The 144,179-nt window shown below is 40.4% G+C and overlaps 1 protein-coding gene across 3 annotated transcripts; it reads right to left on the bottom strand.

Annotated features, from left to right (window-relative positions):
* Positions 1–38,190: 38,190 nt before the first annotated feature.
* On the bottom strand, positions 38,191–127,372 carry chst15 (carbohydrate (N-acetylgalactosamine 4-sulfate 6-O) sulfotransferase 15). Of its 3 annotated transcripts, XR_012096137.1 has the most exons (9): positions 126,794–127,092; positions 80,187–80,884; positions 74,222–74,561; positions 66,027–66,170; positions 61,381–61,537; positions 59,018–59,174; positions 52,940–53,087; positions 45,338–47,034; positions 38,191–42,361 (listed from the first exon to the last, which is right to left on the bottom strand). XR_012096137.1 is itself a non-coding variant. In XM_073027630.1 (8 exons), the coding sequence occupies exons 2-8, from the start codon at positions 80,682–80,684 to the stop codon at positions 46,847–46,849; spliced, it is 1,632 nt and encodes a 543-aa protein (XP_072883731.1). In that variant the 5' UTR covers positions 80,685–80,884; positions 127,287–127,372; the 3' UTR covers positions 38,191–46,846. The 3 variants fall into 3 exon arrangements, 2 of the variants coding, with proteins under 2 accessions (XP_072883731.1, XP_072883730.1); XM_073027630.1 differs by lacking the exon at positions 126,794–127,092 and adding an exon at positions 127,287–127,372 and having other exon boundaries at positions 38,191–47,034; XM_073027629.1 differs by having other exon boundaries at positions 38,191–47,034.
* Between the last annotated feature and the right edge of the window lie 16,807 nt (positions 127,373–144,179).

Below are 144,179 nucleotides of genomic sequence, written 5' to 3'. Positions count from 1 at the left end.
TGAAATACAACAACCAACCAGCCACATTGAGCTTGAATGTGGTAAAAGCAGAAGGAACAGCATTGTGGGGCATGATTGGCTGAGACAGCTACAATTTGATTGGAGATCCAACCGCCATTTGCACGCCATATCCCCTGTAATAATTGAAAGCAAATTAGAAAAGCCACTGAATGATGCTACAGCTGTCTCCATGCTCTACACCATGAAGTGTTGCCCGGCAGAAAGTAAACAGGTGTTGGTGCCAACCTCCCCACCTCTGGTTGGAATGCATATTGGACCAAGGTATGGCCATGCTACTCAAAAGAATCATAAAAGTGATGAAAGCAGTGCTCGGACTACAACAGTTTTTATAAGCAGCATATCTGAGAAAAATACTGATATGTTAATCAGGCAGTGACTTGCAAAATATGGCTATGTTTTAAGCTGGAAGAGAGTTCAAGGAGCTTCAGGGAAGTTGCAAGCATTCAGCTTTTGTGAGTATAAAGAACCAGAATCTACTCTACATGCAGTAAGGTTATTGCCTGGACTTCAAGTGGGAGGAAAAAACTGCTTGTAAAAGTAGATGCTAAGACCAAGGTCCAGCTGGATGAATGGAAGGCCAGAGAGAAAGGAGTCAATGGAGATACAAAAACAGAGAGTTCATCAGATGATGTCGTGAATGAGGAATCCAAAAAGAAAGATCAGATTGTAAAGGGAATAATAGAAGGATTTGTAAGAGAATAATCCAGTGAATTAACTGCACCTTCCCAAGAATAAGATTGACAAGCTAGAAGAGAAAGGAAGAAAAAGGGAGTTGGCTACCGCTATCAGAATGACATCCTGCAGTGTCAAAGTCAACTCCTACAACAACCGCGGAGGAAGTCCCAGAACCTGAGATTGTTTTCACAGCCACAAGTCTCACCTGCCAAGCAGATTCCCCTTGTCAGGAAAGACATTATCCCATAAGAGTAAATTAAATCTTTAGGCCTGAATGAGACAATTTAAAACATACTATGCTGTGTATGTCTGTATATAGTAGTTGTATTATATAACATAATGTGTAAATAACTGTGATGCCTTCTCTTTATAGCTAGGCAGGGGGGAGTGTTGTGTATTTATTCTTCCAATAATATTTGAGTGATCTTGTACATATATTAGTTAATTAAGCATTCTTGTTTGTTAAAATAATTCATTACAAGCTATATGTAAAAATACTTTAACTGCATACGTCATCATGCTACCACGTGATACATGTGCGCCTTGTTTAAAGTAAACACAAAGTTAGACCCACACTTTAGACTCCAATCTCTTCCTTTGAGTTAGTTTAATATTTGAAATTACAGAACATTGCGAAGCTGACCTCTGAGGTACACCACTAGTCACCAGCAGCCGACCAGAAAAAGGCCTCATTATTCCTCCTCTTTGCCTTCTGCCATTCAGCTGTCCATGTCAGATCCTTCCTTAGTACCTGCTATCTTGTTCAGCAGCATCACGTGCAAAGCTTTGTCAAGAGCCTTCTGAAAATCCACACAAGTGACATCCACTGACTCTCCTTTGTCTATCCTGCCTATTACTTCCTCAAAGAATTCCAACAGATTTGTCGTGCAATATATCATGACTTCAGCCTGTTTTATCTGGTGCTTCCAAGTACTCTGAAATGTCATCTTTATTTATAGACTCCAGCACAGTCACAACCACTGAAGTCAGGCTAACTGGCCTATAATTTCCCATATTCTGCCTCCCTCCCTTCTTAAAGAGTGGAGTGACATTTGCAATTTTCCAGTCCTCTGGAACCATTCCAGAATCTAGTGATTCTTAAAAAATCATCACTAATGACTCCACAATCTCTTCATCTCTTTGAGCTTCCCAAACACCTTCTCCTTAGTAATAGCAACTGCATTCACTTCTGCCCCCTAATACTCTCGAATTTCTGGCATACTATTGTTGTCTCCCACAGTGTAAACTGACACAAAATACTTACTGAGTTTGTCTGCCATTTCTTCATCCCCCATTGCTCTCTCTCCAGTGTCATTTTCTTATGGTCTAATTTCCATTCGTGCCTCTCTCTTACACTTTATACATCAAATACTGTAAAGATTTTGGTATCCTCTTTTATATTATTGGCTAGCTTTCCTTCATATTTTCCTTTTTTCTTCTTTATTTTTTCTCTAGTTGCCTTCTGGGTTGGCGCATTAACATAGCAGTTAGCATAACGAGCGCTATAAAATGTTAGCAGGATCCAATTCTCACCACTGTCTGTAAGGAGTTTCTACGTTCCCTCAATAACTGAGGGACTTTCCTTTGGGTGCTCCGTTTTTCCTACCACATTCCAAAGGCGTATAAGTTAAGGTTGGTAAGTTTTGGGTATGCTATGTTGGTGCCAAATACATCTCAGCAGTGCCTGCACGCTGCCCCCAGCACATCCGCCAACTGTTTTGGTCATTGATGTAACAAGGCATTTCACTAGTTGTTTTGACATTTTGATGTGACAAAGAAAGATTTAATAATTTCTTTTCTGTTGTTTTTTTAAGTATTTCCTGTCCTCTATTTTTGCTACAATGTATGCATTCTCGTTTGCTTTAATGCACTCCTTGACATGCCTTGTCAGCCATGGTTACCCCATTCTCCCTTTAGAATGCTTCTTCTTTGGGTTGAACCAATCCTGCATCTTCCAATTTACTCCCAATTAATCCAGCAATTGCTGCTCTGCCATCATCTCTGCGAATGTATCTTCCAATCAGCTTTGGCTAGCTTCACTCACATGCCTCTGTAGTTCACTTTACTCCACTGTAACCCTGATACATCTGATTTTAGCTTCTCCTTCTCAAACTGCAGGGTAAATTCTTTCATATTATGATAATTGACTCCTAAGGGTTCCATTACCTTAAGCTCCCTGATCAAATCTGGTTCATTACACAACACCCAATCTAGAATTGCTTTTACCCTAGTTTTCTCGAACACGAGCTGCTCTAAATAGCCACTTTGTAGGAACTCTGCAAATTCCCCCTTATGAAATCCAGCATCAATCTAATTTTCTCAGTCTACCTGCAGATTAAAATCCCCTTGATCATTGTTACATTGCCCTTTTTACACACACGTTCTATCTATTGTTGAAATTTGTACCCAACAGCCTGGCTCCTGCTCAGAGAGGCCTAATGTACAGTAACTACCATCAGAATTTTGTTTTACCCTTGCGATTATTAACTTTACTCTCAAGGATTCTATATCTTCTAATCCTCTGTCACCTCTTTCTAAGGATATGGTTCCATTTTTACCAGCAGAGTCACCCCGGCCCCTTTGCTCACCTACCTGTCATTTCGATATGATGTGCATCCTCAGATGTTCTTTCAGCCACGATTCAGTGATGCCCACAAGATTTAGGGCAAGTGCATATTCAATCCAGCCAACCTTATGCAAAGGAAGTCAGGTGACCAGATATGACCAGTTTCCACTTTTGAATGGTTATTCTGGGTTTTCACACAGTGCTACAGCTTGGCTTATTTCAGATTTTAGTTATAGTTCATGCTGTACTAGCGTAGCACTGAAATATGGTGCCACACGCATGAGAGTCTTTACCCCAATGATCTTCACCATCACCATCGCCCCTACTCCCAAGACGTCTGTTGCCACAGTGGATCAGCAGGAAAGGAAGGTAGATGATTGGAATGATTGACTATCATGGACAGCACTGAGCACTAGGGAAAGACTGTGTGTCCGAAGGGTGCAGTTTGAGGAAGGAGATTAAAGCTTGAAGAACACTTTAGGATGCTGAGATACATCCTCGAATGCACTGGGACCACATCATTGGTTGATATAACCTGGCGTAATCGAGTGTCTTGGGTTTTTCAACATCAGATAGCCTCGCCCAGGTGACTCAGCCCAGGTTGATCAGGCCCTGACTTGTGTCCCAACAGCATTGGGTCACGGGTCACACCTCTTAATCTATAGCCATCTGGAGGCTCGATCAGCACCCTCTCTGATGGTCCTGATAGCTCTTTTCTCTTTGAAGCCCCCATAATGCCAAGGAGAGAGTAGGTTCTGCACAGCGAGCAGCCAGCAAAACCTCACAACCTCTATAGGCTCACTTCGTACCCTCCGCCCCATCTCTGGCACTGCTCTACCAGCATCCAGTATTTGGCTTCCTTATGCTCTAACGCCTCCTCAATCCTGTCTTCCCAAGGCACTGTCAGTTCTACCGTGACCTCGTGCTTCAAGGTTTCTGACAGAATGATCATGTCAGGCCTCATCTGCCTCTAAGGAAAGAAAGCTGGGGACAGTAACAATTGAAGACCATCTACAAGCACTGTGGGACTGGTGTGGGATGAAACCAAAGAGCTTGAAATGGATAAAGTGGAGAATGAAACTTGATGGCTATAACTGTAGGAAAGCAGTAATGGGAGATGTACCCACAGTAACGAATCCTGTTATAGGGGTTCAACACAAAATGTCAAGAATTTCTTTACCCCCACAGATGCTGCTTGACCTACTGATTTCCTCCAGCAGATTGCTTGCTGCTCCAGAGTCCAGCATCTGCAATCACCTGTGTCTTCATATGTAGCCCTGGCCCATTATAAGTAGGCATGGTGAATGATTCTAGAAGATTTGCTTTAGCAGGATGCCCAGTATTTGAAGAGCAAAAGGGAGGAAAGAAGAAAGCATTCAGTATGTTTCCTCAGCAATCAAAACTGTGAATTTTTCCCACTCTTCTGTAGCAGAGGGAATGAGAGACATCCACACCCAAATCTCTAACTGACTGCTCATAACATTCCACAAGATGTTGGCGAGGAGTCCGTGGAAGAAGCAGGATATTTCTCAGGTTCATTGCTGCGCTCTGCTGCCCTCTGGTGCCAGACCAATTGTATACACATTAGAAAAAAATTCTGCTAAGAAACCAGTTGAAGTTGTTAGTAAGTGAAGGGAAAGAATATACCACTTCTTCTCCACGCTTAGGTTGAAAATGAAAACTGTGTGGAAGCTTCCATGCAGTTCACCTGCAGACTCTCACTTCACGAATGCCTACACCAAATGCAATTTACTAAACGTACCGAGGAAATTCAGGTGTCCCTTTTCCTAGAAACCATTGACACATTGTGGTGTGAAAAATAGAAAAACACTGTTAGAACATGGACTGGAAGTGCTGCACATAGTTGCCACTCATCACGGATCATGCATAAAGCTTTTGATCTTCCTGTCATTCAGGCAACATTAACGGATGTCTGTATTGACAGTTCTTCTCCAATGGATATTATTCATTTTATTCATCTAGTGATACAGCCCAGAGTTGGCCCTTCTGGGCCTTCAAGACACAACACCTAGCAAGCACCGATAAGCCCAGTTAACCGTAGCCCAATCATGGGGCAAAATACAATAAACAAGTAGCCCACCCAGTAGGTCGTTGGACTGTGGGAGGAACCCACGCACTCCATGGGGAGGACATACAGACTCCTTACAGAACAACGCCGGAACTGGACCCTGAACACAAGGTCAGTGAACATTGTGTGGAGAGGCGGAGCGAAGTCATGATGGCACTAGACAGTGACTCCTTTGCTTGCACCTTCAGAAACAGCTCAATTTCTATCTTTGATATCTCTTTTTTTTTTCCTTTTCAAGGTCCTTTTGAAGCCCCTGACCTGGAGTTACTCTCTGACTTCGGTTCTTTGCAGGAATGGGACCCGCTCTCAGGGTCTCACAACCAGCAGCTTTGTTTGATATCCGAAGGACGCGGCCTTCAGGGAGCTGGATTTTCGTGGCTCTGGAGACATGCTGATTCTAATCCGGTGCCCCTGACTGAAGCATTGTGGGAGAACACAGAACATCGGGAGCAGCGGGTTAGCTGCCGGGGGTTGTGTGTCCAGAGAGCTGCGACTCTCTGCGCATAGAGCTGGGAAAAAAACAACGCAACAGGCTTTTAACATCGTAAATCAGCGAGTTGTTTGGTATGTCTCCCCTCTCGCTGTGAAACGGGGACACCTCTTTTTCCCTTATTAGGGAGAGACAGAGCCTGTGGTGTGTTGAATTACCGGGCGAATGAGTAGTCTTTGGGGTACCGCAAGCCTATGTCTTTACTGATGCCTTGCTACACACTTGAGTGTTCCTTTTCTGTCTCTTGGGAATGCACCTCTGCAGAACCCCCTGAACATTTGCCACATTTCTTCCGAATGTTTGCCTGAGAGCATCTGTTTCTAATTTATGCTTCCAAGTTCCTCCCTGATAGCCTCATATTTTCCCTCACTCCAATTAACTGTTTCCCTAACTTGTCTGTTCCTATCCCTCTCCAATGCTGTGGTAAAGGAGATAGAATTGTGATCACTATCTCCAGAATGCTCTCCCACTGAGAGACCTGACACCCGACCAGGTTCATTTCCCAATACCAAATCAAGTACAGCCTCTCTCCTCTTGTAGGCTTGTCTGTATAAAATGTCAGGAAACCTTCCTGAACAAACCTAACAAACTCCACCCCTTTGCTTGTTCCTCCTCTTCCTCCTCTCCACGTGCCAATATGCATGGGCATGCTCATTTGGACACAGTGCAGCAACAGCTGAAGCTTCAGACATTTCCTGGGTTATGCTACACTGCTACCTTCATAAAGGTCAGGCGGCTAGTTTTTTCTTTTGACCAATAAGGTGGCCTCTTTGTTGGCCACTCAGTCTACTATGTAAGAAGAACCTGTACTTGTTCCTACAACCCTGACTGGAGTCAGGAAGAAGATAATTAGGGGATCATCCCTGTGCCCCAACAGACATTGGTTGTCTGGCACTATGTAATGTGGACAGACGCAGGGGTGAGACTGGCACCAGGTGAGCCAACATAGACACAATGGTGTAGGAATAGGCTTGCGGGAGACAGTGATACACTTGTCCACTAATCTCCCTCCCAGCACTTATCACTGAAAGAGGCAAAATGTTACACTTGCCCATTCACTTCTTCCCTCACCTCCACTCAGAGCACCCAAACAGTCCTTCCAGGTGAGGCAACACTTCATCTACGAATCTGCCAGGGTTGTCTATAGTGTCCAGTACTCCTGATGTGGTCTCCTCTACGTTGGTGAGACGTATCATAAATTGGTGGACCGTTTTGTCAAGCACCTCCACTCTATCCACCAAAAGCAGAACTTCCTAGTGGCTAAACGTTTTAATTCCGATTCAGAGTCCTGTGTTGACATGTCGGTCCATGGCCTCCTGTTATGCTATGATGAAGCCACCCTCAGGGTGGAGGACCAATACCTTATATTCCAGCTGGGTAGCCTCCAACCTGATGGCATGAATATCAATTTCTCCTTCCAGTAAAAACAAAATTCCCTCTTCTTCTATTCCCCAATCTGGGCTCTTATCTCTCCTTGCCTGCCTTTCACCTCATGCTGGCTCACCTATTGCTTCCCTTTCTCCTATAGTCCACTCTCCTCTCCAATCAAATTCCTTTCTTTCCAACTCTTTTCTTTTCCAACCCAGCAGGCTTCACCTATCACCTTCTAGCTGTCCTCCATCCCCACCTCCACTTGCTATTCTGACACCTACCCCTCTCATTTCCAAACCTGACAAAGCGTCTTGGCCCGAAACATTGACTGTTTATTCACTTCCACAGATGCTGCCTGACGTGCTGAGCTCTTCCAGCATTTTGTGTGCATTAACACTGGTCCAGGATGCACATTACACTGTCTGTTGCAGCCAATGTCACAGCAGCCTCCAAACATATTTGGCTGTTATTCACAGGAGCAGCAGTCGGACGAACCAGCCTGCTGTTCATGTTCAATCTACAGTTAGTTTGAAGCCCAGTTTTGAGGTTCAGTTTTTACTAGCAGAGAGTTACAGGCAAATAACTCTGAGCACCTGCATGGGCACCTTATTGTGTGTGAACAATTCTGTGTGAGGGTCTCTGAGAAATCATCTGGATCATGTGCTGAGCTAACCAAGATGTGAAGTTATTGTTGGGGTACTCAGCTTTTCTGAGGGGATTCTAGAATAAGCTGACATCAAGGAGGAGCTTATTTGTAGATTCAGTAAAAATACTTCAGATCTTCTGAGAACTGCAAATAAAAAAGTTCATTTTCCCTAACAAACTTTTGTGGAATGTGTGGATTCATTAAAAACTTCAGTACTAAAATACTGGTAATCTGAAATAGAAACAGAAAATATTGTTGCTCAGGCTGAATTAGTAGAGAGAAAAAAAAACAGAGTTAGCTCTTTTGATCACTGGATTTTTCTTTCAACATTTCCTTCTGTCATTTGTACCTTAGAAATGCAATTACCTATTCAACTATTTCATGCAAATAGGTTTCATTTTTAGTCACAGGCCCAGAAGCTTCAGATGGGTATTGGGTATGAAGAAAAGAGCCAACTTTCCCTGAATGCACAAAAACACTGACCCATTTCCATTTTCAAGGCAAATACTTTTACTGGTCAGGAAAAAAAGAAAATTAGCCCATCATTATGTCACGGCAGCTTTGAGGTTTCTTCATTTCAATTTAGTGCAATATTTTCATTTAAGGCTCATGAAGAGGAAAATAGAATAATATTCTGAATTACAAACCCTGGATGAGTAATAGATTGGATAAATGTAAATGAATTGTGTTTGACTTTTCAAATGCAGGAGCTATCACGGCAAAACAAAGAGAAAAATCTAGATGAAGATGTTTGTTATGCAGCCAAAAACATTTTTTATTAACAGGTTGGAGAATAGATTTCCATGTGTTAATGAAAAAGAAGACATGTTTCCAGTTTGAAAATTCAGAAGCATTTGAGCTTTGGAACTCATAGAAACATAGAAACATGGAAACATAGAAAACCTACAGCACAATTCAGGCCCCTCAGCCCACAAAGTTGTGCCAAACATGTCCCTACCTCTATTTTACTAAGCTCCATGTACCTATCTAAAAGCCTCTTAAAAGACCCTATCATATCCACCTCCACCACCGTTGCTGGCAGCCCATTCCACGCACTCACCACTCTCTGAGTTAAAAACTTACCCCTGACATCTCCTCTGTACCTACTCCCTAGCACCTTAAACCTGTGTCTTCTTGTGGTAACCATTTCAGCCCTGGGGAAAAGCCTCTGACTATCCACACGATCAATGCCTCTCATCATCTTATACACTTCTATCAGGTCACCTCTCATCCTCTGTCGCTCCAAGGAGAAAAGGCCGAGTTCACTCAACCTATTCTCATAAGGCATGCTCCCCAATCCAGGCAACATCCTTGTAAATCTCCTCTGCACCCTTTCTATGGTTTCCACATCCTTCCTGTAGTGAGGTGACCAGAACTGAGCACAGTACTCCAAGTAGTACTCAAAATAGTTGTTGAAGCACATTATGTCCCCATGATTACATGTGAAGCAAGTTTTTTGGTATGATTATTTAATTGATCGACAACGTGCTGAAACAAACAGCAAACAAGGTGGAACTAACATAGACCAGGCAGAATTGAGGTTAGCTGCAAATTTAATGTGCATTTTTACATGTGATTTTTGAGTTTTCAAATTCCCTTTCATTTTTCTCTGATTTACTTACAACCATTCATTTGTTTCAATAATGAAGCATAAATGTTTCTAGAACAGGGGATCCCTGAGTTACAAGTGACCTGACTTAGAAAGATCTGATGGTATGCAAACTCTTCCATCCATTATTAAAGCATTTTGAAAGCTGATAATAAAATTTCATGGTACTCATAGATGACTGGATACAGTTTTTATTCCATTAGTTTAACTCTGAATAGTGTTACTCTACTTCCTTATGAGTTTACAGAGACTCAGCATAACATCTGAAACTTTGACAAACTTCTATAGATGTGTGATGGAGAGTATATTGATCAGCTGCATCACAGTCTGGTATGGAAACAGCAAAGCCCTTAAACAGAAAATCATACAATAACTAGTGGATACAACCCAGTCTATCATGGGTGCAGGTCTCCCCACCACTGAGTACATCTACATGAAACATGACTCACAGCACCAGGTTCAGGAACAGTTATTACACCTCAACCATCAGGCTCTTGAACCAAAGCAGATAACTTCACTTAATCATTGAAATGTTCCCACAATCTATTGACTCACTTTCAAGGACTCTTCTTTTCATATTCTCAATATTTATTGCTTATTTATTAATTACTATTATTTATGTATTATTATTTCTTTCCTTCTTGCACAGTTTGTATCTTTTGCATACAGGTTGAATGTCCAAGTTGGTGCAATCTAACATTGATTCTATTATGGTTATTATTCTATTACAGATTTATTGAGTATGCCCACAAGAAAATGAATCTCAGGGTTGTATATGGTGACATATATGTATTTTGATAATAAATTTACTTCAAACTTTGTTAGAGTGACAATTCAATAAAATGAAATAGCAAGTGAATGTAGAGCAGTACAAAATGGATTACTATTGAAAATTGGCATTACTGACTTACGAAGGAATCAACTTCAAGTCTGTGCTCAGGATTGGAACCTTCTCATAATCCATGGATTGCCTGACATTTTACATTAAATAATTTCAGTGTTGCATCAGAAACAACTGTTAGATTAAAAAAGAATAACTCGTATGTCTTAAGTGCCAGTGCTAAAAAACATTTCAGTTTTGTTTGGAGGACTCGCCTTATACTTCCTTGGCAGAATTGGATCTGTTTCATCCTTTGCTGGAGCTGAATAGAGCCACCATGTGGTCAGTAATGGGATTGATGTGACTTGCATTGCACAGAATTTGTAGTGCTCTCGGAGCCCATTATATCTGTATCCAGCTTCCACTTAAATACATTGCCTCTTTTCTTTTAACCCATCCCTGCAGTGTCAGTTCTCCATTTTCAGCAGAAAGCAGATGTTCGGTCAATGCGGTGATCTCTGTTATCACCTTTAGCCAGAACATTCAGCATTTTCTCTTTTCCTACTCTATCCAAGCCTTTCATTGCCTTAGAGACCTGCGGCTGGTCACCTCCTAGCCTTTTCTTTCTGAAAGAACTGTGACACAACTTCCACAGCTTTCTGGTTCCACACAGTTCTGGTGTCACCCTTGCTGAAGTGAGAAGAAACTGATATCTTGGAATAAATGTTTCAGACACCCAACTCAGGGACCTGAGAGTTCCTGTTGATTTAATTGAATTTATCTGTGTTTATTTAGAGTAGGCCCTTTGCACCACATTGCCCCAGCAATGCCGACAAACCCTATTAACCCTAACCTAGTCACGGGATGATTTACAATGACCGATTAACCTACCTGATACATTTTTGGACAGTGGGAGGAAACCGGAGGACCCGGAGAAAACCCATGCATTCCACGGTAAAGACCAAAAGACCACAAAATATAGGAGGCAAAGTAGGCCATTCGGCCTATCGAGTCTGCTCTGCCATTCAATCATGGGCTGATCCAATTTCTCCAGTCATTCCCACTCCCCTGCTTTCACCCCATACCCTTTGATGCCCTGGCTAATCAAGAACCTATCTATTTCTGCCTTAAATACACCCAATAACTTGGCCTCCACAGCCGCTCGTGACAACAATTTCCACAGATTTACCAACTTCTGACTAAAGTAATTTCTCTGTATCTCAGTTCTAAAAGGACATCCTTTAATCCTGAAGTCGTACCTTCTTGTTCTAGAATCCCCTACCATGGGAAATAACTTTGCCATATCTAATCCATTCAGGCCTTTTAACATTCAGAATGTTTCAATGAGATCCCTATGTTTCTATGTTTCTGTGAGGGGCTCAGGACATACAGAGGCTCCTTACACCATTGTTATGTGTATTAAAAATCGGACAGGATCAAATCTTTAAAGGTCTTGGATTGTGTAAATATTAGTAAGGCATTGATGTGTAATAAAAATAACAAAAAAATTGTCTTAAACAGAGTAAAGTGCAGCAGGCCCAGAGTCACTGGCAAAGAGAAGGCCAGCATTTTGCTGCATTAAATAGATTTCACTACTGCGGCATAAACCGTGCAAAAACTAGAAGCAATGCCCTGGGATGCTTAGAATTTACAATATTTTATAATAGCTCATTGTGCTGAATCGTATGACATGGGCGATCATGGTCTTTCCATGACCATGACAGTTCTTGGCAAATTTTTCAACAGAATTAGTTTGCCATTGCCTTCTTCTGGGCAGTGTCTTTACAAGATGGGTGACCCCAGCCATACTCTTCAGACACAAAATGCTGGTGGAACGCAGCAGGCCAGGCAGCATTTATAAGGAGAAGCAATGTCGATGTTTCGGGCCGAGACCCTTCGTCAGGACTAACTGAAAGGAGAGATACAAAGAGATTTGAAAGTAGTGGGGGGAGGGGGAAATGCAAAATGATAGAAGACTGGAGGGGGTGGGATGAAGCTAAGAGTTGGAAAGGTGATTGGCGAAAGTGATACAGAGCTGGAGAAGGGAAAGGATCATGGGACGGGAGGCCTCAGGAGAAAGAAAGGGGGAGAGGGGGAGCACCAGAGGGAGATGGAGAACAGGCAGAGTGATGGGCAGAGAGAGAGAAAAAAAACAACAAACAACTAAATATGTCAGGGATGGGGTAAGAAGGGGAGGAGAGGCATTAACAGAAGTTAGAGAAGTCAATGTTCATGCCATCAGGTTGGAGGCTACCCAGCCAGTATATAAGGTGTTGTTCCTCCAACCTGAGTGTGGCTTCATCTTGACAGTAGAGGAGGCCATGGATAGACATATCAGAATGGGAATGGGACGTAGAATTAAAATGTGTTGCCACTGGGAGATCCTGCTTTCTCTGGCAGACAGAGCGTAGGTGTTCAGCAAAATGGTCTCCCAGTCTGCGTCGGGTCTCACCAATATATAAAAGGCCACACTGGGAGCACCGGACGCAGTATACCACACCAGCCGACTCACAGGTGAAGTGTCGCCTCACCTGGAAGGACTGTCTGGGGCCCTGAATGGAGGTGACGGAGGAAGTGTAAGGGCAGGTGTAGTACTTGTTTTGCTTACAAGGGTAAGTGCCAGGAGGGAGATCGGTGGGAAGGGATGGGGGGGACGAGTGGACAAGGGAGTCGCGTAGGGAGCGATCCCTGCGGAAAGCAGAAAGAGGGGGAAAGGGAAAGATGTGCTTGGTAGTGGGATCCTGTTGGAGGTGGTGGAAGTTACGGAGAATTATACGTTGGACCTGGAGGCTGGTGGGGTGGTAGGTGAGAACAAGGGGAACCCTATCCCGAGTGGGGTGGCGGGCGGATGGGGTGAGGGCAGATGTGCAGGAAATGGGAGAGATACGTTTGAGAGCAGAGTTGATGGTAGAAGAAGGGAAGCCCCTTTGTTTAAAAAAGGAAGACATCTCCTTCATCCTGGAATGAAAAGCCTCATCCTGAGACCAGATGCGGCGGAGACGGGTGAATTGTGAGAAGGGGATAGCATTTTTGCAAGAGACAGGGTGGGAAGAGGAATAGTCCAGGTAACTGTGAGAGTCTGTAGGCTTATAGTAGTTATCAGTAGATAAGCCGTCTCCAGAGATGGAGACAGAAAGATCAAGAAAGGGGAGGGAGGTGTCGGAAATGGACCAGGTAAATCTGAGGGCAGGGTGAAAGTTGGAGGCAAAGTTAATGAAGTCAACGAGCTCAGCATGCATGCAGGAGGCAGCACCAATGCAGTCGTCAATGTAGCGAAGGAAAAGAGGGGAATGGATACTCGTATAGAGTTGGAACATGGACTTTTCCACAATTGTCTCAGTTTGCTCCTGCCCCACCGAACTCATTTGTGCATACCTTGACACTGTCTTATCCCCCCTTGTTCAATCTCTTCCCACCTATGTTCGTTACACTTCTCACGCTTTGAATTTTCTCAATGATTTTATGTTCCCTGGCCCCCACCGCCTTATTTTCACCATGGATGTCTAGTCCCTATATACCTCCATACCCCACCTGGACGGTCTTAAAGCTCTCTGCTTCTTTTTGGATTCCAGACCTAACCAATTCCCCTCTACCACCACTCTCCTCTGACTAGCGGAATTAGTTCTTACTCTCAATAATTTCTCCTCTGGCTCCTCCCACTTCCTCCAAACCAAAGGTGTAGCCATGGACACCCACATGGGTCCCAGTTATGCCTGCCTTTTTGTTGGCTTTGCGGAACAGTCCATGTTCCAAGGCTATACGGGTATCAGTCCCCCTCTTTTCCTTCGCTACATTGATGACTGCATTGGTGCTGCCTCCTGCACGCATGCTGAGCTCGTTGACTTCATTAACTTTGCCTCCAACTTTCACCCTGCCCTCAAATTTACCTGGTCCATTTCCGACACCTCCCTCCCCTTTCTGGATCTTTCTGTCTCTATCTCTGGAGACGGCTTATCTACTGATATCTACTATAAGCCTATGGACTCTCACAGCTACCTGGACTATTCCTCTTCCCACCTTGTCTCTTGCAAAAATGCTATACCCTTCTCACAATTTCTCTGTCTCCGCCACATCTGCTCTCAGGATGAGGCTTTACATTCCAGGACGAAGGAGATGTCTTCCTTTTTTAAACAAAGGGGCTTCCCTTCTTCCACCATCAACTCTGCTCTCAAACGTATCTCTCCCATTTCTCGCACATCTGCCCTCACCCCATCCGCCCGCCACCCCACTCGGGATAGGGTTCCCCTTGTTCTCACCTACCACCCCACCAGCCTCCAGGTCCAACGTATAATTCTCCGTAACTTCCGCCACCTCCAACGGGATCCCACTACCAAGCACATCTTTCCCAACCCCCCCTTTCTGCTTTCCGCAGGGATCACTCCCTACGCGACTCCCTTGTCCACTCATCCCCCCCATCCTTTCCCACCGATCTCCCTCCTGGCACTTATCCTTGTAAGCAACACAAGTACTACACCTGCCCTTACACTTCCTCCCTCACCACCATTCAGGGCCCCAGACAGTCCTTGCAGGTGAGGCGACACTTCACCTGTGAGTCGGCTGGTGTGGTATACTGCGTCCGGTGCTCCCGGTGTGGCCTTTTATATATTGGTGAGACCCAACGCAGACTGGGAGACCGTTTTGCGGAACACCTATGCTCTGTCCGCCAGAGAAAGCAGGATCTCCCAGTGGCAACACATTTTAATTCCACATCCCATTCCCATTCTGATATGTCTATCCATGGCCTCCTCTACTGTCAAGATGAATCCACATGCAGGTTGGAGGAACAACACCTTATATACCGGCTGGGTAGCCTCCAACCTAATAGCATGAACATTGACTTCTCTAACTTCCATTAATGCCCCTCCTCCCCTTCTTACCCCATCCCTGACATATTTAGTTGTTTGTTGTTTTTTTTCTCTCTCTCTGCCCATCACTCTGCCTGTTCTCCATCTCCCTCTGGTGCTCCTCCTCTCCCCCTTTCTTTCTCCTGAGGCCTCCCGTCCCATGATCCTTTCCCTTCTCCAGCTCTGTATCACTTTCGCCAATCACCTTTACAGCTCTTAGCTTCATCCCACCCCCTCCAGTCTTCTCCTATCATTTTGCATTTCCCCCTCCCCCCACTACTTTCAAATCTCTTAGTATCTCTCCTTTCAGTTAGTCCTGACGAAGGGTCTCGGCCCAAACTGTCGACAGTGCTTCTCCTTATAGATGCTGCCTGGCCTGCTGTGTTCCACCAGCATTTTGTGTGTGTTGTTTGAATTTCCAGCATCTGCAGATTTCCTCGTGCATACTCTTCAGAGTTTGTTTGCCTGGCATTAGTGGTCGCATAACTAGGACTTGTGGCATGTACCAGCTGCACAATGACGATCTACCATCTGCTCCCATGGCTTTATGAGACCCTGACTAGAGGACTAAGCAGGTGCTCCACCTTGCCCAAGGGTGACCTGCAGGCTAGCGATGGGAAAAAGCCACTTACACTTCCTTTAGTTGAGAGATATCTCCACCTTGCTACCCACTTTATAATAGCTTATAATAGTATACAATACTAAAGCTCAAATATTGATAAAAATGCTGGAAATCTCTGAAAATTTTGGAAAAAATAAACAAAGTTCAAACCTCAGGACTCAGGAAACACTCAGCATCAATGGAAAATGAATTTGTTAAAATTTCTGTCAATTATCCTTTGTCAAGATTCTGATGGGGTTTCAAACTGAAATGCCATCTCCATTTTCTCTCTTGACAGATGCTGCCACACCCCTATTTCCAGAGCTTTCAGTTTTTACTATAAAACCTGAATAAACAAAGAAACAACAAATAAATAGTGCAGAGTTTAAAACACTAAAATAACAACCAAAAATATTGAAATGCACACCTTCTGTTTTGTGTCTTTTGGCAATGGTATTTACCACTGGAACTGTAAGAAAATGCAGACACTGCACAAATTGTAGAAGGCCTACAATTATAGGCAATCGTAGCTTCCTGCTCACTCCCAGTTTGGATGAAATAGAAGGTAGAACAAGGAATTTGCTCCTATGAGATTTGTTGGAAATTTAAATATAATAATTCAGCTAATGGTGGATGTAAATCCCAAATCCCTAAATTCCAGGGTGATGCCAATGGAAGGGAAGGATTGTCGTAAGGAAATCTTAAGTGGCTTTATGACTGGCTGCTGAAGAAGGGTCAGCTGCCAGGCTGAAGACCCTGGTCCAGGAGTCATCTGCTAGCCTTGCTCCACAAGATGGAGATGGGAGACTCCAGCAACTTCTTAAAAATGACAGGCAGAGGCTATGTAATTAGCATTCTCAGCTCTGTTGTACAAAGATCATTTCCTATTCATAACATTTACCAATCAGGGATGTGGTTTCACCCCTCAGTTTAGACAAAAGTTGCCCGAGTAGGATTACGAAGGCCTGGCAAGACTGATCTGCTCTAGAGGCAAAGTAGTCCACCCATGCCTGAAGTGCAACTGTCTGTAAACAAAGTGCCAGTTGTGAAAATACGAGTGTACAGGCATGTTACACCTTAATTCATAATGTACAATGTCCACCTAAATACACCCCTCATCACTATCTCAGGCCAAGCATTACCTGCACCTGATACAACTCTCCTCAAAGAACTGGGAGAATTTATGGGAATTCAAGAGAAAGCTAAAGAACCTGACAAGACAGTTTGGAGACCACAAAAAGGGGACTGGGAAAGAAAAGAAATTACATAAAAATAATTCTGACACTAGTTCCCAACCTTGATGGAAACCTTCTTGTCTGATTACCCAGGTTATCAACAATGGGACTGAGGTAATCGAGATGGAAGGGACAACTGGAAGACTGTAAGAACAAACGTCTTGATAGAGAACCTCAAAACTGCTCCAGCATGATTTATCCCCCCAGAATGAATGGAACCCTTATATTAGACTGGAACATGGATCCACCACAGAACCTCTACACCCCAATGGTATTGAAAAGATAAAACACATGTTTAGATCTAAAAAGAAATATTTTTTAAAAAATCTTTTTCACTTGAGCAAGGTCTCATAGATGCATTGCCCAGTGAAAATGCATCCATAATGTGTTGTTGGTTTTTAGAGCAAGACATACTCAAACTCCAGGAAGAAATGTTGCCTTTGCAGTATTTCACTGTTAATATTTGTGTATGTATTAATATTTCCAGTGCTGCCTTACATACTGTTTACTTTTTTGCAGGCAAAATCATAATTACTATGGAAATTGTCTCATCTGGATCAGATACCCATAAAACTTACTGACCCAGAGAATATTATTTAAGGGGATCCAAGGTCAATGATGGTTCTAGTTTAGTTGCCTCTAAATGGTCCTTACCTCTTGCCCATGTGTGACCTAATACAATGGAACCCTCAATCCTTGTCTCTGGCAAAGTGATTGTTCCCGTCCACTCAAACATTCACTCTGACCGCATTGCAGATGAAGTGAACGTAGTTAGATGGGAAGGCAAAGAATCACTTGTAGGAATGATTAATAGCACCATAACATAACTGAAAGATTCCAGTCCAGATATTGTAAGTAAGCTAATAGAGGGATCACTTCCAGGGGTTCCTAGCCTTTTTTATGCCATGGAGTCTTACCATTAACCGAAGGGTCCATGGACCCCAGGCTCGGAACCCTTGCTTGGCATGGCTTGCTCTACATTTGAAGAAAAGTATAAACTCTGTTATGTCATTGAATGATCCAACTCATGGGAACATGTCACTGAGATCATAGAATTAGAGCATTGTGGAAATAACAAATGTTTTAATGAAGACTTCTACATTAGACATGCACGTATCTTACTGCACTTTCCCTAAATGAACATATTTACTGCAAAGATTTTAGACATTTCCATTTCTCCAAATATGGCCACTTTTCCATTGCATTGCTAAATGCCAAGGTAACATGACAACTTTCTGCATTTCTGTGTTATGGTCTAAATGGTTCAGCAAAGCTCTTGATCCAGGTTTTCACACGGAAAGATGCACTGAAGCAGAAAGTAAGATGAACCGAAAATGTTTTCCTCCCTGGTCAACTGATAAGTCCAAAAAACTTTATTTAGACATCTTAGTCCCATATCTACCATATCTCTATCTACTCAGATTTCTTATTTACTTTTAATGAAACAGTCATGAACAATTCATGCTGTTGTGCAAACAAAACCTTACAATGAAAGTTAGTTCTAAGTTACTGGTGTCCTTATGAATTCAGTTATATGTCAGAGAGACCGCGAATGCAAGTTGGAAAATGGAGAAATAAACTGATAACAAACTTGGCTGTCAGACAGAAATAGATAACACTAAATTTTGGGGACATACATAACATTATTGCCTAAATAGACAGTGTTATGTCCGCAGACAAACCTTCAATTATTGTATTCAATCGAATGGTGTTATCATGAGCAGGCAGATAGAAAAAAAACGATTTAGCCCCTAAGCAATTTTCATGATTTCTAAAAAATATTAGAGCAAGATTGCCTGTACAGTGAGACAGTGCTCACTCTCATACTAACACAGATGTGATCCTTAGGTTTACTTGGAATGTGGAACTTTCTGATGACAAAAGCTGTTCAGACATACTGTTTTCAGAGGATCACTTACTTCTAAAGTTTATAAAGGAAATGACTGTTGCAGTAATTAATTTATATTGCATACCTCAAAACAGAAACACATCGAATTTTAAGGAATGGTTCCATGTGTTATCAGAGAACATATACATTATACAACCTGGAAAACAGAAGAACCCCAAAATAATGAGTGACAGGAAAATGTTAGAACCCCAAAGCCCCCTCTCACTCCTCCCAAACAGAAGCAGCAGTAAAGCATCAACCTCCCCCTCCACCCCACCCATTGAAGCAGGAAGAGTCAGCACCCACCATCGACCAATCAACATCAGAGCCCCCAAAGAGAGATCCTGATCTGCAGTCAACAAAAATTATTGTTTAACCACAGTCGGACATGACATGTCACAAGCTGTTTCTCTGTTTTTCTTTTCTCTCTCTCTCTCTCTCTCTCACACACACACACACACACACACACACACACACACACACACACACACACACACACACACACACACACACACACACACACACACACACACACACACACACACACACACACACACAAGTTGTAACCCATTTCACAGTGAGAGGAAAGCCTTACAGTCACTGTTACAATGTTGCAATCTGCTGTGTCATTTTTTATTCTAAGATTCTCCAACGAGAATTGGCTGCATTATCTCCCTACCATCAAGGGAAAGAGAGAGGAGGGATGATCCCTCAAATACAGGGACCTCCATCCACAGCATCTGCCATCACGAAATCCTGATGTTCCTTCTCCCACAACGGCACACCCCAGCATCTTCCATGCCACACCTGGAGAATGTCAGAAAACAACTGGTCAGTTGGTGAGCTCCAAGAATGCAAACTCACTGTCGTTAAAAATTGCAGTCTGAGTTCTGTAGCAGATCAAAAGAAACCCAGCCTCCTTGAAAAGGAAAAAAAGAGACATTAAGGAGATTAATTGAAGCTGTTTTCACAGGTGAGCTTAAAGAGGAGGCCATTTGGCACTATCTTAGTTCCACCCTTGAATGTTCTAAAGGAACAATATTCATTAACAATGGCTAAAAGAAACTTAGTCAGATTAAAATAATATATTTTTATGCATTAGGAGAGTAACAGAACTGACACAATCAGACAAGCAAGGCACATTTTTCTTCCACAAGTTTCATTCAGAGACTCATACTGAGCCGCAGACTGGCTTAACACTCCAGCTCAGGCCTCGGGTCCACAGACCCCAAGGGTAATGGTAGGGGTCCATGGCATAAAAAATGGTTGGGAACCCCAGGTCTAGTGAAACAATAACTAAGACTTTTCCAGCTGTTGCACATTTAGTTTCTGCAGCAACAAATAATTTCTGGGTGGATTGGCACTAGCTTTAATTGGGTTAGAGATTTTTTGGCAATTTTGCAATGGAGAATTCCCTTGGCTATTGGAAATTTGTTACGTTCTGCTTGTTTTGTTGAGCCATTGATGTCTGCGAGGATGGAAGGTTGGTGACTTCTGCTTTTTGTATAAGGGCTGCACTCCTAGGATTTGTAAACTCCCATGCCTGACCTGTACTAGTATCAGTTATCTCTCATATGACTGCTTTGCTCTCCCTTGCTTCATATTCACTCTTTACCTATTCCTCTGGGTCATCCTTAACCCTGAAAGAGTGAAGAAGAGGGAGAATCCTAACCGTGTTATCCTTGATACTCTCCTTTTCCTAGTCCTGATCACTAATATTGCATACATGTATGCATGTTTCTAGCCTCATCTGGAGGGGTTGGGATGTGCCTCTCAGAAATAATTGGTCTAATAACACGACCCCACAGAAAGATGAGCAACAATCTTGCTTACCAATTTTGATGTTGCATATTATAAATATCTAGAAACCAGCTTTTATGGAGGCTGGATTTCTAATGTTGAAAAGAAAACCTTGAAATTGGATTACAACTATTTTTAGTAGAACAAACTGTCACCAGTACAGATGATAAACAGTCCTGCAGATGCTGGAAATCCAAAGCAACACACAACATGGTGGAGGAACTCAGCAGGTCAGGCAGCATCTATGGAAATTAATAAACAATCGATGCTTTGGACCAACACCCTTCTTCAGGACTCAACACAGGTTTAGGTTGCCCATAAATATACCACAAAATTAGCCATAAAGATGATTGTCACTGGGAGGGTAAGTTTACACCCAGAAAGATGCACCACAATGAGAGCTGGTAGATTCCCAATGTAAAGAACCTTTGCAATTGCAGAGATGTGCACAGGTGTATCACTGCCTATGGTGTTGGTAGAGGATAGAAATCAGGTGAGGGAAGGGAGTTCTCCAGGACACAGGAGGGAAAATGAGATTAGAGTAGATGGACGACAAAAGGCCTATTTCTATGTCTGTATGACTCCATGTCTATGACTCCATTTTGCATGAGCCAAACCCAAGAAAATTCACTGATTGCTGACATAGAAGGCTATCATTAAGGTGAGAAAAATGCAGAGAAGGTGGTGGTGATGGGGTGGAGATTAACAATGCAACCTTTAGTGTATATAGCCTCACCACACATAATACACTACTGTGATGAAGATGGATGCTGCAAGCAACTTCATTGTGTTGCAGGATAGTCAACAGGAAGAGATCATAGAACTATTCACTTGCGTGTATAAGATGAAAAAAATACTAAAAACCACGATGAGCCAAGGAAAAACTAATTGAAAAAAATCTTGAGAATTGGAATAGCATTCAAATAAACATTTATTTATTTACTTGGAGCTAGACAAAGGGCCTCCCGCCCAAGTGAGCCCATGCTGCCCAATTACACCCATGTGATCAATTAACCTATCTGCCTTTACCTGCATACCTTTGGGATGTGGGAGGAAGCCACATCCCAGGAGAAATCCAGTATCAAGATATGTAAATCGGAATGACCACTCTTTAGTTCATGTCTGACTGGAGATATAAGCATACTGTGCTCCCTGCTTTTTGTTGTTGTCATATGACAATCGTTCCTCTGAAATTGGAGGCTTGATTTAAATTAGGAAAAGGTCAACAAAATCTTGGCATAACATCATTTTACATGCACCCATTGCTCTGTGGAGATCAGACACGAGCGTTGATCACACCAGAAGTTTTGTAATAGGTAAGATTTTTTCCAGAAATAGCCATCAATGCAGTCTTCTCCAGCTAAAATCAATTTCTATCCAATCTGTGTTGAAATAATGCTCTTAATCATCCACTTTCTGGCCTAACATGTTTTGCCTCCAGCTTAACAACATTGGAAAAATGTATTATGCAAATCTAACCCAGGATGGGATCAGGCAGCTGTGAAGGACATAACTAAAGATTTCGATATAAATATTTGTCTTTTAGAATTGTCTTTTTAAATATTCTTAATCAAAAATACAAATTAATCAATAGTAAGTGGAAACAAAATATATAATTCAGAATACCAAAAGCAAATGTTTATTCTGTTTGAAGAAAATGAAGGTCATTAACCCAGAAATGCTAGGGGAGGAGCCTTTCATTGTTTAGAAATGTGACCATCTACTGTGCATTACACACGCTACAAACATTCTACTAAACATCCAATCTGGAAGGGAGCACACACGCTTTATAAACAAGGCAGATGGTGGGGTACTCTCACATCATTGTTGTTCATACTGTTGAGGACTGCAGGCTTTAGGGATGGCCCAAGTGAGTAAATACTTTGCATTTTGTTCATTTAAATACAGCAGCCAGTTTGTGCCAGTGGTGGAGGGAACGTTTGTTCATGTTGGTGGTTGGAGGTCAATCAAATGGGTCATTTTGCTCTATATGCTGTGAAGTTCTTACGTGCAATTGGAGCTGCACATATCCAGGCAAATAAAAAATATTTTATAACAATTCTTTATTGACCTTGCAGATAATGTAAAGTCTTTGGGGCGTAAGAAGGTGAGTCACTCATTATATGATATTCAGCCTCCACGTTATTTATTTAGCTGGTTTAGTTGAGTTTCTGGTGACTCCAGGATGTTGATGATGAAGAACTTGGCAACAGTAATACTATTGAGTACCATCATCATCATCATCGCCTTGCCATCTGTTGTCCTTATTCTTTTCTTTATCCATAACCATAATTCGTCTTGGCAAATTTTTCTATGGTTTGCCATTGCCTTCTTCTAAGCAGTGTCTTTACAAGACAGGTGACCTCCACCATTGTTAATGCTCTTCAGAGTTTGTCTGCCTGGCAGCAGTGATTATGTAACCAGGACTTGTGATCTGCACCAGCTGCTCATACGACCATCTGCCACCTTCTCCCATGACTTCATGTGACCTTGATCAGGGTCTAAGCAGGTGCTACACCTTGCCCAAGGGTGACCTGTAGGCTAGCAGAGGGAAAGAATGCCTTACACCTGCTTTGGTGCCTCCACGCTGCTACACTGAGTACTGTGAGTACCATGTGGTTAAATTGTGTCTTGTTGGAGATAGTCACTTATATGGCCTAAATGCTAGAACATAAAAGCAAAGGAGCTTAAGGAACAGGAACAGAAGGAGGGAACTTGGCCTTTCAAACCTGCCTCACTGATCAACAAGACCATTACTGATCTTCCATCTCAATTCTATTTGCCTGCAACATCTTTACACATTTTCATTCTCTTATTATCTACAAATTTTAGATGACTTTAATGGCTGAGACTCCACAATCCCTCAGGATATCCTTTGTATCTGCTGAGAATTGAGTAGATTCGTTATCCTTTGCATGAAGGGATTATTTTCTTAGATCTGTCCTTCCCCTAATTTGAGGCTGTGACTCATCACTCTGGTGAATTCTACCAGGAAATACCTACCCTGCATCCAATCTCATACAACATGCTGGGAAAACTCAGCAGGTCAGGTAGCATCTATTGAAATGAATAAACAGTCAACATTTCAGGGAAAGACCATTCTTCAGGACTGCAGACAATCTGTTGACTCCTCTGAGAAATTTGTATGTTTCTTCTCCATTCTTCTAAACCCTAGTGAATACTAGCACCTTCTAAACTGCACGGTGTGCAGCCGCACAGTGATTGAAATGCTCCCATGGATATAGCCTCTGTTGCCGCACAGATGGAATTTTCTTTTATATAGTGTTAATAGATTTTATATAATCTTAATAATGTTAATAAAATTATGCTAATATAATTTTGAAATGCCCTTTAATTACATATTAATGAATACAATCCATAAATTTTCTGAATAATTAATGTACCACATCCTTTACTTTGAAATATTTTAGATTCAACGTATTTACATTGTTGATGTTTCAAGTTACAACACTGTTACTAATTGTAACAATAACCACAGAATGGAAGTCAGTAGCACATTGTATACTGTATTTAAGGTAGATTCTTTCATTTATTCTGTAATATGATTGCAATTAGATTGTGGGGTGCATTATATTCTAACTTATGTGCAGTCTTAGGTTAATTTTGTTGGTAATTAAAGATGGAATGTCCTAGGTAAAAAATAAATTGGGGCCAATTGCCCTCAGTAGAGGAGCTTCCAGGAGTTCACTCTGGAAGAAGTATGGATCTATTATTGTATTTTCTGGTAGGTATCTTTTTGTAAATATTGGCAGTTTGCTTTTCACTATTTTCACTAATCTGTGTAAGTTTGATTTTTGAGGCACCTAATAAGCACCCTTGCACTAAAGTGCTAAGTGACTCCAGTCATTTTTCCTTTGGTCATAACCCACATGTGCAATAAATTCCTGCATAAAATCATGGGAAAATTGATCTCCACCAGCACCGCCCCCCCCCCCCTCCAAACTATTTACTTTTACTCTTATTGACTTCAGTCCTACTGTACTTGGGTCCCCAGTACCAGTCAAATGCTCACACCTCCTCTCTGGAGTTCAGTGCTTTGATCCTTCTTTAAACTGAGATCAAGCTGAGGACTGGAGCTGTGTAGTCCCGGCAAATTTCCAACTCAGCAATACGGCAACTCATAGCAGAAAGCAATGCAAAATCATTACTGGGTCATTTGATAATGAAGGTTAATGTCTAAGACACCAAACAAGCAAAACAATGATCAGGAGTGAAAAACCTACCATACCAAGTGTGAAATTAAATTCAATAGTTTAGTAACATAGGCATTGGTTGTATTGATAATCAAAAATGTTAAGAGTCATAAAAGTATTTATCAATTGCCAAATTTCTTGTTTTACTTTTGCAATTCAACAAATGAAGCAAATTATCTTTACACTAAGTCTGAAATATATTGCAAAAGAAATAATATTGTCATGTAACATGCCCTATTGACAAAACAATTTTGACCAAAAGCAATATACAGAAGGAAGAGCAAATTCAGATTCTGATTTATGCCAGTGAATTAATTCAGCCAGTCTTTGTGGAAAGTTTAAGTTAAGAGTTACATAATAATAAGGTAACAGATGACATTTTGGGTTACCCTTATCACCAACTTCCCAACATTGACATCAGTACAGAACATTTGGTGGTGGCATCCGTCGGTCTCGAGAGACCATGGATCTGCGTCTGGAGTTTCCAGGGCGCAGGCCTGGGCAGGGTTGTATGGGAGACCGGCAGTTGCCCAAGCTGCAGGCCTTCCCCTCTCCACACCACCGATGTTGTCCAAGGGAAGGGCACTAGAACCCATGCAGCTTGGCACCGGTGACGTCGCAGAGCAATGTGTTGTTAAGTGCCTTGCTCAAGGACACAAACACGCTGCCTCAGCTGAGGCTCGAACCAGTGACCTTCAGGTTACTAGTCTGATCTTGCCCACTAGGCCACGCGCCAACATCAGTACAGAACAAAACAGGATATAAACCACAGGAAAATATAAACAGTTTAATGCTAGAAAACAGGAAAATTAATTATCTCTTCAGTCTATATCAATCATAAACTAGTCATGTTTTCACTGAAAAGAAACATGAATGCCTTGAGGTCAGAAACTTAATAAGGAAAGCAACTGTTGTGAACAGTGTCTGGCAGAACTCAGCTGTGTTTTGAACATTGCAAAACACTACACTCAAAGCCCACATTAGGCCACAAATGAATATCGCTGCTATCATGTCACTAATTCTCCAGTGAGTCAAATCATCAGCTACAATTATTCCTCTCAATTTTAAACCATGGAGCTATTTTTTGTTGTAAGCAAATGGTGAATTTAAGAACAAAATGAAAGGCAATTTTCTTGACGGAATCATGGAGAAATTAAAATTTATAGCAGTTGTAAAATCATGCGTTGGGTTGATTATAAATTTTCACATCAATTTGATTATCATTTCTATCCATTTTGTTAAAATATTTATGACATAATTTTGGTCAAATCTAATTTAAATTCCAATTGTTTTAAATCAACTAGAACTCTTTGCATTCTTTACTAATCTATGTCATCATAAAGTTTTTGAGGCATTGATGATGAAACATATCAACTCCTACCTGAGAAGCAACTTGGATCCACTCCAATTTGCCTACCAGAGCAATAGGTCCACAGCAAATGCCATCTCATTGGTTCTCTACTCAACCCTGGAACATCAGGACAGCAAAGGTGCATACATCACAATGCTATTTATGGACTACAGCTCAGCATCCAATGCCTCATCCCCTCAAAACTAATCAATAAGCTTCAACACCTTTGCCTCTATACTACCTTGTGTAATTGGATCCTCAATTTCCTCACTTGCAGACCCCAGTCAGTTTGGATTGGCAACAACATCTCCACCACAATCTCCATGAGCGCAGGTGCCTCACCAGGATGCGTGCTTAGCCCCCTGCTCTATTCACTTTCCACTTATGACCGTGTGGCTAAGCACAGCTCCAAAGCCATATTCAAGTTTGCTGATGACACCACTGTCATTGGCCAAATCAAAGGTGGTGACGAATCAGCATGTAGGAGGGAGATTGAAAATCTGGCTGAGTGGTGACACAGCAACAACCACTTAACAAGACCAATGAGCTGATTATTGACCTCAGGGGGAAGAAACAAGAGGTCTATAAGCCAGTCCTCATTAGAGGATCAGGTGTGGAGAGGGTCAGCATCATCCTTGGTGTTATCATCTTGGAACCCCCTATCCTGGGTTTAAGTATGTAAGGGCAATTACTAAGAAAGCACAGCAGTACCTCTACTTCCCAAGAAGCATGACATCTAAAACTTTGACAAACTTTTCTAGATGTCTAGTGGAGAGTATATCGACTGGGTGGATGGAAAATCCTAGAAAAAGAAGTGGATATGGCCTAGACCATCATGGGTAAAGCCTTCCTCTCCACTGAGCGCATCTACAGTACATGAAACATTGTCACAAGAAAGTAGCATCCTTCACTGGGGACCCGCAACACCCAGGCAATGTTCTCTTCTTCAGAAAGAAAGTACAGGAGCCCCAGAACTCAAACCACCAGGTTCAGGAAACCCTCATCCATCAAGCTCTTGAACTAAAGTGTATAACCTCACTCAGCTTCACGGTCCCCATCATTGAAATGCTCCCACAACTTTATAGACTCACTTTTAAGGACTCTTCATCTCATATTTTCAATATTTATTGCCTATTGATTTATTATTATCATTATATATTTCTTTTTACATTTGCACAGCTCGTTGTCTTTTGCACACTGGTTGAACAGAAGTAAATTATTTTCCTTGGGCCAATTCAGTAACAATAGTCCATAAACTGAAGATGTCAGCTAAAGAACAAAAGGAAAAGTTAGAGCTAATTTGAAACAGAACATCACTGGAGAAAGGGATTCACATGTTTTACAACTTGAAGAGATGTCAAAGTATTCTACAGTTGATAAAATAGTTAGGGAGTATTTTCATGTTTGCAATGTAAAGTGCAGCAACTAATTCATGCACATCAAGTTTAGGGGTAACACGAGGGGGAGCTTCTTTACTCAGAGAGTGGTAGCTGTGTGGAACGAGCTTCCAGTAGAAGTGGTAGAGGCAGGTTCGATATTGTCATTTAAAGTAAAATTGGATAGGTATATGGACAGAAAAGGAATGGAGGGTTATGGGCTGAGTGCAGGTTAACGGGACTAGGTGAGAGTAAGCGTACGGCATGGACTAGAGGGACCGAGATGGCCTGTTTCCGTGCTGTAATTGTTATACGGTTATGTAAGAGACTACCATTCCATTTATGAAAGACTAATGTGTATAATTTTCTGAACTCCTGATGAAGGTTCTTGGCCTGAACTGTTGATAGTTTATTACCCTCCATAGATGCTTATCTTTTCTGCCAATCCAAGATTTACAGCATCTTCAGAATCTCTTGTGTCAAGAAAAGGTTTTCTCTTTCACTTAAATAAATTCTGACACTGTTGGAGCATAGAATGGGCTTTGATTATTGAAAGTAAAATATCTCATCAGCGTCTTTGAGATACGGATAATCAGAAATGAAATTAATCTGATACTGAAAAGCTTCCTCCAGCCTTTTGTGAGTTGCTCTTGACATTTGCAGAATCTCTTGCGTTTAACCTGATACCAAATTATTAAATAATGGAGAGCAGCTTTGTTTATGTGATTATATGCAAAAAAAAATGCACAAAACTAATTCCGTTTGTAAAGCTATATAGAACCATAGAACCATAGAACATTACAGCACAGTACAGGCTTTTCAGCCCTCCATGTTGTGCCGAAGATTCAATACCATAAGGCTTGAAGTTGCAATTATTTGTAGATTGAATAACTGCAAATTTAAAATTCAAAAGGGCATTTCCATTGTGGGTCACCCTTGCCACCTTGATGATCGTTCTACATCAGAATCATGTTGAAGGATTTCAGGAGATGTTGGGCAATGATGCCCTGGAATTGTTCACAAAGCATGCCTGGGGGACAATCTGGTTTTAGTCCCATTGCACTTAACTTTTAAAGCTAAAATGACATATTTGTCACAGTCTTTGGCTCCCTCCATCCCTCCACTGCACTGATCCATTGGCCTTTCAATTTCTTCTTCCCCACCTCTAACATTAGCCAGTCTTCCACCTATCGCTGCCCACAAGCTACAGTCTGTCTCCGTGTGCAGCCATGTTGCCACATTCACTGCCACACCAAAACCCACTTCCCTGTGTCAGGCTTCTCCTATCGTCCCTCCTCACCGTATGCACAGACTGTCAGAGCCCTCTGAGGAATCTGACCCAACTTAAAGTTCAAACTAAATTTATTATCCAAGTTTATACAACCCTGAGATTCATTTTCTTGTGGGGATACTCAGCAAATCTAATAACCATAATAGAATCAAGGAAGACTGTATCAACAAGCTTGGACAACCAGTGTGCAGGTACAGAAAGAAAGAGAAAAAATAATAACAGTAAATAAATAAGCATTAAATATTGAGAACATGCGAAGGAGAGTCCATAGGTGTAATGACAAGGGTTAGTTTACCTGTCGCTCAAAAGCTGCTTCTGTCGTGCTGGTCGCCGATTGGCCCATTTGAAGGATGCAGCAGCTCTTTCTATTGGTTGCCTTGCGTGCCGTGGCACTGGTGTTCAGTTTCAGATGCTTTCTGTTGTCTTTGGGGCACTGCGCTTCACACTGAAGTTACAGCCAGTGCTGAAGAACCACTGGGAAAGTGTGCTGCAGATATAGGAGGCCTCCTGCACACTCTTAGCTAAATATCTGTTTGTTGAATATTTAATTTTGTAGTTGTGTAACTTGGGGAGACTTAATGAGGTACCTGTTGACAATGAAGTGTTACTGAAAGTTTAATATCATAGTTTTTGTAACTTAGTTGTTTGACTGACACACAGCATCTATGGAAAAGAGTTTCAGCCTGAAACATCAACTGAACTCTTTCCCATAGATGCTGCCTGGCCTGTGTTTTGTGTGTGTCGCTTGGGTTTCCAGCATCAGCAGATTTTCTCTTGTAGTTGTTTGATTGAATGTTTTACTGTTTGCAAATAAATGGTTAATGTGCTTATTCATAACCTGTGTTGCTCTGTCTGTGCACAACTACATACTGTATATATTAAATAAAAGCACACACGCAGGAGATGGCTATAACTGGTGTATTCACATTGCTGTGAGAGAGAGAGAGCAATGCACATACGTAGACAACAGCACATGCCCAGACAAAAGATCAATGCGTAGTGCTAAGGTGGGGGGGGGGGGGGGGGGGGGTCATTGCTCTAAAAGAAATAGATCCAAACATTACACTTCCTCCCACTTTGGATTAATGCAACATAAACTGTATATGTACAAAACATTCAATTTCCCTTTCACAGACCCATGTTCCAAATAGACATGCTTTCATAATAACAGTCCCAACTAACTTCATAGTTTTAAAGATTAATCTTTGGTGGCGTTCTATTTCTTTCAGGATAGTGCCTCTGGAACTGTGGCGTGGCATTAGATTTGGCAGGTGTCTAGTCTAAAACAACATTCTCGGTTTCTGGTGTCACATTGCTGTCAGTGACATCATCACAGAGAGGTAATTCTGGTGATCATAATGTGTCCATCCTATTGGAAGCAGTCGACTCAGGTGTGTTCTTCAGTTGAGAATCCAGTATCCGGTCCACTTGATGTCTCCATGTCTGATCTCCAACATCCACTGTGTACATCAGAGGTCCAGTTCTTGTAGCTATCCTACAGGGAGTCCACTTGTCTTCTCGGTAATCATGGGCTAGGACTTCAATCTTGAAGCTGCTTGCTGCTTCACTTGGCAACTCGCTGAACTGTTTATTCTGCACTTCCTTGTGTAGATCCAGTTTCAGAAGGTCTACGTGAGATCTCAGATTCCTGCTCATGAACAGCAATGCTGATGTTTGATTTGTAGTCACATGAACAGAGTTCCGATACACGAAAAGGAAGTTTTCCACCTTGTGCTGTAGCGAAATGTCCTCCTTGTCCATCGCTTTAATGGACTTCTTGAAGGTTTGGATAAACCTTTCGGATAACCCATTCGTTGCTGGGTGGTGAGGAGCTGACTTGAAATGTCTGATGCCATTTTTCTTCATGAACAGTCAGACATGTATTATGGTCCATTGTCACTGACAATTTGTTCTGGTAAGCCGTGTATGCCTTCAATGGTCAACACAGCCATGGTTGATTGAATAACAGGGCTATTGAAGATCAAGAAGTTAGAGCAACAAAAATCTTCACAGTCCATTAGGCAGCCATGATCTCTGTCTCTCTGTGCTTGTCAGAGTGTGGGATCATCTACAGGAGGCATCTCAAGCCACAGGAAGAAAAGCACCAACGCTGCCTCTACAAATTTCTCCACCGGAAGGGTAAACAAATCAATGTCAACATCTTTTCCCAGGCCCACATCCCCAGTACCGAAGCTCTACAGGCATGTCCACTTATATGGCTAATGGGATTGATGACCTCAGGGCCAAGTATTGGGAGCAAATAGGACTCGTATGTTCACAGCAGAAGAAGCACACCACCTCACAAATTACCTACCTAAATGTCTGGTGCAACAGTTGTGTTAAGTTGTATAAAGCCCGGAGTGGACCACACCTGGAGATTTGTGGGCTGATCTGGACACAGTGCCTTAGATTCTCAGATAATGATAGGAGTCCATGGCATAAAGAAGGTTTGGAACCCCTGCCATATCAAGATGGCCAGGAGGTTTGATGGAGACATCATAAGATGGGTGCGACAGTGAGAACCATTTCAGTCCTTTCTCTTCTAAAGCTCAGCTTAGAAAACTGATTGAACTCTCTTCATTACAGCTGTGATCCCTGCTAGATTGCTCTAAAGTCAGATTTGACTGGGAAGGGGGAGAGTGAGATCGGGATTAGGGTCTAAATTGTTATTAATTGTTCTTTTTCTTGTAGATTAATTTTCTTTGCTTGTATGTTTGCATAATCACGTTTGTTTACATGTCAGAGGATTTTCAGTCATTTGTCGTACAGCTGGTTTGGTACTTCTGAGGTTTCGCTGAGATATCATGGCAGTATAAATCAATAGACCTTGTTGTCTCATGGGCTATTCTTGTCAGAGAATTCTGTCCAGTTGGAAACAGTTTTCAGAGTCAAGAACAACCACGAGGCAAGTTCATTCTTTTGCCTTCACTTCCCTCTGTCAGAGTGAGCTGTTAGAGTTTAGTTCCGTGCTGCTATGTTAGTTGTCCGCGGTGCTTTACTGTTATTTCATGTTATGAACATCTAATAATGAGGTTGTAATCACAAAATCCCTGCCTATTCCTGACTTACCAATGATCTTCTGTACAATGTTATCTCCAGATCTAACAATGACCACCAGCTATTGATTCAATTGGCCATCTTGGCAAATGCTGAGTTGAAGGTGTGAGGTATTGTAACAAATGGCTCCAGTGTGTTCATTTCAACAGTTATGAAGCCATGTCTTCATTTTGTCTGCCCGGCCACTAGATGGCATCAAAAGCAACAGTATCACGTTAAGATGTTGCCTCATTCTCTGAGCACTCTCAGAATCAGCTGTGACTTCTCTTTGCCTTTAATTTGGGCAAAAGCATTATCAAAAATACTATCAAAAAAGTTCAAGATTGATAACAAAACTACATTTAAAAGAGATAGGTAGAATTTCCAGAGCTAACGGATTCTCACAGTCACTCAATAATTAATTTTTAATATCTTGTGAATTAATTAATACTGAAAGCAGTCAGTGCTGATGCTTAAAACGTGAATTAAAAACAGAAAACATTGTAAGTAGTGGAATCTGGCAGCAAATCTGGAGAGAAAAATAGATTGACAGTTCCAGTCAGAGACTTTGATTTGAAGGCTAAGTATCTGAAATGAACTCCCTAGTTCCTTCTCCCAGATGCTGACTGAGATGTTGAGTATTTCCAGTGTCTTCATCTGAGTAACAGATATGCTTTGAATCCATACATGAGTCACTGATGTCACATCAGGAATAGTTCTGATGCAGTCTTGTTCCCATGGCAATGATTGTTGAAGTATTACTTCATCACACTGTAGCATTGTTTCTCCAATAAACTGCCACCTCCTGCCTCATCTCTTGAATCACAAGCAGTTGTGGGTGCATTTGGCTGCAATGATCATTGATACTTGCCTTGGATTTATGTTGGGATACAGAGGCTATACAGAATAATTCATCTGGCAGGAAAAACTTTGTCGACCTGTAGTTGTTGAATCGCATTTCCTCTCGGGAGTTACCCCTGAGAGACATGTCAATCCCGTTGCACTCCATAAGCAAGGATGTAAGACTGAGGCTTTATAAGGCATTGGTCAGACCAAACGTGGAGTATTGTGAGCAGTTTTGGGTGCCTTATTGAAGAAATGATGTGCTGGCATTGAACAAGGTCTAGAGGAGGTTCATGAAATGATTCTGTGAATGAAGGAATCAACATTTGAGGAACATTTGATAGCTCTGAGCCTGTACTTGCTGGAGTTTAGAAAAATGAGGGAGGATCTCTTTGAAGCCTATCAAATATTGAAAGGTCAAAATAGAGTGGATGTGAAGAGGATGTTTCCTTTGGTGGGTGAGTCTAGGACAGAGAGTACAGCCTCAGAACAGATGGATATCCATTTCGAACAGAGATGAGGAGGAATTTCTTTACCCAGAAGGTGGTAGATTTGTGGAATTCATTGCCACAAATGGCTGTGGAGGCCAAGTCATTGGTTATATTTAAAGTGGAGGGTGTTAAGTTTTTGATATTGATTTGGTGTTTACCTTCCCATAAGATGGCGGCGTGCTTGGTACAGTGGCCACTCCGGGTCCAATCAAAGCTGTTTTTGTTCATCTTGTTTGTCTTTTTTACAATCACAAGTCACCGCTGGATACTGAGAACATCGCATATTGCAGGACTGTCCCATCGGTGAGTTGCTCGACAGTAATGGAGCTGGACTTACTGCAAGCCATTGTTGTGATGTTGCCTCGATTCATTGTGTACTGTTAGATGGTGCACAGTCCATAAAGAGGTGTGAGTGATTGCTTTGGATGTTTTTATTGTGATTGCAAAAGCCTGATGGACTTTGGTAATGTATAATACTGCAAGCCCATTTCAGTAGTTCATTGGCGAGACCAAGGGCAAGGGAGCTGCATTCCCTTGGTTGTGGCGAGGACCACGCTGTGGGCTCGAATGCCTGCTACAGCCGACCAGGAGAGGCAAAGCCGAGGCAGTGTGGGGGAGCCCCTGTGAGGCACGCTGGAATCCCTACTTGAATTGGGAGTTGGCCACTCCTGTCAGTGCTCCTCTTCAGCGTCTGCTCGGTGCTGCCCTCCAGGATTCACTCGATGGAAGAAGTAGCTGGACCAAGACAACTTACCATCGATTCTACAGCCATGCCACTCAGGGACTTTGACTATGTCTTTTTCCTCTCTTTGGGACTTCTTCTGATATCATAACCATATGTGCTATTGGTGCTACGTGCTATGTGCAGAGTGCCGTGTGCTATTGATGAGTTTTGCATCTTGGCGCCAGAAGAATACTGTTTCCTTTGGTTATATTTGTGTACGGTTTCCTGAGAGGAAAATCCTGCCTGGCAAACCTACTTATATTCTTTGAGGAAATTACAAGCAGGCTAGAAAAAGGAGATGCAGTAGGCGTGGTGTACTTGGATTTTCAGAAGGCTTTTGACAAGGTGCTGCACATGAGGCTGCTTAGCAAGATAAGAGCCCATGGAATTATAGGGAAGTTATTAGCGTGGGTGGAGCATTGGCTGGTCAGCAGAAAACAGAGAGTGGAAATAAAGGGATCCTATTTTGCCAGTTGCTAGTGAAGTTTCACAGGACTCGGTGATGGGTCCGCTGCTTTTTATGATGCATGTCAATGATATGGACTATGGTATTAATGGATTAGTGGCTAAATTTGCCAATGATACAAAGATAGGTGGAGGAGCAGGCAGTGTTGAGAGCCTGCAGAGAGACTTAGATAGTTTAGGGGAATGGGCAAAGAAGTGGCAAATGAAATACAATGTTGGCAAGTGTGTGGCATGCACTTTGGTGGAAGAAATAAATATGCAAACTATTATTTAGATGGGGAGAGAACTCAAAATGCAGAGACACAAAGGGACTAGGGAGACCTTGTGCAGCATACTTTAAAGGTTAACCTCCAGGTTGAGTCGGTGGTGCAGAAGGTGAATGCAACGTTGGCATTCATTTCTAGGATTATAGAATATCAGAACAGGGATGTGATGTTGAGGCTCTATAAGGCACTCGTGAGACCACACTTGGAATATTGTGTGCAGTTTTGGGCTCCTTACGCTAACATTGGAGAGGGTTCAGAGAAGATTCACAAGAATGATTCCAGGAATGAAAGGGTTACCATATGAGGAACATCTGGCAGCTCTTCAGCTATATTCCCTGGAGTTCAGCAGAATGAGGAGGGATCTCACAGAAACATTCTGAATGTTAAAAGGCCTGAACAGATTAGATATAGCAAAGGTATTTCCCATGTTAGGGGTCTCTATGACAAGAGGGCATGACTTCAGGATTGAAGGACATCCATTTAGAACTGAGATGCAGAGAAATTACTTTAGTCAGAGGGTGGTAAATCTGTGAAATTTTTTGCCACAAGCAGCTGTGGAGGCCAAGTCATTGGGTGTATTTAAGGCAAAGATAGATAGGTTCTTGATTTATCCTGGGCAGCAAAGGGTATGGGGTGAAAGCAGGCGAGTGGGGATGACTGGAAGAATTGAATCAGCCCATGATTGAATGGTGTAGCAGACTCAATGGGCCAAATGGCCTACTTATGAGATCCTTGGTGATGTGAATGCAAAGGAACTTAAAGCTGTTCACCCTCTCAACCTCAGATCAATTGATGTCAATACAGGTTAGCCTGTCTCCATTCCTTCTGTCGTCCACAACCAGCTCCTTTGATTTTTGTGACATTGAGGGAGAGGTTGTTTTCTTGACTCCACTGTGTCAGGATAATGACTTCTCTGTAGGCTGCCTCATCATTCTTTGAGATTAGGCCAATCAGTGCAGTATCATCAGCAAGTTTAATTAGCAGATTGGAGCTGTGGGTGGTGTCACAGTCATGGGTATACAGAGAGTAAAGAAGGGAGCTTAGGACACAGCCCTGAGGGGCTCCTGTATTGAGGGTCAGAGGGGCAGAGGTGAGGGAGCCCACTCTTACTACCATAGAGTGCCCAGACTCTATGACAGAGTGTGGGCTTTTGCTGAACTCTTATGGTTATTATTCTATAGATTTATTGATTATGCCTGCAAGGAAATGAACCTCAGGGTTGTATATGGTGACATACTGTACATGTACTTTGATAATAAATTTACTCTGAACTTTAGAGTCTGTATCTGCTATAGAGTCTCTGGAGTCCATATCTGCTAGGATACCCTTTACCTTTCCTCCCAATAGGCTTCACAGTGCTTGGTTGTGAGTGGGACATGATCTTCCTCTGTTTCTGCATCATATACAGAATGTGTAGCTCTGATCAGCACCCATTTACAAGTTACAGCATATGACTGACTGCCCTTTCTGTTATTTGTAGTGTAACAGTGCTTGGAGTATTACAGTCTCTCTGGCTGCCTATTAGAGAAGCTGCTAACCTCTTGGATAGTTGGCACACAAATAAGAAATGTTGCACTGCTCTTAAGTTCCTTTGTTTGATAAAGCACCTTGTCAACATAAATGCCCAGCTCTCAGCAAAATCTTAGTGAGTGAAGGAAGGAGAAATAAGTCACTTTCAGTCTCTTGCCAGGCAACCCTTTATCTTACCATTACTGCCGGCAAACTCTTTGTGTCTGCACTTATTAGGCAAAAGTGGAACTTCCCAGTGGCCAAACATTTTAATTCCTATTCCCGTTCCGACATGTCGGTCCATGTCCTCCTCTTGTGTCACAACGAGGCCACCCTCAGAGTGGAGGAGCAACACCTTATCTTCCATCTGGGTAACCTCCAACCTGATGGCACGAGTGTCAATTTCTCGTTCTGGCAGAAAAAGACCCCTCTCCCTCCCTTCTTCATCTATTCTGGCCTCTTACCTCTTCTCACCTGCCTATCACCTCCACCGGCTCCCCTCCTCCTTCCCTTTTTCCAGTGGTCCACTCCTCTCTCCAGCCCTTTACCTTTCCTAACCATTTGGCTTCACCTATCACTTTCTAGCTTGCCTCCTTCCCCTCCCCCACCTTTATATACTGACATCTTCCCCCTTCCTTTCCAGTCCGAAATGTCAAATGTTTATACATTTCCATAGATGCTGCCTGACCTGCTGAGTTCGTTTGTGTGTGTCGTTTATTAGCCTGCTATTGATTGTCACCACAATGATAATTACTCCCCTTTTCCTTGGAAGAGCTAAGCCCCAACATGTTAACATTCTAAGCCTTTGTTGAGTGACGTTGAGTATCATTTGCTTACTTGTGTCTTTCTCCATTGCTTGAGTAATATGAACATCTGATTGATGTTGAGTTGCACTGAGCAGTCTCGTTTGAGCCTGCACACCTGAGATTCCACAAATTACGTGTTTCCATGATACCTCTCCAAACTTGTACCACACTTGGCATGTTTGCAAATATTCAGTAAAGTCTGCCAGTTTCTGGTAGTAACTGATTCTGGCTCTTAAACATAGGCTAGAAAGCCCGAGTGGACTTGCAGGAATGAACTAAAGAAATATTTTGACCTACAGAAAGGTAGAAATTCAGAACCCTTATTCACAAACTATAATTGAAACTGTGTGTGTTGTTAAATTTTTACCGATATGTTTTTGATACCTCAAGAATTCACTTGCTCCCATCATTAAAATATTCCCACAACCAATGGACTCACTTTCAAGAACTCATATTCTCAATATTCATTGCTTATTTATTAGTATTATTTCATCTCCTGTATTTGCAGTGTCTTCTGCGCTCTGGTTCAATGCCATAAAATGAATCTCAGGGTTGTATATGGTGACATATCTGTACTTTGATAATAAATTTACTTTGAATTTGGAAGGGTTAAGACATTATGGCTCTGTCGTGGGCAAAGTACTGGAGAGTTTAACATCGATAGCTGAGCGAAGGGCGCTGAGTAGGCTACGGTCAATTATGGAAAACTCTGAACATCCTCTACATAGCACCATCCAGAGACAGAGAAGCAGTTTCAGCGACAGGTTACTGTCGATGCAATGCTCCTCAGACAGGATGAAGAGGTCAATACTCCCCAATGCCATTAGGCTTTACAATTCAACCGCCAGGACTTAAGAACTTTTTAAAAGCTATTATTAATGCTTTTTGAGATAGTGATTTAGATGCATATCATATTTTTTACTGAGTTAAGTATTGTATGTTATTAGTTTTGCTACAACAAGTGTATGGGACATTGGAAAAAAAAAAGTTGAATTTCCCCATGGGGATGAATAAAGTATCTATCTATCTATCTATCTATCTATCTAAATTAACTATGATATCTAACAGGTAGATAAGGCTTGAATGTTTAACTGTCCTGTTCTTGTTCCTTCGGCTTTTAGGGTAGCTCCCATTTAAAAGCTACAATAGAAAAGAACAAGAAATTGTGAAACAAATAGATAATGCTTTATTATTGATAATACAATGCAACAGTGTTTCAATGCTTAATGGAAATATGACTTACAAACACAAGAACCCTGCTCAGTAAAAAAAAAGTTGGCATTTATATGTTGAATAATAAATCAACTTAAACACAAATTAATGTTTTGAAAGCAGTTATGCAGTTATGTAATTCAATAAATCTGGTAGTTTTAAAATAAACAATTGTGTCAATCTTGTACACAGCATTAAAGGCTGTGTGGTGAGACACTCTGTAAAGTTAACTGAGTATGCGACCTGTGGTAAATTAAAGTTGGTTTGGACCTGTGGCAGTGGAGATCACCTGAGCTCATTAAATGTTGGAACTCCACAGATAAGCACACATAACGGGAGTTTCTGCACAGCACTCCAAAATTCCCACCTTCATGCTCACAGAGGTTTGGGAAAAGACAAATAATGCAAGCTGACTCTTTGTGTGGTTAGCTGTGTAGTTCCTGGTAAATTTTCACCAGATTTGCAGTGGAAGATTAAGAAAATCGTTTTGAAAGAACAATGATAGGAACATTATTCTCTTCAGTCCGGGCCGGATTCCTGCAACTTGCTAAAGTTAGCAGTAGTTGTTAATTTACTGTTTCATTCTGTCTAATGTTCCTTTAAAAATAGACATTAATGTGTTTGTCATTTTTACTAATGCTTTTATAGGACTGGTATCAGTAAAATGGCCAATGTTTGATCAACCATGTTAATCTTATAAATTACTGTTTTGTTGTACATTTTCAATAAAGCTGATTTCTGTCAAGTTTTAACAGCAAAGATTAATTGTCCAGTGAAATGTTTACATGGCTTGTTGAAATACATAAACAGTTTAGCTGTGATTAAACATTGCTTTGAAGTACATTATGTATCTACTTCAGGGTAAACAAGATAATTAGAAAAATATATACTTTAATCATTTGGTTTGTGCAAGGTAACAAATTCAATATATATTCTAAAATACATTTGATGCGGTGCTCAACATAATGCAGATCAAATTCAAAATCACTCAACACAGGTATCGATTAATACTTTCATAAGGTTTGCATTTGATAAGATTAGCTTTTTATATAAATATATTACTGTCACACAATGTCTTTAGTAAGGAACGTTATAAATAGTTCAGACTACACTACATTCCATAACCTGTACGAAGGCAATTTAATCATTATACCTGCCTCAAACTAAGTTGCGACCATCAGATTATGGAACTGAAGTGAAATTATCAATGGCATTGACAATGAAAATGTCAAGTTAGTTGGGAGAATAGTTATAAGTAATATTTCTTAGGAAATAATAGGAAAATGTTTATGGGCAACACAGCTATAGAAATATTATATTAATATTACTGCCAATGAACATTATCTATTATATAATAATTTGATATATACCAATAATTTATTGACATTATTTATGAGTAAGTGCTAAATAGATTTATGCTTTCATACAGCATATGCTGGAAGATATGTGCTTATATTATCAAAACCCAATAATCTACAAGCAACATAAAGTACATTCCTTGGCATCCTTTAATAATTAAGGTTTGTGAAGTTCAAAAGTGTGTAAAAATTGCTTGTTGAAGACCCATTTTAAAATTCTCGTACCTGGCTTTTTTCCAGTAAAATCACAATGTTCAGGTGCATCAAAGCTGTAACAGCCTAATAGCAGGTTTTCAAAGAATTCATAACTGCATGTTACCACTTTGAGGAATCATACTAACTCTACTACATGAGCCAAACAATAACTGCTGATGCATGGAAACAGTGAAGCTCCCATTGTCCTTTGTATCACAGTCACATCTCCATTATGAATACAACTAGTTCAAAAGCAACCTAAGAATTCATACTCCAGCAAGTAATTATTTATTTTACTTAGAGATATAATGTTGAACAGGCACTTTCAGCCCAGTGAGCTGCACCACCAGAAACCCACCTATTTAGCGCTTGCCTAATCACAGGACAATTTACAATGACCAATTAACCTGCTAATCAATACGCCTTTGGAATGTGGAAGGTAACCGGAAATCCTGGAGGAAACATGCACTCATGGATGGGAAGGAGATACAAAATTTTTACAGAAGGCATCAGAATTGAACTCTGAGCTGTAATAGGTTTACACTAACTGAGATACCACCAATGAGAAGAAAGGAACTCACAAAGTACAAACAGTACAGTTTTAGGTATCTCCAGCAGGGGCTCCCAACCTGGGGTTCACAGACCCCACAGTTAATGGTAGAGGTCTATTGGATAAAAAAGTTTAGGAACCCCTGATCTACAGTATGCTTTGGTTATAAGGACTTGCTCTCAACGTGCCATGTTTTAATTTGTAAAACAATACAATTAATTGTGCTACTTACTGGACCCTTCTTAAGAATAAAGTTGTTATTGATCTTTTCCCAGTAAAGCACATTGAGGATTTGTAGTTGAGGGTATTTAGGCTACAAATTGGTTGCATCCAAAGGCAGAAATTGCCACAAACTTAAGATCCGTCTATGTGCCAATCAACACTGACTTGAGTCCACTCAGTCACTTGTAGAAGAAACTGATAGGATCTTGATAGATAAGGAAGTTAAGGGTTACAGCAAGAAGGCAGGAGAATAGAGTTGAAAAGAAATCAGCAATTATTTAATGGTTGAGCAGACTTCATGACTGAAAGGCCTAATTCTGCTCCTATATCTTTGACCTTATTTAATTCATTTATAAAATCTTCCTTCAGCAATGCTTGAAACAATTCACTTCAAGATTTTGTGATTAGAAGGATTTCAACCATTTCAAGAAGGCAGCACCCATCATTAAAGACCCTCACCCATCTGGGACATGTCCTCTTCTCATTACTACCATCAGGGAGGACGTTAAGGAGCCTGAAGACCAAAAGTCAATGCTTTAGAAACAGCTTCTTTTTCCCGCCATCAGATTCCTGAATGGTCCATAAACAATACCTCATTATTCTCCTTCTGCGTTATTTACGTATTTTTGTAGGTTATGGTAGATTTTATGCCTTTCACTGTATTGCTACTTCAAAACAACAAATTTCTTGTCATATCAGTGACAACACGATTCCACTTCCTTCCTCACCACTCTTCTGCCTCTTGTTTGTGTTAGATCGACATACAATTCAAGAACTTTATATCACTTCATATACACAATTTCATCAATAAGGGTTTCTTCTAATTTTCCACCATAACAGCAGAGAGAATGCCAGAATGGCCATTTACATTGTCTTTTCACCATATTCATGGAAAGAGGAATCTTTTTGGGCACATGAAGCTATGAAGGACATTACCACCCCTCCAGATTCTGTTCTTACTGGACGCGAGAACATTTCGTTAAACAGCAATCAATTTTTTCCATTGCCAGACAGCATGGAAAGCCCCCAACTAGCCCTTCAAGCCCAGCAATCCTGAGATTTAAGCCTAGCTCAATCACGGGACTATTTACAGGAGAACATAAGGGAAACTTCTTCTCTCAGAGGGTCCTGAGAGTGTGGAATGAGCTGCCAGCACAAGAGGGGCATGCAAGCTCAATATCAACATTCAAGACAAGTTTGAATAGGTACCTGGCTGGTGGGAGCATGGAGGGCTATGGTCCCGGTACAGGTTGATGGGAGAAGGTGGACGAGATGGGCTGAAGTATAACTAACAACCAATTAAGCCACTAATCGTGGACTGTATGAGGAACCCCACACAGTCAAAAGGAGAACATACAAACTCATTACAGGCAGCTGTGGAAATTGAACCCAGGTCACTGGTACTGTAAAGCATTGTGCTAAGCACTATACTACCATGCCACCACAATTGCATTTCTATCATATATTTATCCCAAATTCCGGTAACTCAAAACATCTATGCACCGTGCATGTATCAGCCAATAAGTCATTATCCCTTTCAGTGGGAATTGCTGTTATCACAGCTCTTTGTGATCAACTTGACAAGAATACGATGGTCCTTCTTCAGTGACAGGTTCCTTTCGAGGTTGGCACATTTCTCGTCCAGTTTCCTTCACAGTGGAGGAACTCAGTGATAAACTTCCTGCAGATCATGTCAAAGCTGTGGAACAGGCTTGTTGCAGAACAAAGGTTAGAGCAGCCCATTGTGTTGGTCTTTACTTCCAGTCACAGAGAATCCTGAATGGAAAGATGGACAACCTGCCACATGAAGGCAGCATTAAGAACAGGTATCAAGAACAAGAGGACATGGTTTTAAGATGAGAGGAGTTTTACAAGGGATAAAGTTTTTGCTAGGTGTGATTGACATCCAGAATGAACCGCCAATGGAGGTCATGGACTCCATGCAATCGCTATGTTTAAGAGGTGCTTGACAGATACAGTACTTAAATAGGCCAGGGACAGACAGAGCTACAAGCACACTCATTGGGTCAGGCAACATCTGGGGAGGCAAAGAGATGGGTAATCTTTCAGGATGAGATCCTGAATCAGGACTAGGAATGCATTAAAGGATATGGCCCTTATGCTGACAACTGAGAATAGTGTAGGTGGGCAAATAGGTCAGAATGGTTGTGATGGGCCAAAGGGTCTATGCTTGCATTATCACCCCATCGCTTTTTTTTTTGGTGTTTTCTCCCTCCCATTCTAGTCCTTATGAAGGGTCTTGGCCCAAAATGTTGAACATTTATTCATTTCCATAGATGCTGCCTGACCTGCTGAGTTCCTCCAGCATTTTCTCCGTATGTGCTGCTTTGAATGATATAAACATATGCATTTCTTTAGGCATCAAAGGAACAGATTAATCTACTTCCAAAATTTGGGACTTTATAAATCCTGAGGAAAAGAAGTTTCATCATCTATAGACCATTTATTGTGGGTGTCAGACCTACTGTGCACTAACTAGTGATCTCTGACATTGATCATGTCGTCCATTGTCATGGAGAGCTCAACACAGGAAATTACCTCACCAGTTAGATGTGAATCCATCAATTTAGAAAGGTCGGATTTCTTTGTAGGGGAATGCTTCTATGAACTGACATGCATAAACTGATGGATCACATGTTAGTTAATAATATTACCTTTGGAGGCTGGGAACAGTTTGTTTGGTTTTGGCATAGACTAGATGGTCTGAATGGCTTGTTTCTGTGCTGTACTTCTCTAACACTCTATTAGTCTAACAAGGAGGTCCCATCCCTCACGTGGCCAGATCTTATTTGAAACCGCATTGAAATATAGAAAACCCACAGCACAATACAGGCCCTTCAGCCCACAAAGCCGAGAAATTACCTAGGGTTAACCATAACCCTCTATATTTCTGTGCTCCATAGACCTGTCCCGGAGTCTCTTAAAAGACCCCATAGTATCCGCCTCCACCACCGTCGCCCAAGGCAGCCCATTCCTCGCACTCACCACTCTCTGCGCAAGAAACTTACCCCAACCACCTTAAAACTGTAACCTCTCATGTTAGCCATTTCAGCCCTGGGAAAAAGCCTCTGACTATCCACATGATCAATGCCTCTCATCATCTTATACACAACAGGGTCAAATTGGCCACATTCCTCCTCAAATCTGACAACTCCAAAATCCACACCCCAGGTATATGTTTGCAATTTAATCTGAAGCTTTTATTTCATCACCTTTCCTGATCTGACAGGAGATTAGCCACAAGACAGTCAAGAATATCCATCCCTATAGTTTGCAAGGAAATATGACTAGACAGTTCTCATACTATAGTTGGTTTACATTCCCACTTAAATACTCATAACCCTGAATGGAAATCTAGTCATTCGCACAAGAATCATCTGCAAATACTTTACTGTTATTTTTCATGGAGCAATGCAGGATATTTCCACATGAAAATGCTTTCATCTTCTTTAATCTGGAGTTAGATTAATTGTGTTTATATGGAAAGAAAAATCCATATAATTATCAAATCCATGATGGAAAACATAGATAATTACATGGCACCAAAGAAAGAAATGGCTTGCTGTCTTCAAATTATGCAAGAAACCTTTTGCATTTTTTAATTTATTCAGTTATGGGGTGTGGGCATCGCCAGCTAAACCAGCATTTTGTTGCCCATTCCTAGCTGCATGGTAACTTGAATGCCATCGGCGCATAAGGGCAGGGATGTCAGTATTTATCTCCACTTGTGTAGGTGTAACACTGCTGGTGGTGGCATCCGTCGGTCTCGAGAGACCATGGATCTGCGCCTGGAGTCTCCAGGGCGCAGGCCTGGGCAGGGTTGTATGGGAGACCGGCAGTTGCCCAAGCTGCAGGCCTTCCCCTCTCCACGTCACCGATGTTGTCCAAGGGAAGGGCACTAGGACCCATGCAGCTTGGCACCGGTGACGTCGCAGAGCAATGTGTTGTTAAGTGCCTTGCTCAAGGACACAAACACGCTGCCTCAGCTGAGGCTCGAACCAGTGACCATCAGGTTACTAGTCTGATGCCTTGCCCACTAGGCCACGCGCCAACACGTGTGGCCACGTTAACACTGCTAACCATCACAATATAGTCATCACACATTTCATATTAGTTTTTAGATTTTAAATCTAAAAAGACAATGGAGAAAAATAGAATAAAACTAGCAAAAATTCACTTCTTTATGAAACAGGTCCAGAAGTAATTTCAAATTAACATTTAAAATGAATTCAGGTGCTCACTGAGGTGAATGCTAATTCTTAAAAATGGTGTTTAACTTAATAAAAGCTTCAAATTCTAATAGGTCTCTGTCTCTAGAGGCATTAACTAAATACTTCTCTCTCTCTTTCTCTCTCTCTCTCTCTCTCTCTGTTATCTAATAGATCTGCTTTCTATGTGTTAGAATGGACTAATTATCGGGCCGTCCAATAGGTGGTGGTGTAGAATGAGACAGTAACTAGGAGGGTAGTCACAGAACACAGCTGTCAGTTATCACGATTAGTAACAGAAAACCAAACAGTAATAATCAAAGACAGCAGAACTGAACCAAAAATAACATTGAACAAACTGAATTGTGACAATAATATTGCATAGCAATTTAAAGGAGGTTTATGATTTTTTTTCCACAAAGTACCTTAGAATATAAACAACTCAAAATGAATGGATTGAAAGCAGTGCAAAATGAAAAGTGGAACCGTACATAAATCTATCATTCTATCCTTTTACCTCTGGCACTTGTTTTCAAATACAAACCTGATCAAAGGATTAATAATCACTCTGCCCATTGAAAGGTCAAAATAACTGAGTTTGTGCAATCTCAATCCAATGCACAATGAAAACTGTCTGTAACACAGGATGTCACTAACAGTCTGTCCCAAAGCCAAAGCAGAGCCATTCTAGTACTAGAATTATGAAATCATTAGTGAAATTATGGTTAACCAGGGATTGCTTATTTTTAAACTAGTTCTTCACTTATAAATTCTCAGTTAATTTTTGAGAGAAAACTTGAAAAAATAAACAGTTTTATTTCAGAAATAGCCTGGAAGTAACGGACTGAATAACGAGGACAAGAATTGTTCAAGTGCTCTTACCTTGTTGAACATAAAAATCTTAGAAAAATATTAGTACTCTCAAAAATATAAATATTTCACCAATTAAACTGAAGGTCCTCATTGGTTAAAAATGTTCAAGAGTCCCAAAGAATAATAAACCAGTATTTTCTCCTTGGAGCTGACAAGGCTCTGTAGGGCGTTTTTTAAAAAAATTTCATTATAAAATTTGTATCCATTATTACAAATATCTGAGTTTTCTTTGAGCCAGAAGAGTGAAGATTTAATCTGAATGGATTTTCCAAATAGCAAAATTTTAACAACAGGGGGCACTGCTGCTCCTAACATTGCAAACCTGAGCAGAAAATTGCTTCCCTATGTAAGTCATGGATATTTTTCTATAATATGCAGTTAAAGCATCAGTGTGTACCAACTACTGAGTGAAACACACTGATAGAGGCCTGCCGTGCACCTGAACCCAGGTGGAAACACTGCATTTTGTCTGTCTTGGTCCCATAGATGTAATAATTCAATCATTCATCTGTTTAGAAGCAACCAGAATAAAACTACGTAATTGTTTGATTGAAAACATCCAAAGAACAGGACATGAAACTGATGGGGGTTTTTTTTAGAACAGTTATTGGATATGATGCTTCTCAATCTCCGGTTCTCAGATATAAAACAACAGGGAGAGGTAAGATGAACAATGACACAAACTTGTACTCTTGTATCAGACTATTATGTAAGTTACGTATTATATAAGTTACTGGAAGACTAAAGTAGGCACCATTATTGAAATCTCATTATTTATATTTGGCAGCAATATTAGAAGACATTTATGAATATTCCAATTTTACCAAATACACATGTAATTGAAACTCCTACAAAATATTTAAAATCACATGGGGATTACATTTTTTAAAAAAGTACACAGATTAAGAATTTAAATTTATCACAGTGTCAAATAATATAAACCTAAATATTCCATGGAAATGTTTAGTGAAGGAATTTGGAAAATGTTCCTCGTTAAAATCATGAGGGTTAAACTTTATACAAGACACTTGTTGAATTTTGAACAAGTCTTCATGTAAGAGTTTAAAAATAAACTCAAAAACCAAATTTTCAACTCTACCGTCAATGTACTGTTGAATATTCCAGGACCACAAAGTATAAAACAGTTAATATTTTTCAGCTTTGTGAATTTGGTCTGTATTTATTTTTCCCACAAGAAAGAGTCGTTGTTAAGTAGAAAAGCCAGTTGTTCATTAAAGGGTCTGTAGAATTCCTCTAGAATCTTCCTGGTTTCTGGTAACATAGGCCCAAGGCTTTTGTCTTTGGGACGTCTGGTATTTGATGCTGGGTTGTTTATAATGGCTGCCTCCTGTTTCTCTGTCAAATTTCCTGTTGAAAAGTAGCAGTAGAGCTTTAGAAGAAAAGTCAAATATTGGCACTATAATTTTCAACCTCTGCATATGGCCACACTTGCCTTTATTCTCTCAACAATTCAACTTTTATTTCAATATCACATAATTTAGAGAAAAAAATCTATTGTTTGCTTTATACCAGCAAGTTGGGGCTATGAGGCAACAGAAGGACCAAACAGATCAACCTTTCCATTAATACCATGGCTTGGTACAGTTGACAAGTAATTACTGAACCTAATAATTCATTAGTCATGAATGCTCAAAAATCCATTGAGCACAACTCCATGAAACACTGTCACAGGAAAGCTGCATCCATCATCAGGGACCCAATGCCCAAGACACACTCTCTTCTTGCTGCTGCCATCAGGAAGAAGGTACAGGAGCCTCAGGGCTCACACCACCAGGTTCAGGAACAGTTACCACCCCTCATCAATCAGGCTTTTGAACCAAATAGGATAACCTCTCTCAGCTTCACTTGCCACATCATTAAAATGTTCCCACAACCAATGGACTGACTTTCAAGGACTCTTCACTGCATGTTCTCAATATTTATTGCTCTCTTATTTATGATTATTATTTCTTCTTTTTGTGTTTGCAGAGTTTGTTGTCTTCTGCACTCTGGTTAAATGCCCTAGTTGGGTGGCCTTTCGTTGACTCTGTTATGGTTATTATTCTATGGAATTACTGAGTTTGCCCACAAGAAAATTAATCTCATTGTGACATATATGTAATTTGATAACAAATTTACTTCAGAGTTTGCACTTTGAAATCTATATTATTAATGATTTAAATATAAATCTCACAATACCATACTATTAATTGGAAGCATAAATTACTAGGGGGAAAACGTGCTGCTTTAATTACTGATGTTGAACAAGTGTAGGTGCAGCAATTGCTAGGTGAACTCAACTCATGACATTTGATTTCAATGACTTCAACATGGGATGAGTGTAACCAGATTCCATTAGTGACAGCAATCAAAACAGGAGTTGTCTTTCCACCAGTGTTTATATAATGATAGCTCAGTCATTGAGTTTATTCAAAAAGTAGATGTATAGGTTTCTGGATATCAAAGGATATAAAGATAATCCAGGAAAATTGTGTCAAGGTAGAAGATCAGTCATGATTTTGATGAATGCTGGAGCCAAATAGCTCATTCCTGCTTCAAAATATTATAATTTAAGGAAAAGATTTAAGGAAAAATATTACAATTTAAGGAAAGGTTGTTAGGCCACTAAAATGTTCTGTCTTCAATGCTGTTATTTCCTTCTAGAAACCAATGAGCTGGAATGTTTGAAAAAAATATTCATCATTCAGCACGAAACTGCTAACCTGCTTCAACTTCAAGTAGAAATGCAGGCTGGTGAAAATTGTGCCTGTTAACTTAACAAATCTTGTTTCACTCCTGGGGCAATTAAAACTCAAGCTGCACAAGAAAACTATGCACCGTTGTTTCGTGCTGAACATGAGTATCGTAAAATGTGTTCATTGGCTTATGGTGACATCCAGAATAAATATTCATATTCCAAATGACTAGTGCCGCAGTAGCATAGTGGTTTGAACGGCGCCATTACAGTTCAGAGTTCAGAGTTCAATTCCGGCACCATTTTATAAGGCGTCTGTATGTCCTCCCCATGGACTGTGTGGGGGTTTTCGCCAATCGATCCAGTTTTCTTCCACAGTCCAAGGATGTACCTGGTAGGTTAATTTGATCATTGTAAGTTGTCTCATGATTAGGTAGGGTTGAATTGGGGCTGTTGGGGGTTGCTGGGATAGCACAGCTCCAAGGGCCAGAATGGCTGACTCTACACTGTATCACTAAACAAATAAAAATATAATCAGCTAAGCAGGTCATATGTCATTCAGAAAATTGGCAGTCACTAATATCAGGCAGTAAGTAAAAATCAGTTTGTGGCTCGTCAGCACTTAACACCAGATTCCCAGTTTGAGCTACTTACAATAAAGCTCTAAAATCCCAGTAAAAGTTCCTCAATCTAAAATGTTAATTCCATTCCTTTCTTACAGATTCAGATTGAGCACCAACAGCAATAATTGAGGATGTATCGAGAGCATCCTGAGCAGCTGCATCACTGCCTGGTTTGGGAATTACACCGTCTCGGACTGCAAGACCCTGCAGCGGATAGTGAGGTCAGCTGAGAAGATCATCGCAGTCTCTCTTCCTGCCATCACAGACATTTACACCACACGCTGCACCCACAAAGCTAACAGTATTGTGAAGGACCCCACGCACCCCTCATACAAACTCTTCTCTTTCCTGCCATCTGGCAAAAGGTACCGAAGCATTCGAGCTCTCATGACCAGACTGTGCAACAGTTTCTTTCCTCAAGCCATCAGACTCCTCAATACCCAGAGTCTAGACTGACATCTACATCATTTATTATTATATTGTAATTTGTCCTCTACTGTGCTTATTGTCTTGTTTATTATTTATTGCACTGCCCTGTACTGTTTTGTGCACCTTATGTAGTCCTGTGCAGGTCTGTAGTCTAGTGCAGTTTTTATGTTGTTTTACGTAGTCTAGTGTAGCCTTGTGCTGTCTCACATAGTCTAGTGTAGTTTTGTGTTGTTTCATGTAGCACCAGGGTCCCAGAGGAACATTATTTCGTTTTTACTGTGTACTGTACCAGCAGTTTATGGTCGAAATGACAATAAACTTGACTTAACTCTGATTTCCAGCGTCTGCAGTATTTTGCTCTTATTGTTGTAAACCTCACCCTTATTAACCAAGGACAGGTGCAAACTGTACAGTTTATCATGAATGGTGTTTATGATGTATTAGCATGAATTAATTACACATCCTCACCATCAGACTGTAATAGAATTAGATACATTGCTTTAACTTCATTCCTAAAAGGACACATGTCTGCTGTAAGGCAATTAGGCTCCCTAATCATATAACCATAAAAAATGAAATGAAATTAAATAATTCTATTGAAGACTTGAACAAAGTAAATCTCTCAACTTGTGTTTCCTATGGACAAGGACATTCATTTCCTAAAGTGATAGCAGAAATTTATGGCAAGTCTATATTTTATGAGAAGATTTAATGTTAGAATGAAATATGCAAATCCATAAAGGGTAATTCTGATATCTAGATGGGATTTTTTATTCTGTCATAAGACAATAATCATCTGTTTACAAATGGTTTATTGAATATACCTTAATGAATTAGCACTAAGAACATTCAACCACTTGATAATTTTCTATTGCTTGATCATACTTTTATCTGATTCTTGTTCATACTCAATACTTCCTTCCCAGTACCCAGTAAAAATATGCTGATTACTGTTCAGAAAATTTCATTGACTCAGAAACCACAGGATCTTGGAGGGAAGACTTTCTGTTGTCATGTGAGCACGTATGAAAAAACTTCCTGTGAATTTGTGAGAATTGCTGATTCTCGTGTTCCAAATTCCAGTATGTATCAGAATCAGGCTTATTATCAACGGCATGTATCATTAAATTTGATAACTTAGCTGTAGCAGTTCAACACAATACATGATATTAATGAATGGATTAAAAATAGTGGAAAAACAGAAATAATATATATTTTTTTAAAGTGAGGTAGCGTTCATGGGTTCAATATCCATTTAGGAATTGGACAGCAGAGGGGAAGAAGCTGTTACTGATTTACTGAGTGTGAGCCTTCAGGCTTCTATAACTCCTTTCTGATGGTAACAATGAGAAGAGGGCATGCACTGGGTGATGGGGGTCCTTAATAATGGACGTCGCCATTTTGAGGCATAGCTCCTTGAAGTTGTCTTGGACACTACAGAGGCTAGTACCCAAGACGGAGCTGACTAATTTTGTAACTTTCTGTAGCTTCTGTAAGTTGTGTGTAGCAGCAACACCCCCCCCCCCCCCCCCACTACCTGTCAGAACGCTCTCCGGGGTACACCTACAGAGGTTTTCAAGTGTTTAAGGTGACAAACCAAATCTCTTCAAACTCCTAATGAAGTATAGCCACTGCCTTGCCTCCTTGACAGCTGCATTAATATGTTTGGTCCAAGTTAGATCCTCAGAGATCTTTACACTCAGCAACTTGAAATTGCTCACTCTGTCCACTTCTGATCCCTCTATGAGGATTGGTTTGTGTTCTCTCATCTTACCCTTCCTGAAGTCCACAATCAGCTCTTTGGTCTTACTGATGATGAGTACAAGGTAGTTGCTGCAACACGATTCAACTAGCTGATTTCAACAATACTGAGGGTTTGAAAGCAATTTGTGGCAATGCAAGCACAGAGTGGCTCATCTTACCAGCTCCTTCCATTTAGCTCAAAGTCATTGAGCTGTGGGCTAATCACATGCCCCTGAGGAGTGCCAGTGTTGATCTTCAGTGAGGAGGAGATATATTTACCGATCCGCACAGATTGTGATCTTCCGGTTAGAGACAGGTCCAGAGGCCCAGGTTCTGTAGTTTATCAATCAGGATTGTGGGAATGATGGTGTTAAATCTGAGCTATAGTCAACGAACAGCATCCTGGCATTGGTGTTTGTATTATCCAGGTGATCAAAGGCCGTGTGAAGAGCCATTGAGATTGCATCTGCCATAGACCTATTATGGCGATAGGCAAATTGCAGTGGGTCCAGGTTCTTGCTGAAGCAGTTCCTTCTAGCCACGACCAACCTCAGAGCATTTCATCACCATAGATGTGAGTGCCACTGGGTGATAGTCATTAAGGCAGCTCACACTACTCTTCTCAGTCTTATTTGTCTTCATTCTGTAATAAGGGACTAGCCAGCCACTCTTGCAATGCATGATGGCTATTGATGAAGGGCAGAAAGACAATGGCCTGCAGCGTAAGGGAGGTGGGTATGATGCAGAATGGTGACATAAGTTTATGGGAAAGTTTCTGCACCAACACTTTCTGTACAAAACATATGCAACAAATGTAAAATACCACAACATGGCTGATCCTTTTTACTGTCTTCTGTAGCTGGAGATGAATTTTTAATCTCAGAAATCCCTGCACAATGCTGAAGGATTGGAATTGCACAACTCTGCATTCTTATTCCCTCAGTGAAGTTCTTACTTATTGCACCAGTTTCACTGAAAAATGTAAAAAAAAAGATATAGGAAAGGACATCTTGGAAGTGATTGAGTGGAGGACAACTTTAGGCAGGTGACTCATTAATCAACAAGTAGATAATTATACATTGGCATGGAACGCCGGCAGAGGAAAGCAGAACCCATTATCAGTGATCCCCACCACCCAGGCCATGCTCTTTTCTCACTGCTGCCATCTGGTAGAAGGTACAAGAGCCTCAGCACTCGCACCACCAGGTTCAAGAACAGTTATTACCCCTCAACCATCAGGCTCTCAACCAAAGCGGATAACTACACTCATTTGCCCATCCATCCAGATTTTCCCACAACCAACGATCTCACTTTAAGGACTCTCTATCTTGTTATTTCATGCTCTTGTTGTTTATTGCTATTTATTTATATTTGTATTGGCATAATTTGTTGTCTTCTGCACTCTGGTTGATCGTTCATTGATCCTGTTATAGTTACAATTCTGTAGATTTGCTGAGTGTGCCCACAGGAAAATAAATCTCAGGGTTGTGTATGGTGATATACTGTATATGCACTTTGATAATAAATTTATTTTAATCTTTACACTCATCTTATGTGATATTTGTACTTTACTATTCAGATAGAACTTGAACCAATCCTAAATTAGTAAGACAAATTCGAATGCTGCAGCCCATTGTATGCAAATTGGCAACTTCATTAAATGAACTGGAAGTACTAAATGCCTTGGCCTCAGAATGCTTTATAAGGTGTACAGGTACCAATGACTTACTGCATTAAATCATGTTCTTTGAAAACATAAAATGCATTTTAACTGAATTCATACTTAAGTTCAAGAATCTGAAGACTCTGTCCATACTGTTCTTCACATCAGCTGCGTGTTCTTCCAGCCGTAGAATAAGAAATTGGTTTGGGTTATAAACGGCATACCAGTCCCACAAGAAGACAGCATATAATCCAATCTGCAATCGTACCTGAAACAGTCAAGATATAATTTTAAAATTTTACCCCTGTTCATCATGTTTTATTTAGTCAATCACTTAATGTAAAATATCATCTGATATAATTGAATATTTCCAAAGAAAATCAACATTGGGTTTGTCAAGTTTTTTTTTACATCTGTTGCTATGGTTCTTGAAAAAATTGGGTGGCAGGGTAGAGAAACATCCCTACCAAACAAGGTGTAAGGCACTCTTTCCTCCTGCTACCCTGAAGGTCACCCTTGGCAATGAGTAGCACCTGCTTAGCCCCCCGATCATGATCATGTGAGACCATGGGAGCAGGTGGTGGATGGTCATATAAGCAGCTGGTGCACAGCACAAGTCCTAGTTATGTGACCACTGATGCCAGGCAGACAATCTCTGAAAAGGATTGATAATGTCTGGAGTCACCCATCTTGTAAACACTCTGTCCAGAAGAAGACAATGGCAAATGACTTCCATTGAAAAAAGATTGTCAAAAACAATCATGGTGATGGAAAGACCATGATCACCTATATCCCATGACACATACGGCAAATAACAAATGAACAAGCTAAGCTGCATGAAAAAGATTGTATCACAATTGATGCAGTGCTCTCCCCGGATAATTCACACCAGGAATTTCCAGAGGGGAAGACATTAAACTGAGGCAAGAACGAATAGTGAGGATCATTTCCAAGGGATTTTTCCAAACATTTTCCACAACTTCATAAAAATCACAATGTTAACAATAAAAATACCATTTTAGTGTTCTGACAAACTCTGTTATGGTGAAAAATTATAAGAATTTCCCATGGATTTTACAGGCTGAACACAAAAGTGCAGAAATGACCAATGGGAGCCAACTAATGAAAAGATGCCAAGGTATGGACTGTCTGCTCAGGCAGGAAATGGTGCAGTTATTATCAAGTTTCAGTATCAGACACCGTAGAACAAAAATGCAGGATGCCTGGTCCCTGGTCTTTAACAGCTTTCATTTTCTTTTTATGAAAAAATACAGTTTAAGTCCATCATTGGGAGTCTAGTTGAAAGGTGAAAATGGACAGTATTGTGCAAAATTCTTGAGCACATATTAGGTGTTCTAAGACTTTTGCACAGTGGTATATTTGTCAATCTGGAGCAGAGGATGAGTGTATAAATCTGGCATAAACAAAGGATGTTCGGAATAGTGAGGGCAGTGTGCCATTGGAGAGGTGTGGGACAGGTGGCAGAGAAAGTGTCTCAGGGTAGGGGGTTGGCACTGGTGCAGATACACCCAGCCCTGAGACACCAGGCAAGGTAACTTGATTCCAAACAATGGGTTTATTGATCTTAACCGAGTGTCCCTCTGGTTCTTCCGTCCCTCCCCTCTCCATTCCCCATTTCCCAACCAAGATGCCCCTCTCCCTGCTCCCTTACCAGTCTCAGTTCATAAGAGACACATATCAGAATCAGATTTATCTCTTACATATTCCATAAAATTTGTTTTTTTGCAGCAGTACAGTGCAAAACATAAAATTACTATTATTGTGCAAAAATGTTAGGCACCCTAGCTATATATTAACCTAAGACTTCTGCACAGAACTGTATGCAGTTCACTTAATTCCCTGGATCTGACAAGAACAGACTGTGCAATGCATGCACAACTATCAACTTTACTCTTTAATTAGCATTGCTGATCAAAGCCAAGTTCCTCAGTCAATGAGTTTTCTATATGTACATCATTAAGACATTCTCCTGCTGACCAGGAGAGCTCTATTTCTGTTCTGTTTGGAGGGAGATGAGGTCAGAGCACGTCTAAGAAACCGGAAACGCAGGAGATACTTCATCAAACACAGTAGAAGGGAAGCCACCTTTTGTGAAACACGAGTACATTTCACAAAAATATAATAAATTATATTTTACTTTGGAAGTACAAGGATGTGAATTAGAAAACTAATGCATGGTACAGAAGACCTGGTTTCAATGCCAGTCACTGTCTATAAGGAGTTTGTACATTCTTCCCGTGACTGAGTGGGTTTCCTCCAGGTGTTACAGTTATAATTTCCTCCACAGTCCAAAGAAGTACCGGTTGGTAGGTTAATCGGTCTTTGTAAATTGTGATGAGTCTAGGATTAAATTGTGGGATCATTGGGCAGCCTGACTTGAAAAGCTGGAAAGGCCCATTCCACACTGTCTCTCAATAAAAAATAAAGAGATTGACAACTAGAAGTGGGAACATGTTTGAGTGTTTATGTACTTGGGCAACATTAGCCCCAGTAACCAGTTATAAACAGCTGAAAGTGTTTATAAAGAACTATCAATTTCACAATACAGATCACAGATTTTTTTTAAGCTTTCTTGGAAGAGAAGGACAACATTAGACCACATTAGAAAGAAAGAAGGCACCAGTTTTCTCCAAAAAATATGGGATAATTCTAAGAATAAAAATGTATAGTGCTAACAATGACGTTTGTTTTTGGAATTTTCTGGTCAAAATAACAACACTGCAAAATTATAGCTTCCTCTTTTCTAGTTGTTTTCTGGTAACAAACAGAGATTGCCTGTTAATCAACATGTTACAATAACCCAATAGTTTACATGTAAATTTACATATAAATTCTATACACTATCCATGGTATCAATACCATTTAGAAGGGAAGATGGAAAAAGAAATCAAAAGAAGATGCATACAAATAATAGGTTATAGAAGATTATGTTACCAAGCTTTGATTCTTCAAGTAGTAATGTTAGTTTGGTGCTCCCAATATGATTTATCATAAAGCAGCAAAAAGTACGTTTTTTGTGGTGTAGTTTAGGTAGAGAAATCATGTATGAAAACAAAGGGTAAACAACAGTTCTAATACTTCAGCATCATTCTGTAAATTGAGAGAATGAGTACAATACAGCATTTATTCCAATCCACTTGCACCCTTCACTCTAATGTCCTATATGCAATGGAATTAAAAGAAGAACTCACATACTTCTCTCTCTAGATGACACAGAGGAAGGTTGAGTAAACTCACTTGGGAATTTTAACACAGTTCAATTGAAAAAATAAACTTGTTTAAAAATGAAGGAAAGGCATGCAGCTTCCACTCGAGGCACAGAGAAGCAAATAAACACATCATAAAAATGGTATTTAAAGTGATGCAATAATATACAACAGGAAATAAAAACCATTAAAACTAAACAACATGAAAAGAGTCCTATGCATCAATTACAGTGTTTTGTGGAAAAGGAATGGGAGAGAAATGCAAGTAGTAAAGGTTAAACTTAAGCTTATTACAAGTAGATGTAATAACTTTCAGGAGGTTAAGGGTTATGGGGAGAAGGTAGGAAAATGATCAGCCATGATTTATTGGTGTAACAGACCCCATGATTGAATGGTGGAGTGAATAGCTGTATCACATAATTATCTGACATTGGACCATAAAATTATTAACCATGTGCAATACTAAAAATAGTAAAGTGTTTAGTACTTCCAAACTCTCTGAAGTTTGTGGTTGATATTCATGGATGCTTATGCCAAATTAGCACCAGGTTTTGTTTCTCTATATCAGTCTGTCCAAGTCTGAAAAAGAGAATAGCTAAAGTATGATGGGTTCTACAAACTTCATCTCATCTTCAACTAGCATTCCAAGTGTGTCCGTAACTACAGCACCCATTAAATGATGTTCGGGAATGAGGAATCTGGGACCTCTTGGAATGCTGGCTCCAAACAAAGATCTAAGATTTAGCCTATATAGCCTCACATTGTTATCAAAAGCTTAGTAACTGCCCTTAACCTTGTGAAGAATGTCAGAATATAAAAACTGCTTTCTGCCAATAGTATTTTTAATATTTCTTCCAATGGACAGCAGAAAATAGCAAGGGTCGATACACAGCTACATATGCTAGCTTAAAATGCTGCAGATACGTTCCATGTTTCCAGTGCCAGAAAATAGCCATTTTAACATATGCATACAGCAAAATTCATTACATGGTTTTAAAATTCCGAAGAATTATGAAAAACCTTTTGCTTTGTCAGAAGTATTTTACATGCCTGCATGCGTTTCACTTAGGATCCCTAATAATTAAAAGGGAAGCCCTATTCTCGCTGGACACAATTTTAATAAGAGTTCTAGAAGTGGAGTTTAATACACAACCTCTTGTAAACATCTTTGAAATATTTCAAATGCTAATTATGTTCCTGTCACCAAATCCACTTAATAATGAATGTTTCTAAAGGACAAGAAACGAAAGGTTGAAGTCAACAAAGATAAGATGGAGGACAGGCGGGTGTTTGACTCCATCTGCCTACGTTTGACCGGTCATCCTCTCCCTTTCATTATCTGCTGTCAGAGGAAAGTGCAGGAGTCTTGCGATCCACCTTGTCAGGATTGATTGGCGAGGCTGTGGACTAATTTTTGGGGACTTTGAGATTCACGTTGCATGCATTCCTGGATTCTGATTACTCTTTTTTTTTGCTGTTTTTGAGCAGTTTAATCGATGTGGACTGGGACGCTTCAGTGAAGAATGGCCCTGCAGCCTGCATTGGCTAGCAGAGCAGCGCTGATCTGAACTAAACTGAATACTACGAGTTTGATGTTTGATATTCTATGTTTTGTTTCCTCACTTTTTGTTGTTTGCTCAATTTTTTTTTTACGCAGTTGTTTGATGTTTCCTTGAGCAGCTTCCATGGTGTTTCTTTGTTCTGTGGCTGCCTGCAGGAGGATGAACCTCAGAGTCGTGTTCTGTACGCCTGCTTTGATAATAAATGTACTTTGAATTTTGAAATACTGTTAAAAATCATTGTGAAAAGCTGACAACTGATTACATTTTTTTAACATTACAAATGAGAGATTAAAGAGAGGCAACACACACGAAATGCTGGTGGAATGCAGCAGGCCAGGCAGCATCTATAGGAAGAAGCACTGTCGACGTTTCGGGCCAGGACGATTAAAGAGAGGTTAGATATATATATATCGAAACATACATGAAATGCATCATTTGCATCAAATGAAATCAGTTCAAAGTACATTTATTATCAAAGTAAGTATACATTATACAACCTTGAGATTTGTCTCCTCACAGGCAGCCACAAAACAGAGAAACATAAAAGAACCCACAAAAAAGACAGTCAAAAACCCAGTGTGCAGAGAAAAGAAAAATAACAAATCATGCCCACAAAAACCACAAGCAAATAGCATTGTGAACTGAAGTCCACAAAGAGAGTCCGAGACCATGATTCAGCGCAGAGCCGAGTAAACATCACGGAGCAGTGAGTTGAACCAGCTGATCCCTTGACACAGGCCCCGATATGCTGGGAACAACCAGTGTATCAGGCAGGATTTGTGGATGCAGTAATAGGGATAACTGACCTTGCCTGGTGTCGCAGAGTTGTGTGTGCCTATGCCCATGCCAACACCCCTCAACTCCTTCTCTGCCACCTGTGCCACACCCCTCCCATGGCGCCCCACCCTCACCATTCCCAACATCCTTTGCTTCCATCAGATTGACAAACTCACTCTCTGTTACACATTGCAAGAGTGTTAGGAACCCTAGCTATATGTATGTGTTTAAGACTTTTGCACAATACTGTACATCTTCGCTTGCTATTTTCATTAATACTAATTACTGATAATAATAATTCCATATCAATCACCCATTATTTTAGTAATGCACTAGCAAATTTTTATTATCTCCTCTTTTCTCCTTAGTCAAAGCTGTTTTCAACTTGTATTTTGAATTCAATTTTGCCTAGCACAAAGGCAACATGAGTAATTTTAACATCCACCACCAATAAGCTTAGAAATACAAAATTCTTCCTACTGGCAGTAATGAATGCAATGGATTTGTAGTAAAATGTGGCCTTAGCACAGCACCATACAGTGGGATATTTGAGGTCACAGCCAAAAATAATACTGCTTTATTAATTGGCATATAATTCGCTGGGGAATTTGCTGTATAAAAGAGGTACTTACAGGCATGGCAGAGTTCACAGTGCAGTTGTACACACAGGATCTAAGGGAAGAGTGCATAAGGCAGCTGTCGAATATTTGCAGAGAATCTTTCACCTTTTCATGAAAATCCTCCACAGATTTGTTAGCACTTATGAAGTACAAATAGTCAGAGTACAGCCTATTTTAAAAATAAAACACAGAAGTGAGTATCACTCTAGGGTATATATTGACTGGCTTAGCTCTAGCAGATTATCAATATATATCATTTTGTAAAACTGAAAACAAAATACTGGATGGTTTCAGCAGGTGAAGGAGCATCTATGAAGACAAAACATAAACATCCCTATGGGGATGAATAAAGTATCTATCTATCTATCTATCTATGTCAACATTTCCAGTTGAGACCCTTCATCTGGATTGCGAATCATGACCTAAAATGTTGACACGCATCTGTTGCCTCCAGTTCTTCTAGCACTCCATTTTTGTTCCAGATTTTACTATCTGCAGTCTCTTCTATCTTCAATTTATAAATTTTTTTCTTTTAATGCTTTTCCTTGAACAAGTAACATTTCCAAAGCACTAATTCATTGCTAGAGTCACACTGACTATACTATTTTCCTAAATACTCCAATTATAGCCCTAAATTAAAAGTTTAATATGAATTAATACCAACATTTACTGTACTTCATATATCTGTGGGTTGCAGGGTGGAGATATATCTCTACCAAAGGAAATGTAAGGCGTTCCTTCCTCTGCCAGCCTACAGGTCACTCTTGGACAAGCTGTAGCACCTTCTTAGCTCCCCCAATCAGTGTCATGTGAAGCCACGAGTGGTGCATATTACAAGTCCTGGTTATGCAACCATTGACACCAAGCAGACAATCTCTGAAGAGTATTGATAATGACTGGGGGGGGGGGGGGGGCGCTAAGCAGGTGCTACACCTTGCCCATGGGTGACCTGCAGGCTAGTGGAGGGAAGGAGCGCCTTACATCTCCTTTGATAGAGATGTATCTTCACACTGCCACCCAATATTCATAATAACTTTTTAAATGTTTGTAACAATATTCTTTTATGCCCTTGTGATTTCATGCTGTATTGAACTTTTAAACTTTTATAAAGGAATGCATTAAATATTGGAATTGCATAATCATTCTTATTGCATCCATGCAACATCTAGTGTATGAACACGTTTGTTTATGTACAAAAACAATGCACAGCCCATGAGTCATCACAGACTCAGTCAGAAGTGTATTTTTAAGTGATGAGCCATTGCCTTAAACACTAATCCTGTGCATCCTTTAGGCTTAGTTTTATTGTATAAGCAGACAAGCTTCAGCAAGAAAAGCCAATTCTCAATCTATAGCCAAAATAAACTTCCTTTTAAAGAAGTTAATACGCTTTCCAGTATCATCATGATAGCTCCGTTAAATAATTTTTTAAAACTCAATTGTAATGCCCAAGAGTAACTTTACAAGTTGTTGTATGTTAATTCTGTAACATATTTTGAATTATAAAGTTGTTCGCTGGGATGGATACTCGGTGTTTCTGTCTGAGAAAAAAGTCACTCTGTTATTTTAATGGCATTAGAATTGGAGAGATATTTTATAATTTATACCTCATTTATGTTGATCAAGTTGTTATTCCTTCAAATGATTGATCCACATCCTCATTGAGGTTTGTGCTACATCACTAAAATGCCTGTCACCATATTGACTGTATCGGGTGCTAGAACTAGCACAGCATTACTTCAGTGCCAAGCCACCATCTTAGCTGGGCAGCTGAGACATCTCAGCGTGGATGTGTCAGTTCAAAATTATTGATTAGACATAATTAATTCACATCGGGTACTGGCAAGAAATTAGAGCAAAATACATCATAAATAAATTAATTAATCATATTCATGCCATAACTATCTGAAATGCTCAAGGTCTTTGTGTAAAGATGCAATTTCACCAGATGTTCTTTGTGGGAGTAAGCAGAATAAGTCAAAAACAAAAACTCTAATGTTTTTCACTGTCTAAACTTCATAATTCAATATTTATATTCAGAATTATTCATTAGCTTCAATGAAACTATAGATCTGATGGGAGTATGACATTGGTTCTAAAAATAATTGAACTTTGATAGTAAGGAAGTGACTTTAAAAATGCTGGGAATTCATTCTGGAACATTCTCTTGGATTCATTGGATATGGTTCCTTAAGCCAGAGTCTAAATTAGTATGAGAAGATGAACTTCGCATTTATTTGAAATGGGTATCACAGCATCAGAATGACTACAAGGTTTGGAAATTCTACAACAGTCAATAACAGTCCAGCACAATACTTCAGAAGAACTTAAGTTCCCTTACAATTTCATAATGAAAACAGTGACTTCAGACTGACCTCTCAACAGGGTCTCTGAGCATAACAATAAGCTTAGCAGCTGGCAGAACTGCATGTAGGAAATCCTGAATTAAATATGGCGGTTCGCTGTTAGCGGTGTGACCATAGAAACTCTGCCATGCATTATTATCCCACATCGTGGAAGCACTTGCCTCACCTATAAAAAGAAAACATGATATTTATTTTAAGCAAGAGAAAATCTCTAGATGCTGAAAATCCAAAGCATTACACATAAAATGCTGGAGGAACTCAGCAGGTCAGGCAGCATCTCTGGAAACAAAGAAACAGTCGACATTTCGGGCTGAGACTCTTCTTCAGGACTGAAGGGAAGGAAGATGCCAGAATTAAAAAGTGGGTGGAGGAAAAGGAGGCTAGCTGGAAGGTGATGGGTGAAGCCAGGTGAGTAGGAAAGGTCAAGAGCTGGAGAAGAAGGAATCTGATAGGACAGGAGAGTAGACCACAGGAGAAAGGGAAGGAGGAGGAGACCAGGGGGAAATTCTATGAGGAGAGATTGAGTCGTCTGGGACTATACTCTCTGGAGTTCAGAAGAATGAGAGGGAATCTTATAGAAACATGAAAATTTTGAAAGGGATAGATAAGGTAGAAGTAGGAAAGTTGCTTCCATTGGTAGGTGGGACTAGAACTAGGGTACATTGCCTCAAGATTCAGGGGAGAAGATTTAGGACAGAGATGAGGAGAAACTATTTTTCCCAGAGAGTAGTGAATCTGTGGAATTTTCTGCCTAGGGAAGCAGTTGAGGCTTCCTCACTAAATATATTTAAGATACAGTTAGATAGGTTTTTACATAGTAAGGGAATTAAGGGTTATGGGGAAAAGGCAGGTAGATGGAGCTGAGTTTACGGACAGATCAGCCATGATCTTATTGAAAGGCAGGGCAGGCTCGATGGGCTGGATGGCCTACTCCTGCTCCTATTTCTTATGTTCTTATGCTCTAGGCCAGTGAGAAGAGGTAAAAGGTCAGAGTGGGGAATGGGGAGGGTGGAATTTTGTTTACCAGAAGGAGAAATCAATGCTCATGCCATCAGGTTGAAGGGTGCCCAGACAGAATATAAGTTGTTGCTCCTCTACCTGGGGTGGCCGCATCTTGGCTCAAGAAGAGGCCATAGACTGACATGTCAGAATGGGAGCGAGAATCACAATTAAAATGTTTGGCCACAGGGAAGTCCTGCATGTGGCAGATGAAGCGGAGGAGCTTGATGAGGTAAAAGACTTGTAAGTAAGACTAATTTCTCCATGAATGGTAAGAAGTAACAAAAGCAAAATCAAATTTTGCAAAGCATAGCTAAATGAAATTGGTCAGGTAGAAATGCACTGATACATTGAAACTATTTTCATGTGCATACTTCATTGTGACCATAGTAATTAAAGACTTTCATTCCCCTTCCACTACAGACATGAAATGCTAATGCATAGGTGACAGCTTGACTGTCACTGGCTTTCATTTGTTTACCTGCAGACTCAGAGTTAGCTTCACAATACATGAAAAGTCTTAACCAATTCGTTAAGATTCAATTCAATGTGAAAAGCTGGTAATGAAAAGTGCACGGATTCTCTTTTTATATGTGAAACAAGGTCAGAATCAAGCCGAATTGAGGCAGTGAGATCCAGGCCCTAGAGCAGCTCGAAGCAACTGAACCCAATGTTTAGACGACAACTTAGGCACCTGGCCAGATTGAAAAGGTCAGGGTGTTGGGGCCTGAGGTGAGGCCTGGCCTGGTCCAGCTCACTGCTCTGTTCTGTGCTGAAATAAGGGTCTGTGAACAGACTGTCTTTGTGGACTTCAGTTCTGAATACTATTTGTTTGTATGGAGCATTTTTTCCCCTCTACACATTGGGTGTTTGACGACTTTTTTTGTAATGCTTTTTTTGGGTTTCTTAGTTTTGTGGCTACCTGTTAGAAGATGGATCTCAAGGTTGTATAATATACACATACTTTAGTAATAAATACACTTTGAACTTTGATAATACAATTGCTTATCAACTTCCATTCATGACTCCATGAGATTGTCCATGGCCTAACAGAGTAGTGGTAACATAATGGATGCCGAGTTCACATTGAAATAAGCTGATCAAGTTGAAATGGATGTTCAGCCACTGAACGCTGTTGCGATTATGAGTCTGATCAGCATGTTAAAGGCCAATCCTAATACACATTTTGTTGTCGGAGGTATATAAATTATGCACTGAAAGTAAGTGGATGGCCAGCATCATATCAGCACACCAACATTTTGTAGGAATGTCAAGAGCAGAGCTTGAGTGCTTAATGTATTTAGCTTCCCCTACCCCCAATCCATTATTCAGGTAAAAGATGGGTTAGCCATTCCATACTCACTGAGGACTTAACAGCATCCTCATTTATATGAACATCCAATAGAACACTATTCAAACAGTAAACATTAATGCAAGATCAGAATCTCATAGAGAAGTTAAAGAATACATTAATAGTCCGGAACAGGAAAAGGCCATCCTGTCAGGAAATTCCCTTCCACGTGGATTATCAATCCATACAATACAAATTTGTTTCCTAATTTTACACATGCAGATGAACTTGTGAAGTGTCTTTCGCGGTGCAGGTGGATGGGACTAGGCCGTTTAAACTATTCGCCACGTCCAAGATGGGCCAAATGTCCTGTTTGTGTGCTGTATTTTTCTATAACACTATGACTCTATGGTGTAGTGATTGGAAGAATTAATCCTCTGCTAGAACAGTAGATTTATTCTGGTGAAAGAATGGAACCATTATAGGTGTTATGATGTAAGGTAACTGGCGGAAACGCACATAATTCACAACCACCGACATGGACTTCAGGTTCACTGGTCTGACACGATCACATAATTATGTATAGTTATTTTTACCGTGCTTTACGGTCAGTGTTTGGAGGACAATAAAGGAGTTTGTTACAGTTTTCCTTAAACTTAAAACCCCTGTGCCATTTTATTTCTGAGAACCTACAGTATCACTGTGTTCACATCACAAGTTGAGTGTTTGCTGTAACATTCCTTTATTGAAATTTTTAAAAAATTCAACCCACTTTATCAAAAGGACTACTTCATGTGATGACTAATCGCCTGTGTGTCTTGGGCCAGAATTATAACTGAAAGCAATTCAAAAGATGCATCTGATCAGGAGCTCAGCTCTCAAACAACAGATCAAATTTGGATCCTGTGGCAATTTGGATTATGGTCTCATGCTAAATTTTCCTGACTCTGGCTGCAATGTCAAAAGCATAATCTTATTCAGAAATAAGGCTGAGGAGAAGCAAAAGTACCACTCTGCTCAGAATAGCTTTTGCAAACACAGTTAGGGACTTGTAAATTATTCAGAGTTCTTAAAACAGTGTTGAACCTGTGTTCTAGCTGAAAGAAGCACAGATGGTTGTTAGTAAAGAATTCTAGAATATGCAGGTCTCAATGGTGAGAGGATTCTGTTGATTCTCAAGTCAGGGGTTCTTGAAATAAACAGTGCTGCAGATTGTAACATCAAATCAGCTGTTGGCCTCACTTCTTGCTGTGGCAGGAGCAATATCTCTCTCTCCCTTGTGAGTGAGAGAGAGGGCCTGTCGAGATGTTGAAGAGTTGGGGTGAACAGTAGTTTTTTGATAGACGATTGATCATTGTCTTTGGGGGGGTTTGCTAGTGCTTGCATGATGGGTGGTGGGGACTGATGTTTTTTGCTGGAACAAGTGGAGGGAGGGGAGGGAAGCTTTGGCATTCTAACATTTTCTGTCCATTCTTGGGGGGGGGGGTGGTCTTTGTTTCGTGGATATCTGCAAAGGGTAGGGATTTCAGGTTGTGTCCTGTATATATTATCTGACATTAAATTGAATCATTGAACAAGAACACGGAGCATATTAGAGTGGTATTTGCGACTACGATTTGATATCAATCTCACCTCTGCTGTGCAGTCAGGCATAGCAAGAGGCTTGCCAATGAATCATTTCTATGCTTAGTTTGAGTTGGATGAAGTCAGAGAATCAAAACAGGGGAAAAGGAACAAAATGTGCTTTAACAAAAAATGTGAAGAGAGATGAAATTTTGATAGCTGATTTTATTTTGAATTGGTTATCTAATAATAAATCTGATTCAATAGAATTACGGTTTACATACCACAGTTCAATTGAACTGTTATCAGATTTTCTTTCAGTAAGTTGAATGTTGAAACTGCATTGAATAAAATACTAGCTTAAGTAATAACACAGGAGATCCTGCAGATGTTGGAAATCTTGAGCACATATGCAAAATGCTGGAGGAACTCAGCAGGTCAAGCAGCATCTAAGGAAGCAAATAAACAGTCAACATTTCGGGCAGAAGGACTGGAAAAGGGGTGGGGGGAAGGAGCCAGAGATAAGAAGATGCGAAAGGGAAGGAGTACAAGCTGGCTTGGAATATGTGAAACCAAGTGAGGGGAAAGGTGGGTGGGCAAGGAGGAGGAATGAAGTAAGAAGCTAGGAGATGATAGGCGGAATAGGTGAAAGAAATGGTTTAGAAAAGGCCATTTACTGTATGTTAATTAATTAACTTCAACCATACCAATAACAATCACGCAACAAGTTACTTAGAGAGGTTCAACTTTTGGGAACTCAAATAATCATCTTAGTGCAGCATCAATGGATAAAATATCTCACCAATAACCATATTGCTGTCCATTTCTTGTTCAGCTGATGAATTGGATATCTGATTCTGAATCTGATGTGCTGCTAGATCAAACAAATCCAAGTAATCTTCAATTTGATAGCGACCATGGAATCCATTCCAGGGCTGAATGATCCCTGTAGACAAGAGAAGGTTTAACTCAGAAACGGTAACTTTTTTCAACTTGAACTTCTGCCCACATTGAATTGGTCTCTATTAATGTGCTAAATTTCAAGACTGTCCAATCAAAATTTTGTCAAGTATTTCAAATTGTGTTTTCATATTGTCAAGTAAAAGTTATTAGTTTTAATTAAGTGTGGAGTTGTTCTTACTTCACATTTCAACAGTATATTGGAATAAAATGACTAAGAATTACTTACGTTGTGTCATAGCAATGCACGTTACTTAGCTAACAACCCTTGAGTTTGTGGTTTAATTTCCTCTCCTGATAAATGTGGAACTGAAGACATTTATGGAGTAGCACCATCAATCTTGTCAGATTGGTCAAATTCCCAGACTGTACACTCACGGCCTTCAGTGTAGAGAACGTATTACATCCACATATACAAATCTAGTCTATATGCAACTTCCCAGTTTGGTTTTCTGCATTACTCTCCTCGTGTACGGCTGCATGCGGTAATCATCTTAATTCCAACAGGGATTACCATTATCATTGGGCCACAATATTGAGATTCCCTACTAGCATGGATATTTCTTCTCAAGTAGGCCTATCACTAACTTTTCAGTGAAACAAGATGGACAATAAAAGTACCTTTCCCAGCTTTCACTCAACTAAATAAAAATGCAACTTCAAGGCTCGAAAATAGAAATCATTTTCTGCGTGTGGATCCCCACATATCCATTCAGATTGAAACAAGACTTTTATGTGCCTGCTGTCAAACATTCAAGCTTTGCACAGCCCCCTCGGTGGCAGATCCCCACTGCCCTCAATCCTCAGATACTTCAAAAATTTATATCCTTCTACTTTGTAAACTTTAAATGCTACTAATGAGCTAGCCAGAGAAAATCTTTATTATAAAACCTTAAACTCTTAACAAGCTAATTAAAGTCTGAACACAAACACATCCAAAAAATGATGTGTTAGTGAAGTGGAGTGTAGTGCTGAATTTATCCATATTTATCCACCAGACAGAGAAACCATATTATGAGAATCGGATTATATCCCAATTGAATTACTGTCAAGTTATTTCAAAACCACAATAGTGTGCCTATACTTGCCTGCCAAACATTAAAGCCCTTCTAGCTTCTCAGGAAGCAGGGCACACATCCAAATCTGGCTCAAACATAGAATGTCAATAATAATAATCATTCTTCCAGTTACGTGTACAATATGCCATTGTATTCAATTTTCAAGGGTTCAACAGGAAAGAAAAAAAAACTTCTGTAGAAAAATATAGCAATAATGGACAATTTTCTCTGCAGCAGTCTCAATCTGTCAATTTCTCGAAGCATAGTATTAAATGGCATGCCGTAACAGCAAGTGACGCCGTGGAGGTGTAACCCCAGACTAACTCTGCTATAACAATTATACTCAAAGTGAAAATTCAGTCCTTCACTGCAGGTTGCATAATGGCTCTCAACACGACTTCAAAAAGAGATGATTCACAAACAAACCTAAATATAAAACCACAACATGAGAACTAAGTACACTGGGAGTGCAGTGGGGCAACAACACTTCTTAGACAGTCCCTAGGAATCCATGCCAGGTTTTTGGGTGATTGAAGCCAAACTGGGAGGTACAGTCTCTTCCACACTGGGTCAAATGATGGCAGGTTGGGTGGATAAGTAGTTTATCACACACTGCACTCCAATTGTGTACGCTCCTATTATAGCTTCTCATTCTGAGTACATTGGCTCTCATGGGCCAGGGATCCCCAAATATCAATGAGGATACTGACTTTTTCCAAAATCCTTTATCTCTTCCTCTGTTGGTCTAATAATCACTTTCTACAACAGAATGCAGAATAGAGAGTGTTTCAAGAGTCTAATGCTGGGCATGTGAACAATTTGGATTCGTTCCTGTAATTTAGATCCAATTTCTGCAAACATTGGCCTGGGAGAGGCAATTGATGCTTGTTCACTTCCAATGAATTTGGAGGACTCTATGCAGTTAATTTTGGTCAATCCATCCAGTGCCTTGAGGTGTCTACTGCAGTGGTTCAAGCCTCAAGAATGTACAAGAAGGCTGGCGTCAATGCTGTCTGGTGCATGATGTATGTGCCAGATCTGAGTTTTTGATCATCAAATCTTGATCATCAGAATTGACCAAGGTCCTCCTTTTTTAAGGAGTGGTTTGCAAAATATGAGATGTGGACTACGGACCTTGATTATCATTGTACAGCTGGAGAGGAGCTTTGCCTTGTACATGTTGAGTGTAAGAGTTATCCTCTCGTACACTTTAGTAGGTGAATTGCCGATGGCTTGGAAATTGATCTCTGACAACATGTAAACCTAAACGAGTGCCTACTGCAGCTCAGCTCCTTAGGTTTAGATAACCTTGGTTCTGTTGACTAGGTTGAATGGGTTCTGTTAGCTTTGAAGGCTTCTTGGAGATACCATGCAACATTGTGGAAAGAATGATCAGAAAACTGTTGGGCAATGATTGAGGCTTACTTGAATCCAGTCATTAGTAGGATTGGCTGCTATAGACCCACAAATTGAGATTATAGTTTACATGCCACCATGAAGCAAACATACGATGGAGGCAAATTCCTGAGGTTAACTGAAGTGGAGGAGAATGCTCCATATTCCATTTTGACTAAGAAAGGGTGGGAAATTCAATAAGGGTTCTGTCTGTTTCCTAGGACTTGTTGGGATTTGGCCTTTTTTGATATCTTTTTGGTCAGGAGGGACAGCAGGACACAATCTGGTAGAATGGAATCAAGGCTCTCATTTTAAGGATAAATCATGTTTAGGAAAGTGTTTGAAATGTACCTTCCTGCTTCTTTGTCATTGATAAGTTCACTGCCAACTTTGGTTCTTGGTGGGTTGAGCACTTGTGTGTTTGGGTCATATATAGTTTTGACAGCACTGAAGAACCCACAAACCAGGGCTGCCAAAAAGTTGCTGAACCTCCTGCATTCACTTCACCTCCCATTACAATTCTGTTTTTGTATTTTGGACCTCTGTCTTCAGTTGCCTGCAAAGCAGTTTATTATCCCTTGGTGAAAAGTTTAGTTAAGATGGCGCTAAACTGCGACTCCTTTGCTTACATCTTTGGGAACAGCTCTATTTCCATCTTTAATATCACTATTTTTCCCTTTCAGGGTTCTTCTGAAGACCCTGACATGGAGTTATACACTGACTTTGGTTCTTTACAAGAATGGGACCCACTCTTGGGATTTCATGACCGGCCTTTTCTCAACACACCAAGGATGCAGCTAAGCTCTTAGCTCACCTTCAGAGGTCGGAGATCTCATGGCTCTGGAGACAGGCGGATCAACGGTCGGTGTCCCAGCAGGAAATCGGTGTGTTGTGGGAGTCGGAAGATCTCTGGCTGTGTGGCCAGAGACCTGAGATCTTTGAGCACAGAGCTCGGAAAAAGTGACGCAATGGACTTTTAACATCATAAACCAGCGAGTTGTTTGTTATGTTTCCCCTCTTGCTGTGAAACGGAGACACCTCCTTCTCCCTTATTAAACAGAGAGAGAGCCTGTGGTATGTCGAATACCAGGTGAATGAGTAGTCTTTGGGGTACTGCAAGCCTGTGTTTTTGCTGTTGCTTTGCTGCATGCTTGAGCACTCGGTGGTGGGTGCCGATGCTTTTTTTTTGCTGGTGGGGTGGAGGGGGATTGTTGTTGCTGCTTACATGAGGGAGGGAGGGAAGGGAGCTGGCGGGGGCTTTAGGGCTCTAACATTTAACTGTCACTCATTCTTTGGGGCATTCCTCTGCTTTTGTGGATGGTTACGAAGAAAAAGCATGTACATTGTATACATTTCTCTGACATTAAATGTACCTTTGAAACCTTTGAAGTTAAGTTCCCAATCCAAGAACACCCTATCTTTCTAGGTAATTTGCTCCTTGATTTGTTTGCCATCCTCACCAATTCTTCTGTCCTTTTCACTCTCTCCTTCTGATCCATCCAGGTCCTCCTGTACACATCTTAACCCCTTCCCACTCACCTTTAACACCAAGCACCCTATCTTCCAGTTTTTGTCCTTTCCACTACCTTGCCCATCAGCCACACCCTCCTCCCATCTGCCTACCCCATCTCCCTTAATTGGTTCCATACTCCACCTTCCTTTCCTATCAGATGCCATCATTTGTGTTGTTTCCCATCTATCTCCATGCTATTTTTCCTACAACTGACTCCCTCTGTCTATCCTCCCCTTCTCGAGATCTATTAGATCTATTGCCACTTGCCAGCTCATGCCCACACCTACCTCTTTATATTATTATCTTCAGTTTTTCAGTTCAGGTGAAGGTTTTTAACCTTTATTTTCCCTCCACACAAATGCTGCCCAACCCAATGTATTTGTCCAGCAGTTTGTTTTCAATTCCATGTCCTATCATCTGTAATCTCTCTGTTCCCATTCCTGAATCTCCTTGGCAGAGAAGCCAAGACACTTCCACCAGCATCAGCCAAGGTGAACTTCCAGGTGGCATGAGGCCACTTGTGACACAGCATTGGGATCACTATCGGTTGGGGAAAATTACATTGAAGATGTGTTCTCCCTTCCCCTGCATTTTCTCGCCACTGAAAGCAGCCTATTCTGCAACCATCCCTTGAGTAGAGAATTCCCAAATTTGAATGACCAACTTCTTATTTTGATACTGTGAGCCCTGGCTGTGGTTCCAACCATTACAGACACCATCTCCTAATCTACCCAGTTTAATGGCTTCCTCACATGACCAATACAGTATGCCAAGTATCAATCAGTCTTAGAAACTTGGCAGCTGTGATCTCTGCAGCAAGCTGATGGAAGGAAAGGTTTTCACACTCGAATCAGGGTGATATTCAGACTAAAGAATATTTATCCAGATTTTTTTTGGCAATTTCCAGATTTCTAGAGGTTGTGCAATCGGGTGCCCCTTTGGTGTATCAAAAAAATTATTTTAAATTTTTACATTTAGTATTACCATCAAGAATAATTTGACTGGAAAGGTTTGTTGATTTTCTTTGCAAAATCCTCGACTTTGGAATTTAATATATTTTCAGCTTATTTTGCTCTATTCTGAAATTGTTAGGGTGTCTGTAGAATGCTTCCTTAGGACATTTGGAAGTTTCACTAAACCTCGAGCACTCTGGTTTATTTAAATGTTCCTCATTTGGGAATTGTGCAATCGGAGCAATAGGAAAAATAAACTCACATTTAGATTTTCAACAGATGAAGTCCTGTCTTGTTCTGTCTTTACAAAGAAGCTCACTCTTTCCAATGCACTATAATTCACAACAAACTCCAGTGAATAGTTCTATACCAATATACACCCTTATTATTCACCAAGTCAACATATCGCTCTTTTCTCTCTCTGCTCTTGAATTGAATCCACAATACCAACCTTCCTTTCCTTCACAAATTCAAACTAAGGTTACTTTATTTCACCCTTTTCAATTGAACAGTCATACTGGCACGTTTTCTGCTCCTATCTCCATAGCAACAGCCCTCTACTTTTCCCCAGAATCAATGCTAATCCACAGTTCCTACCTCTTGTACTTTTAGGTATGACTGGCAACACTGAACTGCAAGAGTACAGCAGACCTCTATTTGTAATAAATGGAATCTTGTTGTAAAAAAAAAACTTTTATTCATAACAAGGCCTGACAATAGTATACATGAGTTTGAAGGATTTGCTGCTAATATCACAGGAAGGTAAAACATTAAAGATGTCCATAAGGAGTTACTCAAGTGGGCAACATGGTAGCACAGTGGTTAGTGCACTTTATAGCACCAGAAATCAGCAAATGGAGTACAATTCCTGACGCTATATGCAAGGAGTTTGCAGGTTCTCCCCATAGCCATGTGGGTTTCCTCCAAGTGTTCCGGTTTACTCCCACATTCCATAGGTACAGTATATGGATTAGCAAGTCGTGGACATGAAGGAGGCATGGCAAAAACTACAGGCTGCCTCCAAGTACATTGCTGGATGGTGTTGGTTGTTGATGCAAACAATGCATTGTTTCAATGCACATATGGATAAATAAAGCTAATCTTTAAATCTTTCTCTATAAATTTCTTGCAAAGTAACTGAATTTAAAAATTAGGAGACATTGCAATTTACGAAACATAAAACATGGCACCTGTCCCATTTTATACTAAAAGCATCGCAGTTCATTGGACTGGTTAGCATTATGCGGTCACACCACTGAATACAAGTTAAATATAAATACTTCAGTTCTCCATTCGACATTCCATGTCACTTCTGACATGAAATAGGAGGTATGCAGCATATTTATTTCACCATCACAATTATAGCATTATAATCTCAGAATTAATTTATCGGAATTATTGTTCACAAACTCAGAGCCAGAAATTTAAATAAACATTTGTGCCAATTATTAATGTCTTTCTTTTAGGGGATAACTGAATGTTGTCGCTGCAGTAACTGTGGGAATGACAGGAAAGTCTTTCCAGTCCCAGCAGATGACTAAATTACACAAATTAGAGACCATGGAATATAACATCCCACAACTTGTGCACCCATATTTAAAATATAAATATAGAATAATGACTGGGTTGTAATCTGTAATAAGGCAAAATGCTAAATACTTAGATCATGCCAAGCTGTGCAATTGCTCATCCATATCCTTTCCCCACCTCCTGTCCTTTATTCCAGACCTTTAAATGACCAACAAATCTAATAGTCCATACACTTGTTGAGTTCATCATCATCTACAAAATGGTTGAGTGAAACCTTGATTTGGCCTGGCCATTTAATACCATGAGTTGCCATGGTGGTAACCAACTTGTATCAGGGCCAACACTGGCACTTGAAAATTATTCCGTTCCTTCTGCTAGTCAGTAAGTGATAGCTGTAGATTTTAATTCAAATTCTTACAATAAATTCAAAACTCCATTTTACCCAATGCAAATTCCCTTTTGAACTTTGTACTTTTTATATTTAAAATATGTTAAATCAGTGACTTAATTAAGGCAACAAAAATACAAAATAATGATTTCCATTTTTTACTAATCCACTATCTGCTAAAGTCCAATTTTAAATTACTTATAAATCAGTTTCTTAGTAAATTATAACAGGAAACAAGTACTTAAAATCTTTCAAAATACACATTTTAGTGCATTGTGCCTGGAGTAATTCCTGAACCTTTCCTTAAGGCCTGAAAATAAATACAATTATTGAAAACTCCCAATGGTGATAAATTCCTTTAAGAGTGTGACTTGCATAACGATTTTAGGATCATTGCTAATATAACACAGGAGGCGTGGTAAATGCAAATTTCACTCAAAATTCTCTATTCTTTTGTAGTAGTTATAGCTGAATTGTAAAGCAGCAACTCTAGATCCTTGTATTTATAACCCATAATTTTTGTTTCACACAAAATCAAGTTTTACACATCTATCCTCTACAATCCATTCATACATTTCAAAATTAAAACTCTTCTCTGAGAAGGAAATGCCTGTTGAAAGGCCTCTAGTAGCTGCAATCACCCAGTTTCAGAAGCATCGTTAAGAAATCTTCTTTTCCAGCGCTTGTTCCTATTTTTATACTCTCGCCATCATATTGAGACTAGATTTGTGCTTGGAACTCTGAGAAAAACTGGACCAGACTCCAAATAAAAATCTTCCCCAATTTAATAATTGTTGAATCGTTTACCACTGGAAATAAGTCTCAGTCATTCCTTGCTGTTGAATACTCTGGTGCTGATCTATAGTTCCGGTTTTAATGGTTTGTCTATCTCCACCTTTAGACATTCCCTTATGCTCTAAGTGAAGATGATGATTATACATTTCTCACCAAAATCGCATTGAAGAACTATTAACATTATTCTATTTGCTAAAGTACATTAACAACTTTTCAGTAAATTTTCTCTACCAATGCGAATAATATTACTATACTTTTTTAATATATCTAAACACAACATTTATTCTTAACATTGGCCATTATTTCTCATTTTTCACCACTCAACTATATGAACAGCACTGATTAGTTTAGTAATAGCAAATCTTACCTCTACAAAATCGCGTAAACAACAATTTCACCACTTACCAAACCTTTTCCTTGTCCACCAGTGAGGCTCTTTGACGATGGAAAAGCTCACTTCAGGATGCAGTCTAAGTCTGTTATACAGATCAGTAGTCCCACACTTTGGCTGTCCAATTATGTAGAAATATGGAAGACAGCGGAGGCGATAATGTTTACCACCGTGGTGTTGCAAGTGCTTCCAAATGACCTTTCTCAGGTAATCAAATATCATTTGGAAATGCCTTGTGTGCAAAAAATATGCATTCTTCTTGTAGGGGTCTGTTGATGCAGTTCCAGTATATTTCGTGTACCAACAATGATTCTTTACATTCTGAAGAAACCTCCTTGGAATGACTGAAAATATCTGTAATGTGAACATAGCAAAATATTGAAGGAAATCAATTCTTCAGTGCTTCCTTAAATCATATTGAACTCAGGCTGCTAAATATTTAACCACACAATTTTATTTTCAGAGCTGGTGCAATGATCGTCTGAGATAACATCTGAAAGCACAGGTGGCAATATTCAAAGCTTGCTAAATATTTATAAGAAAAAAATCTTAGATAATATACATTACTGGGTCAGTATGATCATTGCACCTTCAAATAAACTATTAAGAATATAATTTTGTTCTTTCAGTCTATTTTAAGAACTTCTGTCTTTTAAATTCACATTGATGGGACTGCAGAAGCAGAAGGTCTCATGCAAAGTATTTGAGCACACACCCTACAAGGAGAATTCAAATGGGTTATTTGCTTTAGTGAACAGCACTGGGGCACCTGCACTAAATTAGAATTTCTATCATCAAAGAACAATCTACTCAAAAGTTAACCAAGTTGCAGGTGAACATTATCTTGTTATAGTTAAACTTTCTACTATAGCTGCAAGGAAACACATCAAAAGACTATTTTGAAGTTTGCACAAGAGTACAAAATAGGAAATAGCAAAATGAACAGCCCATTTATTACTAGATTTGAATATTTTTTTAATGGGAGAGATATTAAATGCTATCTTTATTTTGATCTCTTCTACACTGTTACACAGTCAAAACAGCTGAGTATGCTGATCTGAAGGCCCAGCATATCAAGTCAAGTTAATTGTCATTTAACTGCATACATGTATATAACCATATAATGTATATAGAAACAAGATAATGTTTCTTCAAAGCGGGGTGTAAAGCACATAACATACATAGCACATAATAACTTATGAAGGTAAGGATAAAATCTACAGATGAATTACACATAAATAACAAATTAAAGTGCATTATATTAAATATGATAAGGTACAGAACAGATTAACCAGTGACACTTTGAATATGATGCCACAGAGAGTTCAGAAGCCTAATGGCCTGAGGGAAGAGACTGTTCCTCATTCTAACCATTCTTGTTTTTATGCATCATAGCCTCCTGCCAAGTCAAAGAGGACGCTGGATAGATGGGTGGGATCCTTAATAATACTAAGAGCCCAGTGTATGCTGTGCTGCTGATAAACGTCCCCAATGGACGGTAGGGAGACCCCTATGATCCTCTAAGCCATTCTCACAGTTCTTTGTAGTGACTTCTGGTCCGATGCTCGACTGCTCCCATACCAGATGGAGATGCAGCTTGTCAGGATGCTCTCAATGGTGCTCCCCTAAAACACAATTAAGATGGAGGGGGTGGTGTGGGGACATTTTCTTGAATATTTTCATAATGCCCATTTAGATTAAGGGTGCATCCCTCCCTTTTCTCTTCTTTTATATTTATATCCCTTACTTCCAGCTTCTTACGGTTAAGATTTATGGGGTTTTTTATGTATAAACATATTATAGTTTAGGTAGTAGGCAATATACCTTCTTTTTAGAAATACAGCTCTGTGGTGATACAGTTCTGATTAACTTTTTTATATATCGTAAGGTTGGCTTGGAGTTGGGTAGTGGGAGGGTGGGGCGGTAACTACTTTATATGATTCTACTATGGGTGCTTTGCTTAATTGTTATGAATTGTACTTTGATATGTTTCTTTTGCACTGTATAAACCTCTTTTTCTTTATTTTTTTTTTGTTTTGTTGCATTGTAAAAACTTAGACGGTGGGGGGGAGGAGGCCTTGCTTCCCTCAATCATCCTAGGAAGTGGAGGCCATGCTGTGCCCTCTTGTTCAGGGAGGTGATATTAAGAGACCAGGTGAGGTCATCTTGATGTGAACTGCAAGGAACTTGGTGCATTTAATTCTCTCCACGGAGGAGACATGTATTCGTGGAGGGGATGGTTCGTCTGCACCTTCCTGAAGTCAGCAATGATTTCCTTGGTCTTCTCTACATTTAGGCTTAGGTTGTTCTTCTCTCACCAATCCACCAGCTGCTCCACTTCCTCTCTATTCTCCGTCACATCATCATTCTCGATAAGGAAAACAACTTTTGTGTCATCTGCAAACCTGATGACAAGGTTTGAACTGGATCCTGCAACACAGTCATGCTTCAGGAGTGGGCTGAGCACACAGCCCTGGGGAGTGCCAATGCTCAGCATAATGGAACAAGAGATGTTGCTGCACGCACGGCCTGACTGTGGTCTTACTATTCAGCAGTCCGGTATCCAATTGCAGAGGGAGGTGCTGAGACCCACCAAGGGCAGTTTCCCCAACAGTTTCTGGGGTATGGTGGTGTTGAATGCTGAACTGAGGTATATAAACAGTAGTCTAGTATATGAAACCCCATTTTCCAGGTGGGACAGGACAGAATGTAGAGCAGAGGCTATTGCATTGTCAGTGATTCGACTTGAGCACTAAATGAACTGGAAGGGGTCCAATGTAGCCAGGAGAAAGGCTTTAATGTGCTCTATGACCAGCCGCTCAAAGCATTTCATAATGGTTGATGTTAAGAACTCAATCACATTACAGTGGCAAAGCTTTTACTTACAGGTCAAAATATTTGCATTTCAAATCTAATAACTGTATTTGCTTGTTTCGGTTCCAGATTTAAAAGATCTCAAGGACATAGCTGAAGAGCAATCTACTGTCAACAATTAAACAATGTTGCTCAGGTAAAACTGATCTTTTGGCCTGATGTTGATCAAATGTCCTCAAGGCCATGCAGGAAAAGGAAACAGAGGATTCGGTTGGATGCAGAATGCCTTACAGCTGCAACTCTTTAACAATTTCCTGCACCTAGAGTGGTTTATAATGAGAAGGGCCTTCCCATCAAAACCTTCATGCACAAATAGAGCACCAGTTTCACTGTATTAAGTTCTCAAGTCAGATCATGCATCTCCTTTAAGTACGTGTGTTAGTCAAGAAGGTCCATAGTTATTGTTAAAAGTTCAAACAGTAGTGTACACATGAGACTGCTATGTGCTATTCCCCGTGTCACATCAGCTGAGACAAACATCATCTGAAACTCTGATACATGAAGCCCCATGCAATCAACTGTTCTACTGAGGCTAGGTTGGGTAGAGGTTCCTTCTGTCTCTGGACATTGAGAACAGGCCCGTTGTAATGACTTCTTAAACATATCACTGATGGAATGTATGCAGAAAAATAAAAATTGGTACATGCTTAGTATTTTAGGATGTTCTTCATGGACTGATGTGAGAATCAATATGCATTTTGCATATTTCCAGTTCAAAATGCATTTAGTTCCATAAAATTCAAAATTGAAGTAAGTTAAAGACCATGCGGTGAAGGGAAGATGATGCTGTTTTTCATCTTGAATGCGTTTGTGGAACTGTTACAGCCTATGATTTATAGTTTGGAGATCAACTGAGAGATCCAGCACTTTGTTCTCTCCAGGAAGATTCTGGGAAGCGAGCACAAGCTCAAGTTCAAATGCCCTCGAGGAGAAGAAACTATGAGACTGTGAGGCACGTGCTGATGCTTGACTCCATTTCATTGATTAAAGCTTCCATTATTTGCCAATCAAAGCATCGGGGGAAGATTGAAACATCGAGTCAAATGCAGAAGGCAAGCAAGGGTTTAGCACTGACTAACTGCCTGCTGAAGAAGGAGCCCATGTGGCCTATCACTGTGCCCAGAAGGTAGACCTCTGCATTCAAGTGGTGTCTCTCTCTTTCAATGACGTTGCAGGATGTTGCTGCGGTTCTGCTTTTATGGATTTAGACTATGCACTCTGGATTTTTTCAACCTTATGGTTTTTGTATTCTGTGCTGTCGCCCGTTCTTTCTCGTTGTTTTTGTGCGGAGGGAGTGGGGTTAGTGGGCGATGTTCTTGTTGAATTTCGTACGGGGGGAGGGAGGGTTGATGATGGTGTTGCTCTTCTTTTCTGTGCATGGCGGTGGGTTTGCTGTTTCCCTTTGAACTGATGTTCATGATTTTCTTTCTTTTGTGTCTATCTGGAGAAGAATCATCTCAGGGTTGTATACTGCATACATATGAGGAGTGATTGATATGTTCATGGCCTAAGGTAGAAGGGTCAATTTTAGAAAACCTAGCACGTTTATTTTTCAACATAGTCTCCTCCTACATTTACACGCTTAGTCCAGCGGTCGTGGAGCATACGGATCTTGGACCTCCAGGAAGTGTCCACAGCAGGGTGATTGATAAGTTTGTTGCCTACGGTAGGAGATGAGTTATACAGCTCTCATTACATGCACATGCAGGTCAACTCTGAGTCATTATGCAGAAAGTTTAAAGTTAGTAACTCATCAATTAATAACATCAAGGGTGATTGATAAGTTTGTGGCCTAATGTAGAAGGAGATGTTATTAACTTCAAACTTTCTGCATAATTACTCAAAGAGTTGAACTGCATGTGCATGTAACTAGAGCTGTATAACTCATCTCCTTCTACCTTAGGCCACAAACTTATCAATCACCCGTCTGTGGACACTTTCTGGAAGTCCAAGATCCGTATGCTCCACGACCACTGGACTAAGTGTGTAAATGTAGGAGGGGATTATGTTGAAAAATAAATGTGCTAGGTTTTCTAAAATTGACTCCTTCTACCTTAGGCCACGAACATATCAATCACCCCTCGTACATAACAAATGAACCTTTGAACATTGTAAAACAAATAAGCCATGATTGAACAGCAGCGCAGACTTGATGTATTGAATGGCCTAATTCTGTTCCAATGTCATATGATCATTCTGTAGTTAACAGATACCAAGTACCAGAGATAGATCATTTTCTAATTTTGTACATTCTTACTCTTAATAACTGCAACTTGGAGTGAACGAATACTCCAGTGGACGTCATGCAACTGTGTAGTAGATGACATTGGCCAGAGGAGCACACGTATTGAGGTTTTGATCATTTTTGAAAGGTGCTATAATTTACTTATATGCATCTTGATTTCAGAACATTCAAGTGGGTGTAATTGGGATCACAAATCCAGAGTTCTTATTTCAAGTAGTTATGTAAATTGAGAACATTATACACTTTTTGTATCCTTTCAAAACACTGTAAAATCCTACATCTGTTGATGGGCAAGGTTAACTAATACCGCGAGAGATCGAAAACTAAAGTTGCAATCTTGTTTTATACCACACATCACTGAACATCGAGGTAGCTAACTAACTATTGTATTAATACTCAAAACGTAATGCTCCAATTTCAAACTGTGCAAAATGGGAAAGCGATGATCATTACCAATTAAATCTTTTTCAGCACCAATGAATGGTGGCATTCAGCATATAATGAGATTTGACATACAGAGAATATATCTGGCTTCAGTGTCTAATGGCAGTGGTTGACACAGCAGTGAATAAGGTATTTCAATGTCTGGAGCAAATAATGTTTATTGCTAAGTAACATTCTATTCAGTTTCCAACTAGCCTGCTACATGGTCCAACTTGTAAACGTGGCATATACGGTATCAGTCAGATCTCAGCCCTGAGATAGATTCCTAAATCATGTAAATGGGTCATTAAAATTGTTGCATTCACTATACTTTAAATGTTAAAAATCTAAAGGTTACAAAAATAGTCATATAATGTATGTTGACATGTTATTGATAAACAGTGATTTTACATATAAAAAATTAAATTCCAACTTACATGTGCTTCTTCTTTGATAAGATCATCCCACTCTGGCAGTCTTCTTGGCGTGAGTTGAAGTTTGGAATTGTGGGTTTTAATAATGAGTTCAGATTTTAAATAATTATTACTTCCAACCCAATTTCGTGGTGAGGAAAGGTCATCAGTGTCATCTTCAAACTCTGTCGAGTCCAGTTCTAGGAAGTTATTATTTGTGCTGGTACTGTATTGGAATGGGGATGGAGTGAGCAGTAGTCTCTGTTGGTTTCTGGTTAAAATATAAGATGCCATTACTAGGCATAGTATTATTACACCCAAAAATAGGGTGCCCAGTTTTGCTTTCCACGCAAAAAGATATCCACTCCATTTAAACCTGCGTTCTGCTTTGACCTCCAGTGTTGCAAGCAAATTCATTGGTTGCTGCTCAGCTTCATAAAATAGTCCATGTGGTTTCTGAAAGTCTTTGTTAAAAGTAAATGAAACAAACTTATTTTCTGTACAATTGGGTCTTGAATGCATTTTACATGGCCAAGCATAGGTTCATGGTATCAGGCTAGTAAATAACTACATCTCCAGTTGAGGTCCTTGGCTGATTAATTTTGGCATCTTACCATTGAAATGGCCTCAGTTGAAATGTAGATTGGCACAACCTTTTTCCTAAGCCATGTGAACACTTTCCTGATGTCAGGCAGTGGAGATAATCAATCTTTAAAATCTACCTGTAGAATAAAGAGAAAACCAGCAGTTAATATAAAATAGCATCCTATACGTGTACTTCACACACACATCCAGAAGTGTTGTTCACAGCAACACCTCTCAGCACCAAAAATTTATACAAGAAAGTATTCACTGTATTAATTATGCTAAGATTGAGGAATATTATTACTAATGCTAAAGGCATTCAACAATGCTCTGGCATTTCATTTCAGCTGGCAATTACCGATATAATTTCTATAAAAGTATACAATATCAATTTACATAAACTGTGCCAGAGAAGGTTATTTTTGTCACTTATTTGACTGTCTTTTATTAAAAATTATAATTGCCACAATTGATAAGAACCTGTTATCATATGTTTTCTTTGCTGCCTTCTGCGTGAAAAAATATCTGTATATTGCAGAGGACAGTTTTTGCTGATACATTTAAATACAAAATTTAAGATGAATTTAGCTCCTATGTTAATAGCACTGAATTCGTCTTATTCCCCCCCCCCCACCACACACAGTACATCACATGCTGATTCTTGCAAAAATTTCAGAGGATGCATGGAGGTTTAATGAAAATACACTCAATGGCTATTTTATTAGGTATGATAATTCAAATACCTAATCATCCAATCATTTGCCAACAACTCAATGCATAAAAACACACAGACATGCTCAAGAGGTTCTATTCTTCTTCTTCAGCTGTCCATCGATTTTCGATGATGACTGAACCTGGGCAAGGTTGTATGGAAGACCTGTAGTTGCCCATGCTGCAAGTCCCCCTCTCCACATCACCGATGTTGTCCAAGGGAAGGGCATTAGGCCCCATACAGCTTGGCACTGGTGTAATCGCAGAGCAATGTGTGGTTAAGTGCCTTGCTCAAGGACACAAGACGCTGCATCAGCCAAGGCTCGAACTAACAACCTTCAGATCACTAGACCAACACCTTATCCACTTGGCCACGCGCCACACACAAGTGGTTCCATTATTGTACCGTGTAAACATCAGAATGGGGAAGAGATGTGATCTAAGTGCCTTGGACTGTGGAATGATTGTTAATGCCAGACGGGGTGGTTTGAGTATCACAGAAGCTGCTGATCTACTGGGATTTTCACACACAACAGTCCCTGGAGTTTGCAGAGAATGGTATGTAAAGCAAAAACTAACCAGTGTGCAGTAGTTCTGTGAGTGAAAACACCTTGTTAATCAGAGAGGTCAGACTGCTTCAAGCTCACAGGAAAGCAACAGTAACTCAAATAACCACATGTTACAACAGTGGTGAGGAGAACAGCATCTCTGTCGAAGTACAAAGTGGGTGGGCTACAAACAGATGACCACAAATGTATACTCAGTTTACATCATTATTAGATACAAGAGGTACCCGATAAAGTAGCTACTGAGTTAAGAAATTTAACTACTTAGAAACTGTGGTGAGCCTTAATAACTATGTGATGTAGCCATTAGACAGCAAGCTACAGACGCTTTTGGCTAAGCACCTGCTCCTGTAAGCATCAGTAGCTGTTGAAGGAATAGGCTGCACTCTTTCATACAAACACATGCTACATCAGGGATCTCGACAAAAGCAGGCTAGGGTGGAATCAGGATCAGGAGAGGAAAAATGACTAAAAAAGCTTCTCCTGGCATTCTAGCACAAACCTCGGGTGTTCAGAGGGTCAATAGGAAGGTCAACTGAAGGACCAAGTGGAGCAAGGTGAGGGAGACTGGGATTGCCGGTTGTGAGGAGAAAACTCGGGTCGGGAAATTAAGTGAGGCTTTAGTCCAGCACTGTGTTGAGCTTTGTGGCTAGGCACAGCTCAGACACCATCTACAATATAAGTTCCCCAATGTCACAGTTGAATCTCAGATGGTGAAGAGGAGGTATTCAGGAGTGAGATAGATTGGCTGGTTAATTGGTGTCTCCAACAACCTTGTACAATGTCAGTAAGACCAAGGAATTGATTGTGGACTTCAGGAAGGGGAAGTTGAAGGAACACACACTAGTCCTCATCAAGAGATCAGCAGTGAGCAGTTTCAATTTCCTGGGTGTCAACATCTTTGAAGATCTATCCTGCCTGGGCCCAAAATATTGATGTAACTGTGAAGAAGGCCTGTCAGCAGCCATATTTCATTAAGAGTATGAGGAGATTTGATATATCGCCAAAGACTCTAGCAAATTTCTACAGACATACCATGGCGAACATTCTCACTGGTTGCATCACTGTCTGGTATGGAGAAACCAATGCACAGGATTGGAAAAAGGTCTGACCTAACCTTCTCACCATCAAGGACATCTTCAAAAGGCAAAACCTCAAAAAGGTGGCATCCGTCATGAAGGACCCTCACCACCCTAGACATTCCTTCCTTTCATCAGGAAGGAGGAGGTACAGAAGCCTGAAGATGTGCACTCAATATTTTAGGAACTGCTTCTTACCCTGCCTTTTACCCTCCACCATTGAATTTCTGAACAGTCCATGAACCCATCAATATTACCTCACTATTTTGCTCTCTTATGCACTATTCATTTATTTTCATAGTTCTTATTGTAACCCAGAATATTTTTTATCTTTTGCACTGTATTGCTTTCACAAATCAATAAATTTCATGACAAGTATCAGTGATACTAAACCTTATTCAGATTCGAATTCTGATTCTATGGCGGGGCATCCTTTTTACATTCTTACACTATGACATCAAACATAGTCATGAAAATATCATCCACTGGCTAATAAAGAAACTGCAGGTTTATTTTCTTATTTATTTATTTATTGAAATACAGCATGGAATACAGCATGGCTCATTCAAGCCATGCCACCCGGCAACCCCCGATTTAATCCTAGTCTAATCACGAACAATTTACAATGACCAATTAACCTACCAACCGGTATGTCTTTTGACTGTGGGAGGAAACCCATATGGTCACGGAGAGAACGTAAAAACTCTTTCCAGGCAGTGGCGGGAATTGAACCCGGGTCACTGGTACTGTAAAGCATTAGGCTAACTGCTCTGCTAGCGAGTTGTCCTGCAGCTTTGGGTTTACCATTGCTGGGCAGCCAACTTCTTCCAAACTTACAAATTGTACACAAACTTTGAGTGGTGTGCTACAGTTCAAGCACAGTTTGCTTCAAGAGAACAAGAGCATTGTAACATTTGCTATGTGTACCATTTGCAAAGTGTGTCATTGTGTTTCTGAAGTACAGGCCTACATTGAACTGAAGTTAAGCAAATATTGACTGGAGTTTATTCAAAAGTTAATTGCTATTCAGGGAGCAAATTACTGAAGCCAATTAAGAAAGTGGAGACATTGTGGTTGGGTTATTTTATGTCATAGCTGAGTTTAACCATTGATTGCAAATGCTCTGACTCTATGCTCTATTGACTCACCCACTAGTTGACAAAAGATGTTTACAGTTCCCTCAGCGAGGCATTGATCGTGTGGATAGTCAGAGGCTTTTTCCCAGGGCTGAAATGATTGCCACAAGAGGATACAGGTTTAAGGTGCTGGGGGGTAGGTACAGAGGAGATGTCAGGGTTAAGTTTTTTTACTCAGAGAGTGGTGAGTACGTGGAATGGGCTGCCAGCAACAGTGGTGGAGGTGGATACGATAGGGTCTTTTAAGAGACTTTTGGAAAGGTACATGGAGCTTAGAGAAAGAGGGCAATGGGTAAGCCTAGTAATTTCTAAGGTAGGGACATGTTCGGCACAACTGTGGGCCGAAGGGCCTGTATCATGCTGTAGGTTTTCTATGTTTCTATGAATGAGACAACAAAATGGTATGTACATTAAAAGCTTGTTTTGTGGGAGGATAAGCCTTGACTGAGAGGAAGAGGGAGAAGGGCATATCTCGAAATAACCTCTAATTATCTCAGGGACCATCAGTGATCTTAGTGCCTTTAATGAAAAATCAGTATGCCCCAGACCACCAGTTATAGTGGGCAATAATGCAGGGAATCTAATAGCTTTATTTAAATTTAAATCTGTTACACACAAATTGCATCTTGAATTCGCTATCCTTGTGGACAAGCAAACCAATTCTCATCTAAGGAAGGTCAGACTTCCCATAGAAGGAGTGCAGCAAAGGGTCTCTGATTCCGGGGTGCGAGGGCTGACATATTGTCAACTGGCTTTGGATTCATTAATACTTAATTGAAACAAAATTCTAACAGGGCTAGACATTCTGCATGTGGTGAAGATGTTTCTATGGCCTGGTATTTGTGGACTAGAGGTCAAAGTTACAGGATGAGGAGACTGAGATGAGGAGAAATTTCTCCACTGTGAAGGTAATGAACCTGTGGAATGTTCTACCACAATGTGCTACGGAGGCCAAATCACTGAATATCTTTAAGAAAGCTGATAATTGTTTAGAACTAAAGAAATCAGGTTTACTATCACTGGCATATGGCATGAAAATTGTTGTTTTGCAGCAGCATATTGCAATAATACTAAAAAGCTATAAATTACAATAGAAAGTATATATTATGAAATTAAATTAAATAAGTACTGCAGAAAGGGAGGAAAAAGTAATCAGTAGTGTTCATGAGTTCATTATCCATTGTTTGTACCCCCTGTACCTCCTCCTTGATTGCAGAAAAGAGGGCATGATCTGGGTGATGGGGATCCTTACTGATGGATGCTACATTTTTGAGGCATTGCCTTTTGGAGGTTTCCTCGTTGCTGGGGAGGCTAGTGCCCATGATTGAGCTGGTTGAGTTTACAACTTTCGGCAACTTTCTCCTATCCTGTGCAGTGGCCCCTCCACACCAGATGGTAATGCAACCAGTTAGAATGCTCCCCATGGAACATCTGTAAAAGTTTGCACGAGTCTTTGTTGACATGTCAAGTTTCCTCAAACTCCTAATGAAATATAACTGCCGTTGTGCCTTCTTTGTAATTGCATCAATATGATGGGCCCAGGAGAGATCCTCAAAGATGTTGACACCGAGCAACTTGAAACTGCTCACACTTTCCTTGCTGATCCCTCAAGGAGGACTGGTGTGTGTTCCCTCAACTTCCCCTTCCTGAAATCCACTATCAATTCCTTGGTCTTACTGATGTGGAGTGCAAGGTCATTGCTGTGACACTACTTGACAGTGACAACTGTGGCATATTCACTCAGATTTGAAGGTGAATCCCTGAATGTCTTAAGTGCTCCTCCACTTCATTTGACCATAACTTTCTGGTCCTCGCTACAGTCTAGTTGTTGCCTATACACCAAGAGTAGAAATACAGCCAGTAGATTGGACTTTCCAAAGTGTGGGCAAGGTAAGCATTCTTGGCAATATAACAGTGGTCAAGTGTGTTTTCTCTCTACTTCCACAGGTAATATGTTGTTAGTAATTGTTCAGATTTCTTCAAGCTGGTCTGGTTGAAATCCCCCAGAATAATAGGGAAGGCTGTTTTGTTACTGCTAATCACAGTGCTCAGCTCGTCCAGTACCTGCCTGACTTTGGCCACAGGTGGAATATACACCACTACCTGGTTGATGGTGGAAAACATCCTCAGCAAATAAAATGGATGACACTTGACCAAGAGATGTTCCAGTCAGGTGAGCAGGACTGAGTCCGAACCACCACATCTGTTAATCGTAAAGCATACTCCAGCTCCTCTACCTTTAAAAGACTGAACAGTCCTGTCTTTGTGGAGAATGGCGAAGTCATCAGGCTGCAACACTGCATCCGAAATTGTGAAAGTGAGCCATGTTTTGATGAAGCAAAGTGTGCAACAGTCCCCGATGTCCCTCTGGTACTACAATCTTGCTCTGAGGTTTTCAGTTTTATTTTCTAGACTGTACATTCACCGGCAGGATAGTCAAGAGTAGAGAGTGGGGGCGGGTGGTGGTCTCAGGTCTCTGTATTTCAATCACACCTGTACATCGGCTCATCTTCCGTGCATCTGTTTTCTTAAAGGGAAACTGCACTTGCAACCTGATTCTACAATCCAGGATCCATCATTTTGAATATCAATAGATGCTTTAAACATCTTAAAACAACTAAATCTTACTGAAGTACCCATGATTCTGACCGGATTTCAGCTGTAGTAGTTCTAAACCAGAATATTTGATGATTCCCACTGCAGCTGCATGCAGAGAGATGCTCAAAGAGACAGAGGACCTGTTTTATATTTCTATGTTCCTAACTTAAAATTTATACCGAAGTGCAAGAGAAGAGATAAAAGCAAACAAGCAAATAGACAGAGATCTCTCATTCAACCGCTTCAAATGTCCTGTAAAAGAAATGTCGTGCAAGGCAAAAGTCACAACAAATCAAAACAAAATAAAGTTTGCAAGTTCACAATACAGCAAGCATATACACACTGTGAGTATTTTTCACTTCAGGAGAAGCAACTCTAAATAGTGGAAATTAATGTCAAGAAAGTAAAAATGCAAGGAAGTATTTACTTCCCCTGTTACATCATTTTTTTTTACAGCAAAATGATACAGACAGCTTTCTAAATGTAAGTAAAACAAGACCCATGGATATTAAGAGATGGAGGATCTGATTCTGATTTAGTGTGGCATTAAAAATTGTCTTGGACTACTGATATTTTTATCCAATGCATTTTAACTCATGAGGACGTCTTTTCATTTGATTGTTATTCTGCAATCCCACACAGGGGTGCACGCAGCAAACTCATTTCCACGTTACCAGCATCAAACGAAAATGTTGCTTTTGCTCCTTTGGCTGAGAAGAGTTGGATTGCGCATGGCAGCTGGTGGTGCAAGCAATACATTACCTGAGTGATGCTCGAAGCAATCTATATGTAGCTCAACTTTAACTCCGGAATTTTGTTTATTGATTCAGTGCACCTTTGCCAGATGCACTATCTTGTCGCCATCTCCATCACAATCAAACCAAATCTGATTTTACTGATACGAATTTCAGCTATTTTGGAACTAATCTGTCCCTAAGATGCTTCGAAAAACTTATTTAAAGTTAAGATGTTCTTCTTGACATGTCATTGGTCCACTAAACCATCACTACTGCCTTTACAGCCCAAGAAACCAATTTTAGGCATGCATATTATTTCCTCTGTCACTAATATTTCAATATATCTTTTATCTAAAAAAATTATTCATATTTTGATTTCTATCTTAATTATATGTAAATATCCCAGCACACATTCTGTTCATTGTACAGTAGCTCAAATCCGTCATGAATTAACCAAACATTACTCGTGGGACTGCAGCAATTCATTTTGCTTTATAATTTTATTTAGAGATTCAGCACGGTAATAGGTCTTTCCAGCCCAACAAGCCTGCGATGCACTACCCAATTACATCCATGTGACCAATTAGCCTACTAACACGCACATGCTTGGAATACGGGAGGAAATCCACACAGTCACAGGGAGAATGTAGAAACTCCTCACAGAGAGCAGCAGAACTGAACCTGGGTCACTGGTGCTATACCAGTGTTAAAATAACTGCTCCGCTATTTCCCGCTGTAACTGCAAAGATTCAAGACTCACAAGTAAATATGTTGTTCTTAAATTTGCAAGATCATAGGGTATTTCTATTTGTGCTCTGATGGTGAATTAGCATGAAGTTGAGGGGCAAATCTCAAGTTTCTACAGTTTCCGGTACTCTACAAACTGAAGACAAGTTCATCAAGCAAAAGACAGCCAAGCTCAAGTCATCAGATCATGCAAAAGATTAAATAAATAAGCACAAATTGCCTACTGGCCTCCTGCTAATGAGCATTCTTTTCATGTGATTGGCTACTCATTAAGCTTGAGGATATTACATTTGTTGGGAGCCAGGAAACCATTTGAACGTATGCCCGACAGCAGAAGGTGCTGGGAAAGGAGATGCCCTTGGCACAGAGTTTCCATGATATTTATTGAGTACATTGTGTTTTAAACATGCAACAACATAATTTAACTGCTGGAAGCAAATCCTGGATCCAGGTTTGGGATTTTTATGATTAGCTTAAATTAAAATAACAGACAGAAAACAAAATTCAAGGCATAATGCGATCTGCATTTTCATTAAGGCTTTGCAGAACATCAAGTTCTGAAAAACAAGACAGAAATTGATTCCAGATAGTTTGAGATCTACTCTCATCTAAAGAAAAAACTAATGCAGTCACATTCTTGGAAAATGATATGTTCCAAAGTGTTATCTTCCATGGTTGGTAATAATTCTGTTCCAACTACAGAATAAACAACAATAATTAGCAGCACACCCAGACGCATTATATGGGCGAGTCTAAGGGCACAATGTTATCTTAAAGCGAAAAGTATTTAAAAAAATCCTTGCATTTAACAGAGCGTACCAAACACACTAGAACACATTGTGATGGATACTTACTTTCCAGGCCCAAAAGGCCTATTGCTTATCTCATAATATGATTACTTTAATACATGTAGCAAATTACATAGCATTTTTTTTCCAAAGAATTTAAAAATCCTCTACCCCTCAACCATCAGGCTCTTGAACCAAAGGGGATAACCTCACTCAGCTTCACTTGCCTCATCATTGAATTGTTCCCACAACCTATGGACTCACTTTCAAGGACTCTTCATCTTATGTTCTCGATACTTACTGCTTATTTATTTATTGTTTTGACATCTTTTTGAATTTGCATAGTTTATTGCCTTCTGCACTCTGATTGATTCCAATTTGGTTATTATTCTGAAGATTTATGGATATGCCCACAAGAAAATTAATCTCAGGGTTCTATATGGTAACATATGTACTTTGATAATAAATTTTTGTTTGAACTTTGAACCCACTGCTATGTCTTTCGAGACTGTAAAAATTGTGCCTATGTTTGGAAATCCTGTGTAAGTCATAAATCTCCGTAGAGAATTACTCCTCAGAATTACACATGCTTCACTTAATAATGAATTGGGTATAATCCACTTTCTTAGCTGGCATTAATTCCTCTTTGGCTGGGAAGGAGGACCCACCACTTGAAGTAGTGATTATAGTCTGCTAGACACCCTCAGGAAGAGACTGAAGCAGCAAAGTAAACTAGTTCTTGAAGTGTAGGTTGATACAGTAAAATCTCCCTAAAATGAGGCTACTTGTAGACATTTACAATCAATAGGCTTAAAGTCTTGAATTAAGTTTAGCATTCTTGAATAGGGACACTCAATATCATCACATCAGTATGAGTGCCATTTTGAGGCATGTGGTTGGAGTGGAGATATGTCTCTACCAAAGGAGGTGTAAGGACCACCTTCCCTCCAATAGCCTGCAGGTCACACTTGGACAAAGTGTAGAAACAACATAGCCCCACCCACGACCCAATCAGGGTCACGTGAAGCCAAGGGAGCAGGTGATGGTTGGTCATATGAGCAGCTGGTGCATATCAAGTCCTGGTTATGTGACCACTGACGACAGGGGATAATGGCTGGGGTCACCTGTCTTGTAAAGACGCTGCCCAGAAGAAGGCAATAGCCGACCACTTCCAAGACCATAATCGCCCACGTCACATGACATTGCACATAATGAATGAAATGGTTGGGGAGGGGAGCCTTGCTGTATCCCACCCCCCCCCCACCTCTTACTCTCAGCAACATTAACTTAATATCAATTGCTGATTCCTCTTTTCAGATACAAGGTTCAGCAGTACCCTTTCTCCATTCTTGCCTTGTGTGAGGTTTGCACAAGTCACATACTCCCATTGCAGGCAGATGCATTTCTTGTGTGGTCTTTTGTCAGTCCATAAAATGCCAAAGTGTTTGCCAGAGCAATTTACAACTGCCAACTCTCTAGAGAAGTAACCAAACAGCAAATTATTAACTAACTCCATCACAGTTTGTGAAAAAAAAAGCTGGCAAAGAAAGGGAAATAGAATCAGAATCAAATTTATTATCAATAACAGATGATGTGAAACTTGTTCATTTCTGGCATGATGACAAAAAAAATCTATAAACTATAAAAATAAATAGTGTGGAAAGAAAAGAATAATGATGGCGGAGGGGAAAAAACTGTTCCTGAATCATTGAATGTGCGTCTTCATGCTCTTTCCCTCTTCCCTTTTGCCAGCCAGTGGTGTTGTGGCATCCGCACTGGACTTCAACGTCAGCGGTCACAGGTTCAAACTCAGCCGGCTCCATGCACGCTTTCCATCTGTACTGGGTTGAGCGTCGAGCGAACATTGTGACCTCATTAAAAAAAAGACCAATGCTAAAGAAAGGGCAAGGTTGCTGTCCGATGTACCACCAGCTGTGGAGAGGAACATCAGCCTCTTTCCTGGTAGTGGTAAGGGTACGTCCTGGACAGTGCAAGTTCTTAGTGATGGATGCCACCTTCTTGAGGTGAAAGCCGATGAAGATGTCCTCAGTGGTGAGGAGGATTGCGCCTGTGATGGAGATGGCTGAATCTCAGTTCTCTGCAGCCTTTTGCTATCCTGTGCCTTCAAAGCTCCATACCAAGCTGTGATCTAACCAGTCTGGTATGGAGCTCTCCACCATACATCTACAGAAATTTGTAAGAATTTTTCATGATAAATGAAATCTTGTCAAACCCCTAATGCTGGGGTGCTTTCTTCATATTTGCATCAATGTGGTCCACCTGTTCAGTTAGTGACATTTAGTAACATCAAAGTATTATGTGTCAGCCATGAGTTAGCAATGGATAGATGGGGTGAGAATTTACTTTAGTTGGAGGGCAAACACTCAAGACCTGTTTAAGATTGAAACAACATATCTTGCAAAAACCATCTTAAATTAGCCACAGGGCAGACAAGTGGTAAAGTGGTAAGATTCAACACCTCCTCTGGTGTTTACAAGGATGCCAAGTTTGATCTAGATGCACTGTACAAACTGTTGATAATTCATCACCACCTTATGCACTACCATAGACTTGCCTCTGGGTTTTTTTCGTGCTCTAGTGTTTTTTGTTCCGCTCACAGTATACTTTTTCTCTCTTAAATGTCTTGCAGAACGTATATTCAGTGTGTGGTTTGTATTTACATGCCTGCACCTCACCATCCTTACCAATAAGACCATAAGATATAGGAGCGGAATTGGAGGAGGAGCAGAATCAGGCCATTCAGCCCATCGAGTCAGCTCCACCATTTCATCATTGCTGATCCATTTTGCTCTTAGCCCGAATCTCTGTCTGCTCCCCATACCCCTTCACACGTTGACTAATAAAGGATCTAGCAAGCTCTGCCTTAAATATACCGAATGACTTGGCCTTCACAGTCGCCTGTGACAATGAATTGCTCAGATTCAACACTCTCTGGTTAAAGAAATTCCTCCTCGTCTCCATTCTAAATGGATGTCACTCTATTCTGAGGCTGTGTCCTCTAGTCTTAGACTCCCCCACCATAGGAAACATCCTCTTGATTGAGGCCTTCCAACATTTGATGGGTTTCAATGAGATCCCCCCTCATTCTTCTAAATTCCAGTGAGCACAGGGCCAGAACCAAATGACAATAAACTTGAATACCTAACTGGACAACCTTCTCTAATAACTGAAAGGCATAACACTCCAGTGCTCTTTATGGTTTGATATAAGGAACTGAAGGATTTTGCTCTTGATGCTGACTCAGTGTATAAGGATTTCTATTGCTCCTTACAATCAATCTACAGTACATCAACATGTGCTCGATTTCTGTGGATCATACCACCCACCAATTATCTTGCTACATAATTAACATGTTAGATTTTAAATTTTAGTATTGCACAATACTGGGCTACTGCACAGGATTAAAGTAATCTGTAGAGTTGTATCTAGGAGATTTTCAAGGAGCGAGGCCTCAAAAAAGCGGCATCCATCATTATGGACCCCCATTATCCAGGATGTGCCCTTCTCTCATAGCTACCATCAGGAAGGAGGAACAGAAGCCTGAAGGCACACACTCAATGATTCAGGAACAGCTTCTTCCTCTCGGACATCCAACTGCTGAATGGACATTGAACCTGTGAACACTACCTCACTACCTATTTATTTTTCTATTGTTGCACTACTTATTTAATGTAACTGTTATATCCTACTGTAATTCACTGTTTTTTTCTCTGTTATGTATTGCTTTGTGCTGCTGGCACAAATTCAACAAATTTCATGACATACTGTATGTCAGTGATTCTGATTCTAATCAAGATAATTAATATCAAGACGATAATTAAAAAGTAGGAGGTATATAAAAATTATGCACTCTAGAATGAGAACTGTTTTCCAAACTATATAACCATCAAGTAACTAGTTACAAATTATAAACCACAAAGATATGAAACTGTTTGTATAGGTATAAAAAGTTCCACATGTTACTCACTGCATCTGATTTCATTTCATTTTATCATGTGAGGGTACCCCAAGAAGAGTATTATGTTCAACCTTTGCTAGAACTATTTAAAATTATTGGCTATCTAGTTTCCAATTTACAATAGGCAACTCAAATTGTGAGCAGGTGCCTGATCATAAAAATCAGAAGCCATTCCTTTGAGAACAAAAGCAAACAATATATGCTATTGTATGGTATACAGTACAAGAGTACTGTAAAATTTGAAGAGTTATGCATTCCAATGTCATGTTACTAATCTTTACTACCGTATCATGGACAGAAGCCGGCTACAATGAGTGTTTCCTACATTTATGCCTTCTGGTTCTGATTCTAATTGATAAGCATTCTTTGTCAAAGGTCTTTTGCTATACTACATATTGCTAAACACTGAAGGCCTTAGTCATTATTAAGACACTTCGTGAATTCACCAGGCTAAAATGCTGGTGATATGGTATCTGCTAACCTGCTTGACTTTCACTTCTATGGTGGTGCCTGACAGATAGCTAACCCAATACTTTCTATTCCTGTTAATTTCAAAGTTAATCCAAAATTTACATCTAGAAAAATTGTATACAAGAGAGGGTGTCATTATAGTACTGTGGTGAACTACATATACCTGTCTGGACTGCTGCTGTGGCTCCTCCCACGGACCCCTGCTGACTGCTCCTGTGGCTCCTCCCACAGACCCCTGCTGACTGCTCCTGTGGTTCCTCCCACAGACCCCTGCTGACTGCTCCTGTGGCTCCTCCCACAGACCCCTGTATAAAGGCGACTGAGGCCTGTTGCCCAGCCTCATTCCCCAGGATGTAGTGTTGTTCATTCTTCCAGTCAATAAAAGCCGATACCTCGTTTCTTACGTCTCAGAGTGAGTTATTGATGATGCATCAAGTACACACTCTTTTTGATTAGAATTTCACCACACCCATGATCATTTGATACATTATTTGCATCAGAAATACTGTATGTAATCCTGTTTGTACATTTTGTATTGTTGGGAGAAGTACTTAATCATCATCTTTGATTATGTCAAATTAGTCTCTGAAAAATAATAAATTTTATTGTTTGAATTTAGTCTCTCCAGTCCAACATTTCTTATCACAAAATATATTGTGTCACTATCATTATACCAAGTATGGAGTTTGAAGGTGAGGATATTTAATGGACCACAGTATTACAAAATCGAATACAGTGGTGAAACTCTGAAAAGTATAAGCTACTTTCTGTTTGCTACTTGATTCCTATTTAGAATTGGGAAGATATGGGAATTACGTACTTCAAAGTTGTTACAAAATTTCAGATATACCTACCCCAAGCGTCTACTCAGCCGCACAGAGAACAACTAACTCAGAGGTTCCCGACGTTTTTTATGGAACGGACCTCGACCATTAACCGAGGAGTCCATGGACCCCAGGTTAGAGCCCAGATCTAACTAATCCTTTAATTGATATTAAACTGAACGATGGTGACAGAGTGCTTCAGTATCACTGTTCCGTCCAAGCCGCACAGATGCACAGCCAACCACACGGTAGCTGAAATGCTCCCATTCACATAGCCTTTGTCAGAATCAGCATCAGGTTTGTATTCACGCTATGTGTGGTGAACTTTTGTGAACTTAGCAGCAGCAGTGCAATGCAAAACATGGTAACATAGAAAGAAAAAATGAAATTAAGTAAATCAATTACAGTAAGTAAATATATATCAGTTAGATTAAAAATAGTGCAAAACAGAAATAATATAAAGAAGTGAGGTAGTGTTCATGGGTTCAATGTCCATTTAGGAATCAGGTGGCTGAAGGGAAGCTGCTGTTCCTAAATCGCTGAATGTGTGCCTTCAGACTTCTGCACCTTCATCCTGATGCTAACAATGAGAAGAGGGCATGCCATGGGTGATGGGAATCCTTAATAATAGATGTCGCCTTTCTGAGACACTGCTCCTTGAAGATGTCTTGGACACTACGGAGGCTAGTACCCAAGATGGAATTGACTAATTTTACAACTTACTGTAGTTTCGTTCAGTCCTGTACAGTAGCCACCTCCTTCCCATACCAGACAGTGATGAAGCCTGTCAGAATGCTCTCCACAGTACATCTATAGAAGTTTTCAAGTGTGTTAGGTGACAAACCAAATCTATTCAAATGTCTAATGAAATATTGTTGCTGTCTTACCTTCTTTATAGATCCTCAGAGATCTTGACACCCAGGAACTTGAAATTACTCATTCTCTTCACTTCTGATCCCTCTATGAGAACGGGTGTGTGTTCCCTCATCCTACCCTTGCTGAAGTCCAGAATCAGCTCTTTCGTCTTACTGATGTTGAGTGCAAGGTTGTTGCTGCAACACGATTCAACTAGCTGGCATACCTTGACTCTGTGCACTCCCTCATCTCCATCTGAAATGCTACCAATTATGGTTATATCATCAGCAAATTCATAGATGGCATTTGAGCTATGCCTAACCACACAGTCGTGGGTATAGAGGAAGTAGAACTGTGGGCTAAGCACACACCCCAGCAAGTGTGAATCGCCAGAGAGGAAGAGATATTACCACTCCACACAGATCGTTGTGGCACAGCTGGAATTTTCTCAGCATTTAAACATTTAAAGTGTTTTGCAGTTTTTAGGCCTTGTAAAATCTCCTGCTCAGAGCAATGGTTGGTTCGGGCAGCTGTAAAAAAAATTAGAGGGAACTTGGCTCAGTACCAATCCGTGAGTTACCCCAGTACAATTCCACTATAATTAGTGTCAGTATCACTGAATAAGAAAGTGAGTAGGAGGGAAAAGACATCACCTAAGCTTCGTTATCACTTCAACGTAAAGTCTGTTGCATCCATCTATCAGTTTGTTTCATCCTCTGGAACCTAATTATGATCACCTCCTATTCTGCCAACATTTGATGCCTTTCTATGTAAAGGAGGGTCAGCTAGATCTAATATCAAAGAAGAACCCGTATTTTACAACTTTCTTCAACATTAGTGAGGAGCAGGATAACATTTTTATTCTCTTCATTTAATGCCACAAATCAAAAATGTCTGCGATGGACAGCACTGCAGATTGTGGAGCGGAGAGCAAAGTTGTAAATCTGCCAGGAGCAAAGAATCTTGGGTATGGTGAGAGTGAACCCTCGTAAGAGGTGCGTGGAACAGGTGGAAGAAAAGAAATGCTGGGGTGAGGGGGATGTGGTCGCACAGGTGCAGGCACACCTTGAACAACAGGCAAAGTCACTTGATTCTGAACAATTGCTTTATTGACCATTACAAAATGTATCTCTGGTGCTTCCTGCTCCCTCCCCTCTCCCCCAACCATGATTCCCCTCTCCCTGCCCCCTTCCCACTCTCAGTTCACAATAGAGACCCATATCAGAATCAAGTTTATCATTACTCACATATGTCATGATTTTTTTTCTTGCAACAGCAGCAGTACAGTGAATACATAAAATTACTACAGTACTGTGCAAATGTCTTGGGCACCTTAACTATATAAATGTGCTTAACATGTTTGCACTGAAGATCCAGGTAATCCTAATTGAATTAACAGACTGCTAATAGAATTAGGATTAACCCAATCCTTTTAAAACTGAACAATAACAAGAAGTACTACATTGCCCTAGGACTATTTCTTTCTTTCATGATAATTCAATGCAGAATAATCGTTTATGATCAGCTACCTTAGTAAATGTACACAGAAATAATTCAGAACAGCTTTTGTGGTTCTGTGAATGGAATGTTAGCTGTTTACATTATCGTATTTCCATTAGACTATTTTTCCACCACCTGGAAAAGTGCTTTACTTAATTTGATTTTACACGTATTAAGCAAATGACTGTTTACGTTCTATATTCCATTATATTTTTTGAATCTGACACGTTCATAATAATTCTATTTATGAATGTATGGTAGTTTATAAAAAACCATGCTTAAACACTAATTAAAGTCAAATATCTTTCAAATTTCAGATAAAAAAGCCAGCTTGAAGCACTTTACTATTTGATAATACATTAAAACTATAGTTTGCCCCATTAGTGAAAACACTCTTAAGAATAAAAGATCAGATACCACAAAGCAGAATGTATTACACTTTTGCTGCCTTTGTTCAGCTCTTTGTTGTTCTTAGTCAATGACTTCATATTGAGAATTCAAAAGCCTGTGATCATCCAGTTGTGAGACAGCTTTGCACTGTGACTGTTTTCAGGAAAATATGATTTACAAGTTCTCAAAGTAACATTTAACCTGTGGGAGCTCTTCAGACTTTGCTATATCCCAGAAACAAGAAAGCTACCAACTGCAGTGATATACCCACTTGTCTTTCAAGAGCACAAACATCTTTTATACACCTTTAACTAGATAATAAACTGAAATATGCTTAATGTCATAAAGGATGAAACTCGAGAATTAAGATCTCTGGATTTTTTTTTAGGCATGATCAAAAATATATTAAAGAATAAGAAATTCAGAAAAATATCATGCTGGTACAGCAAGTAGATTCTACCTTTTGATTTTAAAGCAAATAACGAACAAGTGTACAAGGAAGAGCTTTTAGATTGCAATGAATTTCTACTTTGAGTATCTCATCACAAGTTGATTCCCAATTTGTTTGGTATTTTCTTCTTTCCTATTATTTCACACTTTTTCCTTTCCCTTCATTATAACTCTTTGCTATTTATCTCCTCAGTTTTATAAGTTTGGCAAGTTAAGGTAGCTTCCTTCGTTCCTCATCTTCTCCCACTCCCAGGGACTCCTGGTAGTGAAATGGAGCAACTTCATTAAAGGATGATCAGCAATATCGGGTGCTGGAAGGGGAAAGATTTAGTCACCAGAATTTGTTGGTGGGATATGGATTCATGGGGATGGCAATTTGAGTAAAATGTAAAATACTTAAAGTTCAAAGTTCAAATCAAATTTATTATCAAAGGTCATGTATGTCACCATATACAACCCTGAGATTTGCTTTCTAGCAGGAATTCTCAAAAAATCCAGTAATCATAATAGAATCAATGAAAGACCGCACCCAATAGGGAGGACAACCAGTGTGCAAATGACAACAAAACATGCAAACACAAAAGAAAAAAATAAAAATAAAAAAGCAATATATATATATCAAGAACAGGAGATGAAGAGTCAATGAAAATGAGTCCATAAGTTGTGGGAACAGTTCAGAGATGGGGCGTGAAGTTGAGTGAAGTTATCCCCTTTGGTTCCAGAGCCTGATGGTTGAGGGGTAATAACTGTTCCTGAAACCGGTGGAGTGAGTCCTGAGACTTAAGAGGAGCTACCTACAAATAGGCCTGTGGTTGAGATTTCCCTCCAGCAGACTAGGTCAATTTGGTTTCCTTTACATAAACCAGAAACAGGTTTCAGGTCTCCATTCAAGGATTGCTTTGTTACGAGTAGTCCACGCTATTCACAAAACGCAGATTGAACCCTGGACAACATTTGCTGTCACTGTACATATCTGCACAATCTCCAGCAGTATGTCGACCCTTTGCAAAGAAAATCAGGGTTGAAGAGCTGAACGTGTAACACATAGACACCAAAGGGGGAGATCACATTTCACAATCAGATTTGAGATGGGAGTCATTCTTGTATGGGTGGGCATTGTGGTGCAGTGTAGCTGACCTGCAGCTCAAGCCACCCAGGTTCAATCCTGAATTCCAGTGCTGCCTGTGTGTTTTCACATTCTCTCTGTGACTGGGTGGGTCTCCATGGAAGCTCCACATTCATCCATAGGAGACACCGGTTGGTAGGTTAAGTGGCCACTGTAAGTCACCCCTAAATAGGTGAATGGTAAAAGAATTGTTATGGAGTTGATTGGCAAATGGTAGTTAATATGATACCTCTCCGCGATGGCCACTCCTCTCACCAGGGCGCCGGACCCTTTCACTGTTCCGTTCTTGAGTCAATTTAAATGCCGGCCCAGACAGACTGAAAAGACAGAGTGTCGGTCGGGACAAGAACGGATTTTGCTCGTTCTCCGTGGTGGTCATCTCCCTGGCTCTGATGCTATGAAAATTGCCCCAGTTGCTTTTGCCCCATGCCCACTAATATGATGAACTGTTAAGCGAGGCTTTGGGCCTACTCAGGGCTGCTCTGGGGCTTGGATCTGAGGACTCATTTTTGGTTCGGAATGCTGTTTGCTTCAATTGTTTGTATGACTTGTATTTTTTATCCTTCTCTTGCGCATCGAGCGTTTTTTTTATTTTTTTCCTTTAATTGGGTTCTTTCAGGTTTCTTGCTTTGTGGCTATCTATGAGCAAGCAAATCTCAAGGTTGTATAATTTATAAATTCTTTGATCATAAATTAATCTAGAATAAGTTACAGAAATACAAGGAGAACGAGAATGCTGCAAGAGCTGACATAAGTACAATGGGCCAAAAGGTCCCCTACAATATAATAAAATATGCAAAATGTATCTCAAATTAATTCTAGATTATACAAGGGAAATTCTAACAGATAACATCCACTATGCAGAAACAGGTCTTTCCAGCCACCAGATTCTTGCTTAGATTCCATATCCACACAAGTTTCCTCCGACAGGCTGCACATCATTTTATCAGTATCTCCTGCTATTAATATGAGTTTGAACTTGTTGAGGAAATGACAACAGGAAGAACTCTTCCTGTTTACTTTATTCAAAGTGACCTACATGGATTACCATGGTAACCATACTTCAGAAGTCATTCTCCTGGGATATCCCAGTATCACACAAGGCACGGATGTTAATACATTTCCTTTCCTTCATTTACATCCATTAAAGATTAGTGCTATAACTCAGGAGTGCAATGAAAGATCATCCATATCATAAGACATAGGAGCAGAATTAGGCCACTTAACCCATCAAATCTGCTCCGTTATTCCATAAGGGCTGATTTATTGTCCTTTTCAACCCCATTCTCCTGCCTTCTCACTGTTACATTTGAACCCCTTACTAATCAAGTAATTATCAACATCTGCTTTAAAAATACCCAGTGAATTGGACTCCACAGCTGTCTGTGGCAATTAATTCCACAAATTCACTACCATCCGGTTAAAGAAATTCAACCTTATCGCTCTCCTAAATTGACACCCCTCTATTCTGAGACTGTGCCCTCTGGTCATAGATTCTCGCAATATAGGAAACATCCTCTTCATAACAACTCTATTTAGGCCTTTCAATATTCAATAGATATCAATGAGATCCCCCCTCATTCTTCTAAACTCCAGCAAGTAATGGCCCAGAGCCATCAAACACTCCTCATACATTAACCCTTTTGTTCCCTCAATCATTCTTGTGAACCTCCTCTGGACCCTCTCCAATGCCATAGGGAAGGCTAAAACTGCTCACAATATTCCAAGTGCAGTCTGAGCAATGCCTTATAAAGCCTCAATGTTACATCTTTGGTTCTATATTCTAAAGCTCTCGAAATGAATGCTAACATTGTATCTATCTTCTTTACCACTGATTCAACCTGGAAGTTAACCTTTAGGAATCCTATACGAGGACTCCAAACTCCCTTTGCGTCTCAGATTTTTGAGTTTTCTCCCCACTTAGAAAACAGTCATCTTTATTGCCTCTACCAAAGTACATGAACATACACCTCCCTACGCTATACTTCATCTGGCCCTTCTTTACCTATGCTCCCACTTTAAGTCCTTCTGCAGACTCTCTGCTTCCTCAACACTACCTGCCCCTCCACCTAGCTTTGTATCATCTGCAAACATGGTCACAAGGCCATCAATTCCACCATCCAAATACCATCTGTCCAACAAGCTATTATTTTCTCCTGACTTTACATTCAGAGATGACAGTAATGTGATCTGAGTTGGGGCAATAGCTGCAAGGCACTATAGACAAACCAGCAGAAAAAACAGTAACACAACTAAAGGTGGCCATGGATTCTCTCAGCTCTAAGTTCAGAGGCCCTGTTAAACCAGAGAGAGAAATCATTGCAAGACATTATGAAACAGGATGGATTAATTCAGTTACATTTTGGGATTAGATTACAAGATTAATTGGCACTGTTTCATAAAACACATTTTTAAAAAATTATAATGTATTTTTACAGAGAAGAGACTATTTTGATACAGAGGCAGAGGTGGAGGTTCATGGCTTCAAGACTTCATGGTGGCAGAAATAGCAACAATGAATATAGATCATGATTTACCAAACTTTTTTTATGCCATGGACCCCTACCATAAACCAAGTGGGTTTGTGGACTTATGTCTTGTGTCTTATAAACCAAGTGGGATTAAGAACTCCTGATGTAGAAGAATTGGCATTCCCATATATGGTTACTCACATCTGATCAAAGATACACTCAGCACATCCATATATCCATTTAACCATATAACAATTACAGCACGGAAACAGGCCATCTCGGCCCTTCTAGTCCGTGCCGAACGCTTACTCTTACCTAGTCCCACCGAACTGTACTCCGTCCATAACCCTCCATTCCTTTCTTGTTCATATACCTATCCTTTTTTTTTGCAGTTAGAGGGATCCAGCTAGAGGGATTTGTGTCAATACAAACCCAATTACAAATCCAACCAAAGACTGCCAGCATTATTCCTGTTCAACACAAAACTTTACAACTTTGTATCACTCTGAAAATATTGTATATATAAATTATCAATGTGTTGTCTAGTTATTACCATAAAAACACTATCACATCTTTTACACCTGAATGCAAGCCGTTGTGTTATCTGAACTCTTCTCTTTATGTGCTGACATTAGAGAGGGTACACAGGAGGTTTATGAGAATGTTCCCAGGAATGAAAAGGTTAATGTGCGAGGAGCATTTTATGGCTTTGGGCCTGTACTCACTGGAGTTTAAAAGAATGAGGGGGATCGCATTGAAACCTACTGAATATTGAAAGGTCTCGACAGAGTGAACGTGAAGAGTAGTGCAGTGGGAGACTGTAGGACCGGAGGGTACAGGCTCAGAATAAAAGGGTGACTCTTTAGAACAGAGATGAGGAGGAATTTCTTTAGCCAGAGGGTGGTAAATTTGTTGAATTCATCGCTACGGATGGCTGTGGATGACCAACGCACAACGTGCAGAAAAGGAGAAAATAAACGCAAATCATGTACACAATAGAAGCATTCCAAACCAAATTGACCGCTTAGATCCGAATCCCTGGAGCAACCTGGAGTAGGCCCGAAATGCAGCAAATCACCGCAAAGCTCGCAGACACAAACCATAGCAGTCAGGGCAGTCTCACAGCCTCAGGGTGAAACTGGCCCCCGTCCTGACACTCTGCCTTTCCAGTCTGTTAGGACCAGCACTGAGATGATCCAGATATTGGATCGTGCTTCGTGTTAGGATCCAGGCACCAACACAGTGAAATGCTCCGAGCCTAGACCATGTCGCCCAGCGAATTAATTCTGGGTCTAGATGGTTTGGGGGTCACAGTAGCGCAGTGGTAAGTGCTCAGGGTGTCAGAGTTCTGACGTCCTTTGTAAGGAGTCTGTACATCCTCCCCGTTGAATGCGTGTTCCATCACATCTCAGATGGATACTTTTTTGTGCATTTATTACATTAATTTTCCTTCTTTGAAATTTTAGGACAGAAATTGCATGTCAAATTTGACTTCAGTGGGTTGTGGCTGATAACTTTTCTGGTGGTTTTGGAGAATAAAAGTCAAGACTTCCCTCAGTAACTGACCGGAGAGCCCAAAGCCTTGGTCAAAGCTGGAGGCCAACAGCAACCTCAGCCTAGATCACCAGCAGGATTGCTCACCATGTCATCTGACTGGCAAATGAAAGTTGATCTTAGCAAGTAATTAAAGTTCTCTGACTTTATTGCTTAATCATCCAAGGACTGGCATGGTCATTTCATCAGAAACCTTGAGGCAGGAGGTCACGGTAAAACTGTCAGCTCCTTGGGAAGACCAAATTCAGGAAGCATTTGAACATAAGAAAGCCAAAAGCTAGGAGCTGGTAGAGCAGTGCCGGAGACAGGGATGGCGGGCTTGATACGAGCCTGTAGAGGTGGAGTGTGGAGGTTTTGCTGGTTGCTCACTGTGCAGAACCTACTCTCTCCTTGGCATTATAGGGGCTGCAAAGAGCCATCAGGACTGTCACAGAGGCTGCTGAGCAAGCCTCCAGATGGCTATGGGTCAAGAGGTGTGACCCATGGACCAGTGCTGCTGGGACACAAGCCAGGGCATGATCAGCTCTGGCTGGTTCGCATGGGCAAGAATTTCTGATGTTCAAAGACCCAAAACGCCCAATGACCCCAAGTTACATCACTGATGAAGTGCTCCATCATCCTAGAATGTATCTCAGCACCTGCAACACTGACAGGCTGAATGCATCTGAAAGTACAAAACAGTTCATATGTTTGCAGAACGGAATCTAATGCACGCTTTTCTACAGGTTTAAGATTAGGATTTTTAATTTTAGGATTCCACAACCTTTCCATCTCTCGAATATTTTAATAATTTCTTTTACAGCTGGGAACGCCCATCCTAAATGAGACATGGCTATTTAAATAAGCTGCTTTCATGACATCATGCAAGCTCTTTCCAATAATTGTGGCATTATTATTGCCAAATATAATTCACAGACATAATAACTATTTAAAGACCTAATCAGTTTCTGAAACCACACCAGTATTTGTAGCAGGTTGCAGAAACTTTCCAAACAGATGTTTACTTTTTGCCTCATGAGCTCTAATTATGACTTTAACATCTGTTGTAACAGAGAAAAAGTGAGCTTGATCATGCACATACTGATTTTGGGATAACTTAAGAAAGCCAAACATTGCATGACCTGTCACTTCCTATGTTTTAAAGGATTGGACAATGGGATGGATACAGAAAGAAATATTTCCTCTACTGAGGGAAATGCAGAAAAAGAGGCCTCTATAGTAAAATTAAAACTAAGCTGCGCTGTGAAAAATCACTTTACAGCAGGAGTTCCCAACCTGGGGTCCATGGACCCCTCAGTTCACGTAGGAGACCAAGACATGAAAAAAGCTGGGAACCCTTGCTTTACAGGCCATCCCCAGGTTATGACAAGGGTTCTGATCTTGATAACTGTTCATAACCCAAACCAGTTTGTAAGCCAGTTATGAACAAAAGCAGAGTGTGGGAGAGGATCACAGAACGAGAGCAGCTGCTGACCCAGTAGGGCTGCTCAGTGCTCGCACCTCTGCTCAGCATGACCTAGTCCTGGATTGTTGTGATTCAAGGTGGGAGCGGAGTGGTACGTTGGGGACAGAGGGCACATGGAAACGCTCCAATTCCTCATGGTAGGAGATGCCTACACCCCTACACCAAGCTGCACATCTACCCCCACCCATCACACCGGTCCCTCTAACTCTGGTTTGTATGTAAGTGAGGCATTCGTAATCTAGGGAGGACCTGCACTGCACAGAAATCGGTGAAATCTGGAACTCCCTTTCTCAAAAGGAGGCACAATTGCCGCAACGTTAGGCCTGGAACAGGCTTTTGACACATAGAAGTATCAAGGCCCATGGACAAATGCAAAGGCAGGAAATGAGGCATCATTTTGAATGGCAATGCAGGCTCATAGGCCCGATTGGTCTGATCCCATCCACGTGCCTCAAGCTTCATTGAAGTAACTTTCTCTATCAATGAATCAAGATAATCTTTAAAAGATTTTCCTTTTCAATTAGACTGGATAAACATGTTAGGGATTCTATGCAATCAGTATTCCGTTGTGAATGAAAGGGCAAACTTTACTCCCATTCACATCCAATGTATTAAGGTTTGAGTGATGGGTCCCAGCGAGTACAGATAATATTGACATCACCACTTCAGCACCAAAAGGCCGCTCCTTTCATAATATATTTCACGTACACAGTCCCCTGTGAGGAGTAGGTCCAAATTTATAAGTTTCAATGGGGTTCTTACTCAGGAGTTTCAGAGTTTCATCCAAAAACTTGATTAACATTTTCAACCACTCCTCCTCACAATTCTGGTAACTGTCCCATATCAAAGCAAATCAGAGACAGTACACTGCATAATTAAACCTTCTCAAGTCATTTCCAATGCAAGCTATCATTTGATTGCAATCACAGAAAACTTCAGTTTTCCATTTTTTTTAAAAATACATCTTGAAATAATAGTTTTAATTCAATAATTTTGAAGATAAGATCAGCTCTTCCACTGCTCTACTAGCTTCACCTTAAATCTTTCTGTCACTGGGGTTCAATTGCATTGAGCGGCTGAGGCCTCCGTTGATCAGCTTGTGCCATAGCTGTCTAGATATACAAGTTAGGGCAGTAAAAGATGCCTCTCTCCAAGCAACTGATGAATTCAAAGGAATGGCAGAGACTAGTACAATTTGGCACCAGCAGCATCACAGGAGTTGCCAGTCAGCATAGGATTGCCTTAGGGACTCCAACACCAGATTTTTCCCTTATGATTTACTCCCGAAGCCTTCCCCAGGAGTGAGTATAGCCACAAGGCAGTGGAGGTTCGAGATCAGAGTTTTCCTTCTCCTAGATGAGCTGCCAACCACAGCTGACAAGCTCCGAATGCCCAAAGCAACTGGTTTAAAGGCACCAGCAACACGCCTTTACCCCTTCTCCTGTCAGTAGAAATGATCCCGCCAGGTTTAATAGCTAAGCCACACGTGTAGGGCAGTAGCTGGACTTGGTTGTCAGAGGCTATTGAGTCATGTGCCATTGGCAGCATTTACTCAGTAGTGGGAGCTGGTTTCACTACCACTCCCAGCTATAACAATCTTAAGGAATGAGGTACTTCTCATAATTTCATATTGGCACCTCTGTGGCCTATCTCATGCTCATCAAAAGTAAAGCAAATAAGGAAATTATTTTTCATAACTACCTTTGTTGCAATTAATATCCTAGATATTGAAACTTTAGTTTCAGTGGAAGTCAATATGCAACAAGGAAAAAAAAAAACAATAGGATTGTTATAATGAAGGAGATCATTTGGTCCATCGCAACTCTGCCAGTTCTATTCTCCTGCCCTTCCCTGGGGCCCTGGGATTTGCTTTCTCCGCAAGTCCCCATCCAGTTCCCTGTTGAAAGCCCTGGTTACTGGCAATGAGTTCCAGATAATAACTAGGATCTAAATAGTGACTAAAAGGAAGATTTATTGATAAATGTCTCGCTAAACATCAGTAGTGTGCGATTATCAAAGGCAGCCAGACGCTGATGATTATTGATAAACCAATATGTGGAAGCACTTACTACCATCAGAGAAGAAAAATGGATAGATACCTCATCTATACAGGAACAAAATTTTGCCGAGTAGAATAATTCAAAAAAGGACACTTAAGCAGATGCTTCAAAAAAAGTATATCATTTTAATGTTCTTGCTTGACATCAACTGGAAAGATTTATGAATTCAGATTAAAGTTCAAGTTTTGAGAAAAAAGCTAGCAGTTGTCATTACATCATGGATGCTAGTGCAGTTTTCACCCTTTCAGCACTACCGTTAAGTCGAGTGAGTTCTCACAGCTTGCAGGCTTTTGCTACCACAGAAAAGGAGAGCAGGGCATTTTCACATAAGAAATGGCATTATTTCCTGTAGTCATATGAAACTGAAACAAGCTGCCCGAGTGTTTGTAATTCACACTAGCAATTTATGGTATTTTAGTTCAAGACATATTGCAAAAGGTACACACAAGGCTGCATTAAAATTTGTATTATATCTCATTCTGAAATGTTACCAAGAGAGGTCTCTTGAACCTATTGTCATTCATTACCAGAGGTCCCCAACCTTTTTTATGCCATGGACCCCCACCATTATCCATGGACCCTAGGGCCCACCGAGATCATGGATGTTTTGTGACCTAATTCTACATACTCATACATGTCCATCCTATAATCCCCTTTGCCAACAAAATATTATCAAGATGTATAGAAAGATTTATATTCAAACCATAATTTTCACATCAATTTTTATTTGTGGAAATAACTCTGTATGCCCAACATGGGATGTCATGGCAGCGTAGTGGTTAGCACAACGCTTTTGCAGTACCAGCGACCCACGTTCAATTCCTACTGCTGTCTGTACAGAGACTCTATGTGCTCTCCATGACTGCATGGGCTTCTTCTGGGTGTTCCCATTTCCCCCACAATCCAAAGACGTACTAGTTGTTAGGTTATTTGGTCATTGCAATTTGTCCCATGATTTTTTTTTTAAATTTATTTATTAAATTTTAGAAATTACAAAGAATAAATGTGATATAAAATAGTAAGAAAAATAATATTAACCCTCTCCCCTCCCCTTAACCCTCCCCCCCTTAACTCTTATCTAAAGAGAGAGCAAAAAAGGAAAGAAGAGAAAGATTGCCTGGATATCGGAGGATGCCCACATGCTCCATGGAGTTCAAAATAATTTTAATATTTATTTTTACTTTCCCCCATTACTTTGTAATTTTATCTTCAAAGGACCTATGTATTTAATCCTATCTTTTGTAAGTATGGGAACCAAATTTTCAAAAATATATATTCATTTCTTAGATTGTATGTAATTTTTTCAAGTGGAATACAACTATGTATTTCATTATTCCAATGATCCATAGTTAAATATAAATCAGATTTCCAAATAACTGCGATAACTTTTTTGGCTACTGCCAGTGCAATTTTTATAAATTTTTTCTGATACTTATTCAATTTAAGTTTCGATACTGTCCCTTCAATGTCTCCTAATAAAAATAATAGTGGACTATGTGGGAGTTGTACTCCAGTAATTTGTTCCAATAAAAGTCTTAAATTTATCCAAAATGGTTGAATTTTAAAACAAGACCAAGTAGAATGTAAAAAAGTACCAATTTCTTGATTACATCGAAAACATTGGTCAGGCATATTTGAATTTAATCTATTTATTTTCTGTGGTGTTATATATAATTGATGTAAAAAATTATATTGTATTAATCTAAGTTGAACATTTATTGTAATTTCTCATACTATCAGAACATAATCTTGACCAGTTTTTTCCATCAATTTTAACATTCAAATCAGATTCCCAAATTTATAAATTCCTGATTTAATTGTCTGTTTTTGAATCAAATTATACATACAAGATGTAAATTTTTTAATTTTTCCCTTCTGAATTAATATTTCTATTTCACTAGGTTTTGGTATCAACATTGTTTGACCCAGCTTTTCTCGTAAATAAGCTTTTAATTGAAAATAACAGAAAAGAGTGTTATTTGATATTTTATATTTATTTTTTAATTGATCAAATGACATCAATATACCTCCTTCAAAACAATCACCTATATACTTACGGTAATCCCCTTTTGGAACCAATTATGTAAAAATTTATTATCCATTGTAAAAGGAATAAGCCTATTTTGAATTAAAGTTCTTTTTGCTAATAAAGATTTCTTTATCTCATCGTCCATATTTACCTTATTCCATAAATCAATCAAGTGTCTTAATATAGGAGATTCTTTTTTTTCCCATATCCATTTGGATTCCCATTTATATATAAAATCTTCTGGTATGTTTTCTCCCATCTTATCTAATTCTATTCTAATCCATGCCGGTTTCTTTTCATCAAAAAAAGACGCAATAAATCTAAGTTGATTTGCTTTATAATAACTCTTAAAATTTGGAAGTTGTAACCCTCCTAAATCAAATTTACATGTCAATTTTTCCAATGATATTCTTGACATCTTTCCTTTCCAAAGAAATTTCCTTACATATTTATTCAGTTCTTGAAAAAACTTCTGAGGTAATTGTATTGGTAAAGTTTGAAATAAATATTGCAATCTAGGAAATACATTCATTTTTACAGCATTAACTCTACCTATTAATGTTATTGGTAACATCATCCATTTATCAAGATCCTCTTTTTTTTTAATAATGGCAAATAATTTTGTTTATATAAATTTTTTACATCATTATCAACTCTAATACCTAAATATTTTATCCCATTTATTGACCATCGAAATTGAGTTACTAATTGACATTGATTATAATTTCCTTTGGTAAGGGGTAAAATTTCACTTTTATCCCAATTTACTTTATACCCTGATATTTTCCCATATTCTTCCAATCTAAAAGATTGCAATGGGTTTGTTAAATAAATCAAAACATCATCAGCAAATAAATTAATCTTATATTCTTCTTGATTGACTCTAAAATCCCCAATGTCTGAATCTGTTCTAATTAATTCAGCTAATGGTTCTATTGCCAATACAAATAAAGCAGGTGATAATGGGCAGCCTTGTCTAGTTGACCTCATTAAGCAAAATGGTGTTGAAATCTGACCATTTGTAACTACTTTAGCTTGAGGATTAGTATTTAAAGTTTTAATCCATTGTATAAAAGATTTTCCTAACTCATATTTTTCCAATACCTTAAATAAAAAATCCCATTCCAATCTATCAAATGCTTTTTCTGCATCCAAAGCAACTGCCACACTCATTTCCTCTCTTTTTTGTGCCAAATGAATTATACTAAGTAACCGGGTTATGTTATCCATTGATTGGCTGTTTTTAATAAAACCTGTTTGGTCCATATGTATTAATTTTGGTAAATATTTAGATATTCTATTAGATATAATTTTTGCTAGTATTTTATAAGCTGTATTCAACAAAGAAATAGGCCTATATGATGTTGGTTTTAAAGGATCTCTATCTTTTTTTGGCAATACAGTTATGATCGCTGTTAAAAAAGATTGTGGGAGTTTATGCATTCTTTCCACTTGGTATATTAATTCCATAAAAGGAGGAATTAATAAATCTTTAAATTTTTTATAAAATTCAGGAGGAAAACCATCTTATCCTGGGGATTTATTACTCTGAAGTGATCCTAAAGCTTCTTCAACCTCTTTTAATGTAAAGGGCATATCTAATCCTTTCTGTTCTTCCAAATTTAATTTTGGAAGGGTTATTTGTGATAAAAATTTATCTATCTCAGCAATCTTATTTTGTGATTCTGATTGATATAGTTCAGTATAAAAAATTTTTAAAGTTTCATTAATTTCTAAAGGCTTATAAGTAACCTTATTTACACTTGTTCTAATTGCATTTATTGTTTTAGAAGCCTGTTCTGTTTTCAACTGCCAAGCAAGAATTTTATGTGATCTTTCACCTAATTCATAATATTTCTGTTTAGTTCTCATAATTACTTTTTCTGTACGATATGCCTGGAGTGTATTATATTGTAGTTTTTTATTAACAAGTTGTCTTCGTTTTTCTTCTGTCATATATCTTTGAGATTCTTTTTCTAACTTTATGATATCTTTTTCAAATTGATCTATTTCTGCTGCATATTCCTTCTTAATTTTAGATGTATAACTTATAATCTGACCCCTTAAATATGCTTTCATCGCTTCCCATAATACAATTTTATCCTCAACTGAATGTAGATTTGTATCCAAAAAAATTGAATTTTTTTCATAAAATCACAAAAATCTTGATGTTTTAATAAAATTGAATTAAATCTCCATCTATCGATCGATTCCTCCTTATCCATCATTATCATTGTCATTATCAAAGGGGAATGATCTGACAATATTCTTGCTTTATATTCCACACTTTTCACTCTATCTTGAATATTTTTTGATAATAAAAAAAAATCAATCCTTGAGTAAGTTTTATGTCAGTTGTCCCATGATTAGGCCAGGGTTAAATCAGGGGATTGCTGGGTGGAGTGACTTGAAGGGACATAAGGGCCTATTTGGGGTGCTGTATCTCAAATAACAAATAATTTTTTTCGAAGTCAAAATGTTTCTGGACTGCAATGTGGTCCTGAGTTTCTGAAACTTCAGTTTTCCAACATCATTAGCACTGTTGCCCCGTTGTCATTGTCTATATATGAACTTCAATTGTTGACATCTGTTGAGTAGCCTGATTCAAGACATGGTTTGCAACTATGATAGGCAACTTTATGCCTGTGCGGTTTTGAACGGTGGTTGGTCTGGGGATGATGATTTGGGGAAAGAAGCATCAGACCCAATGCTGTGGTGGGTTGGAAAGATATGGGAGGCAGAGGCCATGGGATGGGCAGAATAATAAGCAGCCATGTACATTGAACTGCAAATGAAGGGGATAGGGCCTGCATTCCTCAAATTGGTAGGAGAATCATCATGCTCTGGTGGTGAGATGTGCTGTGCAATGGCACGGATGGAATGATGACCTTGTTGCTTGAGCTAGGAGGTGAAGCAGAGGACAATGAGGGATGAGGGATCTTCCTCCTTGATGGAGGGTAGTGAGGAGAGAAGGGAATGGGAGAAGCATTGAGCTGAGTATCAGCACCCATCAGTAAGGTAAGCCATTGGGATGTTGGAGATTGAGGTCACCAGTTTAGTTCAAAGCAAATTACAGTGTCACAAGATCAGGAGATCAGGCAGTGGGACACTAGGCAATGAAACGGATAAATGCTGGTGGCTATCCCAGCCCAGCAGTGTGCAGAGCAGGCTCATTTTGAGAGTGCACAATAATACTTGCATCTAGAACAAAGTGATCCAATCTCCCAGAAAACACTTCAAAAAGGACATACAAATCTGATGTCATTCTGATATGCAACATCTGAGGTTGCCCAGAATTTCAAGGGACATAAAAAAGCATAAGTGATTGATATGTGCAAAAGTGAATCGATATTCCATTTCTTATGTTGAATAAAATGGTATGCAATCTGGAATGTCTATCAGATTCCTTTAATATGATTTAAAAAAAACTTTTATCAAGTAACTCCTAAGACTTCCAAATTTCAATCAATGCCTTGATGATCAGCATGGACAAAGTGAGCCCAAGAGCCTACTCTGATGCTCTTTGACTCAATATCAATACAAATTTATGTTGCCAATCACTCCTCATATATGAAAATCAGTGGAGCCTGAGTGTCATTCAGCACTGCACAAACTCCAAGGCAAATTCATTCACTGGCTATAGGATTTAACTCTTCTTCAGTTTCAATGATGTATGTTTATTTTACAATATAAATTGAATTAATCCAAGATAGATATATTGACACATGCATTGAAAACCTCCCCGGATATCTTGGTAACACAATACAACTTGATGAAGTAACCACACATGAATATACAAAGGCAAATTCCCTCCATATTCTGCATAATTGAAACTTGAATTTGTTAATACTTAATGAAATACATTTCCAAGAACATGGTGAAATTCGTGTTTTCCACTAAAATACTGCATACATGTTATAGCCTCAATCTTGTAATAGTTAATTTATAATCTGGGCATTTTGATATCATATTAATATTAAATAATTCCTTAAGGTTGTTATATTTGGGGTAGTAATGGGAATAAGCTCCCCTACTTATTAAATGTTCTCAATGGTGTGCATCTCAAATACCCTCTGACAATTAAGTCCAACTCCTGGCCTTCACATGTGGCTTAGCCCGGGGGACCATTTCTACTGACGGGAGAAGGGGCAAAGGCAGGTTACTGATGTCTTAAAACCAGTCACTTTGGGCAAATAGGGCTCATCAACCATAGCTGGCTCATCTAGGAGAAGTACAGCTTTGATCACAAACTCATGGGGAAGGCTTCAGGAGTAAACCTCAAGGAAAATCCGGAATTGGAGTCCTTGTCAATCCTACGTTAAGTTCAACATTGACTGGCAACACTTGCGACATCACTGGTGCCAAATTGTATTAATCTCTGCCATTCCTCTGGATTTATTAGTTGTGTAAAGAGAGGTAGCCTGCTACATGGGCAACAGCTTGCTCTCAATATCGTACTGCCCTGTCTTGCATGTCACATGGACAGCTGGGATACAACAGCTATTGCTGACCCTGAGCAACAGAGGGCCACAAGAATGGAAAGTGGTCAGGTTGTATTGTTCCTCCTATTGCTCAAAGCCTGGGAGCCGATATGGTACATTGGGGGTGGTAAGATTTACTAAATTAGTTGTTATATTCTCAGTCAAATTCTTTAGAACACTTCAAAATTTCCTTTCAGTATTCAATGCCCAACTAGTTTTCAGCTCCCTCAGTTAGTATTTGAATTATGCAACCTTCAGCAACTGTGCTACAATTTGGAGAAGTATCTGTTGCCTATCTGCTGTGACATGTTTACACACTTAAAAGTGAAAATCACATTTGCTCCCACTAGTGAAGGCAATGTTGGGGCTGGCATGGCTTTGGACATCAGATATGGAAGAATATTTGAGTCAGCACCTAGAAATCATCATTAGGAACTTGGATCAAATTACTTTGAACCTGCATTCCCGCTCTGACTCCTGTACAGCTTTGTTGGGTATTGCCCAACTTTACAGGGGCTGTCCAAGTATTGGTTAACCACTCACTAAGAGTTTGCATTTTCCACTGCTACACAGAACTCAAGCCAGAATCACACTTGCAGCTCTCAATTTGGCAGTACAGATGCTCGCCGTTGTTCCATGTGGCTTGCCAGCACCTTTTTCTTTCAACAGTTAAATAACAGGAAAGTAGCAAACAGGTTTTCCAGTTACTGACCTACATGGAAAAGATAGACTTACCCTATTCTGAACTCACCATTGTCAATTTCATGCTGAACACCAGCTTTATCCTCATTGGTGGCAGGGCCTTAAGCAATATAGTCTTGCCTTTCGGGTGGGTCAGAACAATCCCAACAAAACATAGAAATAAAATAACAGTCATGTTGTCTGGTGCTCCCGGTGCGGCCTTTTATATATTGGTGAGACCCGACACAGACTGGGAGACTGTTTCGCTGAACACCTATGCTCTGTCCGCCAGAGAAAGCAGGATCTCCCAGTGGCCACACATTTTAATTCCACGTCCCATTCCCATTCTGATATGTCTATCCATGGCCTCCTCTACTGTCAAGATGAAGCCACACTCAGGTTGGAGGAACAACACCTTATATTCCACCTGGGTAGCCTCCAACCTGATGGCATGAACATTGATTTCTCTAACTTCCATTAATGCCTCTCCTTCCCTTCTTACCCCATCCCTGATTATTTATTTTCCCCCTCCCTTTTTTTTTTATCTCTCTCTGCCCATTGCTCTTTGCCTGTTCTCCATCTCACTCTGGTTCTCCCCTCCCCCTTTCTTTCTCCCTAGGCCTCCCATCCCATGATCCTTTCCCTTCTCCAGCTCTGTATCCCTTTTGCCAATCACCTTTCCGGCTCTCAGCTTCATCCCCACCCCCTCCGGTCTTCTATCATTTCGCATTTTTTCCTCCCCCCCTACTTTCAAATCTATTACTATCTTTCATCCTGACGAAGGGTCTTGGCCCGAAACATCGACAGAGCTTCTTCCTATAGATGCTGCCTGGCTTGTTGAGTTCCACCAGCATTTTGTGTGTGTTGCTTGAATATTTCTGCATGTCTATTCAAAAAACATTTTTAAAACAATTAAGTAAAGGAAACACAAATTACACACTTAAGTATGCTAACCCACGTTTCAAAAACTGTTCTTCCCCACAGAAGTAAAAGCTCTTGCAGTTCAGATTCAGATAGTAGAAGGTCCAGTATGAATTGACAGGGATCTGCATGCTCCACTGTTGAAATCCTACGTTGAGCCAAAGCCCGTACAGAATATCACCAAGAAAAAGCAGCCCAAAAGATCAGCATCTGTGCTTTAGAGAGAATGCTAAACCTGGTGGCACTTGTACAAGCAAGTGCCAATAGTTCAAAGCAAAGCTGCTAGAATTTTCAAATTGGTTTTAGTACAACTAAAGAATCTTGTTTCAAGTACAAGTAAACCACATTACAGAGACTGGTCAATGTGACTTTGGAGAACTGATTCATCTTGGGAAAGACAAACAAACTGATAATTTTGTTTGGAAACAACTGTACACTAGTTTAAAAAGCAAATCTTAAAGTCTCCAGTTTCAATAACTGCACATGTGGAAAATAATTCCAAAACCAGTAATGCATTTATGACATAAAAACCGAAATCCTCAGCCCACTGTTTGTTCTCTACTTATGGTATGCTAGTGTCATGGTCCACATTAATTTTGCCCTGTCCCTTTACATCAAATTCCAACACATTTTCTATTGCCTCCTTTCATGTGCTATTCAAATGAATCTTAATATCTAATCACCCAAACTAACTCTTTGCATAGTTCAGGGGACATCTCTGAGGGGAAATAAGTGGTCGACGTTTCAAGCCAAGACCATTCATTGAGTCTTGAATTTCTACATTCTTCAGATCTCTTGTGTTGATCTTAGTCTTTCAGAAATTATTTTCAGAATTATTAGTGTCTGTTTTCTAATAATGCCTGTTGGAAAGAAAGCTAAATGTTTTCTCCAAAGACAATGCAAGCTATTTCCAAAATAAATATAGATAAAATTGATCATGAACTAATCTCTTTACATCAAATTCTGAGATGAATGCAATGCAAATATCATATAGCCGAAAAAATACAATTTTGTCTGGAGAGTAGATGATTAGAAAACCTCTTTTTGTACTTTGAATATTTGCAAATAGCTTGCAAAATATAAATTCTGTGTTTTTCCCTACATCTTTAAAACCATGATTATACTTCAGAAAAGCTGTACTTATTAGTGACAGATGCATCCTCATTAATTGGCAGATAAAATAAACCTATATGTAATTCTTCAGGCTTTGTACCACTTCTGTTAGTGAAGCGGTAATGATGCAGGTAGTCTTGAAAAAGGGGTACATAATAATGTCAGATAAATAAATACATAATAAGGGATAGAGAACAAAAAGGAAAGATAATTACAGGGTCAAATAAAATTAAAAACATTCTTAGTCTGACAGGTCAGCCCAGTAAACATTCGATTAACAAGAAACAGATGTTACTGTTTTTAATCTACAACTAAAACCAAGATGCCATTTCGCTATTGAAGTGGTATCGTAAGTATATGTCTAATTTGAAAACATTTCTTCACATTCAAACAAATTGTGCACTGAAACAAGAGAGAGCACAAATAATTAATCTTCTTCCCATTTTCAAAACATTGTACTATATATAGAAAAGAAAATTCAACAGAATACATTTGTAGCAATAGTATATGACATCAAGTTACCATTAGGGATAACAGTGAACCCGTTTATCATATGGGAGATTGATAATCTCCACTGGAGTTGGAATTGGTTTATTATCGTCACATGTACCAAAACATGGTTAAAAAAGCAGATGCAGAACAAAATGTAGCAGCTATGGAGAAGGTAAACAATGTGGTGTAAGATCATAATGAGGTAGATTGTGAGGTGAAGAGTCCATCTTATCACATTGAGAATCATTCAATAGTTAATAACATTGGGGTTGAATCATCTCAATTCACTCTGGCATCCAATTTTTCCAGCGATTCAAAAGATATTATTGGGAAAAGTCAAGCAACATGTCAAATTGAATAAGTGCAAAGCGTCATGATTCATGGTGGTTTTCCACCTCGCCTCCTCAAAAACGAAACTGCTTTGATAGAGCTCTTTATTCATTTTGAACTGTTGCTGATGAAGACACATGCAAAGTGGAAAATGATGATGCAAAGACCATGTCTTTCCAGTTTTGGTATAGTTTTGACATTTATATAATATTCCAGCTAACAGCATTAATAGTACCATATTCATTACTCTTGATTACTTAAATCAGAATCAAAATCAGGTCTAATATCACCGGCATATGTTGTGATAGGGCAGCAGTAGATTGTAATACATAATAATTTAAAATCCATAAATTACATTAAATAGATATATATTTTTTTTAAGTTAAATTAAATAAGTAGTGCAAAAATTGAAATAAAAAACAGTGAGGTAGTGTCTATAGGTTTAAAGTCCATTTGGAAATCAAATGGCAGAGGGGAGAAAGCTGTTACTGAATAATTGACTGTGCGCCTTCAGGCTCCTATATCTCCTCCCTGAAGGGCTCCTTAATGATGGATGCTGCCTTTTTGAGGCATCGCTCCTTAAAGATGTCCTGAATGTTGGGGAGGCTAGTGCCCATGATGGAGCTGACTGAGTTCACAACTTCCTGTAGCTGGATCCTGTACAATGCCCTCCCCCCACTCCATACCAGGCAGGGATACAGCCAGTTAAAAATGTTCTCCACCATACATCTGTAGAGATTTGCGAGGTGAAAGAAATGCAAGCTCTGAGGTGATCAGTTACAAAGACGTAATCATTTTAAGAACCAATGAACTCAATTCAAACTTCAGAAGGAAAAGGGGAGATAAGAAATAAGGTTGAAAAAAAAGCATGTTGTGTTTAAATACCAGTTCAAAGTTGTGTGGAACGAGGCCACATTTAATTTGGGGTAGCTACAGCAGGTAATGCCATATACTACAGCTATTTTTTATGATTGTAATCAGTAAAGTACAGGTTTTAAAAGAAGGACCAAAGGATCATACTACCTGACCCAGAGCTCATAATGCACTAGAAATACATAATGGTAATAATGATTTCAGTTTCCAGGAGCCACTTTATCCTCTGTGGACTACTGATGGATGGGTATGTTTTCAAAGAGCCCATCAAGACTAAACCAAATGGACAAGCACCGATAAAAAATGAGATGTTAAATAAATTATATGCAGGAAAGGGATGAAAGGAAATGTGAAAACTGAAGCCTGGCAGTTTTTGGAGAAAATGGATAAAAATTACTCAGACCCCTGCAATATTGATGCATTTTCAGGAAAGACAATATTTAATTCTAATTGAGATGGCATAGGACGTGCAAAAATATTTTTTTTTGTCTTTTTTTCTCCCTTCTCTCCCCTGACCAAAGGAACTCCTGCTTTGATGAAGTTCTGAGGCTGACATTAATAACTTGGCATGAAACCCAAAAGACTGTTCTTCATGTTCAACAATTGAGAAATAAAGAGAAAGGATTGAAATTGTGAACGAGGGGGAAAGAAAGAAAAATTAAAAGGAACAAGCAGAGAAATTAAAACACTGTGACCTAGCTCTGTAATAGCCTTGATGTTGAGAGTTTAATGATGAATGATAAGGCTATATAGGCTTGTGAAATACACTAATACTGCAGACTGCTGAAGTACAAGAATAGTTTTGCATAATGGAACTTTCAGCACAGATGTAATCACTCTACTTTCATAAGAATGTCTAGCTGATTAAACATTACTGTCTCTTCAGCTTGTCTTGTACCACCCTGAAAATCCCAAGATAGAGTGTTAAGGAGATTGCTAACCAATACTAACAATAAATCTTTAACAATTAGCTCACAGAAGTCACTAGGATAATTCCTCTGGTGGAGAGGTTTAGGAAGCCTAATTCCAAATTCATCCTTTTCCTCCCAAGCAATTACAGTTACCACATATCATGTTTCAAATTAAGCATAAAATGAATTCCTTGGATGTTACCTTCAGAAGGAATTCTGTTTAGCCTTTGAATGAGTAGATCTTTCCTGAAAGTTAAGTCAACTTTCTTCCGGAATGTATTGCTCTGGGACAAACTAGAGTGCATATTGTAATACTGAACTCAAGAGCAAAAAAATAAGTACATGCAAAATAGAACTCTGCATCTTCATTGGTCACTTTTGGGCCTCCAAGTTCCATTGCTACTTTAAGATATAAATCATGATCCAGATCTTGAGACCAGCTGGTCAAACAACAGTGCCCACCATTGGCTTCAAAGACATCTGACCTTCATGGCATAGCATGGGCTTCCTCTTCCAGTATCCATTTCCACGAGTCATGGGTCCAGGAAGAATGGTAGCTGTAATGCCATTAGGTTAGCAAGTGGCACTTACATTAAAAAAAACTCACGAACAGCAAATAAGGCAGAAGAAATCACAATGATTTAAATATTTTACATGGTAGTAAATACACTTTGGAACATACACACATGATTCAGGTAGAAACTGGCATGTCTTGTGAGCATTTTTAAACACGTAATAAAACCCATTAATATACACATCAAAAATTGCAATTTGCATAGGAGCTCAAGTTGTGTGTGTGTGCGTGTATACATGGTTCATTGTACTCAAAGGCACTCACAGAGTTTGACATAGCAGAAGGTCATCAAAGCTCTGGGACACAGCTGGGAAATGTGGTAGTAGGGAGATATGGCTCTCAGCCTGGAGTCCAGGATATAATGAAATAAACTATTTGACCAGAATCTGGTCGCAGATGATTATTGTCATTGATGCCATTGATAGGGATTTGTAAAATATTAATTATTGGCCCAAATTGAATGCTGTAGTAATATTTTTAATCATATTACAAGCCCCACAGTTTAGTTCGACATGGAGGCTCACAAGAGGGTCAAACCTTATTGTCTTTGGGGGAAGCTGACACTCAACATGCTTAGGTGCTAGAACAATCTTCTTACAATCAGAATTTGAGAGGTACAAGGTTTAAAGTAAATTTATCATCAAAGTACGTATATTTTACTTTGAGATTCATTTTCTTGCAGCCACTTACAGGAAACAAAGAAACCACACATAAACAAAGACTGTCAAACTTCAATGTGCAAAATTATGAACTGTGGAAATAAAAATAATATTGAAAACATGAGTTGTAAAGAGTCCTCGAAAGCAAGTCTGTAGACTGAAGAGTGGTGAATAAAGTTATCCACACTGGTTCAGGAATCTGATGGTTGTGGGATAATAACTGTTCCTGAACCTGGTGGTGTGGGACCCAAGCCTTCTGTACGTTCTTCCAAAAAGAGCCACAGCCATCCACTCCAGTAAACCTCTGGCCAAGTTAGAACTAATGCAAATTACCTCAATGTTGGGGGCAGCATCATCCAGGATCCAGCCCACTAGTTTAAATCTACAGTAGCCCACACCATCTGAAATGCCCACTCATTCCACATATAGAATGCCAACCACATTCATCCTCCATACCCGAGAGTCAGAGGCAGAGTGAGGCTAAGCAAAACCTGGAATACCCACTTGCCTTTTCACTAAGGGTCATTAACCCCATAAAATAGGAAAGCACTCAGCTACTTATCAATTGACCTGACGGCCATTAACTAGTCATCTTTGACACTCCAAAGTTAAATATAAAGAATAGAGTCAAATTCTTCCGTAGGGCAACCCTTGTGTGGAGCTGAGTAGCTGGATGCAATGTACATCTGGCCACTTCAGCCCATTAATGCTCTGCTTCCAGTCACAGGGTGCTTAATTGGAGCTCATCTCCAGCTCAGTTTGGTCTTCCATGCTTGAGCATGCAAAATCAGAAATGCACTGAGCAGACGAGCAGCAATTCCACATTCACTGATACATATATGATCTCATCCTGCAAAAGTTTCAGCACTTCTGACCCTTAGTCCATTAAAGTGATAGCGCGCGCACACACACACACACGTGTCTGCATGTCTGCTCAAATGTAAGAGCATAAATCCAGAAGTAATGCAATGATGCATTAACAGATTATGGGTCAGAAATTAATGTTTTGCCAAACATCTGGTAATGCAGACTGCATGTTCATAAGGCAATAACATATAGGAGTAGAATTAGGCCATTTGGCCTATCAAGTTTGCTCCACCATTTTATCATGGTTGATCCATTTTCCCTCTAAACCCCAGTCTTCTGCCTTCTCCCCGTATCCCTTCATGCTCTGACCAATCAATAATCTATCAAAATATATTAAATTTATTGCCACAGTCGCCTGTGGCAATAAATCCACAGATTCACCACTCTCTGGCTAAAGAATTTCCTTATCTCTGTTCTAAAATTATGCCCCTCTATTCTGAGGCTGTGTCCTCTAGTCTTAAGGCTCCTGCATCATGTGAATGCATATTTGCCACATCCACTCTACTGAAGCCTTTCAACATTCAACAGGTTTCAATGAAGTCAGCCCTTATTCTTCTGAATTGCTGTGAGCTGAGGCTCAGAGCCATCAAACACTCTTCATATGACAAGCCTATCAATCCCAGAATAATTTGTGTACCTCACCCCTTCTGTATAAAGCCTCAATATTACATATTTGCTTTTCACATCCTATATACCTAAGGAACTCAAAAACAATGAGAGAGTGTATCAATGTGGAGATTGGTACACTTTGTGGTGAAATTTGTTTTCTTTTCTTTTACTGAAGGAATTTGCGAGGGATTGATCATTAAAATTTGAATTTTTAACTTAAGTATTAAAATGACCATGATGAAAATGTCATTGGAAGTTGCCTTTGCTCCTTAACCTACTTTCATATTAATCATCTCACGCTTATGTTACTTCCTGTTTTCAAATAAGTTCAGAATAAGCAGCAAAATATTGTAAATTTTATCTAATTATTGATCTACCATCAACAGTAAACCTCAGCCACTGCAAATTTAAATATAAAGAAATTGATACCTAGTTAACGTCAAGATAGTTAATGTTAAACGGTGACTTGATGATTCTAGTATTATACAAGTTTGAATACAGTTCAGACAGGATTTATTTTCACGATACATGTAGTGTTCTCCAATTTGTACAGTGAGTAAATCACTATGCCCACACCATTCACCACCCACAGAACCATCCTTCTTCACTGGAAGACCTTACTATAAACTCCTGTGGTTATAGTTTTGCAACAGTTCAGCTACATTCATGACTTAAGAAACCTATGTTATACTTTCTTTAGTTCTTTTACAACTGCTTATATGTATTCGAAACTATGAAAAAAATTATTCTGAGCTCTTTAGAAAAGAAAAAGGTTTATCCCAGTCTTCGTCAATGTGGCAAATTTGTAGTTTTGTTTTTGACTCGGCTCTGGCAGTGTTTGGACCAAAGTCAGCTGGCCATGCATTGGGAGTGGCGGCCGTGTGTAACTGGCACTCTGTCTCACAATTAATCACCCACTTCCCTGTCAGCTGCCCCTTGCCCTATTACTGTGGAAGAGTTAACAGTTCAACATTGACCTCATTAACCACCACAGAATCCACACCACTGGAAAGGAAGTGTGTCAAGCTCAGTCCAAGGAACTGTCAAAAAAAGACAAAAGCAGGCAAAAAAAACCTTTGCAATTCCACAGCCTTTGTATATCAATGTGATGCTTTCTCTGGCACATTTACAATTGTTTGACGTTCCAATATTTTCACAAACTATTTCTGATAAACTGTTCTGAGAACAAGAAACAAGTGTCTCAAGAAGCAAGTAACTCAAAAGTGGTTTGTAATCTCACCTATACCACTTGGGACTGCACAGTAGTTGCCCACTGTTTACATAAAAAAATGGTGCATTTAAGGCAGAGATAGATAGGTTCTTGATTAGCCAGGGCATCAAAGGGTATGGGGAGAAGGCAGGGGAATGGGCATGACTGGAAGAATTGGATCAGCCCATGATTGAATGGCGGAGCAGACTCGATAGGCCGAATGGCCTACTTCTGCTCCTGTATCTTATGGTCTTATAATGCAATAATGAAATCAGATACTTATGAATTTCCAAGAAAAGACAAAAGAAAAAGTTAGGAAAATCTAGCCACAAGTAGTCTTTCCATTCTCTGTTCCTTAGTGTATCAAAAGCAAACAGGAAAGAGACAAATGCAGGCAGAATTTGCTCCACATGCCATGTATTGTTATTAGAGCCATGGGTAAAAAGTGCACATTTTGTCTGAGTTGGTCAAATGGTACTATTTAAGTTATAAGGCAACTTTAAGGACCTGAAGAAGGAACGCTGACCATTTACTCTTTTCCATAGATGCTGCCTGGCCTACTGAGTTCCTCCAGCATTTTGCACATGATGCTTTGAATAACATTTTCCAGCATCTACAGATTTTCTCATGTTTGTAAAATCCTGGAGACCCCTCCCTTATTGTAATCCAAGTTGTAGCACAGCATCCAGAAATGACCAAAAAATAACTGGCAGAAGGCTTAAGTCAAACTCAAGTTCTCTATCATTATCCCATAACAGAATCTTATTTGTTGCTGTAAAAATGCCACCATTATCTGCAACTTTCTTATTAAGCTCAGTACTTGCTAATATCCCTCATATTTATGCATCAGTATTCAATGTAAAGATTCACACAGTGCAAATATAGCACAGAAGTAGGCCATTCAGCCCAAACTGCCCACCCTATTTATACTGAATGTCTTTTTAACCAAACTCTACTAGCATTATTTTATATTCTATTTACACTCACATATTCATTTTCTTCTTCCTTGAACTTACCGATTAATTTCAGCCTCCCCTAGAGCGTGCATGCTCATTTTCCTGAGTTATTTCCTTATTTATCGGTTAATGGAACGTGGACACAACCGGCAAGGACAGCCATTACTTGCATTCGCAAATGTTTCCTTAACTGAGCAGGTTCATTGCAAAGGAAAGTTAAGATTCAATCACATCACTTGGCTCTGGGATTACAGAGACCAAAACTAGGAAGGATGCTATTCTCCTTTCCTGAAGAACATCAGGAAAACAGATGGACTTTTAAAACAGTCCGGTATTTTCATTGGCATCATTGCCCAACTTAGCATAATATTCCAAGATTTATTTAATTCCTTAGATTTACATTTCCTAGTGGGCATGGTGGGATTTGTCTCCAGATATGCTGATCAACTGTCTAGACATCTACTGACTGCCTATTAGTTTGTATATTTGATCTCTTGATGACTATTTTATATTAATAGCCTTCAAAACTAGAAACATTCCTGCTCTAGAAGCAGCATGACATCAGCTCAATTTTACCTTGAACAGGCCACTTTGGAGATCATTTTCAAGCAAAACTGTAGCAAATGCAAAATTGGAACATTTAATATAGTATTCACATAAGTACATCTGATGTTTTCCTGGTGTCAGATATGCACCAAGTGATGCCAATATTGATGCAACACTTTTTTCCAACTATACTAACATAAATTGGAACAGAAAGCTCTACATTACAACTGTCATGAAATCGACCCAGAATCAGAAACACACAACATTAGTTTACTGATTTTCTGATAATTCTGAAGGACTCTCCATTAACACCAGGAGACCTGACTGGTCAGCATCAGAACTCATAGGCATCTGCTCAAACAGCTTCCAAAGTTCCAAAGAGCACAGAGAAGTCTTTCTTCAGGTCTTGGTTACTGTCATACTCATTTGGTTGGGGACATTAGGATAGTCGGTAAAGAAAGCCTATTGGATCTTAAGCTTTATAAAGAGTCCAAGAATATGGAAAACATGAATAACCTTTATTAAAAATCCTTATTTGGCCTCTATTGGAGTATGGTGTCCAATTCTGAAGACCACACTTGAGGAAAGATGTGAAGGCTTTGAATAGAGTGTAGAAGAGATATACTAAATGACTTACTTAACTGGAATAAATGGAAATATGGAGGTGATTCTCCTTGGTACTTAGAATGTACGAAGTCATCTGACAGAAGTATTTAAGATTATGAAACCTATTGTAAAATGCAAGGCTGTTAGAACAACAAATGCCCATTTGTTAAGAAAAATTGAATTCTTTAAAGGTCAAAAACTTTAGCTCAGATATGAAAGGCACAAGTGATCTTTATTATCTCCTGTCTTTGATTACTTAATTAATTGCAAATATTAACAAAGAACTTATATATAATGGCTTTAAGATTATTTATATTCAAAATATTTGAGATTTTTAATCTATAGAGACATGATTCAGATGGCTGGCTAGAAGTGCAGCTGAAAATTAATTCAACAAAGGAGACAGTGATTTTGTAAGGAGGCTTCAGAGAAAAGGACACAGTTAGTTTAAAGCCCTAAGGCAATTGGCAGAGATTAAGGTGTGACAGTGGAAGAGGCAGTAAAACACAAATGCAGAGGATGAAAATTCAAATAAATGTAGAGATTTAAAGAAAACCGCAGTGATGGAAAATACAAACTGACAGTTGCCAAACTGTTGAGCCGTATTTCAGGAAATATCAAGACATGATCTCCTACTTTCAAACATGCAGTTCCTGAGGCTATTGGTCAAAGTTCCAGGTACAATGTGAATCTGATGGTGTCATCCACTGGATGGTTTTAACCAATGCATGGCCATATTGATATTAGCTGTGATTCTATATGTAATTGTTCAGAAGATAATGACCCTGCAATTTTCTCTTAATCGCAGAACAAGTGGGAGAGCTCCTACACCATTAAAAACTTGATTCACCCCATGCAATAAAACATAACATCTTCGAGAGGGTTTGCAGAAAGAACTGCTGAAGTTTCCATCAGTTCTTCGATGCCGAGGGCTGCAGAAAACTGTTAAATAGCGCACCCAGCGGAGACACCGAGAACTGCCAGCGGTTACCCGCGCATGGGTATCCTTCAGAAGAAATTACCTCCGGTAAATGTCTCGCCGTTATTTATCGATGCAAACTTCAGCTACTGCGATTTGGCAGAATATTCTGGAATACTTATTTCTAAGATTTCTGTTCTTAAATCAGATGTCTCATTAAAAATGAAACATTTCTTGCTACTATTAGAAAAGAATTTTCCCAAAACTACAACAAAATCAGCTCATTTTACTGAGTCATAAGGCACATAAAATACCCCCCGTTATATCATCTACGAGAACACCTGAGCAACATCTCGCATATATACTCGGGAACAGAGTAATGTGCGGTTTTTGTAGCAAAACAGAAATTGCTTTATACTTCATTCCATATCTAGCTCATGGTCGTTTATCGTTGCTTCAAAAAGAAGCGAGAACTCCTACGGCGTAACTTTATATGCGATCAAATCAAGCGATCAGGACTGAAGTGAAATGAACTATTATATTTCATTTATATTAAAATGCGGCGTAAGTTTCATTACTTGTAATATTTACATGTCTCTAAGTTCTTTCTTAACTTTCCTAATAATTTAGTTCCTTAAATGCTATTGATACGTTTGACATCGACGACGCATTTTAACACATGGTATCTACTTTAAATTACATCCAATTAGCTACTTTACGTCACAGATTACACGTTTACAGTGGTGAAAGTGAGGCCTCTAACCGACTGAAGTTTACCAGAGAAATTGTGAAGAACTGCACGGAAGGTGATCCGGGCAGAACATGCACAGGAAAAGTACAGCTGGGTGCAAGTCGGAAAGGCGTTACTTAAAAAAAAAACTACAGTATGGTGATCATAAGTGTCTTTAGACGTTCAAACTTTCGAAACAAAATAATGCGTCGGTAACATGAGAGGGTATGAGAGCAGGATCATTAAAATAGCAGATACTCTAAAACTTATTCCACTTTAAAAAAAAACACAAACCGGAGAATAAAGTTCCAGAATACAATCTAAGTCAGTTAAAGAAAAAGTTAACCCGATTCTAATCAGCTTTAGAACAACACTCTGACGAACATGTCTAAGGTAGCGAAATGAGACTCTCCCTCTTTACTCTGCAGCGGGTCCTGCCCCTCGCCCAGTCCAGAATCCCTTGAGTTGTCTCCCGACGTTCTTCAGTGTCTAACCCACATCCCTCCCCAGCTTCAGTACTTCGCCGGTCCACACACCAGCCTGGTGTTGGGTAAGGGGTGCATGTTTGGTGCTCCCCTTTCAAAACATTGGTGAAGGAGTTCGGTGAGATCTGCGAGGACCAGGGCAGAGAAATGGGACCCGCCACCACTTGGGGAGGAGGGAGTGGGCACAATCATTCCGGACCCCCACCATCCCACCCGGGATAGGAGGCAGACCGGGAAAGCCGGCACGCCGCTTGGGGCCGGGATCAGAGCTCCGACCAGCCCGGAGCCTCGCCGTCCTGCCCAGGAACGGAGACAGACCCAGGAGCCCGTGCTCCGCCTGGGACCTGGACAGAGCAGAGACCCGCCACTCGACCCGAGACCGAGACTCGTGTCACTAAAGTACCGCTGGAAATGAAGATCCCGGCCAGGGGCATTCAGACAATGAACCCCAGCTTTGTTTCAAACACTTTCCCTTAAAGCCGCAGACACCCGTACAATTCCGAACAGGACGGCAGCCGGGGACCGGCAGCCCCGCACTGTCACTCACCCTCTGCCGGCCGCTCCTTGTCTAAAACCTGCCGCTGCACATTCTCAAACCTCAGCGCTCCACAGAAACTCAGCGCGCCATCAAGCCTTGTCGCGCGGATCTTCCGTCTCCCTGCCGGCCGCTATTTTTCGCCATAAACTTCCCGTCGGATTCTTCTCCGACTAATAGGAGCCCAAGAATCCGGCGAGTCCTCACTCACTCTGAGGCGGCAGCCCAGCAGGCGACTCAGTGACCTCCACAGTCACGAGCGCAATAGCGTTCAGCTGCTGCTGAGCGGCAGCCAGTTAGATCACAACCCCACACCCTCCCCATCTACCTAAACACAGGAGCAGACAGCGGCTCTCCGTCCCCAAGGAAACTGCTCCACAGAGAGCTCACCATCCCCAAGAAAGCTGGCTGCCCCCCCCGCCACAACTGTGCGGATATCGGCGCACACACACTCCCTAGATACTGCCCCATAGAAAGGGGGTCCAGAGGCATTCTCTGACACAACCTGACAGGAAGGAATTCACAAAAGGCGCTCCCCAAACACAGCGCTGCAGAAAGGAGTCCAGAGACATTCCTCAGGCACAATCTCACAAAGAAGGCGCATACAACAGAGAAGCTGAGAATCAACAAGCAAATTACCACGTGTTTGAATTCTGAAATAAAAACACTTGGAAATACTCAGCTGGTCAGTGAGGAGAGAAACAATAGAAGATTTGGGATGACGACTAATGAACACCACCTCACTTTTATTCTTTCTGTGTTTACGCTACTTTTATTTAACAATTTATATACATACTGTAATTGTTTTACTTGATTATCTTTTTCTACGTTATCATGTATTGTACTGTACTGCTGCCGCTAAGTCGACAAATTTCACGACCTGTGCCGCTGATATTAAACTTAGAGAAAGACTGTCCTCAGAGTCAGTCCATCGTGTAGAGAAAAACGCAATAGAAACTGGAGTAGGCCATTTGGCCCTTCGTACCTACTCCATCAGACAATACATGGGGGAAGTGGACTGATGGAATTATTCTGTGAGCCACCTTGGAGCCGACATTCTGCTTCTTTCTACGTGCTAAGGAATCAGAATCAGATTTATTAATACTGTCGTATATCATGTAATTTGGTGTTTTGTGCCAACAGTAAAAACAATACTCTAAGGATTACAATGAATAAAACAGTGCAAAAGAGGAACAGTGAGGCAGTGTTCATGGGGTCATGAACCATTCAGAAATCCGATGGTGGGGGGAAAAAGTTGCTCCTAGAACAATTTAAAATTACTGCTAATGTTTTTACTTTACCTTCTCCCATATCTCTTGGTTGCCTGAAGTCTGACAACCTCTGTCTTGAGCCACACGAGGCTTTTGGGTGGAGAATTTCAAGGTTAACCACCCTCTTGGTAAAGAAACTTCTTCACCAATCTTGAATACTAACTACAACTTTGAGACTACAATCCTTGGCTCCAGACACCACAGCTAGGGAAAACATCACCTCTACAATCTGTCCAAAATAATTTTGCATGTTTCAATGAGATCACCTCTCATTCTTCTGAACTCAAGAGATTAAACTCAAGTCAGTTTAGTCTCTCCTCAAAGGACAAATTCCCCATCCCTGTAATCTTGTTGAACCTCTTCCTCTTCCTCTATCACATGTCAAAATACTAGATCTTTTCAAAATATTTCAGGTAAAGCCAGCTGGGAACCAATATATTCCTCATGACAAGCTTTGACTATTGACTTCCAGTCCTGTTGCTATAACGTGCCATTACAGTTTATTATATCTGAGCTTTTATTTTTGTATCAGTCAAGTGCAAGCATCCCCAGTTCTTCTGAACAACACCTTTTAATCTCTCACCATTTAAAAGTTAATATACTTTTTCTATCAAAATAGATGATTTCACATTTTTTCCATTCTTATCTTCCATCTGCCATGTCCTCACCCGATGATGAAAATTGTGGTGCCCGGAGATGCAACAGCTTCTCCAGCCAACAGATAGGAGGCAGAAGAGCTCAAGGCCAGGCAAATAGTCTCTCAACTTATGACAACAAGTAAAATGAGATGGTTATCAGCTTCAGGAAAACCAGCACCACTCAAGCTATTCTTTACGTCTCAGCACAGCAGTGGAAACTGTGAGCAGTTCCAAACATCTGGGTGTGCATATATCGCACAGCCTCTCATGGTCCCACAATCAGGAGAGTTAACCAGTGTCTCTTTTTTCAGCCAATGCTGAAGAGAGCTGGACTATGCACAGCTGTACTCACATCCTTCTAGAGATGCGTGGTAGAGAGCATCCTAACGTGCTAGTCACTGTGTGGAATGGAAATTGCACAGGAAAGTTCTACAATGAGTAGATAAAATTGCCCAATGCATCACTGGCACCAGCCTACCGGCAATCCAAAAATTTATATATATATATATACATAGTTTATTTATTTATTTGTTTATACTATATATAGAGAGAGAGAGAGACAGACAGAGGGAGAGAGAAAGATACCAGAAAAGGGCCAGTAGCATCATGAAGGATCCTACCCACAATGCTCAGGGACTCTTTGTCCCGCTCCCATCACAGAGGAGGCTACATAGGATCCACACGTTGACCATCAGGCTCAAAATCAGTTACTTTCCCCAAGCTGTAATGCTGAACAACACCTCCTCCCACTAACCCACTCCACCACTGCTTTATCATTTCCTGTAAGACACTCCTGTGCCTAGTGTTACTTTATGGACATATAATCAATCTGTGTCTATAAGCTATCTTAAGTATTTATATTTATCGTGCTTTTTCTATAATTTTGTGTTCTTTATCTTACTGTGTTTTTTAGTGCTGCATTGGATACAGGGTAATAATTACTTTGTCCTCCTTTACACGTGCACTAGAAATGACATTAAACAACCTTGATCTTGAATATTGCTCTCATCTATGTACTCATCCAAACTTCTCTTAAATGTTACAATTGTATTCATACCTACCACTTCCTCTGACAGCTCATTCCAAACTTGCACCACTCTCTTAGTGAAGACGTTCACCATCTGATCGCCCTTGAATATTTCGCCTTTCACCCTAAACCTCACCAAGCCTAAGGGTAAAAGCCTGTATGCATTCATCATATCTATCCCCCTCATAATTTTGCAACCTCTATCGGATCTCCCCTCATTCTCCGTGCTCCAGGTGGTGGTGGCATCCGTCGGTCTCGAGAGACCATGGATCTGCGCCTGGAGTTTCCAGGGCGCAGGCCTGGGCAAGGTTGTATGGGAGACCGGCAGTTGCCCAAGCTGCAGGCCTTCCCCTCTCCACGCCACCGATGTTGTCCCAGGGAAGGGCACTAGGACCCATGCAGCTTGGCACCGGTGACGTCGCAGAGTAATGTTTTGTTAAGTGCCTTGCCCAAGGACACAAACACGCTGCCTCAGCTGAGGCTCGAACCAGTGACCTTCAGGTTACTAGTCTGATGCCTTGCCCACTAGGCCACGCGCCAACACGTGCTCCAGGTAATAAAGCCCAAACGTATTCAGCCTTTCCCTGTAACTAAGGCCCTCAGGTCCTGGCAACATCCTTGTATATTTTATTTGCTCTCTTTCATTTGAAATCTTACTCCTCCTTGTGTGAGTAAAAATTGCTCCTATATCAATTTAAAATGTTCCCCTCTCACCTTTCTCCTTAATCCTATGCCTTGCAATTTGACACTCAACTTCCCTACAAATGAAAACCTGTAAATATTCAATTTATGTTAGGAGACAGGAAGGAATTGAAACATGCAGAGAGAGCTGAAGGAGAATATCAAGGTGGCTAAAGAGGAATAAAGGAGAGAGCTGGAGAACAGGGTTGGGCAGAGAAGCACATGGGGGGCAGGTGTGGAGAGGCATAAAGAACATCACTGTCTTCAATCAGCCTATCTGTAGAGCCTTGGAACACAGCCGTGAATGGGTTAATCAGTTAAACCAATTCTTCTATAGGTTTAACAATTGCCCTCCTGTTCATACCCTCCTCCACACAACAGTCCAGATTCAGGGGCACCCAATGCTCTCTCAGCACCAACACCTTCCCTCCTCCCTCCTCCCCCCTCCATTTCAACACATGGATGAACAGCACAGGCTACCACTGTCTACTTCCCTTCCTTGCCCTGCACCTACCATCCACACCTCCACATACCAACTGCTATCACCCCGATCTTTACTTCCCCCAGCACCACCTTCCACCAACCTCCCAGTCAACACGGACTCACCTTCACTACAGAGCAGGTGAGAAGGACTCTGGCGACACTCAAACATGGCAAAGCATTGGGACCGGATGGTGTGTACCCCAAGGTCCTGAAGGAGTGTGCTGAGCTGTTGTGTGGAGTTCTCCAGCCCATTTTTAATCTGAGTGTCAGCATTGGTCGGGTGTATAAAGGGAGGACAAGAGAATGAATACAGTGCCCTGGTGGAGGACTTCGTCAAATGGTGCAAGCTGAATCATCAGCAGTAAGACAAAGGAGATGGTAATGGTCTTTAGGAAGACTAAGCACTGCTCTGCTCTCTGTTACTATCGATGGTGAGGATGTGGATGTGGTGAGGACCTACAAGTACCTGGGGGTGCACCTGGATGACAGACTTGAGTGGAGCACAACACCGAGGCTGTGTACAAGAAGGGCCAGAGTTGCCTCTGCTTCCTGAGGATTCTCAGGTCCTTTGGAGTATGCAGGCCTCTCCTTCACATGTTCTTCCAGTCTATTGTCACCAGTACAATCAGTGGTTACTGCATACAATCAATTATTATGCAGTGGTGTGCTGGGTAAATGGCATCAACGTGAATGATACCAACAAGCTCAAGAAACCGATTAGAAAGGCTGGCTCTGTTATAGGAGTCAAACTGGACACGCTGGAGGCTGTGGTAGAACAAAGGACCCTACGGAAAATGTCACCCTCAGCATGCCACCTTGGCTGAACAGAGGAGCACATTTAGTAATAGACTAAGACAACTGCGCTGCTCCAAAGAGGAGCTCCTATGACCTCTATGAGGTCATTCTTACCCTTGGCCATTGGGCTCTTTAATGAGTCAATCTACAGCCAGGGAAGAGATGACCCCCACCTGTTAGACTGTTTGTGGTAATTTATTTTTTATTCTTTCTACTTTCCTTCTAATATTTATACCTGTGCACTTGTAATGCTATTGTGACACTGTAATTTTGTTCTGAATCAATAAGCTATCTATCTATGTCCCTTGTGATTTTATAAATGCTTCACTTTCCTGCACTCCAGGGAAAAGCCTCAGGAAATTCTATTCTTGTTGGTACACCTGGGTACACTGTAAGAACCTGTGTCTCCCCCCACCCCACCACCCCCACAGAGGTGACAGCACAGTAGTAGACATCTGGGAATGAGTGACACTGGCATCCTGTTGACTCCCAACCGTTTTTATGCCACGGACCAATACCAATAATAAGGGGTGTGTGGACCCCAAATCGGGTACCTCCTGCTCTAGAGTTAATAAGACCCTTAGCATAAAGTTAAACATAAGTGAAAGTTCCTCTTTGCTGACTCCCAGCTCTCTGAACTGATAAATCGGTTGTGCTCCACGTTGAGTAACATTTGGAAGAAGTTCTGATCATAACAATGGTGCAGAATGTGTGAAAAATTTCAATGTTTACCACACAGAGGATATTGGTGACACCAACACTGACTTAACTGCCTGTATCCAGTATCCTGAAGAACATGGCTGACAGATTGGATCTGTGGCAGGTAGTGAGTGAAAAAACATGAGGGATAAATTCATTTTTAATGGAGACTAATGAGGAGTTACACAGAACTTACAGCTCAGTAATTAAATTTAAATTCTACAAGTTGTGCAAAAGTCTATATATAGCTAGGGTGCCTAAGACTTTGGCACTGTACATTTGTGGACGCGCAGTGCAGAGTGAGTTTTTAAAGCTGGCTAGAGCAAATGATGTTGGGAATGGCGAGGGTGAAGTGCTGCGGGAGGGCGTGAGGGACAGGTACAGAGGAGTGCCGGGTGGGGGTGGCCTGGGTGCAGACACACCCGACCCTGAGACACCACGCTTGATTCCAAACAATTGGTTTATCAATCATGTCCTTCTGGTGCTTTCCACTCACTCCCTTCTCCCATCCCCTATTCCCAGCTACGATTCCTCTCTCCCTGCCCCCCTCCCACTCTCAGTCCACCATAGTGACCTATAGCAGAATCAGGTTTATCATCACTCAGATATGTTATAAAATGTGTATCTTTGTGTGTGGTAGCTGTACATTGGAATACATAAACTACGACAGTACTGTGCAAAAGTGTTATACTCCCTAGCTATATATGCACAGTATGTATATTTGAACTTGGGCCTGTGAATTGTTAGCCCAAACCTCTGGATTATTCATCTGATAGTTTAACCACTTGTGATACCACTGTATCCATTCACGTTTTCACATCTCTTGGGACAATCCCTCAATACAACCCCACAGATGTAGGCTTGGAAATTCCCAGACGCAGCAGCTCAAAGACCCTGATCACATTTCCTTGAACAATTGCTCACATTCATCCAAACACAGATGTTCAGACAGACCACAGTTTCTGAAGCATCAATGCCAGTGAGGCCCACAGTGTTGACTATTAACAGAAAATGCGGGGAACATTCGACTCATCAGGCAGCAACTGTGGAAAGATGCTGTGGAAAGAGTTAGGTTAAATACCCTTCTCCAGACCTGTCAATGAGAGAAATTTATTTTTATTTTGCAGATAGGATGGGGGAAGGTTAAGTGGGACAAAGGATAACTCTAGTGGTATTTGATTCCTTCTAATATGTTTTGTGTTTGATTTGATCATCATGTTCTAATCTTTTCCAAGAAATAAGGTACACACTTTTTTAGAAGCTATACAGAAATCTCTTAAATAATTGAATCATCTCTGCCTCATGCATGTCTTGTGGCAAAATATTCCACGGTTCTGAGCAGAGAGATGTGTCCAAAATTTAATTCTTCACTTTAAATGAATGACTGCCCTTTAATGGCTCCTAAAGCTAGGGGAATAGCCTCTACATGGAGCGGCATAACTCCTAACCCTAACAATCTTCAAGCCTCTCTGTTTCTTATGCTGCACAGACAACAGTTCCAACAAAAGGCTATAGTGGAGTGATTTATGTTGAATTTCTGGCACTGGAGCGTTTCTGTGTAAGCAGAAATATGGACTTTAAATTTACCTGCAGATGTTTAGCAGAAGATATTGGTTTGGTTAAAGAGTAGAGGGTCACTCTAGGAGCAGCCATCCAGAGAACTGTTGCCAATTAACTTGCCTGTTTGCACTCCTTTATTCCTTTGCACACTGTACTAATGGGCACTATGGTCATTGTACAAATGGGCACTGTGGACACTGTACTAATGGACACTGTACTAATGGGTACTGTGGACACTGTACTAATGGGCACTATGGTCATTGTACAAATGGGCACTGTGGACACTGTACTAATGGGTACTGTGGACACTGTACTAATCGGCACTGTGGACACAATAACAATGGGCACTGTGGACACTGTACTAATGGACACTGTACTAATGGGTACTGTGGACACTGTACTAATCGGCACTGTGGACACTATAACAATGGGCACTGTGGACACTGTACTAATGGGCACTGTGGACACTATAACAATGGGCACTGTGGACACTGTACTAATGGACACTGTACTAATGGGTACTGTGGACACTGTACTAATGGGCACTGTGGACACTGTACTAATGGGCACTGTGGACACTATAACAATGGGCACTGTGGACACTGTACTAATGGGCACTATGGTCATTGTACAAATGGGCACTGTGGACACTGTACTAATGGACACTGTACTAATGGGTACTGTGGACACTGTACTAATCGGCACTGTGGACACTATAACAATGGGCACTGTGGACACTGTACTAACGGACACTGTACTAATCGGCACTGTGGACACTATAACAATGGGCACTGTGGACACTGTACTATTGGGCACTGTGGACACTATAACAATGGGCACTGTGGACACTGTACTAATGGACACTGTACTAATGGGTACTGTGGACACTGTACTAATGGGCACTGTGGACACTGTACTAATGGGCACTGTGGACACTATAACAATGGGCACTGTGGACACTGTACTAATGGGCACTATGGTCATTGTACAAATGGGCACTGTGGACACTGTACTAATGGACACTGTACTAATGGGTACTGTGGACACTGTACTAATGGGCACTATGGTCATTGTACAAATGGGCACTGTGGACACTGTACTAATGGACACTGTACTAATGGGCACTGTGGACACTGTACTAATGGGCACTGTGGACACTGTATAAGTGGGCACTGTGGACACTGTAGCAATGCACACAGTGGGCACTGTACAAATGGGCACTGTGGACACTGTAGCAATGAGCACTGTGGACACCGTAACAATGGGTACTGTGGACACTGTACAAATGGGCACTGTGGTCATTGTACAAATGGGCACTGTGGACACTGAACTAATGGACACTGTACTAATGGGCACTGTGGACACTGTATAAGTGGGCACTGTGGACACTGTAGCAATGCACACAGTGGGCACTGTACAAATGGGCACTGTGGACACTGTAGCAATGAGCACTGTGGACACCGTAACAATGGGCACTGTGGGCACTGTACAAATGGGCACTGTGGACACCGTAACAATGGGTACTGTGGACACTGTACTAATGGGCACTATGGTCATTGTACAAATGGGCACTGTGGACACTGAACTAATGGACACTGTACTAATGGGCACTGTGGACACTGTATAAGTGGGCACTGTGGACACTGTAGCAATGCACACAGTGGGCACTGTACAAATGGGCACTGTGGACACTGTAGCAATGAGCACTGTGGACACCGTAACAATGGGCACTGTGGGCACTGTACAAATGGGCACTGTGGAAATTTCACTTATGGGCACTGTGGACACTGTAGCAATGGGCATTGTGGGCATTGTAACAATGGGCACTGTGGACACTTCACTAATGGGCACTGTGGACACTGTAGCAATGGGCACTGTAGACACTGTAACAATGGGCACTGTGGACACTTCACTAATGGGCACTGTGGACACTGTAGCAATGGGCACTGTGGGCATTGTACCAATGGGCACTGTGGACACTGTACCAACAGGCACCATGGACAGTGCCAGTGGGCACTGTAGCAATGGGCACTGTGGACACTATAGCAATGGCACCGTGGACAGCACCAATGGTTACAAAGGATATTGTACCAATGGGCACTGTGGACACTGTAGCAATGGGCACTGTGGACACTATAGCAATGGGCACCGTGGACACTGTAACAATGGGCACTGTGGACACTGTAGCAATGGGCACTGTGAACACTGTAGCAATGGGCACTGTGGACACTATAGCAATGGCACCATGAACACTGTAACAATGGGCACTGTGAACACTGTAGCAATGGGCACTGTGAACACTGTAGCAATGGGCACTGTGGACACTATAGCAATGGGCACTGTGGGCATTGTACCAATGGGCACTGTGGACACTTCACTAATGGGCACTGTGGACACCGTAGCAATGGGCACTGTGGGCATTGTACCAATGGGCACTGTGGACACTTCACTAATGGGCACTGTGGACACTGTAACAATGGGCACTGTGGACACTGTAGCAATGGGCACTGTGAACACTGTAGCAATGGGCACTGTGGACACTATAGCAATGGCACCATGAACACTGTAACAATGGGCACTGTGAACACTATAGCAATGGCACTGTGGACAGCACCAATGGTTACAAAGGATATTGTACCAATGGGCACTGCGGATTCTGTTCCAATGTTTACTGTAGACACTGTAACAAATGCTACTGTGGAGTGTATGAATGGTTGCTGTAGACTCTGACTCATTGTTGGTTTGGACACAAAATAGATGGGGCTGAGAGTAGACACTCAGAAGAGAATGGTATTGGATGTGCATGGAAAAAGATGCAGTTGCAATTGATGCTCTGGTCACTACTAAGTAAGTAACACTGGACCTAGGTGTATGTAGTCATACGCATCTGGATGAATGTAAGGAATGTAATTAACAGAGCACAGAAATATCACTTAAAAGGAGTAAGCTCTCCAGCTGACTGTATTCTGCGGTGTGAAATAGTTAAAGCTTCAGGAAGGAGAACTAATCGACGGACAATTGGAACCCTTGGGACACCCATGTGGGTAGAACCTGTTAGAAAGATGCTGAGCTTTCAGTCGTCAGTCTCTTTAATCCTCAATAACACTCCTGCTGTGACCTCTCTCACTATATCTGTTACACTCTTCTAGTAAAGCCACTATAAATTCAAGGAATAACATTTCATCTTTCAACAAATTTTGTTACAAGTTACACCTCATCAGGTTAGGTACTCTGCAGGTTAGACAGCATCCATAGAAAGAGTAAAAGAAAAATGTGGAAATGGATAAGACCCTATGTCGCAAATAGGAAAAAGAAAACAAGTTCACATTAAGTTGCAAAACTGAAGTTCGTGGTCAAAGCCCTGCATTGTCCAAATTCAGGATTTCAATCCGAAACATCACCAGTTCCTTCCCCAGCACCATCCTTCTGCCCACCACTCCAGCAGAGTTCTTGATGCTCAGTTTCTGGCACCCTGTAAGTCCATATTATCAGGTTGATAATAGAGAGAGAGGGGGAGGGAGGGAGAGAGAAAAACAGAGAAAAAAGAGAAGATGGATAAAGGGGATGCTGATGGGTAATGAATCCAGAAAAAGGGTCTCAACCTGAAACATCGTCTATTTCCCTCCACAGATGCTGCCTGACCTGCTAAGTTCCTCCAGCATCTCATTTGTTGTAACAAAGAATGTTGCTTGTTCAGTGAGCCATTCAGGATGTTTGGGGGATCCTGCGGACATGGTATTTGTGGGTATTTCTCCAGTGCCAGCAGATACCTATGGGAGGCTTGGACACTGCTGCTTAGCACAATGAGTTTGTGCCATGTCTGATGTTGATATTCAGATACAGTATCTTTTTCCACAGTTGACCAAAAACACAGGTCACCATTTTTTTGAAAACACCTGTATTTGTTATTTCAATTCTTAACTGAAGTCAATTAAAATGTTGCCCACTGTGTAAGCTAAAAAGTTTTCTATCTTACCCAGACAGGCCTGGTGAATGCTGCAAAGCATTCCTTTTATATCCTTTTAGAAAGGATACAAAAGCATCACGTACACGTGGTTCTATGCATTGTGCTTACATGTATATCAGTTTGTGCTCGTGTTGATGCGCATGCTCTACGCACATTGCATATTGTGTGTACTCATTTGTGATAGCAAAATGTCTGGCTAACATTGCAATAGCCATGATACTGTCTGATATATTTGTTATATTGATATTTATCTTTATTACATTTATAATTGGTGCATTAAAAGCAACTGTGAATTTCATCAGCCATGTCTGTCTTTCTCAGCAATAACACAGGCCCACATTTGTAGGCAACCCTGATGCAAGTACTGCCATTATAATTCAACATGGTTGCCTGATAGTTTGCTCTTTTTCTTTTCAGTTTCTAGCTGGAAAAGAAATGATTTGTAATTCTGACAGGAGGACAAATCCTGGAAGTATTTTATGTTTATATTGTTAGCACAGCAACTCCTACAATCTCATCGGCAAGTGCATTATATTATATCCACAGCTATCTTCAAGCAAAAAAGAGATTGTTATGCAACATGACCACATTATCTGACACATTTACCACAGGGTCTTGCTAATCTCACTCAGGTGCTGCTGACAACCAGTTAACAATCATCATTAGCCTCTGTGGAAATGAGCGTGTGTGGTGGTAGACCTTTAATACATGCAGGCTCTAAAGCATAGAGATAGCGGTGAGCTCCTTGTTCAGTGACAATGGGTGTGTTTTGCTGTGTCTGGAACCACGTGTAGCTAGGTATTACTATCAACTGACTAAAACCTCTGTGCCAGCTGGCTGGATAGCGGACCCCTTTTGCTTAGTTAATCATTGATCAGTATAAATACAGACTGTGGATGTTGAACCCTGTGCGTGTGGATCTGTGGTGTACATCTCCAGATTCTCCAACACACCATCAACAGGACTGAAGATGATAAAACACATCGCAAAGCATCAAGAAGTGAGTCACACAGTTGCAGCATACTCCACAAGTGACCTGTTCTTGTAACTGGCATGTTCAGGCGATGGTTCCAGTTAAGCTTCTCGTCCACAGTGGCCTTAAGAATTTGAGGGTGGGGATTTAGCAATGGTAATGTCATTGAATCCCAAGGAGATCTGGTTGTACTGTTCATTATTAGAGATGGTCACAGTGTGATACTTGCTTAATTGTCACTCAGTACTCAATATTGTCTAGATATTCCCTCATGGCTGTTAGAGTAGGCTGACAGTGAGTGTGGGCATGGACTCCTTCATTTCGTAAGTGAAGGGAAGCATTGCTCAATCATCAAAGAGCAAACTGCCGGAGGAAATGGTGGAGATGGGTATAATCACTTCTAAAAGGTCTTGAGAGCTAAGGACCAAATGCAGACAAATGTGACCAGGTCAGGCAGGCAACTTAGTTAGCTTGAATGAGTTGGCTTAGAGGGCCTGCTTCTATGCAGCATATCTCTATGACTTTATTGACTCTGTGACATTCCCACTTCTTAACTTACAGTAACAATGAACCAAGTTAAGATTGGTGCAAGTAACTGCAGCTCTACTTCCTGAGGAGACTGGAGTCCTTTGGAGAATGCAGGCCTCTCCTTCACATGTTCTACCGGTCTGTTGTCACCAGCACAATCTTCTATGTGGTGGTGTGACAATGGTATCAACACGGGTGATGCCAACAGGCTCAATAAACTGATTAGAAAGGCTGGCTCTGTTATAAGAGTCAAACTGAACACACTGGAGGCTGTGGTAGAACAAAGGACCTTATTGAAAACTCTGGCAATTCTGGATAATGTTTCTCACCTTCTGCATGCCACCTTGGCTGAACAGAGGAGCACTTTTAATAATAGACTAAGACAACCGTGCTGCTTAAAAGAGTGCTATATGAGGCCATTCTTACCCTCGGACAGTAGGCTCTATAACAAGTCAACCTATAGCAGGGTAAGTGATGTTCCCCTCTTGTTAGACTGTTTGAAGTAACTTATTTTTCATTCTTTCTTACTTCTCTTCTAATACTTGTATATCTGTGCACTTGTAACACTACTGTGACTCTGTAATTTCCTTTAGGATCAATGAAGTATCTATCTAATCTAATAAGCATGTATTAAGATCGCTGGCCTTACACAACCACAGTAATCTTCCTTTGGAATGGTAGGTTGCAGTCTGAGATCCTTTGAGCAATCGCATGTTTCAGAATGCCCATCAGTTTCTATGGCCTTAACTTGAAAATATATGGAACATTTAATACGTCAGTATTTATTTAAATACCATGTTTCTTTATCCTGACAAGTAACAGGCAAAATAACAGGACAAATCCTGAATTCCCTCAATTTATTGTGCAAAATTGAGTACAGAATTGTGTAACAAGCATCCAAACAGTTAATCGTTTAGCTAAAAATAATGAACATGGTTTACTAACTCAAAGCAATTAACTAAACTGTATGGGCACTTCAGTGTAACGTATTAATCAGAACTTACAGATGCTTGGCATTGATTTATTAGTAAGCAAAGTCTGAAGTTCTCAATTAGCGATATTGCTTTAAGGCGGTGCGGTAGTGTAGAGGTTAGCACAACACTTTACAGTGCAGGCGACCTAGGTTCACTCCCGCTGCTGTTTGCACGTTCTCCCTGTGACCGCGTGGATTTCCTCCAGGTGCTCTGGTTTTCTCCCACAATCCAAAGACCTACCAGTTGGTGGGTTAATTGGTCATTTAAATTGTTCATGATTAGACTAGGATTTTAAAAACATCGGGGATTGCTGAGTGGTGCAGCTGGAAGGGTGTATTCTGCACTCTATCTCAATAAATAAATACATTAAAAATAACTACTTGCACAGCTGACATATTAACAGGTTCAAAATTTTTAAATCTACAGTATGTGTGACTGTACAAGGTTCTTACCCCATGAGCAGGTTGCCGATACAATTTTTTTTGATATCAAGTAACCTTTAGTTCAGTTGCTGAATTTCCATCTGGCAGAAAGTTTATCTCATCTACTTGGACCTCTATTTCAAGCCAGCCTCACCACAACCTACATTGGTTTTCTTTCTCAATAGTCCCCTGTTCACATGACTATTTCCTTCCTGCTCCTGAATGACACAATTTCACAAATTAACTCACTGCTTCACTCTTGAATGATACTGGTGTTAAAAGTTCTCACTCCAGTTCTGCCCAGCACACCTGATAAATGTTACCTCCTGTGGTTATCACTGAAGCCTGCCCTACGACCTCTATACTATAGCTTTCATGCTTGTCTCTTTTACAACCACCACCCCTTCTATTGATCTTGTATTTCAGAGCATGCTGAGAGGTGACACCTCTATACTCAATGAAACCTATGTGGTTGATTTAGAATCATGGCTTTTCACATGGACATGGGATGTGTTTGAACTTCCTGCCACAATCCACCCAGTGAACATTAATTAGTTTATGGCCTGGAATTTCAGTCACACTATCCGGGAAATCCGTAAATTGGGTGCTAGTTTAAACATGAGTTGGTTTAAAAGCCTTTTACCTTCAAACAGTTGAAAAGCTGAACTACATTTTCTGTGGTCATCCTCAGGGTAAAGCTAATTTAGAAATTTTGTAAGGTACTTCAATCTTAAATGCATCGTCGGGCAAATTATGGGTTCTCATTCCTCAAACTGAGCAGCAGTTTTACAGATGAGTGGTACTGCTGATTTCCCACAACCCTTGCAAGGTACACATTAGCGGCACAGCTAACAGGACACTACCTCGGAGTAACCAGGATGCAGGTTCAATCCTGAGCTTTGGCAGAGTCTGTGCGGGGCCTGCGCGTTTGTCTGGTGACTTTCTCCTGCATGCTTCACTTCCCTCCCACATTTCAAGGTCAGATGGGTTGATAAATCATTTGACCACCATCAGTTGTATAGGTGAGCAGTAGAAACTGGGGAGAAGGCGGGATTTGATTAGAATGTCCAGAAATTAAAAGTAGGATTGTGTTTGGTACAGACTCGGTAGGCCAACGGCCTGTTTCCATGCTTGATCTCTCTGTGACCCAATTATTTTTCCTGGTGATGGATTGCATGGAAGTACATCCAAAGTTCAAAGTTGATCATTAATAGAGTTGAAGCTAACCATGTTTCAACTATGTTCTTCTTCCAACTTGTGTTTTATTTCCAGGTTTTCCTTGTAACTTTGAAGCACATTCTCTTCTAACTTGTGAGCCCAGTATCAGTGCAATTCAGCTTTCTCTGTTCCATTGTAATCTTCATATTATTGGGCATCCTGGGAGCATTGCCATTTAAACTGTGTTGCCTTGCCAGAGTGTTCCTAATCAATATCTGACCTTGCAGTTGAAACCTCTTTTATGTACTTTCTTCTATTGCAGAACTTCTCGAAACCCAATGAAGTTCTGATCATGAATGTTCAAAAGCACCTTGCTGTAATAATATTCACGTTCCCCTTTACATTTTGACGTAGGAAACTCTCGGGGATAGATTTCAGTTAATTCCCTACTCTTTGGTGGCTGTTGGTTTCCTAGGAAAATTGAAGTCTTAATGTTGTAATTTTGCCTTGCCTTTTTGAAATGTTGCTTCTCCATCTTCTCAATTGTTATTGGGTCCTGTAAATCTGACTGACTCACACTAGCTTTAACCTCAACGTTGACAGCAGGTGACCCTCAGTAGCAGAGTCTGCAAGGGATCTTGCTTGCATCATCCCTGCACAACTGCTTTAACTTTCCTTCAGCTACTTTTCTTATATTTCATAAAAACTCTGCAATGGGTAGTCAAAAATGTCCAATGCACCACCGACACCAGATTACCAGCCATCAATGATGTACAAACAGAAAAGTGATGGAAGTGGGCCAGCAATATCATGAAGGATCACAACCACCCTGCTGATGGACTGTTTGCCCCACTCCCTTCAGGAAGGAGGCTATGTGGCATCTACACCAGGACCACCAGGTTCAAAAGCAGTTACTTGCCCCGAGCAGTAAGGCTGATCAACATCTCCATCCACTAACCCACTACCACTACTTTATCATTTCCTTGTCTGTCACCACTTTATCCTTTCCTGTCAGACACTCCTGTCCCTAGTGCCACCTCACAGACATAAAATCATTATATTTATATTTATTTAATTATTATGTTCTTTATCTTACTGTGTTTTTTTTGTGCTGCATCATATCTGGAGTAACAATTATCTCATTTTCTTTTACACTTGTGTACTGGAAAGGACAGTGAACAAATCTTGATCTTGAATCGTTTGCTCTTGATCACCAGTCACATCCATGTGCTTAGCCAAACTTCTCTTAGATGTTACCATGGAACCCGCACCCACCACTTCCTCTGGCAGTTCGTTCCACACTCGCACCACCCTCTGAGTAGAGAAGTTCCCTGTCAGATTCCCCTTCAATACTTCACCTTTCACCTGGGATGTCGTCAAGCTTCTTGGCTTTCTGGCACCGCAATCATCTAGGCAACCTGCAGAATATGTCGTCGAGCTCTTGCCAAGTGCCTTGGAGCTGGCGGGAAGCTTTAGGATGTCAAAGTAGGAGAGTCAGATGGGCTGTTGAAACCGTGGGGCAAAAACGAGGTGGGATTAGGGGAAGGGAGCAGAAGTACCACATTAACAGCTCAGGACTGAATTTATTTGGAGATGTACAATGAGGAAGATGTACATGGCATACGTACATAGCATAATAACTGTATATCTTCCTATCAGTATAAGGCATGGCACATCCGGACAGATCACTAGCCACTCTCTGGGAACCAAGCAAAGTGAAGTTCGATATGTTGACAGTAGGAGAGTATATGGAGAACAGGCAGGGGTAGGAGGTGGGAAGAGCAATCAAGTTATTACAATAGCACAGGATGCATGTAATGCCGGCGTAGTTTGTAAGCGTGGTCCAGTTTCCTCCCATAGTCCATAAATGCACAGGATAGGTTAATTGGTTATTGTAAATTGTCCCATGAATTGGTCAGGGTTAAATAGGGGTAGTTGGGGTTGTTGGGGTGGTGCGACTCGAAGGGCTGGTAGGTCCTATTCCACACTGCATCTCTAAGTAAAATAAAAATGTTCTAAGCAGCCACTACTGCGAGACCAAGGCTTGCATGGCATATTGCCAGTAGCATTGTTATTGCTATACTGTACACTTGATTAAACAAATGCACAGTGCAGTGCAACAATGACAAGATTAAGGGAAAGGACTACCTGGTATTCTGAACGCAATCTCCGATGTGATTTTGGTGTTAATGCAGTCATTTACTTGTTTTGTATTTACTTGC

The sequence above is a fragment of the Hemitrygon akajei genome, chromosome 23 (assembly GCF_048418815.1).
Source record: "Hemitrygon akajei chromosome 23, sHemAka1.3, whole genome shotgun sequence".
Taxonomy (NCBI): domain Eukaryota; kingdom Metazoa; phylum Chordata; class Chondrichthyes; order Myliobatiformes; family Dasyatidae; genus Hemitrygon; species Hemitrygon akajei.
Note: the sequence above shows the minus strand (reverse complement) of the source record. Positions and strands in the feature narration are given on the sequence as shown.

Excerpts from the sequence above, each read along its gene's own strand:
- chst15 (XM_073027630.1), bottom strand. The coding sequence starts at position 80,684 with ATGCATTCAAGACCCAATTGTACAGAAAATAAGTTTGTTTCATTTACT. Across the intron at positions 66,171-74,221 it reads GTGGACAAGGAAAAGGTTTG|GGATCATTCAGCCCTGGAAT; the intron begins GTAAGTGGTGAA and ends TCTTGTCTACAG. Across the intron at positions 61,538-66,026 it reads GGACAGCAATATGGTTATTG|GTGAGGCAAGTGCTTCCACG; the intron begins GTGAGATATTTT and ends TTCTTTTTATAG.